Below are 140,390 nucleotides of genomic sequence, written 5' to 3'. Positions count from 1 at the left end.
CAAGCTGGAGCATCTGGGACTCAGCTCATCTATGTGTCAGTGGATCTCCAACTTCCTAACTGGCAGACCACAGGCAGTAAGGATGGGCGGACATGTCTCAGCCTCCACCACTCTCAGCACTGGAGCCCCCCAGGGGTGTGTTCTGAGCCCCCTGCTGTACTCTTTGTACACATATGACTGTGTGGCCACTACCAGCTCCACCACCATCATCAAGTTTGCTGACGACACCGTCGTGGTGGGCCTGATCTCTGATAACAACGAGACGGCCTACCTGAAGGAGATTAGGAATCTGGAGAACTGGTGCCAGAGGAACAACCTCCTTCTAAACGTCAGTAAGACAAAGGAGCTGATAGTGGACTTCAGCACTAAGCAGGAGAGGAACTACCAGACCCCCGTCATCAACGAGTGCCCAGTGGAGAGAGTGGACAGCTTCAAATACCTCGGAGTTCACATCACGCAGGACCTGTCATGGTCCTGTCACATCAACACCGTGGTGAAAAATAGGCCTGTCAGCGTCTCTACCACCTCAGACGCTTGAGAGACTTCCAACTGCCCTCCAAGGTGCTCAGGAACTTTTACTCGTGCACCATAGAGAGCATCCTGGCGGGAAACATCTTAACCTGGTTCGGGAACAGCACCATGCAGGACAGACGAGCTCTACAGAGGGTTGTGCGGTCAGCTGAGCGCACCATCCGCTCCGAGCTCCCTGACCTGCACTCAATCTACAGCAGGCGGTGCTGGACCAAGGCCAGGAAGATCGTGAAGGACCTCAGCCATCCCAACAACAGACTGTTCTCTCTGTTGAGGTCAGGAAAGCGATTCCGCTCCCTGAAGACCAACACAGAGAGACTGAGGAGGAGCTTCTTCCCGCAGGCGATACGGTCTCTCAATCACACCACCACACAGTACTGACCCACACATATAGTTCTTACACACACACTGGACTTTCTGGACTTTGGTTTTGCACAACACTGGTCACTATAGTCTTCATTTCCGGTTAATACTTGTACAGCTGCTGTTATTGTGTATATATTTATTTATATTTAGATTTCTTCATACATTCTTATATAGTTCTATATTGTGTATTGTGTATTTTGTTGTACAGTTATTTTATTTTCAACTTTAATTTATATATTTATCTTTATCTTATTCTTCCCAGTTAAATTTACCCTTCATTCTAATTTGTGTTGTACAGTTATTTCATTTTTAACCTTAATTTATATTCTATTCCTTCCTAGTTAAATTTACCCTTTTTAATTTTTCATATTTATTTCCTATCTTATTCATAGCCTTTTCCTTTTTTTGTTTTCTTTAGGTCACGAGCAGTTGTCCAAGCATTTCACTACATATCGTACTGTGTATGACTGTGTACGTGACAAATAAAATTTGAATTTGAATTTGAATTTGAATTTGATTTAAAAGATCCTTGTGTCATGGTAAACTGTGTGGCAGCAAAGTTAGGACCCAAACGCAGGACTCTCAAATGGAAAACTCAACTCAAAGTGGCAGCTTTATTTGCTGGGAAAAATGCTCTAAAACAAAATACATGAATACTCAAGAAACAAACTAAAAATCTCCTGACTAGCAACTAAGGACTTGAATGGACTGGAGAACATGGAACTAATGCAAGAACACACAGCCAATGTACGACACTACAACAAACAGAGAAAAAACTGAATACACTGAACACTGGACAAGAAGCTATCAAAATAAAACAAGAAACATGAGACCTTCACAAAGATGCAGACTTGACACTGTGACATGGCGACACGGCCGACTGGGGGAACAGAGGGAACAGGAAACACGGAGACAAGAGTGAGTAAACGTGGAAGACAGGGAAGGCATAGTGACGCAAAACTAGGAACTATAAATGTTATGTTGTGGCAAGGATTTGTCCACCAGGGGGCAACAGTGGTTGGGGAGCTTTCAGTCTGTGGGGGCGCATGCCCCGGTTCTCTTAATAAAGAAGCAACTGTGAGCTAAACATGGTCTCCGTGGTTCCTTGGTCTTAGGATATCACATATGGCGACGAGGGTAAAAGCCAGGTTTTGCTGTGAAGTTACACCGTGCTAAGTGACTTATGAACTGAGGTTGGCAAGTGGTACAGCGCTAGCATCTGTGGGAAGTGGAGCGTAACCCTCGGTGTGGAATAATGGCTACCACTTTGGGCTCGGTGGCACCGTTCGACAGCGAGCTGCAATCCTGGGAGGAATATTGTGAGATTTTGGATTACTTCTTTGTGGCGAATGATATTAAGGAGGAGGAGAAGAAGCGAGCGGTACTGTTGAGTTGCGTGGGCGCACAGACCTATGCCCTGATTAGGAACCTACTCAGTCCGGTCAAGCCAGGGGATCGTTCTTATGCTGAGTTGGTGGGATTGTTGAACAATCATTTTCACCCTAAGCCGAGTGAAATTGTGCAGCGGTGGAAGTTTAACACACGGAATAGAAGGCCGGAGGAAAGTGTGGGCGATTATGTAGCGGAGCTGAGGAAGCTCGCACAGGACTGTAACTTTGGTGACTCCCTGACGGTGATGCTGCGGGATCGTTTAGTATGTGAAATAAGCGACGACAGAATACAGCGCAGATTGTTAGCAGAGGATTCGCTAACATTTGAAAAGGCGCTGAAGTTTGCTCAAGCAATGGAGGCTGCTAACAGAGACATTGTGGATTTGAAGAGCATGACAGAACAGTCGCGATTCACTAAAGGATTAGGAGCCGTGAACAAGATGGAGGACGGCGGCTCGACGTCACAACAGGTTGTCAGGAAGTGCTACAGATGTGGAGGACTAAATCATGTGGCCAAGGACTGCAGGTTTGTTTCAGAAAAATGCCACAACTGTGGAAAGGTGGGACACATAAAAAGGGTTTGCCGAATGAAAATGGAACAAAAAGGAGGGCGTGGCAGACAAGGTAAACAAGCCCATTTCTTGGAAGAGGAGAATGTGGAGAGTGAGGAAGAAGGAGCTGAAATGCACCACATAAAGGCAAGTGTGACTATGTATAATGTGCATGAGGAGATTAGCATCCCAAGGGAAGAACCCATCAGACAGAAGCTAAAAGTAAATGGACAGAATGTGACATTTGAAGTAGACACAGGCTGTGGTTACACTATCATGTCGAAGGAGTCATTTAAAAAACTTTTTGAAGGCAGTAAGGCGCCCAAAGTAAGCAAGTGTGGAATCAAACTGAGAACGTATGGAGGCCACAAGGTACCCGTGTGGGGAGCAGCCCAAGTGCAGGTGGAATTCAGAGACAGTAAGAAAACACTGGATGTGGTGGTGGTTGAAGGGGCTGGAACTAGTTTGATGGGTCGGGGATGGATTAAGGCCCTCCAATTAGACTGGCAACCTGTACATAAGATCGAAGGCGGAGAGGATGCCTTACAGCGGATACTGGCCAGACATGAAACAGTGTTTAAGGATGAGTTGGGAACGCTGAAGGGGTTTGCGGCAAAGATACATGTAGCTAAGGATGCTAAACCGTGCTTCTATAAGCCCCGATCAGTTCCGTTTGCTATGAAAAAGAAAGTGGAGCAGGAACTGGAGAGACTGTTGGAGGAGAAAATCATCCAACCAGTGAAATTCTCAGAGTGGGCCGCACCCATTGTACCCATACTAAAGCCAGACTCCAGCGCCAGAATTTGTGGTGACTACAAACTGACTGTTAACAAGGTGTCGCCTGTAGAACAATACCCCATTCCACGAATGGAGGACATGATAGTGGGGCTGGCGGGAGGAGAAAAATACACCAAGTTAGATATGAGTCACGCATATCAACAGGTTGTACTTGATGAGGAATCTAGAAAGTATGTCACAGTGAACACACACAAGGGTTTGTTTACATACACCAGGTTGCCATTTGGTGTGAGTTCAAGTCCTGCCATTTTTCAGCGCACCATGGAGAGTGTGTTGCAAGGTCTGACCAATGTCGCAGTGTATCTGGATGACATCATCCTGACGGGAAAGAATGACAAAGAACATCTTCAAACACTGGAGGGAGTGCTGCAGCGCTTGGAGGAGGCGGGCCTGCGCTTAAAAAGGAGCAAATGTCAATTCATGGAGAAGGAAGTGACATTTTTAGGACATCGGGTGGATAAGACCGGTTTACATCCAGTGCCGGCAAAAGTGAAAGCAGTGCAGGAGGCGCCACCCCCAAAATCAGTGACAGAGCTCAAAGCTTATTTGGGGTTGTTGAACTTCTATAATAAGTTCTTGCCAAACTTGTCCACACTGTTGGCCCCACTGCACAAGCTTCTGAGAAAGGGGGAACCATGGTGTTGGGGACCAGCACAGGAGAAGGTTTTCGGCAAATCAAAGGAACTGTTGCAGTCAAGCAGTGTATTGGTACACTATGATGAGCAAAAGGATTTAATTCTTTCTTGCGATGCGTCCCCCTATGGAGTGGGAGCAGTACTAGCTCACCGCATGCCAGATGGTCAGGAAAAACCCATTGGGTTTGCATCGCGTACCCTGAATGCAGCAGAAAAGAACTACTCACAGCTGGATAAAGAAGGATTGGCTGTGATATTTGGTGTACAGTATTTTCATAAGTACCTGTACGGCAGGAAGTTCATGATTATCACGGATCATAAGCCATTGATAAGTTTGTTCCATGAGTTGAAGGCCGTCCCTCAGATGGCGTCACAGAGGATCATGCGATGGGCAGTGTTATTAAGAGCCTATGAGTATGTCATTAAATACAGAGAAGGCAAAAATAACAGTAATGCTGATGGTCTGAGTCGTCTCCCTCTTCCAGAGAACCTCCCTAAAGAGGTGGCAGCTGAGGACCAAGTGTTGATGGTAGATCAGGACCAGGAGGGCGTGATGACATCTGAGCAGCTGCAAAGATGGACAACCAAAGATCCCATACTCTCCAGAGTGCGTGAGTATGCTATGAGAGGATGGCCCACTACGCAGCATCCTAATTTTCAGCCCTACAGACAGAGACAACAGGAGCTGAGTGTGCAGGATGGGTGTGTGCTGTGGGGGGCGAGGGTGGTGATACCAGAACGAGGTCGACGCCCCCTTTTGGAACAGCTACATCAGTCACACCCAGGAATGAGCCGCATGAAGGGCCTGGCCAGAAGCTACATGTGGTGGCCGCATATGGAGAATGACATTGAAGACAAGGTGAGGTCCTGCAGTACATGTCAAGAACATAGACACAGGCCACAAGAGGCACCGCTACACCCCTGGGAGTGGCCAGAAAAGCCCTGGAGAAGGATACATATCGATTATGCTGGCCCGTTTTTGGGTAAAATGTTCTTAGTAATAGTGGACGCCCACTCCAAATGGTTAGATGTGTATACAGTTCCATCCGCTACAGCAGCTGCAACCATAGACTGCCTGAGAAATTGTTTCAGCACGCACGGCCTTCCTGAGATGGTGGTCTCAGATAATGCCCAGTGTTTTGTAAGTGCACAAACTAAAGAGTTCATGGCAAAGAACGGAATCACTCACGTCACCTCCGCTCCATATCACCCCGCCTCCAATGGGTTAGCAGAAAGAGCAGTGCAAACGTTCAAAGAACTCGTGAAAAAGAGTACTGGAGACACACTGGCAACCAAGTTAAACAGGGCTCTGTTTAGTTACAGAATCACACCACAGTCCACAACAGGGAAGTCTCCCGCTGAGTTGATGATGGGCCGGAAGTTGAGGTGTACTCTTGATCTCATACACCCTGACTTGAAACAAAAAGTGACAGCAAAACAAGATAGCCAAAGACGGTATCATGATAGACATGCCAAGGAACGCATGTTTGTTATTGGAGACACAGTATATACCAGAAACTATGGCAGAGGACCCAAATGGATACCAGGACTTATACAGGAGATGACGGGGCCTGTTTCCTACTTGGTGATGCTGGGCAATGGGACAGTGGTGAGGCGTCACGTCGATCAGCTGTTTGCCCGCCTGGAGCCGTGCCTGGCAGCAGGAATGCCTGAAGGCCACCCAGGCGAGCCCCCAAAGGCAGCCCCAAACATCAGCGCTGAGACAGGAGACGAGGATGAGAGACACATAGAGGTGCAAGTTACACCAGTGGTGAAGCCACATATGGAGAGTAGTGATTCGCTGGAATCACCTGCCACTGGGTTACGGCGATCGCAAAGGACCAAGAGAAAGCCGGAGCACCTGAGAGACTTTGTGCCGTGATTACGGTGAACTGTTATAGGTTAACCTAAGACTGTTGGACTAAAGGTTCACTATTCCGGAGTGAAATTTCAATAAAGGCTGGGGACGGGGTTGTTGCATTTTTTTTATAAAGGTGAAGTTTTTGGTTATGGGTATTTTCTGTAGTGATTAAAACTACAGAGTAGTTCCAGTTTAAGGGGGGAGGAATGTTATGTTGTGGCAAGGATTTGTCCACCAGGGGGCAACAGTGGTTGGGGAGCTTTCAGTCTGTGGGGGCGCATGCCCCGGTTCTCTTAATAAAGAAGCAACTGTGAGCTAAACATGGTCTCCGTGGTTCCTTGGTCTTAGGATATCACAATAAATATAACTTCAACCAAAATTAGACAAACTGGGTCAAAAACCCAGTACCGTGAGATCCGGTACCGTGAGTAAAGGAGGTGATCTGACGCTGAAGCGCACCTGGGTTGTGCAGCAGGACAATGATCCAAAACACACCAGCAAGGCCACCTCTGAATGTCTTAAGCAAAACAGAATGAAGACTTTGGAGTGGCCTATTATAAGTCCTGACCTGAATCATACTGAGATGCTGACCTTAAAGAGGCAGTTCATACTCATAAAAAACCTCCAGTGTGGCTGAATTACAACAATTCTGCAAACATGAGTGGGTCAAAAATTCTCTTTGGTGCTGTTACAGACTCATTATCAGTTGCCGCAAATGCTTGATTGTTGCTGCTAAGTTTGGCCCAACCAGGTTTAGGGGCAATCACTTTTTCCCACAGGGCCATGTAGGTTGATTTTATACAGCTGTGGTAATGGTGCTAGAAACACCTGAATTAAAAGATTAAGCGTCTGTGTGACCCAGTGCTTTTGTCCACTGAAATAGGCTAAGCCAAGCTGAATTCAAGACTCGCCTGTTTCAATATGTTTACTGATATCAGCAACGAAGCAGTAAGGCACAAGGACAAAGGTGGAAAAAAGTTGGTTTTTTTTACTTTAATTTTTACTTTAATTGAATTTAATTGAATCCATAAAATCCCAAATAGCATTAAGAGAATCCACTTTAGTTCATTACACTAACATTCATGTGTCTGCAGACCTTTGCACAGCTCTACCGACTGGGCATTACAGTTTACTGTTGCATCATCATATATTGATTTAATGAAGAGAGAAAATGCTGTGCTTGAATGGCCTCTTCTGCTAAATATAGCATACTTCTTGGAAGCACAAACTGTGTTGACTGCATTCTGGAAGCTGAGAGTTTTACCCTCACGTACAGAATTGATTTCTGCTTTGCAATCATGTGACAAAATTTGAGATTAAGTCAAAAGTTTTTTGGTTTTTTTTACATGATCCCAATCCTTGCTCCGGTCAGATGTAGCAGAAGCCAATTAAACGAGAGATGAAAGAGAAAAAATTACTGCCCTGCTAAATGAAAAATGACACACCACCAGATTCTTCAGGGAAGTCCTGGGAGAAAAATTACGCTGATCTTCATCTTGTTAAGCCATGAACGTGGACATGCGGCAGAGCCATTGCAGCTCATCTGGCTAATGCACTGCTGTGCTGAGCCTCCCTGCTCTTTAACAACAGCTCCACATGTGTTGCCTTTTCCCTCAGCATGCAGTACCTTATAATCTTAATGATGCAACACGAGCTGACTCGAGTCTTGTTTTTTGTGATTGTCAAATAGATGAAATCCCAACACTGTTTTTTTTTTAAATGTTAGTGTGAGAAAAAAATATACAACACGTTTTATTTGGTTGTTGTTTCTTCTAACCCTCGATCACATCTTTTCAGCTGCCAGCCACACACACACAACAACCACACCTCAGGTCCCAGCACATCCTTTTATAGGCGAGACATGAATAGCTGATTGAGCTCCGGTGTGTCTCAGCCTCCCCTGCCACCGCCTGAAACCCAATGCTATGGGCTCAAAATGTGGTCATAAATTCATTTTGTACTTGTAAATCGGTTTTGTACTTGTAAAAAAGATTTGTATGTGTAAAAAAAATTTGTGTGTGCGTAAAAAACATTTGTATGCGTAAAAAAAATTTGTGCGTGGACTTAGCCAAAAAAAAAACCCTGCAAGTTACAAGTACGAATTTTGACCCTATTTTTCTTCCTTTAAGCTGATTGGTCAATGTCATGTCAATCACAAATTAAACAATCCAATCAGAGAACTGATGGGTTTGGCTGTCGGAGGGGCGCTTTTTTTGAACTGCAGGTCCTTGAAGGGAGTAAATGCCCTTTTACATGCCAACCCAGCGTTTTCCTTCATCACCACGAAGGAAAACAGTCTGTGGTCGTCCGAGTTTGGTGATTTTTGTGTCACAGGTCTACGTGTTTAATACAGGGACTTCCACAGCCTTTTCAACAGCGCTGCGGACCGCGGGGGGGGGCAGTGTTTTGGAAATGAGCGTCTTCATTACAAAGCTTTCTTCGTTATGAATTAGCATACGTGTTTTTATTGAACATTTGAAGAACTAGCAAAAAAAACCAGAAACTCTTGTAGAGGACATAAAGTCAGAGATAAAAACAACAAGGAGCAGGTGTATCTAGTACAGGTAGAGCTGCTGCAAAAACCCACAGAGCCCAGCAGCCAGCGTAACAAATTCTGGATCCTTTGCTTTTAGTTAGCAGTTAGCATTAGCAGCACATCCTGCGTCCGTTGTGAAAGGACTTTTATGCTGCGCACTGTGACTCACAGCAGTGGTCCCGGGTCAGCCCTTTGTGTTAAACTAATCCTAAAGTAATAATGGTATTTCTAACCACTGATATACCACAACTTTATCCTTTCAACAGCAGCTGAAAGTAAGGGGACCTAGCTGCTATCGGATATTTATATAGAGATTACCCTTCAAGGACCTGCAGTTCAAAAAAGCGCCCCTCCGACAGCCAAACCCATCTGTTCTCGGATTGGATTGTTTAATTTGTGATTGACATGACATTGACCAATCAGCTTTTCTATGCTGTGGTGTGCTGGGGGAGCAGCACAGCAAAGAGGGACTCATCCAGGCTGGAGAAACTGATCAGGAAGGCTAGCTCTGTGGTCGGCATGAAGCTGGACACTCTGGTGACAGTGGCAGAGAAAAGGACATTAAAGAAACTGATGGACATTATGAACAATGCTGGGCATCCTCTGCACACGGCCATAAACAATCAGAAGAGTCTGTTCAGTGACAGGTTGCTTCTCCCCAAGACAAGAACTAACAGACTTAAAAACTCCTTTGTCCCACACGCCATCAGACTGTTTAACTCCTCTCTGGAGGGGAGAGGGAGGGGAAACAGGAGGACAAAGGAGGGGGGAACAACTAAGCTGTAGTGCCTCTTCACCTCACTGTACAATACCTTGTGCAATACTTTTTGTAAATAGTCAACAGTGCAATAGACTCAATACTTGAAATGTGCAATTCACTTGTATTTTTATTTTTTTATTCCTATTTATTCTATTTATCCCCTTTGTATATTTTATTTATATTTGTCTCTGTATTTATATATATGTGTGTGTGTGTGTGTGTGTGTGTGTGTGTGTGTGTGTGTGTGTGTGTGTGTGTGTGTGCGTGTGTGTGTATATATATATAACAATTCTGTAACTGTAACTTCGGTCGTTGCTGTGCTTTTTGGAAGTCGAATTTCCCAGAGGAACCCACCCGAGGGATTAATAAAGTTCTATCTTATCTTATCTTATCTTAAAGGATGAAAAATAGGGTCAAAATTCGTACTTGTAACTTGCTGGGGGTTTTTTTTTTGGCTAAGTCCACACACAAATCTTTTTTACACATACAAATCTTTTTTACACACGCACAAATCTTTTTTACATATACAAATTTTTTTTACACATACAAATCTTTTTTACAAGTACAAAACCGATTTACAAGTACAAAATATTTATGACCACATTTTGAGCCCATATTATGCTCCTCAACTCCCCTGCAGCCACGCCTCAAGCCACACCCCACCAGAGTTAACTTTAAAGATCCTATTTCTTCTTGGAAGACTTCACTTCTAGTCTTTATTGTGTCTCGTTCTTTATTAAGGGACCATACAATAAGTCAGGCCGGGAGAGCGCAGTGTTGCCAACTTAGCGACTTTGTCGCTATATTTAGCGAGTTTTCAGACCCCTTAGCGACTTTTTGTCTAAAAAAAAGTCGCTAAAAAAAGACGTGAAAGCACGTTTTGCTTTTACTCTCAACAAGCAGCGGGTGCTGTAACGCAGTCAGTTCTTCTTTTACTCTTTTACTGTTATGCTGTTTTGTGGATCGCAAGGTTTAAAACTACTTATAAACACACACACACAAAGTAACTCCACCAGAGTGCCTATTTCGGGTCACTTTTGCCGGTCCAAGCCCGGGTAAAGGAGCAGGGTTGGAATTGTGACATTAAAAAAAACAATAATTGCTAAAAGAAATTTAATTTGTAGTTCTAAATAAACTCTAAATGCATTTAGGACGTTTTTTACTCACTTTATGTCTCTTCCACGATGTTATTTCTCTCTCCAACAACATAGGTTACAATTAGATTAGCATGACCAATTATGCAAATTAGGCGATGACGTCATTTAGCGACTTCTAGCGACTTTTAGGACAACCAATAGCGATTTTCCTTACTGAGGAGTTGGCAACACTGGGAGAGCGGCTCTGGATGTGAAACAAAGCCCTAAATTTACGCTGTTAGTAAAAGCACCAATAAAGAAGACTCCGTGTTCAGATTGACTGAGAAATAACGGTTTTGGCATATATGAATGCTTCGATGATTTGATTTTTAGTTTTTAGATTACATCACCAAGGTAGTATGGCGGCGTGGTGGTTCGCACTGCTGCCTCACAGCAAGAATGTCCAGGGTTTGAGCCACCATCTGGCCTTTCTGGTGGAGCTTGTATGTTCTCCAACTTTCTCCAGACATGCAGTTTTAGGTTAATTCATGGTTATCTTGCCCATAGGTGCGAATGGTTGTCTGTCTCTCTGTGTTAGCCCTGTGACAGACTGGGTGATTTGTCCATGTGGCAGCTGGGATAGGCTCCCATGACCCTAAATTGGATAGATGAAAGAAAATTGAAGGATGGATAGAATAAATCACTCTTTTCTTTCCTCCAACTTAACCTAACCCTTGTGAAGTTAGGTTAAGCTACTTGCTCATTTAACCTCACATGCACATCTTGTTGCACTGTGGGAGGAAGCCAGAGTACCCGGACAGAACCCACCCAGCCGAAGGGCGAGGGCTCAACTTCCACACAGAAAGGCGTTCAGAGAGTTTGCTCTGTCAATCAGAAAAAAGATGAATTAGGACAAAGACTGAGACAAAAGATTTTAGAGGCAGTCGCTGGCTTTTATTCAGCTGGTTTGCTTTTCGTTGAGAGCAGCAAAGGTCACTGGGTCATTTTAGGTGTTGCGTTTTTGTAATGCGTGTTTTCCTTCCTTTATCCTCAGCTGTTGATGAGTGGGTTCCTCTAGTTACAGTAAATTCAATCCTTCACCTGTACGAGCCTGTTCAGCTTCTTCACAAGCAGGCTGCAGCTTTGGACACCCAATACCAAGTGAAAAACGATCTTGCCTGCAATTTGATTGTGACTAAGCGATGGCAGGTGAACAATACTAAGCCCTGGATAATGGCACCATCTGATCAAGCAAAGGGAGCAAGTCAAAACATCTTCATTTGGGACTGAAGGACAGCACTGGGAGGGGATGAGGAAGAGGAGGAAGAGGAGGTGTGAGGTATGCAGAATGTCATAACTCCTGACCAAAAAAACTTTCCCAGGGAACATAATGTAATAGTTATAATAACAAACATGAAAACGGCTCTTTTGTGCTTTCTGGCACGGACGCCTCAGCTTTACCGGTGTATGAAATGAATGGAAGGAAGAAATAACATCCAGCCTTCCTCAGCCTGCTATTTAAATCTGAGGGAAAGCAACTGATGAAAGAAAAAGCCCCGACTGTTTGTTTCCATTAGGATAAATCGGTGTTCCTACAATGATGTTTTTACTCCCATCCTTTGCTTTGCTTGCTGCAAACTCCAAATAAGGAGCAGAACAGTGACATCCCGTCTCACTGCTTATTGTTTTCCAAGAAACCTCCTTGTCTTTCCAGGTCTGGGGGACGCTGAGCGCACGTCCTACCCGAGGCGTGTGGGGTTAGCAACATGACGTAGTGCTTATTCACATTCATGTATCTATAAACACTTATTGACAGAAACATAAGACGGGGGTTGCACAACAGAGGGGAGAGGAGGGGAAAGGTAGATGGACAAAAAGAGAGGTGTGGGAAGCGAAGAGGTGCAGAGAGAGGAAAAAGAGGGAAGGATGGGGAAAAAGTTTGTGAAATTGTGCACAAGAGAAAGGAATGTATGACTTTCTAGTGAGAAAAGACGGAGGAGTGAAGAGAAGAGAAAGCAGAGACTGATAGGCAGTGAGAGGAGGCGGGGAGGAGGAGGAGAAGGAGGTGTGTGAGGCTGGGCGTGGAGATGGAAATTTGAGCCATGTGTTTACCATGTTCCCAAAAACATAAGAGTACCTGGGACAATGTGTTCGAATCACACATACTGAGAATGAGACCTAAATACACTGAATGAGTACGGCTGGTTTTCAGGTCCTGGGGACATTCTGTAAGCGGTAAACACCAAGAGGAATTTTACTCTCCGGTATATGTCCAGCTGCTTTTCTTGGACTGCACTTATATAAAGGCTCAACTTATCATTATATAGGAAGAAGCCTTTTTCCTTGTCAACTTGAAATGGAAGCTCACTGTACACTTTCGTGTTTTAGCTCATTTACTTCAGCTTACCCATCAATTAAATCCCATTTATCATTTTTTAAAATTTATTATTTTACAAACTGAAAGGATTTTTGACTTTTTTCACAGCTTCCATCCATTCGTCTGTTTTCCTCCTTGATTTTCGCTATCTTGATGTGGATTTATAAAGCTTTTCTCTTACTTTTTATCATGTGTGTACTCTTCCAGTTGTGGCTGCTCATATTAAACATTGCCACAGTTTGAAATAATGAGATCAGTGTGTGCAAAGGTAATCCCAGTGAACCAAAAGCTTGGGTTTCAGGCTGCTCTAGACACACTGTTTCATACACATAATCCCCACCCACCTGCTGTTCAAACCTTCTGTTTGTGAGGGTTAGCCAAATAGAAGAAAGGGTTAAAGGGAGATGAGTTAATACATCAAGCAGCATCAACCAGAGTGAGGGTCCAGGCCCATCCAATAATTTTATTGTTTAGTCCCACTGAGTGATTCTTGAGCTAATATTATACCACGCACATTCACAGTTATGCCGATCTGCCTGATCTGTATTAATGAAACGTCTGAATAAAACATCACCTCCCGTGCTCGGGATCTTGCTGCGTGTGTCTCTGGATCAAACTCGAGCCAGGCTGAACTCACTTGCGTCTTGTCTTATTGCTTGTCTTGCACGGTGATGCCCCATTAAACTTAATCACAGTTGACACACTGAATGTTTCTCACGCGGCTCTTTATTTGCTCAGATAGCCGAATTCACACTCACAATTCACACTGGGTCACACTGGGACAAAGGACAGTGATTTGATCTCTGTGTTAAAAGAATAGAAAGATATCTGTTAGGGGAAAAAAGTGAAAATTCAAAGTGAGGTGCAGAAAATGAGATTCTGCGTGTTGGATTCATTGATTAAAATACAAAAATATGAGGAAAAACAAGGAAGCGCAGTCACCCCGATCAGCTGAGTTTGTTTTGTTCCTGTAGATACTCGACTGTGGTGGAGAGAGGATGACGGACAGATAAAAAAAAATCAGAGTGAGTTGTTTTTCACATGAGGCAGCATATAGAGTATCCTCTTTTTTCTGTCTGTGCGTGCTGCGTGTATTCACTTCCCCCCTCGGTGAAGGCCCTCCCTGACTGTCAGCACTACCCAGCTGTTTTTATGGAAGTCTGGCTGAATCCAGTTCCCACTGCCTCAAGACACGACCTCATCTTACACCCCTTCTCCTGCTCCTCCCAGCCTCCCTCCATCTATCGATTGCAACATTTCCCCCTTTTTTTGCTTACTATCATCGTTCCTTTGATTTTTGTCATTGTCCTTGGTGTACTGTTGTTTACCACTTAATTTCACATCGTCTTTTTCTGTCCCCCTTTTTCCGTTTTTTTTTTTTTTGCTTCCTGTCAACCCCCCCTACCCACCCCCACTGTTTACCCTCCTCTCCTGTCTCTTGAGTTCTTCTGCTTCTCCTGTCACCAGCTTTCCTTTTTTCTTTTCTCTTGTTTGTCCAAAGAAACAAGTTGAGAAAACAAAAAACAACATGAACTAAAGAGCATAGAGTGTATTCGTATATTCAGACACGTATGTCTCACTGCTTTCTGTCCAGATATACAGGATGTTAAAGTGTGGAAGCCCCAAGTTGCTGGGTAAGCTGTTGTTTTTGTCCCCGTCCTTCAGGTTCCCTCAGGTGGTCAGCCAGGGCTTCTGTTTCTGCAGCAGGCAGAGGGCACATGAACAGAAAAGCACAACTAATCTAAAACTGAAATAAACAGAAACAAAAGCATTCTTTTTTTAATTTGTTATTTAATTAAGAGCAAAAGGGCCTGAACAGGTTTGAGCATAAAAATACTAATAAAGGGAAATCATGGATCATTTACAGGTTACAAACAGTGTTGAAAATATGACCACATAAGCCGACTTTTATAATTACGATGATGTGTGCTGCTCTCGTTTGTGTTTGTGATCTTCTTGTTCCTCCAGTTTAGCTCCTTGAGCAGAGCCACACTGCTTCCTAGTGAAGTGAAACAGTGTTAAACAATGAAAACTGACCACTGTGTGCGCTTCTCACACTGCTTTTGGGGATCTTTCTACAATCTTCTTCCCCCTTTGTGTAGAACTTTGATGCCCCTCCTCTTTATGTCCGATGAAAGGTTTTAACCAATCAGCCGTCTACTCATGCACAGCATCATCGCTGTTCTTTGAGGGATGACAGATCTGCTTGTTTCATCTGCATATTTTTCACCGTACATAACAAAGTAGCTACACAAATGGAAAATATATTCAGTTACTCGTGATGTGAGCTTGCCCAGAGAACAGGCAGTGTAAGCCTGCTTAACAAAACACACAAAAAAAACACAAAGCTAAGTGTTAATTCCTACAAAAATGCTAACATTGACGCACATGTTCATTCTCAGTCTTGGACGCTTGCTTGACTTGTGTTTGTATTTGATATATTACTTACATTGATGGTACATAAATCGGTTTCACAGACCTCATTTGGACATGTTAATGGACAGTAAACACAGAAGTAATTAATGAGCTTAAAAATGGTTCTTCTTCCATTCAGATGGTCCAGGACCCTGATATTGCACTACTGGCCCACCGGATTGGAGTTAAACACTGACTGGAGCAGGACTACTATGACTGTGTTTATCCTGATGTGATGCATAGTTACGGCTTAAGTAAAAAAAAGACCTGTGGAGACAAAAAGGTCATTCCAGTGAAAATTGGATAGAGATGAAGTGCGTATTTTTAGAGGGTTAGGAGTCGGCACGGTTAAGATCAGAGGAAGTCTTCAGGATTTCAATGATGGAAGCAGGACTGTGTGTATGTACAGTCATGTGTGTGTTCGCTATATGATCTACCACTCTCGTGAAGCTGTAGAATCTAACACCTTTCTTCTTCGTGGACCTTTCCCACGATGACTCTCTCCCGGCTTTTCTCTACTCTGCTGTGTGCATTCATCATCCTTTAGGATGGGAGGATTAGTAAAGTGGGCTCAAAGAGGATCACACAGAACACAAATAATTACAACCCATTACAAGCCCCCGCATCATTTAGCAAAAGAAATATGTCAAAAGACCAGTGAAGATCTTCAGTGGATGAACTCAAACCAGACTTTTGCTTTGGTTGACGGTGCTCTCTCAGCATGGTTCAGTCTTAGTTTTCAGTGGATTAGGATTGAAATGTACTAAATCTATTACATGGGAGCGTTTGTTTTCCTAAACTTGGTCTCATCAGGTGTCATTTTTGGTTTTTACGCATTCTATCAGGCAAAATGCAGTTTTATTACCTTTTAATTTTTTTATTTTACCTCCATTCCTGCTCATTTAGCAAGATGAGATTCTTACGGGAGGAGGGACCACAGCCATTTGGGAAATGTGGAACTGAAAGGGATGCAAACCTCAACAAGAACACAATGCACTCATATTCATAGAGGATGTGTAACCGGCGATTGCGTTAAATGTACTAAACTCTTGTTTCGGTTGTGTTCACATCTGCATGCGGACAGATGCAAAGCAGCTGCAGAGACACAAAATGCCCCAAAAAGATTCGAACTAAAGATGCAGATCTGAGCAGCACATCGTCTGTATCGTTGGAGTCATTTTGATCTCTGTTAGTCTTTGCTCGCTTACCATCGCCCAGCAGTTAACGTCAAAGCTGCAGAAGTTTCATTAGACAAAGTCACGTGCGCTTCAGAGACTGTGCAACATTTAGCACTCAGAGCATGTTTGAATCCCTGCTGCGCCTGATATGAATGTGATTATCAGTCCGTTCACAGGTTTTTAAATTGGGTTTGCTTTTGCTTGCTGGAACAACAACACCTACTGATTGGTCACGCAATTCATTTTCAGTGACAAAACAGGACATGATGGACAAATAACTTAATGACAGCTGACAGCAAGCGTGATCATATTATATTAGTTATTCTGCAGGATTAACTAGAGGTTAATTATAAACTGAAATAAATGTGAGTCCTTGGGGTCGATCCTCTCAAGGATGATGTTTCCTTGCAGGCTGGTTGGACTTTAAATTATTTATGCTGTGTGTGAGTGCAGTCTGAGCTATAAATAGCTTCAGCTAAACATAAAGCCACTCGCTTTACCACAGCCATCTTACACACACACAGTTGTGTTTTACCCACAAATACACACGTTCATTCACATCTACACTGTCGTGCGAGATGCCGTGTTATGTGTGTTATCATGCAGGCATATTTGATCTTCTGGATGTCCGCGCAAGACTCACACAATCTGCAGTCTGCTCCAGTGTCAAGCTTGCTGTGCAGCATCTGTACGAGCAGGGTTACACGGGCGTTACCAGCCTATAGCGGCTCGCTCTGCTTTGTTCATTAATAGATTTTCCAAAGGACGTGAACTTTGCAAAGATGCAGAAAAAAATGGTAAAGGTCAGAGTACATATGCAGCATAAGGTTTTCTTCCATCAATGATTGGCTGAATCATGAGTCACACGAAAGGAGAGAATACACTGAAGGCTGCAAGTCACTCACTAGAAGTGACTGAATAAATTGAAAAAGATACATCATAAATGAGTTTAAATATGAAAAATTTGAATAATGGATGTTTTGCTCTTAATGTGACACAGTTTCTGTTGTGTAGGGCTGAAAGACTTCACCAGTCAGTCAGTTAACATTCACCCCTCGTTGGACATCGTGGAAGAGGGGCGTGCATCTTATAGTTGTTCAACAAGTCTGTGTGCTGTTCCACCTGCTTCTGATGTTATTAGTCCATTTAACACGTGTTATCAGCAGAAATCAGCCAAAGTGGGTGGCTGTTCACCGTCAAGATGATGCCACGCTGTGTCAGTAATGTTGAGGCTGTGTTTTATTCCAGTAAGGAAGTAATGTTTATTTAGTTGGACTGTTTAAGGAAAAAGTTTCACAAAATGCTTAATGTGAGTCAAAATGGTGATAATGAATGAAAACGGTATTTTTCTCCTGCACTGATCGAACGCACATGTAGTGCCAGCAGGGGAACTTTGACCCACTTGTCTACAATATTAAACATTTCCCTGCACAGGCAACGGGAGACTAAATATAATATTGATAATATGACTTGGCTAAATATGCAGTATATCTATATGGCAGTGAAAACTACATACAATTACTGCATACTCTGTCATCTTCATTTACAGTTTTCATTTTATTTACGGTGTATTTTAGTAATGCCATGCACACTGCTAGCTTTGCAGGAAGTGAAGGCCACAGCCTACACACATGCCAACATTTGTGTCTTACGAATTGCGGCGACTGCTACTCAGTTGGTTTTAAAACTGCAAACCAAAGTATTGCATCAGCAGACGTGAACTTCCTTCTTCCCCACACATTCTCTCAGCAATATGCACACAACCACAAACATGCAAAAATACTCACATTTCAGTTATACTAACAGCAGCAACAACTGAAACTTGAAATGGAAGAGATTTCAATTATATTATAGTACTGAACTTATATACTCTTGACACTTAATTAGGTACAGTGTGCAAGTACCTGGTTACACCTTTTCTGTACCGTACCTCAGTTTTCTATTCTTAGCTGACAGGAGTGGTATTCAGTGTGGTCTTTTGCTGCTGTGGCCCAGCTTCAGGGTTTGTTTTGTTCTATCTTCACAGATGCTCTTCTGCAGACCTTGGCTGTAATGAGTGGTTATTTGAATAACAGGGCAACATGATGTATAGAAGGACACATGTGGTCATTCACTGCGCCTGGTCTCACCTCTGACATCAACAAAGCACCAATAGCTACACCACGTTCAAACTCACTTAAATCATCTTCCTTTCTCATTTTGATCCCTAGTTTGAACTTCAGCAGGTCATACTGAGTCATGTAGACTGAGTTCCTGCTATTGGGTGTACTGATTAGATGTTTGCATCAACGAGCAGGTTAGCATAAAGTGCCCAGTGAATATAGAGGTGTTAAATAGTTATTACTTTTTGCTTAATAAAGCCTCCTATTGCTTATCATTAGTAGAACAATTAGCTTTTATTTATTTATTTGTTGCATTTTCTGAATAAAATGTTCTCTATATGTATTAAATGTATCAAAACAAGTCATTTCTGACACGATGCTGATGAAACCTGTCAACAAAAAACATTAATGACAGCAGAGAAAATGCACAGTGGAAAGTAACACTGTGCATTGCTTAAGTAGTTAATGCACCTGTACCCAGTACCAGTCTGGGTACAGGTGCCTGTATCTTGTTCATCGCGTTCTCCCCCTAGCGGTCTCATTGTGTCAGCACATCCTTGATCATGTACTGATGTGCAGCCGCCGGCAGGGGGCGGTGTAGCACAAGTCTGTACCAGCCTGGACAACCCTTTTCTGCATATGAGAGCAGCGAAGCAGCAGGCGGTTAACAGGTTAGTAAAGTTGTATTTTTGTTTGTATACAGATCCATAGTGACTTGGATGAAAGCAAAAAAAAAAAACCCTGTGGTTTCTCATCAAAACATTTTTGTTGCCGCCGCCGCCAGTTGAACCATCTTTGTAGGGTTTACATCACCAACTGTTGCTAATTAGCTAATTAAGACTATAAAGCTCCACAAAGAGTGAAAGCCTTGGTGTTGCTGGTCTGTGGTGGCTCCTTCTGGTTGTTTTAAACGCTCTGTAACTCTTTCAAATGATGACAATAGACTGGGATAGAAAAAGAAAGCGTTTAAGTTTCATGCACAAAGGCAGTTAAAGGTTTTATGTTAGATGGCAGGCTAGCGAAGCTAAAAGCTCATTAGCTGACATAAAACAAAACAACTGTATTTGTTGCATTTTGCTCCACCTAATTGAAGCATTGGGACTTTGAACACACAAATCTGTTTGACAAATAAGTGGCCAAAGTCCAAATCCAGAGAGCTGCAAAGATTCAATACATGCGGAGGACAAATCAATACAAAATCCTTTTTAGAGAAAAAAATTAAAGCTCCAACATATTTAATATCTAGTGAATGTGTCACAATTTCCAGGTGACAGTGTCTGAGTCCAAGGATTAACGATGTATAATTTATACTCGTGTAAAGAAGCAACGAAGCTGTTTTTGTGTGTTATAACTGTCATAAATGATCAGCTTCATTAGGCTTGATCAGAAATTAAGGAAACATAGGTGCATAAACCTTAAATGTCCACATTTACTGTAAATCATCAGATGTGGGAAGGGTTCTTAGATCAGGATGAGCATTGCAGGAATGTTTAGAAGAGGCCTTACTTGTGCTGAGATTAGTGTTTTATCCTTCAGGCGAGAAATGCCAGGAAATATGAGGAATGTGTTGTCAGCTGTAGCTACTGTATCTGAAGCTTATGCTTGCTGACAGGAGGGTCAGACACATGAAGGAAAAGGTGAAAGGGTTTTTTTTTTGTAAGAGTATCTTAAGGAAAAACAGACAACTTCCTCTCTGCAGTCCAGACCTGTGCAACATGATTTATTCTTTAAAGACTCTGAATTTTGATTAAGTACTGTAGCTGCTGTCCAGGTGGAGTATAGTTGTGTGAGACCACAAGACAGGTTCAGTGTAGTCAAGCACCGGTCACAGGGAAACTATTGTCTGTGACGAGCCTCTGGACCTCCACGCACACTTGCTTTCAGTCTGTGTGCACGTATGCCCCATTCACATGCTTGCTGCAGATCCTCAGAAAGTTCTAATTTTTGTTTTTGAGAGTCAGCGTCTAAAAAAAGGCCTCAAATTGATGGCAATTTCAGAAAGGCGAACATTAAATTTGATCTGTGGCAGACTTGATGAGCATTTGTCTGCTTATTTATTCTCCCTTTTTTAGATTTGTTTAATTTTCCATCCCACAACAATGACAAATCCCACTACTTTTTTTTAAAAATAGTTAAGGTATTTGCACAACTTGTGTGGCTGTGCGCTGAATTTAAAACCCAGAAAAGGAAGAAAACCAAGGGGATTAAATATAAGAAAGCGTCAGTGTCACAAAAGTCTGTTGGAGTCCTTCACATATTTTGCCTAAATATTCAGTGTGATCAGCAGACACATTCACAAACTTCCTCTCCATCCACCACCACCCCCCTGTGTCCTATGGGACCAACACAGAATTCTGGTGAGGGGTCTCCAGAGCCAAAAAGCAGGAAGTCACAGCTGTGCTCATCCCCCTTTCGGCATGTGTGAGACTGCGAGTATATGTTTTTATGTCTCTTGTCTGCATCAGTGTGTGTGTATGTGTGTGTGTCTGCGTTGCTCTCTCGGACAGTTTATCTGTCCAGTTGGACTTTCTATTCCCACTGCTTTACTGGAGAAGTTTCCAGCACTGTTAAATGAGGGAGCGAGAGGGAGCGAAACCTTGGCTTATAGAGCCTAATAAACACTGTGTGTCATTGTGGCTAACGCTGCAAAGCTGAGTGCAGTGGACTGGTTTGTGGAAAAACACACACACACACACACACACACACACACACACACACACACACACACACACACACACACACACACACACACACACCCTCTGTAGACTTGTTTTTATTGTTTCTGCCTCCTCCACTTATTTTGTTACTTTTCCTGTCTTATTGCTCTCTTATGTATACATGTAGTTATCTATTATATAATGAACTGAGGTCCAGCCTCAGTTCATTATATAATTAATCAGAAAAATGCTGATATCTTCTGGTTTTAGTCTTTGTGGACTACAAAAGTGGAAACTTCAAATTCTGAGACGTTGCGATGGAGAGTACGGTGTTAATAGGTGTAAAACACAATAGAAGAAATGCATAAATGATCAAAAAGTTTTGAAAAAGCTTGCAAAAGTTAACATTAACTGTTGAAACTGTTAGATAAAACCATAAATATGCTGTGTAAATTGTTAAACGTTGTTGATAAATATATGAAATACAGTAGCTAGCTAAAATTGTGGATAAACTGTTGAAAATCATCAGCTAAATAAGTTTCTAGCTGTTGAAATTGTTAGCTGAAATTACAAAGTCCTTCTGAAAGCAAACATTTTCATTCAGCGACCTGGAAATGCACATGCGGCAGTTCGGGCAGTTATTTTGAAAACCATGTTGCATAGTTTGTCCACCAGAGGGAGCTCTGCAACTTCCCTGGTGGTTGTGTTTGGAACGCTGCAAATAAAACTGATCCGAGCCGAGTCGGGCAGCTACATGTAACAAACGTTGATGTTTGGTGTTTAAAATAATATTGGCCAATTTATCGAAATATCAGATTTTTAAGTTACGAGATATTGGTATCCATATCTGCCTCAAAAATCCTGTGTTGTCTGTGCCCCAATCAACAGTCTAGTCTAATAAAAATGCTTAAGGTTGCTGACTTTTTGCTGCAAAATAAGGTTATAAAAACCTGGAAGTTATATTCATACCACTGTCTGTGCCTTTTTTTGTTTGTTTGGGGATTATCCCTCCCCTTCTTATAGTGTCCGTTTCCCAGACATTGATTAATCCTAGTCTTAGACTAAAAACACGTCTCAATGATGATCTTCTCTCAGTCTAGACTTCGTGCACATACAGAATAAATCTTCTTTCAGCTGCTTCTTTATTTGCATGGGTTCACCACAGTGGATCTGGTCGTCTTGACTATTGTAACGGTCTTTATTCAGGTGTCAGTCTGTCACTGCTCAGCCGATTGCAGCTGGTCCAAAGCGCTGCGGCACAGCTATTAACTGGCACACACATGCAAGCCCACATATCCCCCATAGTAGCTTCCCTATACTGACTTTTATTTGTTTTTTAAAGCATCACATGGGTCGGCGCCTTCTTACCTCTCTGATCTTTTATGTTTGCACACTCCCTCTAGATCAGAAAGGTCTGCTGAGCAAATGCTCCTAGCTCCCGAGTTCCAGATGAAAAGACAGAGGATATCGGGTCTTTGCTGTAGCTGGTCTGATGTTGCCTCCTCACATCAGTGCCTGTCTATTATTAGACACTTTAAAAACCCATTTAAACCCACTTTTATTCTTTGGTTTTTATCTGAGCAGTTTGATTTGTGCTCAGATTTTCTCACTTCGGGTTTCCTTTCTTAAACGCTGTCATTTTGTCCTATGCTTCTATACTGTGGTAGTTCATGTCTCAGACACGGTCTGATAATATGTCTGGTATGGACTAAAAAAAAAAGATCACTGAATGTAATGAATACACGTTAAATCTAGCAGTAACCAAAGGTAGTCAGCAGATGGTGTTCAAACTGGTAAGTCCGCAGTGATGCAGGAACAGCTGAGTTTGCTAACCATAACTGATAAATGCTGTACTGGAAATAGTCCAGCTCCAGTTTAAAATGAGCTTAAATGAACACCGTAGAACATGAGAGGGGGGTCCTGATGAAGGGGTTCCTGAGTAGGTCTGACAGGGCTGAAAAAGGTTGGGAACTGCTGTTCTAATGGGCGATAAATATAATAATGAGTTTCAGCTCTGGCTTTGATCAAAGGAAATCCTAATGCTGCAGCGTATAATGAATTCCTAAACTGCTCCAAGCTTTGTGGAAACTTGCCCCTGAGCACAAAGCCAGATCCATTAAGAAATGGCTTTTTCCTTTTTGGTGTGGAATAAACTTGTCTGGCCTGCAGAGATGCCCTGATCTCAACCCCATTATACACCTTCGGGTTAAACTGCGAGACAGCGCTTATCACCCACTCGGTGATCTCACTAATGCTCTAATGGCTGATTAGGAGAACATCCCTGGAGCCAGGTTTCGAAATCCTTTGTGGAAAGCCTTCCCTGAACAGTGGGTAATGTTTTGGAATGAATGAAAGTTTATGTTTGGGTGTCTGCAAACTTTTTCATCTCTTTATCCATCCCTCCTTTTCTTCCTCTTGTCCGATGTCATTCTCTCCTTCTGCAGTCTCATTCTTCTTCTTCTTCTTCTTGAGCGACCATGGCTCTTTTGGCTGTAACTCTAAGGCTTTTGTTTTTAATAGGCGCAGCGTGCCTCTGTAACACCGGCTGCCTTTTGTTTTGGTTACAGATAAAATCACTAGTGGAAAACACAACAGCAGAGAGACACAAGGAGACAGGAGAGATGGAGAAAAAAACGAGTGTGAATCCCGTGGTGCAGGAAAAAGTGGGCAAATTAAAGGGAGAGGAAGACGGTTCAGTTCCCTCCTGTTTTTTAATGTCTGGAGCAAGATACAAGGCAGATGAGGAGGTCAGTAGGGAGAGGAAAGGATAGCGCCTAAAAGGAAAAAAGAACTAACAATCTTCCACATGTGTCTGAAATAATTTCCTTAATCTTATCTAAGGTTTTATCTGACTTATCTTTTTGTCCTCTCCTCCCTTTCTCCCACCTTTCACTCTGACTTTGTTTGATCTCAGACCGACGCTGTGTTACGTGCACGGTGCAGACATATGGAGTTGATCACTGCGCCTGTTGCTGATGTTTTCTTTGGGAATGCTGACAAGTTGACAGGCGAGGCGCAGCACTGACATAAAGCCTCACTTCACTGTCCGGTTGAGAGAGATAGAGAAATACAAGGAGAGAGGGAGAAGGAGATAAGGGCCAGGGGGAGGGTGAGAGACATAGTGAGAGAGAGAGAGAGAGAGAAAGAGATAGGGAAATAAGGGGGAGTTGAGAGAAAAAGAGGAGGAGATATGAAGGGGAAAAAAATGACTTCACGCCGCGACTGGACGGCCCCCTTTTTTCCCCTCAACCTCTCTCTGTCTCTCAACTTTTTTCCTCCCTCCTCCCCCTCCTCCTCCTCCTCTGTGTGTTTTTTTTAAATGATTTGGGGAGAAGAGGGGAACGAGCATTCGGAGCTTGGCTGACGGTGCAGGCAGGAGCGTCACATAGGCAAACAGGAGCCTGAGGGGGAGCGCACTGGGACTAAAGAGGACTGAAGAGGCTTGAGGTGGTTTTTGGATCAGATGCACTGACTGAAAGGTTGACTAACAGGCATGCAGGCAGGCAGAGAGGAGATGAAGAGCATATAGGTTTATGTTAAAAAAGCCTTAAACACTGCATGCACAGAGAGCGAGGAAGTGGCCATATACACCGATTTATTTCTGCAGGAAAGTCAGGGAGGCAGACACCTTGTGAGGAAGGCTGAGCATTTGCAGAGCAGAGTTTTGCTCCACTGAGGGGAGACAGAAAAAGACAAACAGAAGCACGTTTTGAATGAAAGGACCTTTATCTTCATCTAGCAATGCTTTTGAGGAACTCTGCACCAAGTTGTTGCTGTTTGCTGTGCTCCTGGACGCTGATGCAAGCTTAGGGCACTTTTATCTTCACTGAACTCCTCTTGTGAAGAGGATCCAAGCTGTCTTTCTTTTTTTGCAGAGTCCTCCTTCAGTAGAGGTGCTGTGCTGACTGTAACTATGTTTTATCAAAGATACTCTTTAACACTATCATGGACTACTTGTCTTCTGCTCCTGTGCGTCCTGGATGCGTGGACCACGGCCTGGCCAGCCGTTCAACAATCCCAGAGGCAGCAGCAGCAGCCTCGGCGGTACAGACAGATGTCAACCCTGTCTTCATCCTCCTCCTCCTCGTCAGCTGGTAACCTGTCAGAAAGTGCAGAGAGCAAAGTGGAGCGCCTCGGCATGGCGTTCAAGCGAAATGTGCGTGAGCTGCGTGAGAAAAGCTCCTGCTTGGACCTGGTTTTCCTGGTGGACGAGTCCTCGAGCGTGGGGGCCAACAACTTCCTGAGTGAGCTGAGGTTCATACGCAAGATGCTGTCCGACTTCCCCGTCGCACCGGAGAACACCCGCGTGGCGCTGGTGACCTTCTCATCCAAAACCCACGTGGTGACGAGGGTGGACCACATCACTGCGCCTAAGTCCCACCAGCACAAGTGCTCCCTGTTCAACCAGGAGATCCCAGCCATCAACTACAGAGGAGGAGGCACCTACACGAAAGGAGCCTTCCAGAGGGCAGCGGTGAGTCAGACTAATGGATTAATGATTAATGGATCTTTACATCTTGACATTGACCCCAAACTTGCTTCACATTTCTTCAGTCTGCGACCTGCTGGGTGTGTGTGTGTGTGTGTGTGTGCATGCATGGAGTGATTATGGCCTAGAAAGGCTGATGTTAATGAGGCCTGTTGCTGTTTTCCTCTAAATTACACACCCGCAGACAGTGAAGGGGAAGCCGCTCGCCAGCTAATTGTTCAGGGGTTTCCAGTGATTAAAATACCATAAAGACTGAGCGCACACGTGCACAGAAATACACACCATGGATGTATCTGAACAAACTGTAGAGCAATAAGAAAAATGAGAGAAAAGAAAAGTAGAAGAGATGAATTTTTAAGATTAAACGCGATTAGATGAATCTGATTTTAAGCTTTGCGTTTAGCTATCTTTGATTTTGTAGCTTAAACAAGCTGTTTGGACCGATTTAGTGTAAAAGCTGGAGTTTTGGGGGGTTATGTGGGGTCATAATGTTGGCTTGTTTATGGTTTGTTGATTTGTGCTTCCTGACACACACACACAGACAAACACACACACCCAAGACATATGCCACAGTTCATCCGTCAAGTCCAAACAGCCCAGCTGTAAAAGCTGTGTTGGTGGTATAGGGTCTGGTCCTGTATAAACATGCAGGCACCTCGACTCATGCCTCTGATCTGCAGTCAGTTACAAACTCATGGAAGCGCTGAATACACAGCAGAAGATGGGGGATATTTAGGGTCTGCAAGCTCACTAGGAAGTGCTGCAGCTGAGTGCTCACCTGGGTGAGGAGCTGAACTATGGGGTTGCTGTAGCTCCGGAGGTAAAGCATTCCTGGCTGCTCCAGTCTCCATGCCAGAGCATCCTTGGGCGAGATACTGACCCCAAGTTCCTGTCACATGTGTTCATCAGAGTGTGAATGTTGGCTAGAAAAATCGTAAAAAACAAGTTCTTGTAATGGATGAATGATGCATGTTGTATAAATATCTATAAAGTGCTTTGTGTGCTCAAGTAAAGTAGAAAACCAGGCCATTTACTATATTCTGAAAGGCTGCAGAGACCTGAGTTTGATTCAACCCCAGACTGTTTTCTTTGTGTTATTCCCCCCACCTTCCTTCAGATCCCCGACTATCCTGTTCAGTTTAGGATAAGTCTTTGGTCTGAGGACATGACACACAACCGAAGTGATGTCAGAGTGAGATGTTTCCACCACAAAGACGGCATTTGACGACCGCCCCTGAAGAGTTTGATGCCTCAGTATAGATCAATAATGTGATTTGTCGATCATTAGAATAGTTTCTGGGTTTTTCCAAGGGTAGCTGTAACCACCCTGAAACCACCCTCACTAACTTCTGATCCAAACCCGGTCATTTTGTTCTGACAGCAGGCCTGAAATATGACAGAAACCACTTATTTCACAAAAGAGCTTCAGGGATTACTCGTAGCATGCTTTCAAGGGGTAAAGAGTTACAGTCAGCAATCTGGTGTTAAGTAACAGCCTGGTATTGTGAAGCAGCGTCTGAATGTCATTCCAGTTGTCCTTCAGTAAGTTTGCGTGTTATTGCATGCCATCTGTTTGTGGTTAAAGACACAACAGCTCCAGTTTTTCCTATCTCAGCACGTCCCTGTTTGGTGCCGCTTAAAGGTGCAGATTGATATGCAAAAAATGGACAATGCATAGACACGACACACAGAAGCAGCGTGTTATTTATGTCACTTATTAGATTAAAAAAAAAACAGTTTAGATTTGACGATCCTGAAATTATAATTCATATTTCCACTCATTCTGAATTTTCTGTTAATTTTTGCTTTTGCTCTTTAAACTTAAATCAGTTTTTTGCTGCACTTTGTGAACTTTGTAACAAAAAGCCTCATTTGTAGACAAAGGCAGAGGTACGCCAAGTTCTGGCAGGTTTACCCATCTCTCCATCCCCGTTTAAAGCTAATAGTCTTGGACCGTATCCTCCGGCTTAGCACTGAAAGCTTGGCCCTCAGGACAGGTTTTCTCTCACCCTGCCTCGCTAAGTGCTGATAAGCAGACTGCTGGCTGCATCCCAGCTGCTAAAGACCACAACAATAGCAAGAAAAGGCTTTCAGGGCAAACTTTAGCGCCTTATCATTATTCAGAAGCACTCAAAATGCTTTAGGTGATTTATCAAGTGATGTCGTGGACTAAATCAGTCAAAGATGGCTTTTTTAGGGCGTATTTCTACTTAGGCTCCTAACTTGGTTGTAACAGATTAAAAGTCTGATTAAAATAAAAGCTTGAATTTCACATCTCATAGCCAGCAAACACCCCCGTATTTCTTTCCAACCTCTGCAGAGTGAGAGTGGGCTGACTGCGTGCTGCCTACACAGAGCTGAGTTTTTTGTTTTTTTCTGGAGGCAGATGAGGCTAGCAGATACAGACGTCCAGAAAAATAAATAAATAAAAGAAGCTTCGACCTGATGGAGCAGAACAGTCTGACATTTACTGTGTGTCTTCACAGGATCAAGGAAGTGATGTTAGAGTGAAAAATCTGTCTTTAATTTATTGCGTAATCTCTCTTCTGTTTTTTGGGGGTTTTTTTGAGTCGTCTGTCCGAATCTGACTGGAAAAAGAAAAAAGGAGTTTTGTTGTCTGTTTCCATCTGTCACATAAAAAATGGCTCCGCTAACACTAGTCAACAAGGCGCATATCCGGCTGTCATCGTGTACCAGCTAAACTGCAGTGCAACCATCAGAGTTTTGAAGTGCAGATTCTGTGGTTTCTCTGTAGGAGAGCGCATGTTCTTAGTTATTTCTTCCAAACACGTGCCCCCACGTGGATCAGTCTGACAGAAAGTCCCGAACGCCTGAGTGTGCATGTTTAAATCCGTGTGAACGTGTGCATCGGTGCTTAGAAACTAACAGAGACAGTGAAAGTTAGGCAGGGAGGGAGAGAGAGGATAATTGATAATTGCAGGATAATAATAATAATGCCATATTTTATTCCCTTGGCGGGTCTTGGCTGTTCTAAGTGCTGTAGAAAGCTGGGATCCATTAAGAGAGACATTTTTCCACCAGCCGTGCATGTAGAGACAGGGCTCTCCTCCAGCGCTCTTCATCTCCGTCTCTCTCTGTCTGTCTGTCTGCCATCTCTCTTTTCACCTAATACATCATGCGGTAGGCTTAAAGCATCAAATTATGTAGGTTAAATAATGATTTCTGATTTTGGTTTACGGTAAGATTGAAGGTAACGCTCAGCGGTTTGTTATACATTTGGAGTGTAAACTTAGTAATGCTAAGTCTGGTTAAGTGATGTCATACTCATAAACTTTTTCTAATACTTATCACCTTAGCTAAAAGCAGAAAGCTTTTGAGCTGTTCTTAATGGTGACACTTTGTAACTTTGGTTCTTGGAGCGTAGACCCCCTCCAGGTGGGGTGTAGATGAGGAAAATGAATAAAGAAGACCTGTTACTAGAGCTGGGCGATAGAACGATAACGATATGTATTGCGAAATAACTTTTTCTCGATAGAAAAATGTAACTATTGCGATAGGCCTCACCGCTCTTGTCCTCTTAAAAAAAAAAGAAAAAAGAAAAAAAAGAAGAAGAACAGCCAATCCAAATTAAGTAGTGCAGAGCCGAACCAATCACAGCCGCAGCGTCACGTCACGTGACTTGTTACGTACAGCACAAGTGCCAAGCCGCACGTGTATTTGTTTTGGGAAGCAGCCAGCCGCCGTGCCGCCCGGGTAACGGAGGAAATGAGTGTGCCGACTAGAAAAATCAACCGAGCGTGACCGAAGGTTACCAAAGAGAAAACAGATGATGGTTCCAACGCCGGAGAGATTGTCGAACGGAAGAGCCATAGAAGTTCCGTAGTGTGAAGGTATTTCGGCTATTTCAAGTCTGACAAAAACAGAGTAGCGTTCACTGTAAATTGTGTCGAAAGCAAGTCTGGAAATACAATAAACCAATGCATGCTCAGTCTCTGACTGGAAGCGCTAATTCGTCATTCGGCTTTTGTCAGACTAAAGTAACTGTTAAAACTGTTTGAAAAGCTAAGCTATACAACAAGGAGAGATTGAGAATTTCCTTTTAGTTCTCAGTTTATTTGATATTGACAAAAGTTAGTCAGTTTTGTCTGTTCTTCTGTAAAACAAACTAAGATTTATTTTTAGAATTAATATTTTGTTTCTAAGTGGAATTGACAATTTAGTCTGTTTCGTTTGTTCTATTTTGAAACTTAAACGCTTTAGCGGCTGCCTTTTGTGTACTTTGCAATATTTGCCTTTATTTATCTGAAAAAGTCTCATGTTCCTTAAGTACATCTACCCTGTTGAACTTACTATGGGAAATAAATATTTAAATCAAAACAAGCTGCTGATTATTTCACATTTTACTTGTGAGCAACGGCACATTTACATCTTACAAATATAGTTATTTGGCTTATATCGTGATAGATATCGTTATCGCCTGAAATGAAAAAAACATATCGTGATATGAAAAAATCTTATATCGCCCAGCTCTACCTGTTACTGTCACATCACAAGTAAACCAAAAGATCATAAGCATTATTTTGAACTGTGGATCATGCAAAGCCGCTCTAGGAGAGTCTGAAACTAAAAATATGTTCCTGGAAATAAGCACAAACGTCCTATTCTTCTTCTTTTTTTGGTTGCTCCCTTTAGGTATCTTCCATCCTGTCCTGTCACACCAGCCCTCTGCATATGTAACACACCTTCCCCCTCTCCTCTGCCTCCTCTTTTTTTGCCTAGCAGTAGAATAGTTTCCATCGGCACCCTGCTGGTCAGTGGCTGTCAATTGACTTGAGTGATCCGGTATGGAAAACTCATTCTTGATGATCTGTATATTTATTTTGGCAAAGATTTTTATACTGAATGCCCTTCCTGAGACAACCCTCCCCATTTATCTGGGTGTTGGGGACCAGCACTAGGAGTACTCTGGCTTGTAGTCACCTGTGGCCGTCTGTCGCAGGGCTAACACATGGAGGAAAGCAGCCATTCACGTTTAAATTCACACCTATGGCTAATCTAGAATCACAAACTGACCTAAGACGCTTGTCGTTGAACTGTGATAGAAAGCTGGAGGACTCAGAGAGAACGCAAGCCACGGTCAGGATCTCCTTGCTGTAAGGTGACAGTGGTGTTTGTGTCTACATGCAATACTTGGAAATATCACTAATAAGAATGCACAGTGCCTGCTGGAGCCTAAACATCAGTATGCAGATCTTTTTTTAAAGACTGTTTGCTCAGTACAGTCATAGAAAAACAGGTCCTGTTAGAATCCAGGAACAAAAAAAACAACAAAAGAAGCAATGAGCATTAGTGGATCCACTTTAATGTAGAGAAAATAAAGCAGGGCTTTTTAATGCCATCATACTGACCTTAATTTTTTACTAAAATTCAACAGTGCATGCAGAAACTTTTTAAGACCCAGTGCTCTACAGCGCAGCGAGAAGCTCAGCTGTCATGGAAACTGGTGGGATGAGGAAAAGAGAGCACCATTTCAGACAATCTTTCCTTAAAAGGCATTTATTGTTCTGCACCCACAAAAAAATGTAGTTGTGTATTAAATGAAAAACCAGAAGCTATTTTTTTTGGACATCTGGCCAGGCGCTGCATGAAGTTGGATGGTAGAAGCGTGCCATTGGAAAAGGCTTCAAACGCTGCTGGTGACCTGCTGAGGTCGTCGTTTGGACCTCGAGGCTCTGAGTTTGGATATTGTTTTCAGTTTTTTGATGGTGTTCCCACTAGCTTTTTCCACGATTAATATAATCTGATGTAGACCCCTAGGTTCCTGAAAGCAATACCAGCAGTGTGAAACTTTGAAAACTCCACACTTTAGTTCAGAGACATTTCAAAATATAAAAAGCGTCGCCGGCTTTTTCTTTCTCCTTTCACTTACGCACAGCAGGGAGTGAAAAAATCTATAATGCAGTAACTGTTATGTACTCTTTAGTTCATTAAGTGTGCGGCACTTAATCATGATGATGATTCACAGCACTGCAGGGTCTGCGTCCTCTCAAGCCTCGCTCTAGACATGATAGCCTTGTTAATGATGACATCACTCCTACTTGAGTTTATTTTTTCCAGCACGGCCGCCGTTCGAAGTCGTTGATGACTTTCAGTACATGATTCCATGAATAGCTCTTAAGGAATAACCCACACTGACCTCGAGAAATGAGCGGCGTGCGTCACCTCCGCTTCTCCAAGGTTTTTTTTAAACACTTAGTCATTTTCCACGCATTTGCCTCATACACGAGCAGATATCTCGAAGGTGGTACGGCTCCAAGCCTTTGCTTTTATTTTTGTCTGTTGCTCGTAATCTTAATGATTCAGGAATTACGGCTTTTTCCATTGTTTCTTTTATTACAGTTGGGTTTGGATACGAGTCCCAGCTATAAAAATAAAATCTCTCTATGCGTACAATCTTACTAAAAATACTCCAGAATCATTTTTGTTCTGCCGCCTCGTTTGTCTTTCCCCTGAAGATTCACCTTTTGTGATGCGTTGCCACATGCTGCCAGATCTCTTTCTTTTAAATAAAAGCCTTCTTTCTCTCTAAAGTAAGACCTGGCTTGAAATCCTAGTGAGCAGAGTGTTAAACTGGACTTGGCGGTCTGGCTGTGTCAGCTTGCCTTCACAGCTGCACGAGACACAGACAGATGGGCAGCGTGTGCTGAAAGATAATGGAAGAAATGGGAGTGGGAGAAAGATGGAAGAATAAGAGGAAAAATGAAGTAAAAAACAGGGGGAAACACTTTCACAGTAATGTTTTTACCTGACTACTGGTTAGCTGTGTGCTTACTCTCCCAAAATCTGGGTCATACCAGATATTAGAGTAGTTTACCAGGGTTAGCCACCTGGTAAGGAGCTTTCTGCTCTCCTGGCCAGTGTGATTTTGGAAATCCATATAAGTTGGACTATCAGGTGGGAGATTTTCCCCTTTTTCCTCAGGGAAAAGATCCAGCAGCTCCTTATGTGCCCAGCTCTCCAGAAAAAAAAACACACATAGTCATGCTTATTACTCACACACACAGTTTATGGAGCAGCTGCATGTCTTTACATGGTTGTCATCCTATATAAGTCAGACATGTTATATTATGGTCTGTAAACTAGAGTGTATGCATGAGAATATATGTTTGCAGTGTGTCTATAAATAAAGCTGGCAAACATATTTTTTTTTCTCCTGCTGGATTTTTGAATCCTTCAAACATCCACCATCCATGTTTGAGCCGCATTATGAAGGCCGATTCGGAGGGGAAACACGGTGTTGGCTCCCAAACCTCATAAACAACTACTTCATTTTCAGTAGTCGCTATACAGTAAAAAAAAATCAGAAGGTAAACGTTTAATGTGACTGTAGTATTTTCTTCTTGCTTTGTGTTAGTTTAGGAGAACTTTGGCATTTTTTAGAGCGGCCCAGATATTTTTTCCCACTGTGAAAACTTGATTCCAAGCCAACATCTTATATTCCCAAGCTGATGTTCCATAGGATGAAGGCACTCGTGGATCAGTCTTCATACACATTTCTGTTCTGACTACATCGAGCTTTGCCAGACCACAACAAGCAAAACAAACATGCTAACATCTCAATCCAGTTTTCCTGTTTGTCCCACTGCTTTGCCTTTCTATCATCTTCTCCTTCCCACCCAGCCTGTCCAAGCAGGAGGGGACGTCATAGTCATCAGCTTTGACGCATTACAGCCAAAATATGCAGCGTTGTTTTTCAAAACATTGTCTATTAGATTAAACGGGGGGCTGTGTAAGTTGCTTACATTTGGCCTGCGGAGATGAGCCGTAGGGTTCCTGTTCATTCTTGGCCAGAGGAGGCACACAAACACTAACATACACTTGCGATGTTTGGGAGTCTGATACTTGGCCCGAATTTCTGAGAGCAGCAAATTAAAATGGGAAATGAAGACCATCCATCACCTGAATGCTGGAAAATGTTGTCTTAGACAGGGTGATTCAAGAGGTCCTTTTATTTTGGAAAGAAGAGGGGGGGAAAATGCATTTGCTCACTGGAGCATTTTTAAATTTATTGCGGCTGAGTCACCCAGCAAATTTCAAACAAGTCAGTGAATTCTCACCTCAAGCTATGAAGAAATTTAAGCCAGACTCGAGTTAAGAGTAGAAGAGTTTAAAAAAGGAAGGTTTTTCGTGGACAGCCAGTGCAAACTAGTCCCCTCTGTGTTAAATGAAAGCAAGGTGCATCTCTTTGAAGCAATTCCCCAGCTGTGATAAGATGATAAGAAAAAAAAAGACTGTTTCCTGTCTCTGCAGCTGCCATTTCCCGCCATCTCACTCTTAATCATTTCCTCCCCTTCAGTCTGGCTGCTTCTTTCCTGTATTCCTCCATTCTCCTCCTCAGTATCAGAGGTACTCTTGCAGGGATGGGTGAGACAGAGGCTTGGAGCTCCTACCAGCCAGAAAAGGCCTGATAAGCCACATAGGAATGTCCAGAGACACCAGAAGAGCTTTAAATATGTTGAGTCTGCAGTGGGATGTGGGGCTGTGCTATCACTGTATGTATATATATATAGCACCTCATTAATCTGTAAAATGATTAATTAAGACGGCGGCAGCATGTGCTTTTGCGCCTCCCTTTGACCTGTTAACGCCAGCTATACTCTGTGTGATTGTGAAATAGGGTCTGCCTGAGAGAATAAGGGATATATCAATGGTTGTGACCCCAAAACCGTAATCACACACTGTAGAGTGGCAGAGCTTCAAAGCTGGCTGTTTAAACAGTCTTGTGACTGATGATAGCTCGGGATAAAATTCAAACTGTGTCTGAAATTTTGGACGACAGTCTGACAACATGACTTCAGCCATGACTTATGTCTGCTGACCAACCAATAGGAAGGCAACCTGAACCAATGCACTGATAAACACTGGCACTTGTTAAAAACCAAACCAAACTCAAATCGAATACACTGAGTTAAGCCATGCAAAACAAAAGTTTGGTATTGGACCAGAGAAGAAAGTGGAGTTGAGCTGCGGCAGCAGAAGCTTGATTTTATGATGTGTTCTTCAGCTGTTGTAATGACCCCGCCAAGGAAGATGTAACATGGAAACAAGTAGTGGAGGAACTGAAGTCATGATTCAGCCCATGATTCAGTGGGTATTATCACTGTTTAGTTTTTATGCATTAAACTGTGTACCACCTAGTTTTATGAGATTCAGTTTGGGTGCATTAATAAGAATGCTGGTATCTCACAATGTGTAGGTACCTAAGCTTTTTTTAAAAATGGGGCAAAAGCAGCAAGTAAGCCTATCGCTTACCAGGTTGGACTCTTTTTCTTTTTTTGCCTTCAGAGTTCCTTTTATTCTCTGTGGCACAAATTCAACAAGGTGCTGGAATCATTCCTCAGAGATTTTGGGGCATGTTGATGTGATATCATCACACAGTTGCACACTTGCATTTTCTTCCTGATTGTGGCAGTGACAAAACAGTGCCATGCAGTTTATACTTACAAACAGTTGTTTGCACTGTTGCTCTTGGGACCTGCAGCTGCTTTGAAATGGCCCCAAGCGACTTTCCTGACTTGTTCAAGTCAATAATTCGCTTTTTCAGATCCATGCTGAGCTCCTTTGACTTTCCCATTGTGGCATTTGTGGGTGTTTGTGTCCAATGAGCTCAATTTAACTGGCATCAGAAAAGTCACCAGCTGTAGTCGCTCATAATCACTCACAAGAAGTTAAGAGGCCATGCTATAAAGCTCATTTCACTGACAACTTTCTAAGTCACCAAAATTGTTAATTCATGTTGCTGTATGTATATTTTTGACCCAGCACATGTGATCACTTTTTTCTGTTAACCCATAATAAAGTCATAAAAGATCCAAACTTCATGAATGTTTTTTGTGACAAAGAAGTATCTGTTCCAATCACTCTATCAGAGAAAAATCAGAGTTTTAGAAATAATGGGAAACTTAAGAGAGCCATGATATTATGTTCTTTACAAGTGTATGTAAACTTTTGACCACAACTGTACAAGGCAGGATGGATCCATACCTTTATGTTGTTTACACCAAATTCTGACCATTCAGAGGTTATTTAAGTAATGATTTTCTCTCTTTTAGACCATTCTCTGTAAACCCTATAGATGTCTGTGTGGGAAAATCCCAGCAGATCAGCAGTTTCTGAAATACAGTGGAACCCCGACTTACGAATACCACATTTAACGAAAAATTCAAGTTACGATGGCACTTAACGGCAATATTTCTGCCCCTGCTACGGCAAAATGCCCGTGTAACGAAATCTGCTGGCTCTGTTTGGCTGAGCCTACAATGCCCACAATGCCTTCCGAATCATGTGACAACCCCCTTGGCTTTCGTACTTGCGCTTCGCTGTTCCACTTGAACAACGTATTGTTGTTGCAGTTAGCAATTAGTCTATAGCCTATCGTTCACTCAAAAGGCGCGATGGGTGCTTCGACTTACGAAAATTTTCGACTTACGAAAGACCCTCAGGAACGAATTAATTTCGTAAGTCGGGGTTCCACTGTATTTAGAGCCACTGGCACCAACAGCAATGAAAACTTCAAAGCCACTTACATTACCTTTCTTACTCATACTGATGCTCAGTTTTAACTTCAGCAGGTTGCGTTGACCATGTCTACATGTCTAATTGCACTGAGTTGATGCAATTCGATTAGGTGATGAGATATTTGCATTAATAGTAATAACAATTACTCTGTGCTTATTAATGCCTCATATTACATATTGTTATCTATGATTCTGTGTAATATAAGACATTAAACGATGAGTTGAGATGTTGAGTTCTCAAATCATTTCCAACACGATGAATCTGTCAGTAAACTGAGTACGTACTTGTGATAATGAGCAGCTGAACCGCGCGTGCATAAGATCATTGCGTAAATACTCAGTGTTTATTTTTCAGTGACCATTGAAATCAAAATAAAATTGCATGCTTGAAAATAATGCCAACCAAAAAGATTCCTAGACTTTGTTTATGAAGAAGTCTACCTTAACCCAGATATTTCATCCTCTTATATTTTGTTTCGGGAACAGTTAGGTGGATGGTGTTACAGACGTTAGGAACAAGTTGGCAAAGAATTGTTGCCCATAGCGTACTTCACTTTCATGGCCAGAGTAATATTGTCAAAAGGATCTAATTTTGAATAGTGCATTTATGAGTGTACACCTTAAACACACAGAGACTTGGGCGTAGTTGGAAATATATTCAGACGCTGTCATGGCGATGGACATAATAGACTCAACATGATGTATATGCTTCAGTGTGAGCGTGAGTCTGATTGTATGTTTTGGATTCCAGAGGAAGAAATGCATTAATCTCAGGTTCTGCTCCGCTGGGCCTCTTCATACTGAATCATTGAGACTGAACACTTCTCCGCTCTCTTCTTTGAAACTCTCTCCATCGACCTCAAATATGCTTTACTGAAACACTCTGGGGAATTTATTTCTCACAAAATGCTGACTGACTGAGCTGCTCTTTGTCTCCATTGTCATCATTAATTCTTGGGTTTGGAGGAAAGGAAACTCTGGGCTTCAGAGTGATTTTTCATGGCAGAAGATGCAATTCAGCCTCTTAACATGTATCCAATTACTCCTATGATGGTCTCATTTCCACAGTTGGTGAGTAATTCTTATAAAATGAAGCTGTATTGTATTTTATTTTATAATTTTCACTTTACCTTTCTTGCCTTTTGGTTTCTGCTAACAAAAAAATAATTGGTTTCACTCTACTACTCTACAATTAGCAATTACAGCCTAGAGCCATATTAAAATTAAATTTTAGCGAAAAAAAAAGAGTTGCATTATGCGAATTTACACCATAATTTAAGGATCATGCAAGGACGAGGCATTCATAATCTGCCTGTCCATCTATCCACAATTCACAAGAATCACTGCTCCTCCCAGAGCATTGTTCAAATTTTAGTCAGACAAGATTAATTTGTCCTGAATTTGGCTGTTTACAAACCTCCTTGACTTGTCCTCATTGGTTCAAGCAGCACAGCCAGCCAGTGACAACAAAACATATAACTTTATTTCTGTACTTCATAAAGTTCTATAACCTGAAAACTGTGATGATCATGAGCTTTTACATCACTGAAATGTATTTATTTTTTACTTCAGCAGTTCTTGAGGGAGCCTGACTTTTATTATGTCACACAAGCACAAACAAATAGACAGATACTAATGATAATGATACTGAAAGTCACTGCTGGGTTAAATACTCTTTTGCAACAGTATTTATTTGAACAGTGCAGATTTTGCCTGTCACAAGATATACATTTTATCACCTATCAGGAGAGGAACTGAAGCCACAACCAATGAGAGTGAAGAATGTGGGTGATTGACAGATAACCTGGTAGTAAATACAAATCATCATTTGTTTGACCGACACTAGTACGGTGACAAAATTTGCACATTTGCAAGATAGTAACTATTATTTTCATGTGGAAAAATACTGATTGGCTAATATTAGTGGACACTAATGTTTCAGCTGTATTCATTTAGCTGTACAAGTTTAACTTTATACTTTATGCGTGCAGAAAAGACTGCTCCTTTCCTGAGACAAAAGTAAACATCCGAATGAGGCTAAGTTCAGCTTACTCAGGGGATTTTCTGATGTGGCTTTTTTGAATGTGTGTTTGTTTTGACATTCAATGTTAATTTGAAGACTCAGGTCTGAATTCTAAATGCACTGGTTCAGCTGTGCTGCCTTTTATGTCTAATAACACGGACAGTATTAACCTTTGTTACTCAACAGCAGCCTGCACACTCCTGTTCCTACTCTTGTCACACTCCGTCACACTCCTTCACTCACCCCTGCTCTCCCCTCTGAAATGGATACCAAATACTTTCCAGAAACAGGGGCCTACTTTCCGACCTCTTAACGTCTAGACGAACCCTGAGGCCTCCTCATTTTACCATTATCTCACACACACACAAACATGCGACGTAACAACAAACTTCCCTTATGACCACGAATGAAAAATGAGAAAATGAACTATGGACACGCACAAAAAGTGAAACAGGGTATAGCAGAGGAAAGGAAAGAAGTGAGGGGTGAGAAGTGACATTTGAAGATGTGCTTGACTTTGACAGAGTGAGAATAGAATAAATAAACCAAATGCAGCTTTAAGGCATCAATTAATGAACACTTTTTCTGTGCGAGTGTCAGAACTGTGAGTTTATTAAATATCGTAACTCCAGTCATCAGCCAAATCCGTGAAGTAATTTCAAGTAAGGCGCAAAATATGATTCCTTCAAGATGTGATCTTATTGGATTATTTAAAATTGCTCTACAGACGTCATAGGATAAAGCTGTCAAGGCTCTGTGTGCAGGCGGATGGAGAGGTGGCTCCAAATGCAGGACTCAGACACTAAATTGAAACTCAAAAACCTCAGCTTTATTGCTGGTGACAAAACAAAACATGAAGTGAACATAGACTACTGAGACCAAAAACACACAGGCATAATCTGAGGGTACGACGCGACACTGAGCACAGGAAAACACAGGGCTAATATACACAGGGTGGTAATCAGGGAATGGGCAACAGGAGGGAGACAGGGGGAGCAAAGCTGCACACACTAACATAAGACATAGACTTTCACAATAAAACAGGAAACATGAATCACTAAATAAAGACGCAGACACGACACTGAGAGACAGACTAGACACTGAACTAAACCTGCAATAAACATGAGAACACAACCAAGGAGCAAACCCTAAAACATGAATAAACAGAAACCTATAATTCTCATAATGGTCAACAATGTAAAAGAATCAAAATACAATACAAAATACAAAATTAAACCAAGACACGAGAAACTCAAAATACTGGGTCAAAACTGACCCAGAACCGTGACAAAAGCGCCCTTCAAAAAAACCAAAAAACTGTTCGCCAGATGTGATTCGTCAAAATGCCTCTGCTCTCTCACAGTTGTCACCATGCATCGATAACTTCGAGATTTCTCAGAGTCCCATCACACATCTGTGGGGAGCTGCCGACAGACATCCAGGTAGGGCAAAGACACTCACACTGAGAGGTCAGCTGAGTTCAGCTCTCATAACATCGGGTGCGTCTGCAGCTCGCTGTAGTGCAGTAAATCTCAGAGAGGCCCTGGATGCTTACAAAGATCTCTTTGAAACACTGTCAGCTCTTAGAGATGCCACATCTTTCTCCATCTTTCTCTTTACCCAAGTAATTTAGTTCAATTAATTTAGCTTTAATTTTATTTAACTTCTTGAAAATTTGCACCATCTTCTCTGTAGGTGCTTCATTTTGCAGCCGAGAGCTTACGTCAAGTGAGTACTGTACGAGTCTGTAAAATACAGCCGTGATTTGTTCTGGACTGTTTTGCAACAGATTTTCCAAACTCTGGAATCCACACACAAACAAACCCCATCCAAGATCCAACTCTTCCCAGCATCCTAGTCCCAAGTGTGTTTTTGAAATTCTCCTTCATCTTCTACATGTTTGCTAATGGAGAGGTGATTTACTCCAACAGGGGCAGTGAAGCTATACATGAGTTGATGTGTCACACCTGCCTCACTGCGAGCAGGCGTCCTGGTTTGGTTTATTTAAAAGTTTATACTCAGAAAGCAGCCTGGTCCAGTGAAACTTTAAAGAATAGGTAACATGCAGGTAAAAAGATGTGCCCCTGAAAATACTCACTAGTATAGAAATCAACAGGATAGTGTTTAAAAACAAACTCAGAATGGATTTGATTGGGAGAGATTTGACTTTATTAGGAGATCTACTACTGAGCTTTGTTGGCTCTGTACAAAAATATCACAAATTTATTTACTCTGGACCAGGAAGTCAATCTAATTTTACATTGTGGCCCAGTTTGATCTTATGCGGCCCTGAAGTTTAATTACACTTATAATCCCTCAGACATTTTAATGTAAAAAAAAGAAGTGCAGTTTCAACAGTATGTCTCAGTTTTTCCTCCTTGATACAGAAATGCTTCTGGAGTAAATTAAAGAAATGCGGACCAAGCTCAGTATGACTGTACGACTCATCCATTTGTGGGGGTGAGGTCACTGAGGCAGTTAAACAACTCCTTGGTGGCAGGGCCCCTGGGGTGGATGAGGTTCGCCCTGAATTCCTGAAGGCTCTGGATGTTGTAGGGCTGTTTTCGTTGAAAATGAAGGCTGGTACCTTTGGATTGCAGACCAGGGTGGTGCTTCCCATATTTAAGAAGGGGGTGTTCTCCAGCTATAGAGGGATCACACTCCTCAGCTTCCCCTCGAAAGGAGGTGGAAAAGAGACTCAGTCCCTTAGTCGAACCTCCGACACAGGAGGAACAGAGTGGTTTTTGTCCCAGTCACAGAACACTGGACCAGCTCTTTACCCACTCGAGGATACTTGAGGGTGTGTTCCTCTGAGTATTCAGTGGGAGGTGTGGGAGTATAGGCTGTGTGGTCCATTGCTGAGGGCAATTAGATCCATACAGTTGTTGCAAGAGCTTGATCCGCATAGCCAGCAATAAGTCAGACTCCTTTCCGGTGGGTGATGGACTCTGCCAGCGCTGCACTTTTGTCACTGATTCTGTTCATAAATTCTATGGACAGAAGTTCTAGTTGTAGCTAAGTTGTGGAAGGCTTCCACTTGGACCATCTCAGCATCTCATCTCTGCTTTTCACAGATAATGTTGTTCTGTTGTCTTCATCAGGTGATGGCCTCCAGCTCGCACTGTAGCGGTTCACAGCCAAGTGTGATGCAGCGGGAATGAGAATCAGCACCTCCAAGTCTGAGGCCATGGTCCTCAGCTGGAAAAGGGTGGAGTGCCCAATCCGGGTCAGGGGCGAGTTACTTCCCCAATTGGTGGAGTTTAAGTATCTCAGGGTCTTGTTCACAATTGAGGGGAGTGGGAGATTGATAGACAGATTTGCTGCAGCTGCAATGAGCGGTCCATCATGGTGAAGAGAGAGCTAAGCGTAAAAGTAAAGCTCTTGATTTGCCAGTCGATCTACGTCCCTACCCTCAACTATGGTCACAAGCTTTGAGTAGTGGCAAAAATAGGTTGTTGATACAAGCGATGGAAATCAGCTTTCTTTGATGGGTGTCTGGCCTCTCCCTTAGAGATAGGGTGAGGAGTCTGGCTCTACGAGAGGAGTAGAGTCACTACTCCTCCACATTGAAACGAGCCAGTTGAAGTGGTTCATGCATCTAACAAAGATGGCTCCTGAGTGAGGTGTTCCAGGCAGACCCAGCACACATTGAGAAATAATATCTCTCGGCTTTTCTGGAAGCACCTTGGTGTTCCCCTGGACAAGCTGGAGGAGATGGCTAGGGAGAGGGAGGTCTGGGCTTCTCTGCTTAGGCTGCTGCCAAGCAACCCGCCTCTGGATAACAGGAAGAAAATGGATGGACAAATCAGTTAATTTCTTTAGTGTATTGTGATTGACTGTGGAGGAGGTCTTTATCAGTAGGACAAGCTGTAAAAACTTGCTGAAAGTCTAATACTTTGGCAATCCTTTACATTTTCCAAAACAGTGGGGTCAAATTGGAGTCTTTGTCAGACTGATACTGGCCCCTGGGCCTAATTTGTGACGCCCCTACTCTAGAATAATGAGTGAATTAATATACTGTGACTCATGCTAACAGTATTTATTTAACAGTACAAGTATTCTGTACTGTTTTATATTTACTAAGTAGTAGTTGTTGTCTTTTAGGTTGTGTGTTTTTTGTAATTACTCTGTGTTTTTGCTGTCTCAGACTGCCTCAGCATTAGCTCATCAGTTTTATCTTTCATTTCTATCCGTTTCTCTTTCACGTGTCATCCCTGTTTTTCCTGCCATGAAGTTAGACTCCAGGGTTTTCAGTAGATGTCATTGTATATAGTATATGCTGGTTTGGATCTTGCAGAGTGTGTCCCACTTGGCCTCTGTGCTAAGACTGCTGCGGTCAAATAACTGGCCCCTGCCCTGGCCAAAACCACTGGTTCCAGTTTAAGAATTAGAGGATGAAAATGAGGTGATTGAGGCCAGTGGAAACAACGGGAGAGCATGTGCATGAGTCTGAAATGTGTATGTGTGTGAGCGTTCGATCGAGTGTGCATCAGTCCCAGTTTTCATCTCCAGGTGCTAAATCGATCATGTATATATATGATCATTAACGGCTTTTTCTCAGCAAGATTACGCAAAAACTACAGAGCTGAAAATTGGTGGAGAGGTCGACCACGGGCAAAGGACAGACTCATTAAATCATGTTGCGGTTTCACATCGCTTTCCATAAAATTTGCTAAATAGGGCATTTTGGTGGAGAACACACACTGAGCACCAGTGCAGCTCTCTCCTTTTCTGTACCTTACAACTTATTAGGTAAATCTTTTATTTTTAAGGGAACCTAACCAAATGTTAGGTTGGCATAAATACTTTTTAAAAACAGCAATAAAAAAGTGTCTTTTTTTCCTTTACAGAGAACTTTTACTCCCCCCAAAGAGGTCTTAGTCAACACTGAATAAAACTTTTAATTTCCAGAGCAGTTTTATTGATTGGGACTTAATTTAATTTGTTCATCACAGATGACGATATTACTGGAAAATCTGCACATTGGTGTGAAGCAAAGTAACACAAAGTCTCTCACAGATTTTCTTTACTGTAAATGGTTGCATGCCTGAGCCAGGAAACCATTTTCAGTGTTGCATGGATATGGCTGATTCATTTAATTTAAAAGTTTAGATGTTTCATAAACAAGATAACTTAATAATAACTTTTTAATCATCCCAAACAAAGACTGTTTACTTCAAGTGTCCCTGGCAAGTTCTCAGTGGAAATTAATGAGGCTCTCAGTACTTATCAGAGTCAGTGTGTGACGTCTTTCAGTGTACTTTCCTTCACTGTGGGACTTGCACATCTGAAAATTCCTTCAGAATGGAAGAGGAAATGTAAAAACTCAGTGAGATAATACGCAGCTTCTCTCCTCTCGTCTGCTCCTGTTCCATGCATCAGGAGTTAGTCGCTTAGCCAGACGGGAAATTACCGCACACCACTTTCGTCTTTCAACCTAGTACCAGAGGAAATTATTCACTTGCTACTTGCTTTGAGCCCCAATTATCCTCTGCACCTTCTTTTCTCTCCTTTCAGAGAAACGGGGCATTGAAATTAGATCAGCACGCTGGTCTGCAGAGGGCAATCTTTATGCTTCCCGGTTCTGTAAAACCCAGATGTCAGTAAAACCCCCTTGACAGACACAAATGTAATTCAAGAGCTTTCAGCACTGGCCTTACGAATCCGTCACTGTGTCTTTACTTACACTTTACCCATACAGTGGATTGCTCCGCTGAGACACCGATCTTAGTTCACTGACTTAAGAGAGGACTCTGGTTATAAAAATCTGATCTACAAGTGGGGAGTCTAGAGGAGCTGCTTTTAGTTTATAGGAGTGGATTACACTGCTTCTGTACTGCTGTACAAATATAAACACAGTCACTTGTATTTCTATAATAACAATTACATCCATAAAACCTTAGATGCACATCTAAGTTGTAAGCTTTTTTAATGATTGTTTAACTATACTTTTGTCTAGTTGCATTCAAGAGGTGGAAACAAATTGTTGAATAAAGAAATCAGCAGAAAAAGACTGAATGAACTGTATCATGTCCAATAATGTCATGTAAGTATTTTTGTCTTACAACTGTTAATGTAATGAAGATCTTTTATTAGCCTGCTGTCAGTGGAAATTGTTTTGTACTCTTTTTGTTTTGATATATTTAATTGCATGTTCAATGGCCACTTTGTTAGGTACACATTGCTAATATCAGGTTTGACCCTCTTTGGCTTCATTAGTGTCTTCATTCTTCATGGCACAGATTCAACAGGGTGCTGAAAATATTCCTCACACAACCACATCCCAAAGGTGCTCTATTGGACTGTTATCTCTTGACTGTGGAGGCCATTTGAGTAACATGAACTCATTGTCATGTTCAAGTAACCAGTTTGGAACCTGTCTCTCAGTCCAGCTTTGACCAGCCACTGGTAGGACCTCTGGATTTCAGCCACTTCCTCTATCTGCCAGTGGTACATACCATCTTTCTTGGGTTTCTGCTGCCTGAGGTATTAACTGAGCATGCAGTCAGTTGGGGCCATCGTGGATGCTTGTTGTCTCATCCTGCACTGTGTTACTGACAGCCTCCTTCCTTCCACTAAGCATATAGCCTCAGGGGTGCTGGACTTGCATGGACCCTCCATGCATGAACATATATATATATATATATATATATATATATATATATATATATATATATATATATATATATATATATATATATATATATTAGGGGTGCAACGATACACACAATTCACGGTTCTGTTCGATACTTTGGTGTCACGGTTCGATATTTTTTCGATACAAAAAGATGTTCATGCCTTTTTAATTTGTCATTTATTAAAATTACAAATATATATTTTAACTCAAAAGTACAGTTTTTAAATTTAATGTTGCTGAAACAACAAAATAATAAAAAATAAATAAATCTATCTGATTGAGAAATCACTCGTCTTTGGAAAAGAGAGTTTGTATTCTTCGATACATATGCGTACCGAACCGAAAGCACTGTATCGAACGGTTCAATATCGATATGAGTATCGTTGCACCCCTAATAAATATATATATATATATATATATATATATATATATATACACACACACTTGTATGTATACATCACAAGTCTGAACCTTTGATACAAGGCAGGATACCAGCTCTGAAATCTAGCCCTATCATGTACAAATCTGTTCACAGTGTAAATGGACAGAGCAGACAGTGGTTTCTCAATCTTAGAAAGATTAGAAAGAATTGTAGCCTCAGTTTCTTGTTCTTAGCTGATGGGAGGTTTGACATTTGTACATTCAGAGATGTTCTTCTGCATACTTTTGTTGCTACGAGGGTTTAAAGGAGTTACTGGTGAGTTACTGTGTGTCTCCTATCAGCTCAAAGCAGTCTGACTGTTCTCCTCCTCACTGGATGTTTTCTCTTTTTTGGACCAGCAAGTCTTCTTGACCATGTCTACATGCTCAAATTCTTTGAGTTGCTTCTGTGAGTTTGACTGATGAGATGATTAGATTAAAGTTGAACAGGTGTACATAATGTAGTGGCCAATGAGTGCATATTCCAATTTGGATTATACATTGACAGCCCTTATTAGCAGTGTGCAACATTTCATGAAGCTACACATGTTAGGATCAGAGACATATAAAGTTAAGACACTTAATGAAAGCAGAATAGATTTTATTCCCACATAGAGTTGACCTCATGACCTGTGCTCATGTTTCTCTCAGACAAAGCAAGAAAAGTTCATGCCAAAGGGCCAGCATGAACAATACCAGGCACTGCAACTCTGGAATGCACACATGAGAATATTAATCACACCTGTACTCTTTTAAGTATGACAAGCAAACGCTGGTTTTGAGAAAGGTCAGTGATGCCTTTATCCCAACAGGTGCTGTGGGGCTTACAGCCTCGATCGCCTCCTGCAGCAAGGAGCTGATGATGGTCACGCAGTGCTTGTGATTCCACCCAGCATGCTGCAGCTTCTTTCAAAAGCATCAGAAATCTTTTTGATAGAAATAGTGTGAAACTTCACAGAGCTAATGAGGAGGGCAGTCCTCTGAAGTCAAAGGTGATAGTGTAACAGGCCTCTGCCCAAGTTCCTCGTCTTATGATAACTTGTCTAGCATTTAGCAGACTGATGAACAACTGACCACCACTTTTTATCGTTTTCTGATAAATATTGTGTGTTATTGTAAATAACGTGAAAGGAAAAAGGCATAAAACCTGCTTCAGTGTAAAGTATCTCCAGTGTTAATATCTCTGGCCTGTTAGATCCACACACATGCACACATCATGCTCACTCTCTTAGCCTCTCTTTCCGTTTTTCCACTGTGTGCATGTCCTTGCATGAATATGCTCTCAACTACACGCAGATTCCCTCTCACTTAAAATAGCTGCTGCTCAGCAATTGATACGTGCTGCTAACAGCAGCCTTGTGAAGCTGTGTGTGTGTGAAAGTGATAAATGAGTGGCTGGTGGGTGGGGTCAGTGAGAGTGGTGAGGCTAAGAGGCTCAGAGGAAAATCAAAAATGTGTGATATTCAGGATGGAGAGGTGAGAAGACTTTGAAGACTAAGACTGTGTTGGTAGGGTCAAAGGCCAGAGAGGCAAGCAGGCGCAAGAACTGGCTGTCAGCACCTTCACTGGTCTGTGTTCAGCTGTGTTATTCTGCTATTAGAAACCTTGATCTAACTGGAAAAAGTGTGTTTCCACTGGGTCACTCTGCTCCTGAAGCTGTGGTTCTATTAAAAGTAGGTTGTCTAGCACATATTTTTCATATGAAAGGTTTTCATTTAGAGTTGAATAGACCCTGACCAATCCTGGAATTTTGAAACAGATACCAAGCTCTTGACTTCAAACTTTGGATCTGTATCGTAGCTTTCAGTTATATAATTTTGTCCATAACAAGAAGCAGAAGGTTACAAACAATTAGGAGGACCTATTGGTTTTCTTTGTCGCCTGTTGTGGAATTTTCAGTGGTTTAACCAACCAATTTAAAGTTGCCAGCTCTATAAATAGTGTATTTTAATACTAGCTGACATTTTCAAGACAATAAAATCGTTAATGTGGCCCTTAAAAACACTCCAGAACAGCTGCTGTGGACCTTATTGCCAGGACTGTTAAGCATCTTTCAATATAGTGGAATATAAACTATGTGTTATTTAAAGGTATAGTGTAGTAATGACATCCTCTGCATAGAATGAAGCAGAATGAAGTCACCCACCCTCTGTATATCTAATCTGAGGTTTTCTGGTCAATGTCAGGACATTTTTATATTTTGAAGCTCTTGGTCCTCCCCTCTTGCTTCTCACGCTACAGCTAAAGCAAGATTTAGGTACCTTGGCAGATAAAGCTTCTTACTGAGTTTACAAGTATACTCTCATATTCTTGCTCATGTCAGTGTCTGTCTATGTGCCTGTGTAACAGAAGCACTAGGATTAGGTTATTAGAGGAATTCGTCTTATCAGCGAGTTGTCTGCTTCTGTTTGGTTTATTTGTCGTTTTACTTCACCTCCTTGAGAAGATAAATTGCTTTATAGTTACACTGTAAAGTGTTATTAAAAGCATTTACGAATAGGCAATTGCAGAGGGATCTCTCAGTTTGGAATTTCTTCTTTCTTTCATATTTGAAATTTAAATATTCTCAGAAGAGTGGAGTTTATCTTTGTTTCTGCAATGCATATGTGCATCCCTAATTGTTAATAATTTGACAGTCAGCATTTGCCAGAGTTATGGTAGTCGTCCAGCCTTAGCAAGGCATCAGACCCCACTGGCAACCACAGGTCACTTGGAAAAGATGTGTATTCCCCAGCGAGTGGTTGCTGGAGGTTCCTTGTTATTGCTTTGGTCAGATTGCTGCAGTTGTCTGTAGTTTACATGGAAGACACCTGCCAACTTCTCACCAAGTAGAATTGAAACTGTGAAGAGGGCAATGCAAAACAGAAACGGAGATTTCAAAGTAAAAGTTTTGAAATGTATTGGCTTCAGCGGTGAGCCAGAACTTTCTCCGTATACCTGTGGGTTTTTTTTGCTCTTTTTCAAGTTTTGCTACTACTTGGTAAGGAGTTGGTGTACATTGTAGGCACACAGATTGGCTTCATGCAAACTGCAGCAGACCTTTGCAGTCTTTCATCAACCAAAAACAGGAGGTTTTCAGTCCATCATGCTCCTTACTATTTCACCAAGCTACTGTCAGTAACCTCCAGGAGCCGGTCGGACAAATAGACATTTTTCATTAGCAAGGTGACCTGGGGGGTTTCTAGGCTGTGTGACTGAGACTTTTCTGTGCTACGCTTTTTCACAAATTGCATACCAATGTATCAGTCAGGCTCCAGTAACAAATGAGTAATGCGCATTGTCTTTGAAGCAATACACTGCTTTTGATTAGTGTAGTGTTGATTTGGCCTTGTGTAACTTTCATCTTGCTGCTACAAATCAACTTTATACCTCTGAGATGGGGCTGTGTCTTCTCTCTGCAGTGATTAAAGGCACAAATCACACAAATTCTTTAAGCACATGGATTTTCTTTGGCATCTTGAGATTAAAATTTACCAAAAGCGTCATTCGTTGGCACTTGAAAAAACCAAAAATATTTCAAAGAGCCAGTAGTGGCAGCCTAAATAACATGTTTTTATGGGCTAAGGTTTGTAGGTCTATTAGTAAACCACTTGCTATGTTGAGGTTAGAGTTTGAGCATGTCAGATTCCATTGGGTTGTTTTCTTTGGTAAGTGAGTGTATTCATAAGTTTGTCTGTCTGTCTCTGTTTGTGTAAATGACTGTAGGTAGGTAATTGGTACATGTATGTGAACCCACAAGTATGCTTGCATCCCTTTGTCGTCATGTGTGAGTCTTTTTGTTAACTTTTTAACCTTCTCCTCTTCGAATTGTGTAAGATTTCCATTTTAGAGACTATTAGTTGTCTTTTCAACCTCGGCAAGAAACGTTGTTCCAAGTAGTTGTCCAAATATAGAGACAAAGTTTGTATTGGCCAGAGTTTTAATCAGTTCATTTTGAAAGGCCATGTGCTGGCAGGAAAACCGTCCCCCAGCGCACGATACAAATCACCCCCAAACCCCCACCTAACTTTTTCAAAGAAGAACACAAAAGCAAATATAATCAGTTTCACTTCACTAAACACTAAATGCAAGTGTTTCCCAGCAACAGCACATTTGTATTACTGTTTTCGTTCATTTTCTCGGAGAACAAATATGCACAACATCGTGTTATTTATAGCAAGCTTTTCCATTGTGAAAATCCATGGTAACTCAGGCTGAATCCATACAATCCCAGAGCAATAATGACCTAGATGTGTCCTCCTCCTCCTCCTCCTCTTCAATGGACCTCCCAGCATGAGCTTCCTCTTGATGTTATAAGGTCTAATATAACCCTACTAACGACTGGCCCAGTCCAGAACAAACACAACAATCAATGAATTGCAACTTTACGGTAATATCGACCACAGTCGCTGACATCTCAATTTTCTGCTTAATAAGAGGAAATCTCCACCAAAAATTGATACCAAGATAAATAAACCCCTCAGGAGAAGAGGAGGACATGGAGAAAGGAACATGAGGAAGAAATGCAGCTACAGCAACAAGAGTCAGCATAACAAAGGAAAATGCTGCGTCTGTCTGTGCAGTGTGGTCTGACCCAAGTCTGGAAGAGATGGGATACATTTTCATGGATGCTTTAAGCCGGCGACAGTCCCCAAATCATTCCCTGCGCATAAGCAGTTTCAACATGCCAGTCTGGAGTCAGGAAAGCAACAAGCTTCACCACACTGTTGCCTCTGTTTATTTCAAAAATCAAAGCTAGGCCTTGGAGATGATGCCGTGGCTGCTCGGAGAGTGAGGTAATGCTCTCTGTATTGCAAATATTGCATAACATGTCAAATTCCATGTTAAAAAATGTTTTTCATATCATGGATTTATAGGAGTGTAGCCAGAATACAATTTAGGTGCAAGCACATTATTGGATGATTTAAAAAAAAAACATTAGCTGTCACTTTTTGGTGATTGATTCCATTAGTCATATAGTAAAGGGATCTGTTTACAGCGAAAAAGGCAGAGATAGCTTTCCTACCAACAATAGCCTCAACAAAACGCATTCCACAAAAAAAGCCATGTCATTTCTGGCTCTAAATCTAAGATTCTTCTGGCTTTCTGGTAGGTACCAAGAAATGATGACAAACTGATTATTGACCAATAGTGAGTGAGACTGTGTGCCATTCGTTTATATTGAAGTTTCACAAAAAGGGGTAAAAACATATCTCTAAAAGGAGGAAGGCTGCTCAATAGCTCTTTATTTTGTATATATTTAGCTAACTAACTCTCCTGGCTGGTAAACTATAATGTCGGGGTTAACCCTGGACTATGAATGTGGTTCATTCCTTACTAGGGCTAAATTGCCATGCGAACATATACTGTAGACCTAACAGGTATGAAATTACCGCCTGTTGCCCAGCAAAGTCTCTGGAAAATAGCATTACCGTTCCTGAAACATCACTCAAACCTCTGTGCATGAATAGCAGAAGGGTCTAAAGGTTTTCAGTATATTCTAGTCTTTGTGTTTCCCGGATGAGCATCAGTAATAAATATAGTCTTAGCACAACTTTATTCCTTTCATTTTTTCTGCTGAATGCACTAATTTAGGCGCCAACTTGTACATGAAATCACTCACACTGTCATGGTGAATTGGATTAAAGGACTCAGGTGCGAGACTCCTTGCAGAATGACAGTGGATTTATTTATAGTGAAAAGGTGAGTTAACAGTTCGAGTCTATAATCCAAAAAGGGCAGTGCAGTGATACGGCGACCTCTCCTCACGGTGACAGTGCAGTAATAATCCACAACAACTCCTGGTGCCGGCTCCTCCTCCAATCCCTGAACCCCGGTTTAGTTCAACGTTCCAGCGTTGGTTGTGACTCAACCGCCCCGTTAAATAGGTCTGTGCTGGTAAGGTAATTCCGCACAGGTGCGATGATTCTAGCTCAGGACACTCCCCTCCGGTCAACTGCCGTTCTGTGCCACGGCTTCCGGAAGTACATGTTCCAGCAGAAAAACACATGCACAGGATGGAGAGGAGAACACGACACAGTACACACAAACACCACAACAAATTGGCAAGACGATCGGTGAGGACCGTCTAGCCATGACAGTACCCCCCCATTAACGGGAGCCTCCCGGCGACCGACCAAACTTGTCAGGGTGCCGGCGGCGGAATTCCTTCACCATAGCATCATCCAGAATCGCACCCAAGCACGCTCTTCCGGACCATACCCCTCCCAATCCACCAAAAACTGGAAGCCCCCACCGTGACGCCTGGCAGCCGTAATCCGCGTGATGGCATAAGCAGGAGCGCCGGCAACAACCCGGGCGGGCGGCGGGGGCCTGGAAGACGGGCACAAAGGGCTGGTCTGGACCGGTTTCACCTGGGAAACATGAAACACATTATGAATCCTCATGTTGCGAGGAAGGGCCAAACGAACAGACACCGGATTCAACACAGCTTGGATCGAAAAGGGCCCAATAAAATGCGGGGCCAACTTCTTGGATTCAGTTCGTAAGGGAATATACCTGGAAGAGAGCCACACCTGCTGTCCAACACGATAGGCAGGGGCCGGAGTGCGGTGACGATCGGCCAACCTCTTATTCTGCGCCGTCGTCCTCAACAGAGCTGCCCTGGTGGCGCGCCACGCCCGCCTGCAGCGTCTCATATGATGCTGAACAGAGGGAACGGCCAGCTCACCTTCAGTGATGGCAAGTAATGGTGGCTGGTACCCCAGCGACACTTCAAACGGAGACACACCAGTGGCCGCTGACGTGCTGGAATTGTGGGCGTACTCAATCCAAGCCAACTGGTCACTCCAGGTGGATTGGTTCGAGGAAACCACACAGCGTAACATGGTTTCCAACTCCTGGTTCGCCCTCTCCGCCTGACCGTTCGTCTGAGGATGAAAACCTGAAGACAAACTCACACGGGCCCCTAGTCCTGAACAAAACGCCCTCCAGACCCGGGAAGTAAACTGGGGGCCCCGATCAGAAACAATGTCTTGTGGAATCCCATGTAACCGAAAAACATGCTCGGTAAGGAGCCGAGCCGTCTCTAAGGCAGTCGGGAGCTTGGGCAACGCCACAAAGTGCGCCGCCTTGGAAAAACGATCTACAACAGTTAGTATGGTCGTGTTACCTGATGACGACGGTAGACCAGTGACAAAATCCAAAGCAACATGCGTCCAGGGGCGCTTGGGGACCGGCAGAGGGTGCAAGAGACCGGCCTGGGGGGCACTGGGGGTCTTATTGCGAGCGCAGGTAGGGCAGGCCACAACGTAGTCCCGAACATCCCTGAGAAGAGAGGGCCACCAAAACAAACGTCGCAAGAAACTCACGGTGCGGTTCTTACCAGGGTGGCAGTAGAACTTTGCTGTATGGGCCCATTGTATAACCTTGCCCCGGACCGTTGTGGGGACGAACAGTCGTCCGTCAGGGCCCGTCCCTGGGTCTGGCTCCTGCTGCTGGGCCTCTTTAACCATCCTCTCGATCTCCCATGTGATAGCTCCCACGATGCATGTGGCGGGCAGAATGGGTCTCTGCTTCTCTCCGTCATCCGTGTGTGGTGCAAATTGGCGTGAGAGAGCATCGGGTTTCGTGTTGCGTGATCCTGGTCTGTAGGTTATAGTGATATTGAAACGTGTAAAGAACAGGGCCCACCTGGCTTGACGTGCGTTAAGACGCTTAGCTGCCTGGATATACGCCAAGTTCTTATGGTCCGTCCAAACCACAACGGGGTGTTCACTTCCCTCCAACCAGTGCCTCCATTCCTCCAGGGCCAGCTTGATGGCGAGGAGCTCCCGATCGCCCACGTCGTAATTCTGTTCCGCTTGGGTCAGCCGTCGAGAGAAGTAGGCACATGGATGCAGCTTGCCACCCACCCGCTGGGAGAGAACGGCCCCCACCCCCGAATCCGATGCGTCCACTTCCACCACAAATGGTCGGGTGAGGTCAGCCTGGATCAAAATGGGAGCAGAGGAAAACAGTTGTTTCAAACGGGCAAACGCCTGCTGCGCGGAACTAGACCATAGAAAGGGCAGTTTGGGAGAAGTGAGTTGTGTGAGGGGAGAAACCACCTGGCTAAAGTTCCTGATGAACCTCCTGTAAAAGTTGGCGAACCCGATAAACCTTTGCAGTTCTCGACGCGTCTTGGGTTCGGGCCACTCCACCACTGCCTTCACCTTAGCAGGATCGGCTCGTAGCCGCCCCTCCTCCACAATAAACCCCAAAAACGGCACAGACTGAACATGAAACTGGCATTTCTCACCCTTGACGAAAAGTCGATTTTCCAGCAGACGCTGCAGCACCAGTCGCACCTGTTTCACATGTTCGGCTCGAGTCTTAGAGAAGATGAGAATGTCGTCTAAATAGACAAACACAACACGGTTGAGTCACAGCGTTGGTTGTGACTCAACCGCCCCATTAAATAGGTCTGTGCTGGCAAGGTAATTCCGCACAGGTGCGATGATTCTAGCTCAGGACACTCCCCTCCGGTCAACTGCCGTTCCATGCCACGGCTTCCGGAAGTACATGTTCCAGCAGAAAAACACATGCACAGGATGGAGAGGAGAACACGACACAGTACACACAAACACCACAACAAATTGGCAAGACGATCGGTGAGGACCGTCTAGCCATGACACACACATTCATGCAGCGCTTTTAATACTAAACTACTGTAATGAGTTTTCCCTCTCACATACACTCACATCGCTGCTTTGTGTGCAGCAGCTGTTTTAATTTTCAGTCCAGATTATGTGTTTAACCTCTGCATATTTTTCTAACATAAAAACATAATCTTTCTTTGTAAAACCAGACCCCTCAGTTACCAGTAGACTTATCTACAATCAGATACTTCCAGCAACATCTCTTTAATGTGAATATGCTTATTGCTAAATTGCGAACCCCTGGAGTAATTTAGCAACTTTGTCTGACTGCAAAGCCTGATGGCTGATATCTCGGTAAGTGAAGCCAGAAAGTAGTACTTTGGCTATACTGAACTCGCTTCATAGTACAGGGCCCAAAAGCGTACATATCAATTAAATCCTAAAAATGTCCACACAAAAAAACCCCAAACAACAAACTCTGAACAAAAAAGAGAAATTGTGAATGACCTAAAATATAATGTCCAAGTCTCACTCAGATCATTACTGCCCCTGTTTATTTTTCCCAGTGAAGTAAAACAGCTCTTTCCCTTTATTTACCGGTGTCAGAGGAACAGAAATTTCAAAATAAACTGTTTTTTGTACCAGTGTATGAAATAATGACATTTTAATTTGAATATCACAATTAGTAAGGTCAACTTCTCAATCTTTCAAATATTTTTTCGTCTCATTTCAGCTTTAATGTAATATTTTAAGATCTTATCTTAGGTTTCAAAAGAAAACTTGTTTGGCTAATAAATGAGCCTGTACAATATCTGAAATCTGTATCAGGGATCAAGTGCAAGTATCGAGGCGCGAGAGTCCTCCACAGGTTTTTCCATTTGTTTATGTTTCTGACCTAGTTAATTCACTCATATAGATCGAATATAGCTAATATTTTATGTAAATCTTAGACATCCCCTACAATCTCATCTGCATATCAAGCAACCTCACCTGACCTTCATATCCCACACAATACTTCATGATTAAGTCAAAAAATGTGATCACATTTTGCCTCCTAGTCATCGCCATCAATGCCTCCCTGAGCTGCTGAAGGTTCCTTCCTGTTAAAAGGGTGTTTTTCTTTCCCAATGTCACCAAGTGCATGCTCAAAAGTAGTCGTTTGAATTTAGTGTCTTCATCTTAAAATATAAAGCACCTTGAGACGACTATTGCTTTGTTGCTGCTTTTTTTCCAGTGTAACATAGTGTCGTAATGTATTTAAAAAAGACTTTGTGGAAATACATCAGCACTTCTTTTTCTCCCAGTTGCTCAGAGCAGCCTGTCACTGTGTGCGTGTGTGTTTGTTCTCAAATGAGAACATGGGATGAGTAATTTAGAGAGAAGATGCAATTTCTATGCTGCATTGGACAAAAACAATTTAATTTCAGTTTAACTTTCAGAAAAGATCACTCATCAATCATTATGCCTTAAGTGGAGGTTCTCAAAACCACAAAGAGTGTTTTTGACGTTACATGAGGATTGCATAGATGATTGTTAACCTGTCTGGGGTGTAGTTGGCAAAAAAATTTAGGACTAGAAAACTATTCATAGAAGAGGAGAGCCATTACAGGAAATTGCTCCCAATTTGGCAACCAGTGACATACTTACCAGTACCTAATAATTTAAAAGTCTTCACCAAAGTCTGCCTATGTGAGAGGATTTTTAAACAAACTCAGTTTGACTAAGAAGTACAGCGCCATCCGAAGTGTTGGCCAAGAGAGAGTGTGGACAGTTAGTTAATTGCCAGACACAGTAGGCTGGACAGCTGTGTGTGTTAGCTTGATGGCTTCTGTCACAACACCATTCATCAAACTCAACAACTCAACCAGGAACAACAAGAGAGAGAGAGAGGGAGAGACACAGAGAGAAGGAGAGAAGCTATTTCAACAATGTGATGTCACGGCGAAAGGCTATCTTGGCTGGCAAATGAGAAGCTTTTTCAATTATCTGACAACTAGCCTCAGTGTTGCTCTTTCAGAAAAGGCTCAGCGAGGCAGTGATTGTGATCCAATCACACACCCCAGAGAAACAGTTTGCTCCTCATAATAGTCTTTGTGTTGTCAAAAGAAATCATTAATCTTGTTATTTGGACTTTTGGAGATTTCTTATAACCTCTCTTGGGAGAAATGGGTAGCAAAAGAATAAATCAGTGAAGACAAATTATCCTGTCTAGTTTAACAATAACAGGAAAACTACCAGAAATGCAGAAGATAAAATATGTGTTAGAAATAGTTTGGATCTGGAAAAGGATGGGACATCCTGCACATGCTTCACTATTACAACTAATTTTCTGATCATCATAACAAAAGAAAGAAAATAGAATATTACTGCTTCAAGCTGGTGTTAGGAAGCATTTGTATTCAGTTCCTGTGCTGTTTTACAGGTGACATACGAACACAGACTGTGCAGTGTTGTTTATTTCTGCTGTCATTTCTACAGTGTGATAGGATTCCTTCATTGTATGGCTTTCAATTTGTTTACTTTTGTATACTTTACATACCTCTAAATTTGTCTTGAACAACCCCTCATTTTCTTGTATTTTGCTTCCAAGGAGCCACACTTTCTTCTAAATTTGAAAAGTTGTTTTGAACAATAGGTTTTTTTAAGGTTTTTTGAAAGCCTTTCAAAGTTTTTCTTTGGACATTGGCTGCTTTTTCACAAGCAGAGCCCCATTAAGTTATAGTAAAAAGGGAACTGTAGAAGAAAGCGGAGCATATAGCAGCATAAGGGATGACTCAGTGTTATCTGTTACCAGGTCTTCCTATGAGCTCTTTCTAAAACTGAAAATTTTAAGCCTTACAAACTTGAATTTTAAAAGTAGAGTCAAAGCTCCCAAAGATCCAGCTCCCAAACTAGGAGCTGGATCCTTTGGAGAGAGGCGTGGCAGCTCAAGGCTCTGCCTCCCATTCTACTTTTAAATAGACAAAACATTAAAAAATAATACAAAAATAAATAGCTATGTTAACATTAAACTGTGAATATATCAGTGCAGACTATCTCACAAAGCAGAACATACATTTTTGATCTGCATATCACAGGAAACATTTTTCACATTTTATCTAGAAAGTTCTGATAGCCTGTCGTCACAATTCAGTGAAGAGCATGAACCCTTTAAAAACCTTCTACTTGAACTACTTTAACCCAAAGTACAGCTTTTTTTTAAACAGCACTTCAGAGGAAAGATATCTTTGGAAGCCTTTAGCTTTCCTTCACTCCACAGCCACAAGTTTCTAATGCTCCACAGAGCATTAGAAACTTGATTTAGCACGTGATAATAACCTCACACTGGCAACAAAATGAAATTAGATTTATGAGGCAGATTGCTCTGAGGCAACTTTCAGGTCTCTGCAAGTCATTTAACAGACAAGTTGAAAGGTAGAAAATCCATCTAAAAACTTTATTTAAGAACTTTTAGAAATGTTGAGTGTAAATATACTTGATTTGCAATTCATGCTGTGGGCCAAATATCCTTTTCGATGGGCATGAGCAGCTGGTTGGCGCGTGTGGAAACCAATCTGATGAAAATGAGTTCTGTGGAATAAAGTCACTGAAACAGAGATGATGGGGCATGAAACAATGTGTGAGAGGCTTGGAAAAATGACTTCAAATCTGTTGGAGCTACAAGAGATCCAAAAAAGTGTGCTCTCAAGTGAAAACATTTCAGGAGTCATTTGCCTCAAAAATGAGACCCAACCACAGGTAGGAGTTAAGACATTTACTTTAAGTAAATCTGCTATGGTTTTGTATTTCTGTGAAGCTTTTTTGCTAACAGAAACAACACTGCTAAAGAATCAGTGATTCAACCAAGAAAAAAAAATCAAATAAGTAAGTGAGTAAGTGACCTAGTTTTTCTGAAATATCCAAAGTATGTGTCCCTGAAATGTTGCTCAATAACACCAACATTGAGTCTGGTGTCTGTGATTGTCCCTAAATGTGTGCATGTTGTCCTGTTGGGCTCCTACAGAAATGTTGTTGTTATTCTTACCACCAAAGCCAAGAGCAGATAGCCTGTCAAAACAAGCCCTCCAACTTCCGACCGACGGGGAGACAGCTTTCCGAACGGATGCAGTTGGGTTGCTTGTTTTTGTCCTCTGTGGAATGCCTGCAAATAAAGTTTTTGTTTCTGGAACGTGGATCTCAGAGAAGTAAAAAACTGTGGCAGATTATAACAACAGCTTTCACTATTCAACTTTATCAGCCGGTATATTTGAGTGAGCACATACTCAAGTGCACATTTCCAAGTGGTGCCCGCTGCTGCCAATGCAGAAAGAATCATTAACCAGCTTTACTCAGAACCAGGTGGGTTCAGGCTCTGATCAAAGTTATGGGATGGGGCTGATGGGATGACAGCAGCATGGTGGTGGTACAGAGGTCCTCATTTGAATTCAGGATAGCTGCCATGCATTTATAAAGCTTTGATTAACAGCTGTGGTACCTTGGCACTGTCGTTAGCCCCTCAAGGTGTGGAAATGTTTTGTAGTCACTTCTGCCAAATGCAATGAGGTGCCTGCTTTTGAAGTTCTAATCATACAAGCATCTGCTCAGGTTTTATTTCCTCTGCAGGTTTCCATCTTTGAAAATGAGTGTGTTTAAACTGCACTGCACTAGCATCCCATTCATATCATTGTGACACCCTAAATCATACTCTGCTTTATCAATCATACCATATATCCATCCAATCATTTATCTATCCATTGTCTGCCGCTTATCCCACCTCCTCCAGCTCTTCTCGGGACGGCATTGAGATGGTACCAAGGCATAATCTCTCCAGCACACCTTGGGTTTGCTGCAGGTCCTACACCTGGTAGGAAATGCATGAAACGCCTCATCTAGCACACACCCAGGAGGCTTCCTGGTCAGATGCCTGAAGCACCTTGGTTGCCTTCAGTATGGAGGAGTAGCAGCTCTGTGAGTCCCTCCTGACTAATGTCTGGCCATCTTATCCAATCTCAAAGGGAGAAGCACCCTACAAGATAAACATCATTCTGCTTTCAGTAGAACTTTTAGGTAGCCAGTAAGACCACAGATCGAGCAAGAAAGTTTAAAGAAGATTGGACCTTCACAAACTGATTCTGATGAAATCAGACATTCAATCCCCAAATGCAAGTCTGTAACTGAAGACTGCCTACTGATGTACCTTTACTATGTCTTACTCATCATTTTTTCTTTTAATTGGTTGATTCTAATTAAATATGACTATCCAAATGCAGGAAAAAATGCAGAGAAAATGGAGGGGAAGGTGTAAAAGATATTACAAGAAACTGGACACAGATACATGACCCCTGATAAATTCTGCAGTATCCTCGACGCGTGCAGCAGAGCAACGAATACAGTTTCTAGAAAACAAGTCCTGCTGGATGGTATTTCTGCATGTACAGTGTGTCTAAGAGACAATACATTTTTCCTGTACATTAAAAAAAAAAAAAATCATCAACTCCACATATGGGCTGCTCGTCTCACTCTTCTTTCTTGCCAGAGTTTGAGGCGTTGCTGGAGAGGAGATGGATTCATTGCTCTTACAACTAATCCCTCGAGGCCTGCTGGTCCCTTCACTATCACAGATGCTTTGACAGATAACACTGGCCCCAAACCAGATACTGAAGTGTATCTGGTTTGGGTGTATCAGCTGTCCCACTGCTGCCTGCTTATTACCTCCTCTCTGGAGCTACGCCGGCCACCATTGAAGGCTCTGCCAGAGTGTAATTGAATAAATGCACAGGGTGTACAACACAGAGAAACCTCTAGCTGACATATAGCTGTCCAGAGTTCCTCCGAACAGCCCATGAAGCATGAGACGATTGCTCCAGTAAATTATGTGATACTATAAATCCCCATCCAGTGCGTTTGACTGTGCTTATTTACGATGTGCCGTCATGGTGTAGGGTCAGAGTTGCAGCCCCGGGTGGTTTGCCCCTTTTTTTCACGGCTAATCAATGTTAAGTTCAAGAGTTTACTGAAATAAAATCACATTTTTAATAGAGCTGGTGGAATTTTTTTTTATATTTAGATTCAGCACAGTTAAGAGTGTAAGCACAATGATGTCATCTCGTTGTTTTATGTAGGTTATTACATGGATTAAGAAAGAACAACATTTTAAAAACTTTAAGCACGACTTGGATTTGGCCGGACTTTTACAGCTTGCTGGCTAAGTCTCAAACACATGTTACTCTTTGAAGCTTAAATTCTACTTTTTTCATCTTTCTTTCTCTCTCCCCTCGGTTATTAGAGAATGACTGCTTTATTATTATATTTTTTTCCCGTGCTCTATCAAGGGAAATTAATTTTTCTGAGCAAAAACAGCTGCAGTCTATATCTATTACGACTATATTATCAAGTAGAACTGCATTTTATACCTGTGCACACAAAAACCTGCTTTATTTAGCAGCTGTTGATTAGTAGCACATGCATTTGTTCCTATTCATGAAATACCATTGTGCATCATTACCTGCTGCCCTCTCTGCTTTATGCCTTGAATGATAAGATGCATGCTGAGAGTAACTATAAAGGGCAGTGCCTTCCCACACTCGGGCTCCTGCGGTCGCCTTTATGTTAATATCCTGACCTAAACTATGTGGAGGGTATTATTAGTGGGTATGCATGCATATGCTCCATTTGGTGGCATCTCCACAGTCACTAACACCAGCCACTGACTCAAAGCGAAAGCAGAAACCCCACTGTAGTTTTAGCAGACAGCTAATAAAAGACATTAAAAAAGAAATACAGCTAACAGTGCTCACTAATCCACACCAGCTTCTTCATTTGTTTTGACATGAAGAGTCTTGAAATGTTAACATTTGGATTCACACAACACCCTGCTAACACCACACCTGGTAGGAGCCCGGGGGGGGGGTGACGGGCTTGCCAGTGTGCACTGACAGCTGGGAGTGGGCGTAGCCGGCCTCTCCGGACTGAGAACCAGAGCGAGCAGCTGGATTTTTGAGAATCAGAGAACGTAACCTCTCTCTCTCTCATCTATTCTCTCTCCATCTTCCTTTTCTTCCCCTTTAGCTCCACGGGCTCTGTAATTACTCTGCTCCTGCCAGAGCTGCTTGAAGTTGAGCCAATTAGACAATAAAGAGCAGAACTTACTCTCCTGCTCCTCGGCGGTCACACCCTTGCATGTCTCGTCTCTCTTCACCTCTCGTATTTTACAATCTGTCATGTTTAGATATCATGTGCTGTTTGGATTCGGGATACAGAAGAATATCCTCTTAACACGCTTTTCTTTGTTTCCTTTCCATCTTCGTCTTCGTTAAAAAATTCTTTATGATATGCCCTTTTTGCCTTTGCATAAGTGCGTAAGTGTGTAAGTGGATATCTGTCCTTCTGACTTCATCTTGGCTCGTTGTGCTTCTTTTATTCGTTGGTTCTTCTCTACCTTGTTGTTCCGACTGCTTTTTCTTTTTATCCAACCTCCACTTACAACATAACAAGACACTTTGAGCTTGGCCTCCACAGCAAAGTGTTGGATTTTTGTTCTGTGCTCTCGAGAAAATAAAGATATGTTTCTCTAACTTTAATGTCCTGTCTAATTGCATGTGCTGGATTGTAAACGGTGGCTAAAGTTAGTTTGTAAACTGGAGCTGGTGTCTGGGGCGGACACAGCAACTCGGTCTGTGTTGCCCACTGTTCCCTGGTGGTTTTAGACCACTGGCAAGCAGCTGCATAGTCTGTAGGAGAAATAATTACAATTGTAGACTTTCTCCTTCTTTTTTTTTTGGTCCCTTCTCCCCATCCTGCTCTCATTGCCTGTCCTGCTGATGTAGGGTTTTTAGGAACCTTGGTATTGAGGGCTGTTGTTAGTGGTCTTGTGTGACGTTCTTCGTTATTCAATTTAGTCACGTGACAAGAGCTGCAGCTATATTGGTCGCATGCTGACATGCACAGCAATGAGTGGGACGTGTGTATTTGAATGGTGAACATGTACAGTAACAGCATGACTCTATTAAGTCCGGCTCAAGTTTGTCTCACTTGTCAATTTAAACTTCTCGGACTATAAGTGTGACATCTTGGGAAATTTACTTTCTTGGAGAGAGTTAGATGAGAACTCTGATACTGCTCTCACGTCTTCTGGTAGGTTAGTTTACCATTAAGACAAGATCTCAATGGTGACTACTCTGTTGGCTCTATCTAGAGGCAAAAAAGTATCTTATTACCACCTCTAGCGTTCATTTACATTGATAAAAGCAGTGTCATATGGGAGCTATGTTTCAGACTATTGCTACAGCTATTGCTACTACAGCTCTCTAATTCCAAAAAGTTGATTCTGTTCATCTGGACGTAGCGCTTTTAGTGGAAGAAACGTTCCGTCACTCATCCAAGTGACTTCTCCAGTCTCAGCTGACAGCTCTCACATTTTTGAGGGTCTACAGCATAATGCCAAAACACCTCTGACGGCCTAAGTTCAAACCGAGCATCATAATGTGTCTGGAGAATGGAAAATATCCAGTGAGAACCAGTTCCCTGGGAGAAAATGCCTTGTTGATGTCAGATATTAGAGGAGAATGGCTAGACTTGTCAAGAAGCACTGTGTGGCAGGCAGGAGTTGGACCCAAAATGCAGGCTCTCAGATAAAAGGTTTAAACTCAAAAAACTCAGCTTTATTTGCTAGCAGGGGAAAAGCATACAAAACAAAACTACACTGGGAAATCTAAGCTCATAAGCAAACACAGGGAGAGAGTAACACACAGCAATGAGAGACAATGAGAAACACAGGGCTTAAATACACTGGGGAATAACGAGGGAATGAGACACAGAAGGAGAGCACAGCTGGGGGAAATCAGAACTGACGAGACAAGGAAGCAAAGCAGGATACACTCACATGAGACACAGACCTTCAAAGTAAAACAGGAAGTATAACACTGAGATGCGGACTAGACACGGTGGAGACAGAGACACTAAGAAACACAGAGACATAAACCATAAGGCATAGAACTGAAAGAACCAAGAGGCTAGAGATGATAAATAATACACAGAGGGAAATACTAGTCACAGAATACAAGAGACTAGACTTAAGGGAGTAACTAAAGACCAACAATGAGAATATAATTTACAATACAAAGTGACAAAAAGCACAGGAAACTCAAAACACTTCAGTCAAAAACCCAGGACCCTGACAAGACTGCTTCGAGCTGATAGAAAGGCAAAGGTAACTTAAATAACTATTTGTTAGAGCCAAGTTATGCATAATCTCTGAACACACAACATGTCAAACCTTAAAGCCCACCCCAGTACCACTCCTGTCAGGTCGGAACAGAAAACAGAAAACGATTTGCAAAGGTTCATTAAAACTGGACAGAAAAACACCGAACGGGCTTCTTGAACATGGCAGTGAGTTCACTGTCGTCCAGTTACCAGATCTCAGTTCAACAGAGCATCTTTGGGCTTTGGTGGAAGGGGAGATTTGCATCATGGATGTTCAGCAGACAAATCTGCAGCAACTGTGTGATTAGCATAACATTAGCACAGTGAAGCTGAAGGATGAACGCTAACTTTTTTCCACTCGATAAAAGTTAACGTGAGGGTTTCTGGTGGATAGGGACAAATGCAATTGCATAGCAGGATGCTATACACGGACCAAACTTCAGTCAGGAGAACAACTGAGATAATCCATCCATAATACGAGGTTAGTCATTCATATACTGCAACAACATGGGAATAGAGCAGCTGCGAGAGAATTCGGCATTAATGAATCAATGGTAGGGAAGTAGAGGAAGCGCAGTTTTTGGCTTTCCTCATATTCCAAAAGTGCTTCGTCTCTTTACTATTACTGTTGCCCGGCATAATTTGCAGATGATGTTGTTTGCAGCCGCTGCAGTGGTTTTGACCAAAACAGGCACAGCTTGATGATGACACCATCAACATGCGCTATCGCAGTAGAGCGGTATAGTAAAAATCTCTACCGTTGGCCATATACCGTTTATACCGCCCACCCCTATGTGTGATGCTGTTAAAATGGACCAAAATCTCTGAATGGACCAAAATCTTGCAGCAGTCTCGAGGCAAATAAAAAAGGGGGTCCAACCCCATACTAGTAAGGTGTACCTAATAAAGTATCTGTGCATGTCTGCTTGGACATCGGAGCTCTGTAGGTGATCTATGTTGATTTGCAACGCCATCGTTGTGGTCTTGTGGCTTCCGGCTTGTTGATGCGTGATCAGTTTGGGATTGTGGTAATTAGCAGGGCGGATCAACACAATAAACTTTTTATTATGTTCCTTGAATCATTTCTAAACAATTTGCAGGATGCGTTGTCCATCTGGGAGGGCCCGCTGTCAGTGAATGACACTGACGTGGCAGTTTGTGTCAAATTAACATCCACATGAATGCCAGGACCAAATGCGTCTCAGTGGAGCACTAGATTTTACTGGCTTGTCAGTTAATGTTTTAGCTGATCAGTGTAACGCCCTTATGTGTGCACTTTTGTTCTTTTGGACTTTTACTGAGCAGCTTTACTGATTCTTTAAAAAGAATATTGAGCCAAGTTCAACTTTATTTATTCATGTGATCTATGTCTTTTTCTCCAACAGCAAATCCTTCGTCACTCCCGCAGTAATGCCACCAAGGTGATTTTCCTCATCACTGACGGCTACTCTAACGGTGGAGACCCTCGGCCTGTGGCGGCGGCTCTGAGAGAACGCGGCGTTGAGATCTTCACTTTGGGCATCTGGCAGGGTAACATCAGGGAGCTACACGACATGGCCTCTCAGCCCAAAGACCAGCACTGCTACCTGGTGCACAACTTCGCCGAGTTTGAGGCCCTGGCTCGTCGAGCTCTGCACGAAGGTAAGGAGTGACAGAGAAAGGTTCCAGATTTCCAGTGATTATTAAAAGAAACATCTGCGATCTCATGTCAAAGCTTTAGTTAAACATGTAACAAATCTCCCCTCTTTCCCACTTAACCCGTTTGGTTTTCCAGGGGTGAGTTACATCATGCTTGATGTTATTCTTAATAATAAAAGTTCAGGCTACGCCAGCTTCTTTGAAGCCTGAGCGCATCCAATGTCACCATTTGACCCGTAGCAATATTTCTGTACTAGTGCTTTCACCCCGTTAAGTTTCTGTGCTTCTTTCAAAGTAAGTGGATAATATTTTACATTAAATCTGACAACATGCATTTCACACGATAACTTCTGTTTTGTGCTGCCAGCAGCCATTAGCCCTCACTTCTAAGCAGATTAGACGCAGCAACGCTCTTTTTCCCACACTTGAAGGGAAATTCCCCACTGTTCAGTGAAAATAGGGATCCAGTCACGGTTTTAAAACTTAAAATCTCACCATAAAATATCACAGACGAGTGCAGAGCGAGCTGTAAATCACGCACATGCTTACGCGGGCTCTGAGCGACCACGTCCGCATACACAGTGGCTGAAATTCCAGATGAGGCTGCAGTAGTAAAAGCGCTGGTGAGACGGGATAAGGCTATGAGAATGAAAGCCAACCCACACCGTACTATCAGCTCACCCTCTGTCTTGAAGTCTGGCCCCTCTGCCAACAGCAGTCTCAAAGCACAAAGACAGGTTTCACATGGCCCTGTGGCTCTGTCAGCCATCCAGCAGTTGCAATAAAAACAAAACAAATAAGGCGGCAGGTTAATTTCTAGAAGTAAAATTAAATTTGACATTTAGCCTTGGTCACACCATCAAAGACAGTTTTCCCCCCTTGGCTCAGGCAGTAATGCCACAGCTCCCATTTCATTTTGGGCTTTCCTTTGCGAGCTCTAGTGGAGTTTATGCAAGAAAGATGATTTGGCAGGCTTTAAAAGTCGGTTGTACCTTTGTGGTTCACAAGTGGTGCCTGTTTTGATTCATTCTGTCTGCATTTCTGTGGTTAAGATGTCTGTTTGTCTCTGTCTGACAGATGTGTTGTAGCGCACACAAGAACAAAAAAATAAAGCAAAGCTTTGTTTCATCTTGCAGTTGTTGAAGACCGTGTTTTTCTTTACGACTTCATACAAAAATAAAGTTGCTGAAGGTTAAATGGTGCCAGAAGACTCCCCATTTTTCACATATTTTGGTCGTCTGCACCAATCGCTCCGTCAGACTTCCTTAATGATGGTGTTTTACCCAGCATTTAACTCGACACTTGAAAATGTCTTATTCTCAGGCGGTGTAATTGAAACCTGTGCTTCTCTGCGCTTGCTTGCTTCCCTCAGACCTCCCTACGGGCAGCTACATCCAGGAGGATCTGTCACGCTGCGCTTCTTTGTGTGAAGCGGGCAAGGATTGTTGCGACCTGATGGCCAGCTGCAAGTGCGGCACACACACCGGGCAGTACGACTGCATATGTGAGAAGGGATACTACGGCAAGGGTCTGCAGCACGAGTGCACAGGTAGGGCAGATTATATCTGTTTAATATTGGCTGTGATGATCTATGAATTTTCTGTAAGGCCCGAGTCACTAATGCTGACTGATCCTTCTTAAAAATGTCACATGTAGCAGATGTGAGATAAACTGCTTGTGACCTACGCAGCTGGGTTTTTACGCAGAGCAATTTGTGCACAGATTATGTTGTTCACATTGTGAAAGAACACCTCATGTGTTATGTTAACACCTAAGATCAAAGTTCAAAGCTTTTCGCTAGTAAAACAAATCCTCCCTGCTTTCGAAATTGACACGTGGAGCTCCTTTTTGGTTTCTTACCCCCACCACATTACGATCGCAGCCTCAGGTTGCTCCTGAGCTCACCGGGGGTGGATGTTAAATAAGCAGCCTGTCTACTTAACGCAGTGTAAGCTTTCCGCAAGACAGATCGCTATCACCAAACCTAGTTTATGTGATATAGCGGTGGAGAACTGTTAGTGATGTTTCTGTGTTCTCAGGACCCCAATTATCCTTCACTCACCTTTGACTCCTACACTCCCAGAAGGGGAGTCCTGCTCCCACCTTCACTTTCCACCTTTAATCACACCTCGTCCAAGGTTTTCTTTACTCTCTACATGCACCAGATACGCTGCTGTCTTTTTAAAATGAACTGCCTTTTTTCTGTGACTCTTAGTGCTCCAACTTCCACGTATGTTTTGTGATTGTCCATTTGAGGACAAAAAAGAATCTGTTTCATCCGTTGCCAGAGTGCTCTGCCTTTTACCCTCAAGTTTCTTACTACTAGTTAGTAGAAAGTCGGGCCTCTGGGATCTATTATTTGTCTTTTTAGATGACAGCATCGGTGAAAGTTGCTCTAATGTATTTGTGTGATGTAGACATAAACATGTCCAGGCATATATTAATGAGGTGCACATACATTGATTTATCTCTTGGGCTGTGATCCATAAAATCCATAAGCTACATGTTTCATTAAAAGCTGTAATAATGTAAGAACTGTTTGTGTCGAAGACCAGCTGCAGACGGGTTAAAGTGCACAGCTGAAGTGGTGATGTTGGAGAGCTTTCTCTTTTTGTCTTTTGTTCTTCTGAACACAAACATTTACCTTTCCTATCACCTTTCCTGGAATTTCTTAGAGTCGAATTTCCAATCTCTGAGTATGTTTTTTTTGACGTAATATGATTTAATCCACCCCATGTTGTGTTAATCTCCAAAGAACAGAAAACAAAGGAAGCATGTTTAATATTCCTCTTTTGGGTTTTCACACTATAGTCAAAGAATCCTAAACATGGGAGTAAAGATGGTTGTAGTGTGAAAAGAAAGCATTATTTTGGACAAATGGAACTAATTTTTTTCTGCAGATTCTGGAGATTGTTAATATTAAAGTTAACTTAAAATGTCTAAATAAAGATGGACAAAGAGTGGAAAGACTCGTGTTTGGAAGGACTGTTTGAGGACAATCTGGGACTCAATCAACTTTTCTGCTGACTTAACTTCTGGGGAAAGGGCAGATTTTTTAGGCTTCCAGTAAACGCAACAGATATCCAGTTAGCTGATATCATTAGTCCAGTTCAAAACTTCACGTTTGTTGCTCTGGTCATTGTTTACATTCTCTTTTTTCTCTTTTTTTTTCCACATGGACTTTTTGCTCAACCGTGATTGGTAAACAGAAGTTGGATTATAGGTCAAAACCACAAAGTCTTGCTTACAGATTCTGCGTATTGTGTGTAGATCTTTGTTATGATAAGAGACTCTTACGATCAGAAACATTTGAAATCATCTCTCGGATTAGATTATGAAATTCAAGATATCAGAGAGATTCATGTCTAACAGTTCCCAGACATAAATAATAAATACATCCTTGCTGAACAGAAATGTTGAGGCAGCAGTTCTGCATGTGTTAAATCAGCTTGGAACAAGCCCGACTGCAGAATTGATAAAAACTTTGTGGCAGTTCATTAATTTTCGGCCTAACGCGCTGCAGACAATCATGTTAAAACACTGGCCAGCGGCTTGTGTAATGACACATTAATTTGTCTTCCATATGTCCGTCTCTGCTCTGTTAAATCTCCAGTTACACTGTGTAGTGTTACATGCTGTCATTGCATGAGGTTAGGGGTTGATACATAATTATTATTTTTTGTTACCAAACGTGCAATCATCAGATTCACAGGGGGCCTGTCGGACTGTAATTGTTGGAGAGCGGCTAGAAGACGCAGTGGTTTTGTTAAAGCTCTGTCACTGAGGCAGCTCACCCCGCTTGCGAGGAAGACAGGTGGGAGGGATTGAGAAGAAAATCGACCCTGAGTGCACTGCCTAGAGGTAACAATAACAGAAATCTGGATAACAATCACGTCCAATAATGGGAAACGACAGGCGGTAATCCCCCGTCGCGCTCGCCCTCTGGGTCTCTTCACCCACATGTTTTCAATCCAGCGTTTGATAACACGCAGGGAAGGAGGAATGAGAGAAATTTCAGTAACAGAGAAGTTTAAATAATTCAGAACGTCAGAAAGAGAACGTGAGAGCAGGGAGTAAGTAGGAATTCCAAAGTAAAGGGCATCGGGGTCATCGTGCCAAAACACACGCCTCCCTAATTCTCATCAGATGTTGTCGAGACTAGAGCCCCCCCACTCTGCTTATTAATGCTTTTTAATGCTTTAATTAATAGCAGGGAGCCGACTTTAGAGTTGGCTCAGCCGGCGCGAGGAAGGAAGGACACAGCGAGGCGCTGAAACCGCAACTCGGGACCGCTTCCTCCGTCTGTCTCCGACCCGCTTGTGTAATGCACTCTCATGGAGGAGGAGGCGTGAGTTAATGTGTCGTGGACGCTTGATTGTCTGTGAGCTGACGTGTACCCGCAGAAGCATGTGTCACTGCACGCCGAGGCACATTAGTGGTGTGAGCTTCGGTTTTTGTTAACTGGTGCGAAAGAGGCTCGTATGTTTTTGAACCCTGCATTTATTGGAGGTTTTATATTTTCTAATTTCTTACAAGGCTTCTTTGGTGTAGCGGCGGCTCCAGCACCAATTAAGTTTGCCGTATGTAACATGTGAGGAAACTTGACAAGCTCCTGCTGTTCTTAGAAAAATCCAGCATTTTTTTCTTTAATACTCTGTTGCTTTAACCTTAATGGTTTTGGCTGAACTGTTGGTGTTGTGTGAATTGTGGGTACATTGTGTGCGTCAGCCGTGCCAGGTCTCTTGAGTGGCAGTGTATACACTGCAGCACCGCTGCTGGAGCTGGATGCCAGGCTTGGGTTTGTTGTCTGCATCACGAGTTTGCAAACATTTTTATGCTTTTTCAGACTCTGTTTTCTCACATTAACATTAACAGTCTTTGACACATCTGAAAAGAATATGGCCGTGCTCGGTCCTGTCAGTGGGTTGTTATTATCATTGGCTGACGGGCTCTATTGGAAACGCTATCCAAATCCCTCCAGCGCACAGCAGTGTTGTTTATGAAGCTGTCGACAGCCAAGTGAAACAGCCTCTTCCACAAAACATGACTGGAATCTCATCAGATAGAAACAGATGATGGAGCCAGTTCCTGCATAGTTTGGTTTATTCCGACAGGCCAAATAGGACATTGTTGTCTCTCTGCTCAAATACCAATCCAAACGCTTCAGGGACAGTATCACCGAGGATCACCAGAGGAATGGGGAAGCGGATAAATGTAGTAAGGGGCTGAGACGAGTCCAGAGGGGGTAACATGTTTTCCTCCTGTCACACATTCTGGCTTATCAGACTCTTCTGTAGCCTGAGAGAATGACAGGAGCTCTGGACTGTGTTAATGTGGTGTCAGCACAGGCCTTTGTTCTGCTCTGGACAGCTCTGCCAGAGACGAATCGAGAAGAGGGAGAATGAGTGAGAGCAGAAGACACTATGGAAGCCAAAAGTAAACAAAAAAACCTTGTAAAACAAAAATAAAAAAGTTAAAACAGCAAGAAATTAACAGATAATGGCATGCTGCTCTGCCATTGATTTATACTGGAAAATCCTCATTTCTGTGTTGTCCAAATCAAATATAATTACACTTTTGCCTGATAGCTATTCATACTCTTTAATACGCTTTAATCCTGTGTGATATATTTTATCGGTTTTCTTTCAGTCCATGTCTGCACTGGCAATCCATTCTCATCTATCAGATGCCACTGACGTCAACGATATGCGTAAATGTGTCCTTTGGCGTCAACGTCTTAACACACGAGCCGCAGCAGTAGTACACGCAGAAAGAAAACAGTACAGACCAACAAAGTATGTGTCATGTCCTGTCTGAGAGTCTGGCATTTTGCAGTCTCTTTAGCTCTGTTATTACTCCCTGATTTCTTTCCTGTTCGCTACCTTATTTCTTTCCCCTTTAATTCCGTGGTTAGAGTTTGGCATTAAAGCAGCTTAGTTGGGAAAAGGAGATGGATTTACTTATAATATAAACCCTCACGACATGAGCTTTACATGCTAAAAAATTACCGTTACCTAATTGCATATAAATGTAACACCGGGGGGTCCTTCCCAAGTCTGTATGTGACAAATTGGTAGTGAAAAAACATTCAAACTGCTGCCATAACCTAATGTTGCACAGCACAGATACATTTTACCTGTAACAGCAGAACTAGGCAGTGGTCTGGAAATCCTGGAAGCATCTGCAAACCTACGTGGAAGTACAGTTTTTTACAGTTTTTACAGTATTTGGTTTGACCACCTGTATTCTTCAGGACAGTCTGAACTTTCTTGGCAGCTTTCTTGTCGTTTCTTTAAGTAGTCTTCAGGAATAGTTCTCCAGGACATTCAAAGCTCTTCTTTGGATGTTTCTGCCTTTAGTTGATCCCACATTGCTTCAATAATGTTGTGGTCCGGGCTCTGGGGAGGCCACTCCATGACTAATAGTGCTTCACCGTGTGTTTTTCTATCAAGGTATGCTTTTACTGCATGTGTTTTGGATCATTATCATACTTACAAATTAAACTGCAGCTATTCAGATTCTTCTTACATGGTATTACATTGTGGATCAAAATCTAATGTTCATAATTCCACGAGTTTTGAGAAGATCTCCAACACCACTGACTGAATTCCAAACCATGACAGAGCCTCCACTGTGTCTTACAGATGGCTTCAGATGCTCGCTGTTATACCTCTTGATGATTTGAACCACAAATATCAAATTTGGATTTATCACTCTATCAGACCGGCAGCCACTGATTTCAGTTGCAGTGGCCACAGGTCCAGTTCTTCCTCAGTCTTTTCTCCCTGTTTCGCTTCCTTAAAAATGGCCACTGAGACCATTTCAGATCAGGCTTCAGTGAGCAGTAGATGTATGTAGGACCAGATGTATGTCAGGTAAAGTCAACGAATTGCCGCCGCAGTGCTATTTATTCAAACTTCACAGCAGGAAACACATAAAAACTGATTTCACATATGAATTATTTTGGCTGGTGGACTGCTCAGAATATTTCAGAATATATTTTATTTCATTTTTTATATACCTAAGCTTTGCTTTGTAACCTTTTTGTACTTGCAGCCAAAGCTACCTGACAGAAAAAATCTTGAAGCCTAATAAAAAGCAGAAATACGATTTATGTCAGTCAAGCGATTCTAAAGGTCAACAGTGAACTTCCAGGGGATAAACTTTTGTTTATTTTTCTTTTTTTTATTGGCAACAACAACAGTGCAACAATCAAGACCAGAAGTCTCTTACATTTTTCTCTGAGTGGATTTGAGTTGCGCTGAAATATGCACAATATTTACTTATTGATGGATGTTTGCGATTTTGGAAATGAGGAAATATTTTTAGATGGCTTACCCTTTTTAAGGCCGTTATCTGACTGTAAGCTGTTGACTGGAATGCATTGAGTGCAGCAAAACAACTCTTCTGAGCTGATACCACAAGAGTTGCACAATGTTTACAGAATAAAGTTCACAAAAGCCTCTTGATCCCAAAGGGAGACGCGTGGCAGCAGTGAGCTTCTGCTTGACCCTAAACATCCATTTCTTTGTGGATGTCCTGTCTGTTGTCCGAGACGAGCAGCGTTTGCCGCGTCTGCTCGGTAAATATTTGTGTAGACATAAATCTTGAGGTAGACATAAATCCAACAGAGGAATTAAAATGACAATAGAGGTGGGATTTGCTGAATGCTAAGGAGGAATAAGAAAAGTGTTGAAATGGCGGAAATCTCTTGGCGTTACTGGGATGTTGCAATCATTTTTTTTCTCTTTTTGCCTCCACCTCTGAGCTGAGGTCTCCAGTTTTTATGATGAATAGTCAAAATAGTAAAAACTGAACTCTGAGGAATGTGGCTGAGCTTGACACAACGCTGTCTTGGTTCCCGACGCTGTGCAGCTCATCTCACTTTGCACTGTCACACTAACACAAGTATATACTACGCTGGGATCCACTCACGAGCACGGCGACGTGCTTTTGGTGCGCTTACGTACATCAAAATATGTGAAGGATCTAAAACAACCCAGGCAAGCTTGGTGCAGAGTTTATATCTGTCGAGGCAGCACACACACACACACACACACACACACACACACACACACACTGTGTTGTCATATTACAAAAAGAGGAATTTCATATTTTCACTCTCAAGAAAAATTTGTGAATAATAACCAGAACCTCTAGCAGGATTCCCAGGATTTCTCTTCTGATTAATCATAAAATGTGGTCTGATCTTCTTCCAAGTCACACTTAATTTCAGACAAACACAATCTGGTTAAACTAATGAAACAAAAACAGCTTATAAGTATAAGCTGCCACTCAAGAAACCTGGCACGGCTGACGCACATGATGTACCCACAATTCACACAACACCAACAGTTGAGCCAAAACCATAAAGGTTAAAGCAACAGAGTATTAAAGAAAAAATGTAGAAAAAGTAAATGAACCTCTGTGCTGAGGACCCCTCCTTATAAATAACGTTGCTTGCAAAGCTTTCTATTCTCAAGAAAAACTATTTCCTGTGAACCACTGTTGATCAAAACAACTTTCACAGGACCTTAGAAGATCGAATCTAAGAAAAACAGTGAAAAAGTGACTTGGATGATTGATGAAATGTTTCACCCACTAAAAACGCAACATCCAGATGAACTGATGACCTTAGAAGATGCACAAAACTGCACTGGCTGCAAAAGCATTTGGCTCCTGGGCATCTTTCAGAATCACACCAAGAGAACTTAGTGCAGTACTGAGAGAGATAAATGACCTTGAGGTTCACAGAGAAGCACCTGCTGAAATCCCTACAGTTTGCTAAAATCGATGTTTTTGTGTTATTAAAGTGGAAAAACACTAAACGTGAATGGAAACCTCAGAAGAAACCACTACTTTCCAAATATTGCACCACATTTCCACTTTCTAAAATACCTCCTAGATGTTTGAGACAAAAGTTTAGCTTTTTTTTTTGCCAAAAATAGAAAATGCTATGTTTGGAGAAAACACAATTGCACAGCTACACTGAAACCTCACTGCCATATCTTAATCTAAGTTAACCTAAGCGTCATGGTTTGAGGTTGCTGTGTTTGCTTCGGGGGCCTGTACGCCCTCCAGTCGTTGAGGGAGCAATGAATTCAAAATGGCATCAAGAACATTTACAGGGCAGCAGTCTGTGACCCAAAGCTGAGGAGAGTTTGAATGATGCCACAGCAGAATTGTTGTTTTTGTTGTTTGCCAAGTCAGACTCCTGACCTTGACTCAGTTGAGCTGCTGTGGTTTGACCTGAAGAGATCTGTTCACTCGAGACATCCCAGAAGAATGAAAATGAAACCGTTTTATTGGAGAAATGGAGAAAAACGCCTTCTAATTGTTGTGCAAGTCTTATAAGCAACTTTAGGAATCGTCTTAGGGAGACGGTACAAGCGCCTAACTTATAACATTTTTCCAGCCTGCTCTGAGTGATTGCTCTGTGAATTCAATAACTGTGTGTTATCAGTTTAGTCAAACTGTGTTTTTGTCAAACTGGATTTTGTAGCTGATCAATACAGAAGTCTTGGTAATTTCAAAGCTTTCACACACCAGTTTTGTTCCAGTAACTGACACTGGTCCTCTGTTTGCTGAATTGTTTGCACTTTAAATGTTTTTAAAAGTAAATTTCTACCAGAGGAGCAAATTTCGGTGAACTCCTCCAACATGTTGCATAAGCTTTCTTATAAAGACTCTCTGTTTCCTCTTGCTGTATAACTCCTAATCCCCACAGCATCAATAACCACAGCAGACTGTCTGCTTCTGTTCAGTTTGTCTGCATCTGTCCAAGTCCTTCTTTCTTAATGTTTTGTGGTGAAAGTGGAGTTGCTCAACATGAATCCTGGCTCCGTTTGGTGTAGTTATGGTGGTGGTGTGGAGTGGGGTGAGGGGGTTGGTGGCAGATGCCTCAGATTTCCTGAGAACGAGAAAGGAAGGAAGGTTTTGGGGGGATTCGAGTCCCCCGCTCCCCTTTAATTGCTTAAACTGAATGAAAGTTTGTGTTTTTCTTTGGTGAGCAGAGAGTGGAAAGTGAGGGAGGGCACTTCGTTACCCCAGAGCTGTGCGTCTGCTGCGGTGGGTGGACGGAGAGCTTTCAGGAACTGAGGAAGGACCCGACTGGCTCTGTGCCATTACTCTGTGGGTGAGGTTGGGGGTCTGCGGTGCAGTAATGCAAAGAAACAAGTTTTATCCCAGACTCATTCATGACAGCAGCAAATGTGATGTTGACTAATGGCTATTTTGGGTTTTCTTTTTTTATTTACAACTTGTATTGTTTTTATTAGCCTTGTTAGCAGCTCTGTGGCAGAGATGGGCTACTCTCTAGAGATCTACTTCAAATCGCTCACTTTTCTTCAAGTTACCACCCAGTTAGTTTTCATTTATGCTGTGAATGTCTACTGAATGAATAGGCTCCAAATTTGCACTTTATGAACTCTAAAGAGGCACTGTGCAATACTTACTTACTTGGTATCGAGCCAATACCAAGAAAATACAGGGCCAGCGCTGGCATCGATACTGCCGTTACTTGGATCGATCTGCCGAGCACTACTGTAACGACTTTGGTGCACGTCTTCCTCTCTACCTTATTAGGAAGTACAATCACTCCGTTGACACGCTGGGTTTTTAAAACCAAACAAAAAGGCCTTTTACAAATGTTTTCACTCATTAAAGATTGTTTACTTAAGTCCTAAATCACCGTGTAGTGCTGACATCTATATTACAGCAGTCGCTCCACCCTCTCCCCCCCTCCTGTCTGCATTAAATGACACATAGGTTTGTAAAAAGCCTAAATTGATGACTGCTGCTACTGTGTTTTTTAGGTCAGGGATGTTGTAAAGTAGACACGGCCGGTGTTGTAAACCGAGGCCATTCTGAGCGTGTGTGAAGAGGGAAAAAAGAGACAAAGATGAAGGAGCAAGGACGCAGAGAGGCTATAAAGTAGTGCTAATGGGATCCTCCTCTGCAGGAAAGCATGGAAAACAAGGAGCCGTGAAACAGCCAGTGGTTCGAAGCAGAATCTCACTGTGTTATTAACACTTGTCCCCAACCATCCATCCTTCCTTCCTTCCTTCTAACCGTCTCTCCATCAGGTTCTGTTTTGTTTTTTCCCATACTCACCTAGATTCCCTTCTTATGTTGCCCTCTCTGTGTCAGGGTTCCTGGGTCGTTGACCCAGTGATTTCAGTTTGTTCATGTTCAGTTTGGTTCGCCACATTAATGTTCTCACTTCCTGTTTTTTCCCGTGTCAGCTTGTCTCCCGTGTCATTAGTCAGATTATGTTCAGCCCTGTACTCACCTGTTTCCAATCATTGTCATCATTCAACCTGTGTATTTAAGTTCCTCGGTTTCACCAGTTCTCTGTCGTGTCATTGATGTTGATGTTCATGTCGTCCCTCCGTCTGTATGTTCAGTTAGTCAGCCAGCCATTCTTCCAGTCTTTCAGCCAGCCAGTCACTCCATCGGTCCTGCTTTGTTCACTCACCCTCCAATAAATCCTCTTCATTTCTGCACCGTGAGTCCAGCGTTTGGGTCATCTCTTCCACGCCTCCACACACAACCTCTGACACTCTGTGCCTCTCTGCAGTTACTTTCATGTGCCACCACTTGAAATAGTGAGCTACTGAGTGGTATTAAGCAGACCATGAAAAACTTCTGTTAAATTGTAAGTAAGTAAGTAATTTGGTACAGCAGCAAAGTCAGAAATCATATATATCAAAAACTGTATTCATAACAATAATAGCCAGTAATGAATCATATATTAACTCTTACTATAGTTGTCTTGAAGGTTTTATTTTTTATTATCTTGACTTTTTGCTCTTTAACTAGTTTCTTTTTACTTCCACCTCTTCCTCACTCATAGCTTAAACTGAAATTTGCCCCCCTGAGGATCATGCACCTCTCAGACTGGACTGAATGTCTCTTTTAGCATCTTAAAGCTTTTCTCCAGTGGCTTTTAAAGTTTTTTGCCCTTCTTCAAATCCAGCGTGTTTGTCCCTTTCTGTGACCCTCATCTGTCTCTGGATTTTCTCCAGTGCTCTTTCAGCTCCCACCTATTTCCTCACACTTAACAACGCCTTCACTAGGTGTATGCATGTATGTTTGTGTGCAATCTGTTGACTGAAGTCTCTCCAGTTGGAGGGAGGTGATGAAGAGGGATGCACGATGTTGCCAAGCGTTGCAGGCTGAGGATGGAGGCAGTCAGCTGCTGCGAGATTTGTACAAGAGTTTAGATTTTCTTCATGTACATAAACTACCTTATCTCAGTAAAACCCCTCGATTCAGGTCCACAATTACACTGTTTTGTTAAAGATATATTTTTGACAACAGAGTAGATGGGGAAAGCAGAGGGAAGGGTGGTAGAAACAAAACACAACTACATCAGTCCATCGTAGTGAAGAGAGAGCTGAGTGTAAAAGCAAAGCTGTCGATTTACTAGTCGATCTACATCCCTACATTCAACTGTGGTCACGAGCTCTGGGTAGTGACTGAAAGAAAGAGATTGCAGATGCAGCGCTGGAAATGAGCTTTCTTTGCAGGGTGGCTGGGCTTAGAGATTGGATGAAATTTCAGTCATCAGAGAGGGGCTCAGAGCTACTCCTCCACATCGAAAGGAGAAAGTTGAAGTGGTTCAGGCATCTGACAAGGATGCCTCCTAGGTGAGGTTTTTTGAACAAGTCCTACAGGGAGGAGGCCCTGGGCCAGTCTCAGGTGGATGGATGGATGGATGGATGGATGGATGGATGGATGGATGGATGGATGGATGGAGCAGGTTAAAGACATGGCCACAGTGCATGCGTGAAAATAGCTACATACCTTTAGAAAAAAACAACTCAGAAACAATCAGTCCCCTGCTGCATATGCTGTATGAGCATGTATCCTCTAGGTGAGTTGCTCCTTTAACTCCAAAACCCAACAGGGGAACGCCAACGCCAACTTTGAGGCAAGTTTATGTGTGTGTTTGCATTGGTGTGTTTTTTGCATGTGTATGTGCTGTATGTCCTCATGCAGGTCCAATAACACCGCCTTTTGGTGAAACAGTGACGTGACAGTTGAAAAGGATATGAAAACATGTTGGTGTTAACATCCTGAGTGCGGTGCTACGTCGTCCCAAGTGTACTGAGATCATACTGCGGCATGCTATCACAACATTTCTCAGCATACTGACATCTGTAATCAGGAACAGCAGACCAGAGACCAACCTGTGTTTGCACAGTTGTTAAGCGGTTTGGGTCTCTCTCCCAGTGATTCCCAGTGATGCTGCAGTCTGTAATAAGCAAGCAGGACAGTCTCTGTGTCCTTGGGAATCCATAAGAGATACATAGCAATTGTGGCGAAGTCATTCTCCTTTAAGAATAGGATTGAATAATAAGCAGTCTAACAGCCATGCGGCTGCCACTGAACTTCCTCGGTTTCCTCTCCTTAGTTTCCTCTCGTGTAGAAGTTTCACATTCTTGGGATTGGGGGTCTGTGGAGGTCTCTTCTCCCCCCAGATGGAGGCTGTGTAGGTGGACAGCTGTGCAACAGCCAGATCTCGCCCCCAGCCTCCTTTCTCACTCTGCAATCCAGCTGGAGAACAGACTTAAGCGAGACTCTGGGGATGGGATTTAGAGCCTCCTGGCAATCCATGAAGATGGGATTCCCAAACTTTTCCTGCTTCAGGTGACCCATGTATTAAGGTTGGAAAATTCCTGTGACCTTTAACATCTGAAACACAGACACGCCACACATCTTGCTTTGGATTTCTGTTCATATGAGGGCAAAAAGCAAAGGAGAGGCGTCACGTGTGAGGTCTCGGACCTGCTGCAGGAATCACCGTGCTTCATAATAAACTGCCGACAGTGTGGTTTTATTAGAGCCAGAAGGGTTCTGTTATCTTTCTGAGGGCCACTTCTCCAGGAAATGATTTTTGTTGACCTTGTATTTGTAATTTCCTCTTGTTTTTCTTGGCATCACTTCTCTGTTGTTGATGCACTTGAAAATGACAGCTTCGTTGTACAACAGGAATTCCCAAATTCTTCTGTTATTCAACCATGTATCCTGATGCTCGATGATCTTCCATATAGAGAAAACCTGAGTAACAACTGTGTGATTCTTGTAAGTGCTCTCATCTCTGAAGAGCTCTTAAACTTCCACAAGCACATGTGCAGTAAGGCCAGCTGCAAAAATAACTTCATGCCTTTCAATCACAGAATTTATATACCGCACCTCTGTAGTAAATCCTGACGGTTTTACCTGTCAGGTTTACCTTGGATTAAACCCCAAGTAAATGAGGCCATTTTAATGCTTTGATGGGGGAGTTTGCAACTGAATGTGTCACTAATCTGCCAATAATTTTGAATGTGTTTAGCTTTCTTACCTTCATGGGTAAACACTTTGTGTTTTGGTCGTTTATGTTCTTCACATCGTTAAGTTCCACCAGTTTCAGCCTCCTTGGTGGTCCAGATCATTTCTGTGCAAGATGCAGGTATTCTGCCTTCTCCAATGTATACATGGACCACTTACCTGAGGTGAAATATTCGAACCTTTTCAAGCATTCCTTCATGTGCCTGTCAGGGTTTTATGTGAGTGTCTGTTTGTGTAGCCCAGACTATATATTTTAATTGTCTGTTTCCATTGTCTATTTATGCTTCTTAAGTGTGTATGGGAAACCTTGGCTAAGAAGGAGAAGTTTCCTTGCATGTGAACATTGTTTTTGCAGTGGAAACCCTGGAATTTCAGCTCCAATTTAACAGCATTTCTCGTGTGAGAGGGCCTTTGACCACAAATGGCCAGGCCTCTGTCCAGATTTGGCAGCCTGTTTGCAGTATTGCAGGAGTTCCTTGGTCCCTATTGTTTTGCTCTGAGGACAAAAGGCAGACACAGAATTGGGTCACAGCATCACAAATATTACAGGGTGGCTGGACTATTTTGCACTTTTATTATTGGATTTGTTAGCTACCCATTGTGTCATCAACATTTATTTTTCCTAAATCCAAAATTTATATGACACACATAGTTTTCTGTCTGCGAGCCTTGTCATTGCAGTGTGTGGATTTTTGTGCCAGTCGCATAATGACATTTTCACTGTCTTACTCTGAAAAGTACAATGTTCTTTTTTTGTATCATTTAAGAAATGAGTATTTTAATGTAAGCTTCTTGTCAGGGGATATTGTGGGCCCAAATATAGGACACAAAGGCAGACAAAGTAAACAGATGATTTATTGACCAAATGCAAACCCCCAAGGGTGTGTTGCAAAGCAAGATTAATGGCTTGCCGAGCTATGTTGAGTTTAAAGTCAGAGTTTTCTGTGTTGTGAAAGTGGTTGTATTTTTAGTTGGCTAAATCACTGTGGTAACTTATGGTTAACACGTAACCTGAGGAGTGTACTACAAACAAAGCTCAACACAGCCAGGCTTTCTTTAGTCAGCATTAGCTGGCTCAATAAAACCTAAAACAGTGATAACAAGTATCTTTTCTTTGGCAGAAAATGATCCCTATGAGTGTCCCCTACTCTAAACACAGATGTTATTAGATGATGGTGACAAAAACGTGATAAACGAATTTAAAAATATAACAGTAAAATGCAACAATGTTACAAATAAGACAAATTAATACTACAGGAAATTTGTTAATATTGGGATTTAGCGATGATAAAATTAACACTTTAATTCCAGTTAATTATTTTATTGTTGAGTGTGCTCTCGTTGCTACTCTCTATTTCTAATGTGACAGCTATTTCTTTCTGTGTGTTCTTTGTTGAAGTAGCTGCAATTCCAGCAGATTAGAACCAAGTATAAACACATTCATACATTTCCCCATCACCAAATGAATACATGCACATTTCAGTGACAATGCAACAAACAGTCTGCACTGCTGTAATTTCAAAGCTGGGCTTCATTTTAGTGAGCTACTGCTTTACAAGATGCGGACAGAAAACATCCAGCGGTAAATCTATATCAAAGAAAACATGCAGTAAATAAAATTAATAGTAAAATTGTGGAACTTTCAAACTGGGAATCTGAACATAACCAGCTCCTGATGCTGGGCATCAGTTACCATGGTGATTTTAGCCAGGTAAAAACAAGAGATGCAGAAAACTCTGATCTTAAACCCTACATCGCTTGCTAACCTATTAATTGTGCTTTGTAGTACAGGCCTCTGGACAGCCAGTCTCAAAGGAGGGAAACATAGAAAAGCAGAAAATCACAACGAGATTCATGAAAACAAACATAAAGCAAGAAAAAAACAAAAGATGGCTTGCTTTCACTGAAACATGAAGATAAGTGAAAAATAAAGGCCAACACCAGGAATGACTAAGAGCTAAAGGAAACCACGAGGACCACGAAACATCTACCCAAGAACCTAAATCAACAGCTGTCTGTTTGATACCAGCTTGGAGTATTTCAGTGCTAATTTCAGTCAGTAATTAAAAAGTGTGTTGCCAAGTGACTTAGCAACCACAGTGACTGACATGACTCAACTTTTTTGAGGTTTCAGATTGTTTCAAAGTTGACTACAGTCTTATTTCAGTTTGTTGTAAAACATAAAAGATTTATGTTCAGAATAGCATGTGGGAAGCAGTGGCTGCACAAGTACTGTATGGATTAACTTGTGTGTTTTGAAGCATGTGTTTGTGGATTTTTTTGGACTAAGCAGAATATGTATCTCTCAGATGAAAACCGCTCTCCCTCTCTGCCTGTTTGTCCTTGTGGCTGAGGAGGCAGATGTTCTCGCTTTCCCTCTGGATCTCCTTTCATCGTTTCCGTCCCGGTCTGTTTTTAGGCCCGGCTAATCGAACCCAGTCTCTCCCCCTGAGACCAAAAAAAAAAAAAGATTCTCATGTGATAGTAACTTTGGCTCCCGGACATGACATGTCTGCCAGTTTAAATGACTTACTTCATATTAAGAGAGAAGACTTTAACAGATGAACGTGCCTGTGCTTGGTTTTGTCATTTTCTTTTCAGCTTAATATTTAATGCTGAGAGAGTGTATTCTTATTCTTTCCTGTAATATGTGTTAGCGACGCTTTAGACAGTTAATTCTCACAAGCTAGAAGTTTTTGTTTTCAGAAGTAAAGTTTGACCCTGATCTATATCAGTGATGAGGGCTGTTTCTACTAAAGTGGAGAACATGTTGTTGTTTTTATGATCATTACAGGAAGCAGATGTAGAGAGTTTGCTTGTGAGGAATTCCTTCAGATTTAATTTGCAAATCTTCCATTTAATACAGACACATCTGCTAATTAGTGCTAACATATACATGCAAAACACAACAAAAGAAGAACAGAGTTTTTAGAATAAACAGCATAGACAAGCCACATTTATCGTCATCAAATAATCACTTTATCAAATAAGCACTGCAAACATGATACCCAGTGAACTATGTCAGCATCCACCAGCCTCCAGTAATGCACAACTTTAAGTATTACAACAGTGTAAACAGGTGAGCTGTGAGGACTATGTGAGCTGTAGAAACCAAAACCTGTTTCTTACTGTTCTCTAACTCCTCCTAGACGCTGTTATCAACCTGGATGAAATGCTGAGATGAGAAAAAACTAAACTAATCACACAGAAGTTTTTGCCAACCTGTTGGGTAATACACTGGTCACTCGTTTATCGCGGGTGTTAAGTTCTAAAAATAACCCGCGATAGGTGAAATCCGTGAAGTAGCTTTATTTTTTACAATTATTATAGATGTTATAAAGCTGTATAACCCCTCACTACACACTTTATACTCTTTTCTCAGACAGGCATGAACATTTTCAAACTTTCCTCTCTTGTTTAAACACTCTCTAAGTTTAAACCTTGTGTAACTACAGCCTTATTTACTTGATCTTACATTTTTACCCTGATTGTCACACATTCAAAGTTAACAACAAGTGGTTAGTTGTCATATGTCTATGAAACCTCAATAGGACTGGAAGTCCTTTTCCACAGATACCATAAGATCTTAAAACCTTTAGGTAGAAGGAAGGTTGAAGGCACTTCTGCACTGGCTTAATTTTCTGATCTGGAAGCTTTGCCCATGTTTTATACCGTCTGCTAATTGCAGAAAGACTTCCAGTTGTAGAGAGGTCCAGGGGTTAACGGTTTTCTGACTTCTGTAAACACTGTCGGCTGAGTTTCCTGCTGGATTGTGGGGTTTTTTTAATAAATCCTGGTCATGCCATGTTTCAAAAAGGAGAGCTATCCTGTACCCATGATAGTCACTCTCTGACCACTTGAATTGAAAAGTGTCTGGCCGTTGAACAAGTGGCTTTACAGTCAGATTTGCCCCGCCTCACCACAATCTTTCAAAATGAATCAACAGTGAATACGCTGATCGTGATGCATCAAAACAGGCCTTCAGAAACCAATCGATGATGTCACAGCATCTCTGTTCATTCTGTTTGTGGTTTAACCTGAAGGTCTTGTTTTTTGGCCTTTGGAGGAACTGCTCTTTTGCGCTGGATTCGTGTCTCTGCCCCAGAGGTTGCAGATTATTTAACACACTTTTGTTGCTCTAGTGAATTTTTACTACAACAGGATTGTGGAAGTAGAATTGACCTAAAACAGATGTGTTTAAATCCTTTTATAAACATTGAGGTCTATGACTTTAGTTTTCGGTACAGTTGTAGAATCAGTTCATCGCCCGTCTACTCATAGTTTTTGTTTAGTTTTGGGTGGAGCAGACAGGTCACGTCAGCGGCTGAGAGAATCAAAGTCGGCCTCCACTTTACAGAAAGATAAAGGAGACGTGTTTCGTTGGGAAAACACGCATCCATTTCGATAAAGGCTCTTTATCTTATCTGCCTGTTTTCTTGTAATGTGTTTGGCTGTCTCACAACGTCCTTTATTAAAGTAATATTTCTCCCTTGTGCACCATGACACCATTAGACTTAGACAGCTGCTCGTTTTAAATGCATATATTATTACTGGGTATTTCTCTTCATTATTAGTCAAACATTGCTCTAACTTCAAATAAGCAGCCTCAGATCAGAGACCGTCTCTTCTCCTTCCTTAGATCATTACTGGGTACACTAGTTTTCTTTGACCAGCTGCCGTCCCTCCACATGGTTACAGCCCAGTCCCAACACAGCGGGATCTTTCTGTTTCATGGTCATCTGGCTGCTGACGGTTCACTTCCTCTCTAAATGAAGGGTACAGTGCACCAGAGTTTACTTCACAGCCATAGGCAATAAGCAGACGGACCCAAAATGAGATTTTTGACTGCTGTACAATTCAGCAGGATCCAAATACAATTAGTATCCATATGGGGTCTGCCTTTTGGAGCTCTGATGCATTTTAAAGGAAGTTCGCAAAGTTTTCTGTGTGTTAACTTTCCATTTTTTAAAGCATTTTATTTAGGAGTCACAGCTGCTTGTTCTTTCATCATATATCCTTTCCTCTTATACACTGTGTGTGTGTGTGTGTGTGTGTGTGTGTGTGTGTGTGTGTGTGTGTGTGTGTGTGTGTGTGTGTGTGTGTGTGTGTGTACAGTCATCGTGTATGTGTCTGCACTTCTACCTGCCAGCACATGCATCCTGCCAGGAACTGAAATTTTATATTTTTCAGATACAGTATTTCCACTGTTGCACACTGGGTGAATTATTATTCACATTAAAACTAACTAGGCTTCCTGTAAACCTTAAATGAAGCCGTAAAACAGATTCCCGAGGACTCGCACAGAGAGGACACTTTCAGCTGTCGTTACGTCTTATGTAAGATGCCTCCTCGGAGTTTCAAAAACACACTGAGGAGAAGACGCATCAGCTGCTTTTGTTATCAAGCGAGAGCAGCAGACCCATGCTGTCTGCACCAGGGCAGGTATGCCACATGGTTTTTCTTTGAGTGTGTGTGTTTTGATGTGGGTTACTGGGTGCGTTTCAGTGCCAGCAGCCGGTGCCTGCTTTACAGTCGGTTAACATCTCCTGGCTGACCTGCAGCAGCCGAGGAGGAGGGAGCGAGTGTCGGGACAGGCCAGGCTGGCACTGGCTCAGCAGTGGAAAGTCACACCTGGCCTCTGGCTTAGCAGCGAGTAAATGAGTTGTGAAGAATATTAGTACTGTCGATTCTCTGTTGCACTTTATAATTAAACCTGCTCGCTAAATGTCTCTCTTTAACAAAGCCGGAGACCTCGTTACTGCTCCCACTGCTGTCATTTCTATTTAAAATAGTACTAAAGCTCATAATTAGTCTTGGTGCTAACATTAAAGGGTTTTCAATCCCATCAGATATCCCACGTGGATGTACTTTTAAAAAATGTATTAAACGTGTTTAAACGATGTGTGTGGGTGTGGATCTAGAGACTTTATGATTTTTCTCGTTTTAAACACACGGCACCAAATTAAACCGTCTGAAACTCCCTCCTCTCTGGAGCCTGTTGTGATTTGGCTGTCGTCAGTGTTGTGGATTTGTTTTTCCAATTAATGCAAACAACTCTTGGAAGTGCTTGAATAGACCGTGACATTTGTAACGGTGCAGCAGCCAGGAATGAAATGACAACTGTTATATTAACAAATTAACTCCAATATTTTGGTCCTTTCTCAATATGAATCTTTGCGACTCTTTCAGCTTGTAACCGCAATCTCACTTAAACACTAAGAGTTATTCATAAGTCATAAGTAATTCCTGGAAATGTGGGTTTGATTATGTGGGGTTGTCGATGATGATCATAGTTTAGTCAGGACCGCTGTAGTCCTCATTTACACAGGCCCAGAGGTGAGTCAGTGCTAGGGGACGGGGTCTTCTCCAACTAGATGGCGAGTGGTTGCTGGGTGAAGTCAGTCGCAAAGAGAGTGGTGCATCAAAAGCCTCCTAGTCATTGCTTTAGTTGCTACCAGATTGCCGTAATCACCCATAATTTGTGTAGATGCGAAAATTGTCTGAAAACACTGGCTAGGTAACACTGAGCGGTAGTGACACTTGAAACGGAGCCATGCATACCGGAAAAGGAGAGCGTTCACCTCCAAAGTGAAACCCGTGTCTTATTATTGCCAATACTTGTCAAAAGTACAGCTTTTACTCTGAAAGTGAATGGTCTTTGTTTCCAGATCGCACTCTTCACATCTTTACTGCCGCTTAGCGAGTAATTGGCAAAGGTTGGAAAGTCCAAGTTGGTGTTACAAACTACAGGTGAACTGCTGGTGACCAAAGCTAACACAAGGAGCTTTTCAGTGCAGCAACCTTCCACAACCACTTGCCAACCAGTCTGGGACACATTTTTTCCCTAGCAACTGATGGTTGCCGCATGGTTGCCAACCAATCACTGAACCTCTGTCTCAACACATATTTGATATGAAACCAGCACATGACATGACGGTATTGTTTTAAATATATTTATTAAGAATCTGATACAATAAAATTATTCAGGTTAAAATTAGTGCTTCAGACATTAAGCAGACAATTTGGGAGCAGTGATGTAACCATGAGGGAAATAATCATCTGTGTTTTCCCCCTAACCCTGTGTTTTGGAGACTGACAACTCAAAAATATTTCGATATTTTGTTAAAAATATAAAGAGTTTTTGAAACATTTCAGTTACTTTTTTGTCAGCTTGTTGTTTAGACATCAGAGATCTTTTTTTTAAGAGCAAATATTTATATTGTTGTAGTGTAGGGTTGGGATTAATGGTAATAAACCAATTAGATCTGTGCGTTGTAAGAGATTTGCTGTTCTGATGTAGAGAAGGGTGAGCCATCAGCTAATGTGGTCTGGCACTGAGATCAGCTGATCTGTGGGACTGTGGCTGAGCCCGACTTCAAGGTCTACCTGGTTCGATTTTACAAGAGTTAGTTAGTGTTACTTCTGCAGGTAATCCTGGGAGCGTTTTCCTGACTCTACCAGAGGACGTGATGGTAAATTGTGTACAATCTTAAATAACTGAAAAGATCTTCAAGGATCACATGACTACAGCTTCCATCACAGTGGATACAGAGGAACAAAAACAAAACATTTCATTTGGTCTACTGCAAAATACACCAGTAATCACAGTGAATTATGGGAATTGCTGGCTCAAATAATCGTTTGTGAGAAAGTACCAAGATAACAGCTGGTAAGAGCCCTTGTCCCCAGTAACAGCATAATTCAAATAATCATAATCTGATTTTTAGAGGTAATTCCAAGCAGTTAAACATCAGAGACTTATGAGGTCATTGCAGATTACATCAGTGAATTATGTCATTAATCAGGTAATCTGCTCTTTATTACAACCCAAATGAGAAAGTAGCTTTATTTTGATTCATTTTCACTGCACCCGTTTTCAGAAGTTGATCTATGAATAAAAGAAGGTTTAACGAGATTCATTCGACCCCACCCCCTCCTCCTCATTCAGCCTCACAGCGTGCTGTGACCTGATCCGACTCAGGTGATGCTAATAGGAAACACACTGCATCCTGTGAATGAGTGCAGGTGATCAAAAAGGATTTTCTAATGTTTCCCATGTGCATAACTGGGTTTAGATGCTCATAAAGCTTTCTTTGATTGTTGCATTTCTTTGTAATAAAGATGGTGTTCAGTGCCACAAACGTTTTCCCTGCCTGGAATAATTAACTTTGAGCTGGACTCTTCTTTTTTACCTTGCCAGAAGAATCATTTTGTCATATTTGCCAGATTTTCCACTGCTACATGTCCAGACATGAAAATGATTAAAGTCTGCTCATAAATCTGCGAAGCTATTTTTCACTTCTGTCCGTGAAGCTTTTCGATGTCTTGCAGTCGTCAGACAGTTTTTCATTTCAGTAAAACTTTCATTTTGTACACGCCCGTCCAGCTGTGTGATGAGCCCTTTCCTCTACTCCCTCTTCACCCACGACTGCAGACCTGCTGATGGTTCCAACACCATCATTAAGTTTGCAGATGACACCACGGTGATTGGCCTCATCAGTGACAACGATGAGGCCGCCTACAGGGAGGAGGTGGATCGTCTGGCTGAGTGGTGCGACAGAAACAACCTGCTGCTTAACACCGAGAAGACCAAGGAGCTCATCGTGGACTACAGGAGGAATGCTGACCCACATCCACCCATCCACATTAAGGGGACGGCTGTGGAGCGTGTGAGCAGCTTCAAGTTCCTGGGAGTCCACATCTCCGAGGATCTCACCTGGACGACCAACTGCTCCAAGCTGGTCAAGAAGGCTCACCAGCGCCTCTTCTTCTTGAGGACTCTGAGGAAGAACCACCTGTCCTCAGACATCCTGGTGAACTTCTATCGCTGCACCATCGAGAGCATCCTGACCAACTGTATAACAGTCTGGTACGGGAACTGCTCTGCCTCGGACCGGAAGGCGTTGCAGAGGGTCGTGAAAACTGCCCAGCGCATCGCCGGAGCACCACTTCCTGCCATAAAAGACATCTACAGGAAGCGGTGTCTGAAAAGGGCTGGGAAAATCATCAAAGACCCCAGTCACCCATCACATGGACTCTTCACCCTCCTGCCCTCTGGGAGGCGCCACAGGAGCCTCCGGACTAAGACCACCAGGTACCGGAACAGCTTCTTCCCCACAGCTGTCAGACTCCTGAACTCTGCCTCCTGACATCTGACCCACGTTAACTCATGGACTGAACATACACACACCCACAATGGACAACTGTACCCTCAAACACAATAATAACATGGACTGAACCACCACTCACAACCACTAGCACTTTATATAGCCTCTGTAGAAACTATCTACACCCTCACTTATCTTAACTGCACTACTGTATAGCTCTGTGTAAATAATCATTCTGTACATACGATAATTTTTAACCCTACAACTGTTTACAACTTGCATAGTTCCCATTTCTGTATAGCTGTATATCTCAGATTTCTGTAAAGTTATTTATTTCATATTCTGTATAGTTTTTCATATTTATATCCTGTTCATATCCTGTACATAGCTTGTACTCACTACAGCCTGTACATACTTATAGTTATAGAATATTCACAACATACTTCATACCGTGTACATTATAACATACCATAATAGACCCATTTCTGTAATATACTCACATATCTATATTATTGCTAATATATATTGTAATATATCTATATCACTAAAGCACTTCTGGATGGATGCAAACTGCATTTCGTTGCCCTGTACCTGTGCATGTGCAATGACAATAAAGTTGAATTCTAATTCTAATTCTAATTCTTTTCCTACCAGATGTCTCTTTGTGTCTTACTTGTGTTTAAATTAAGAAGGGATTTGTTTTTTAACTGCAGTATCTCTCATCTTAACAGCATGCCCACCTGGAACTTATAAACCAGAGGGAACACCGGGAGGTGTGAGCACCTGCCTGCCCTGCCCTGACGCCCAGCACACCTCCCAGCCTGGCAGCACCTCCCCCGACGACTGTGTCTGCAAGCCGGGCTATAAGCCAATGGGCATGGCCTGCCAAGGTAAAAGCATCCGATGCGTTAAATAAGCAAGTGGATACGTGTGAAACAGGATGATGGTCTCTTCTGTGTTGCCTTTCTAAAAGCTTTAATACTTTAGTCCTGCTGTTCTGAATATTGAGAGTTACACAGTGTTTTTAGTGTTTTCTAGCTTTAAGAACAGTGTTTTTAATTAAGCTGTTTGCATGAGCAAAAATATTCACATGCAAAAATCCCCACTTGCACTCTTCCTGTTCAGCCCACCTGAACCAGAGCTTCTATTACAAGACCATCTATTATTTGAATATTCTTGTATTACAATTGTTTTGAATGTTTTGCTTAATCTGCATAGGCGAACCGCAGATTATGATAGATTCACTGAGCTTTAATGATACAATATAAAACTGCAGTAAGTTGTGTGTGTGAGTGAAGCTTCAAAAACAAGAAGGCAAAACATTTATCTGTTTGTTTCAAAGCATCACAAGGGGATATTGGAGGGTACGAACCCCAATGTGATCGCACCAGGTTTCATCTAAAAGATTTGATCTGATCCCTTGGTGCAGAGGATGAATATGCTCTCAGGGACAAAGTCTATCCTATCTTATTTGTCTACAAACTAGATATCATGAAACCTGTGTTGTGTATGAGTTTTCAGTGTGTTTTAAATAAAATGTCATCCTGAGCCTTCTGTGTTCTCCTCTCTCTGCATCATGCTTTAATTACTTTTCATGTTCCAGTGGGACTTTTTATTGTTGGTTTACTTCCTGTTTTTATTCTTCTGCCTGTGTCTCATTCCTGCATTTTTTCAGATCATCTGTTTGTCCTCCCGATGTTCTTATCAGTTTTTTCCCATATTAGCCAACCCATTTTCCTATGGAAGCCTTTTTCTGCCTTTTTAAAAATAAAAAATAAAACAATTCTGACAGGAGGAAGTTAAAATAATAACAAAAAAAACGAACTTGAAATTTGTGGCCGAAACAAGCTTCCATAGTTTTCCAACAAGTGTCCTGCTTTTTCCCACTTTGCCTCCTTGTATCTTTTCCTCTCCTCTGTTTAATTCTCCTATACTTGTCTCCTGCATATAGGACAACAAACAGCCACTTCACAGGTACTCAGCTTCGTTAGAGGTTAAATACCTGGAGCTTTCCAACAGCTATTAGAACTGAGGAAACCGTTCAGATGAGACATGAAACATCTTTCTAACTGTATTCAGGGCAAAAACTCTTTAGGTTGAAAGTCTCTTGAGCGTCCTAGCCTGCTCTCATTCTGTCCCCAACATGTGATTTGTAATGGTGAACACACATTTTAAAATGTGTATAAACATGCTTCCTAACAGAGAAATATGTTTCGTGAAGTAGGAATTTGTGGCCTGTAATCGCTTTCAGGAATAGTGGTGAAAAACATGAAGGGCAGTAAATGAAGTGATAATCTGGTGAATTAACTGGAACAAAAAAACAAGATATTCCTCAGAGGTATGGGATGACAGCATCATGTATCCAGTAATTTTGCCAGTCCTCCCATTCCTCGAAGAATGAGCCAGTGATTTCCAAACAGCAGTTCATCTGAACACATTGAGCTCCATTAATCACCACAGTCATGCACTGCTTTCTACTTTCTCAGGCAGGAAGAGAAAATAGAGTGTTGAAGGTTGATATGCTGTAATTTTCTGCTTACTTGTTTTTTTATTCAGTTTTTATCAACAAAATCAATTTTCTGTCATAGTGTGTCAGTTTGTGTGTTAGCTGTAATGTAAAATTCACCCGCTCCTCTCCTCTCCTCTCCTCAGTGATACATTGTCCAGCACTGTTGCCCCCAGATTATGGCTTCTTTGTCCAGAATGTATGTAACAACCACTTTGACGCGGCCTGTGGTGTGCGATGCGAGCCCGGTTTTGACCTCCAGGGAACCGGCATCAGACTCTGCCAGGCTGATGGCACCTGGTCAGGGACACCGGCCAGCTGCAGAGGTGAGGAGAAAGCCTGATGCATGTAATATTACAATGATGATCATCACAGGATCATCACACAATGAAACTTTTGTTGATGAAAAATCCCTCAAGACTTTCAGCTGAGAAATATACACAGCTGTGAAAATCAGCATACTTAAGAAGCTTTTTAATTTTCTTTTAAAACAACTATTGGCTGATTGATTGATTAAATGGTTTTTCTTTTTTTCTGTCATATGTGCCCAAGTACATGTCTGTGAACCAAAAGTTCAGGGATCAGATATTCAGTTTCACAGTTTTGGTCGTCCAGCCATCATTCATTTTCTTCCTCTTATCCAGTTCAGGGTTGAGGTGGGGATGAAGCCTATCCTAGCTGCCACAGGGCGAGAGGCAGGGTACACCCTGGACTACTCGTCTATGGGCAATTTAGAATCACCAGAACTGATCTACATACACAGAAATCCTAACAGATCACATCAACTCTAAAACTGAAGCTTACAGATCGAAACCAGAAATTCCTCCATAAATAGAGTCGTAGTTACTGCAGACTGGGAGGCAATTTTACCTGCAAATTGATGCAGGCGGTCAGCAACTTTCCTTTTCTGCAGGAATATGACCAGAATACAACCAGCTGACTTGAGTACTCCAATACCAAGAGATGCATCACAGGCGAGTTGTGCGCATTGGTGCAGACTGACGACAATCCCCTTGAGTCAGAGTGAAGTTGTTTGGAGGCAGGTTGCCTCCCATCAGACAACCTGAGCAATCGCCCTGCCATCAAAAGTATCCGTCCTGAGTTTGAGGGTTTCCACAAACCGCTTCTGGGTAACCAGTTGGTTGCTGCAACTATATGCAAAGATTCTCAGAGAGCCAAAAATGTAACAACGTCACTGGTGAGCCACCGATTTACTCCTAGTCACGCAGAGGTGGCCGTCATATTTTTGCTCTAGTGTGACTGCGCCATAAGAACTGTGATTCATGCAGACCTTTTTTATTAGAGTCCAAGAATAAAAATATGCAGCTGGAAGCAAGCGTAATAGGTTCCCGTTATATTATTAAGCTTTAAGTGAGAGGCCTTTAATAAATTACCGACATATAACACCATGCCATTACAAACACAAGCCCGTTTAAAGCAGGCACGATGATATACGTATGGTACTTTTTTGCAGCGTTCATTTGTGTGTGCGTTTGTGGATTTATTTTAAATATCACCCAGCCAGTATTTAGTCTAGCTTTTTCTCTGCACCCTAATGTCCCATCATATCTCAAAAACTGAGAAGAAAAGTAAACAGTGAGGCAGTAGTCGAATGTCGAAGTCAGATGGGCTATTAAAAAGATTTTTGTAGTGATCTTCTCATCGTTTAAGGCTTTTTGATTAGTCTGCTTCTTGATTGATTGTAGTGTTAATGCATGGTGGTATAATGCTGCTCTGTTCTGATATAGTCGCAGCTAAATGTGTCTGACGTGCTTTACATATTTCATCATACAGTACTCAGGGTGCATAGTTATGACACTGAAACACAGAAGCTTTTGTGATTGATCGCAGCAGGTTCTTCCACACCATATCTCATATAATTCCTCATTAAACCCTAATCAAAGCATCGCCTCGCCTCTGACGCCCACCAGCATTTATAAACATTTCTGTAGCCCTAAATCACTTCATCCAGATGTAAGACGTGTCTCGATCTCTTGTACTGATTTGCTTTGAGTTTCCTAAAAGTCACAGTCGGTGTGTGTTAGCACGTAAAGCTCTCTCGGCATAGATTGAGATCATATGTGTTTAGACTGAAAGAGGAATCAACGTTTACTGGGAGACTACTGCTTTTCTGCCAGGCCAGATGTTGAGAGGAAGAAAGGTAGGGGAGGATTCAATTAAAGAGAGGTTGCTCATGGATGAAGAAAGAGGATGAAGATTGCGCGGAAGGAAGCAGAACGGAAAGAAAGCTGAGAAGAGAGAGCTAAGGTCAAAGGATTAATGAGGAAAGTGCCAGTTTTAACAGAAAGGCAGCAGCGGCAGCAGCGTGACTCATACAAATACCAAGACACTGAATACTAAAGGGTGTGTGTTGAAGATTTATAGTATGTGGCTTTGGGTATATGTTTCCTATGTGTGTGTGCATATGTCTGCTTGTATGTGTTACTCTGAGTCTAGTCTTTACCACATACTGTTGGACCTCCCAGCTAGTTAAGCCCTGGGGGAGACGGGGGGGTCTACTCTGAACTGCCTGTCTGTCTATGGATGGTGATGAGAAATAACACACTACACACCCTTTTCTAGACCTCAGCATAACTCAGAACAGACACACACACACCAGGATTTTCTTTGTTTATTTCATTCGGGACTTTCACACTTTGGGTTAAATCATAGGTCACAGTTTATAGCAGACACATACTGCTGTACATCCCTGCAGTTTACTCCTCCTCTGCACGTTGTGGGTGTTTAACAGTTACAGCAAACAAAATAATCAAATATTTTGTGTTTAAGTTATCTTGAAATGTACAGTTTGTCACTGTTTGTCATTATTCGAGGCCACACTTCCTATTTTTCTGAACCTTTTGTTCCCTCTGTGTCTCAACAGGAAATTAAATAGATAGAAGTGGCAAAATAAACCCAAGCAACAGAAGATACAGATCCAGCTGAATATGATAATAAATAAAGCAGACTTTGTTTTTCTGTTTTGTTGGTTTGGGTTCTTCTGTTTATTTTCTCCTATCTTTGCAGTACGCTCCTGCCCGCACCTGTCCCTGCCCCAGCACGGCTTCCTGAGTTGCAGCAACAGCTTTGGCTCCTACAGGGTGGTGTGTCAGGTGGGCTGTGATCGGGGCTACAGATTAGAGGGAGACTCCGAACTCACCTGCCAGGCAAACTACCAATGGAGTGGGCCCCAACCTCGGTGTGTGGGTAAGCTTTCACTCCACTGTCAGCCACTATCTCACACCGTATCCTAGTAAGATGGAGAAACTCGGCTTTGTGCTGTCATGGGTTTAATTTGCTATATCAGTGGCTTTTCTAAACCTCATCTCTGAAAGCAACATATGATTACAAAACATGACTCCAACATTCACTGCAAGAATAAAAAAAGAAAAATGCCCCACAGCTGGTTGTGATGATGCATTGAGAGTTTTTGAACCTTTGGCTTTACTGATTCATCTGCCAGCATCTTGTTTTTTCGGTGCTGTAGCGCTACATTTCCAGCTGAAACTTGCAGTATACTGTTAATGTTATCAAGTGTGGTCGAGAGGTCTGGTTCAGTGAAATCAAGTGACTTTTAACCCATTTAAAAAGTCTTGCAAATAATTAGGTTAACTGTTAACAGGTCAGTAATGTGACTGGATATTACAAACAACATCTTAGAGAAGGAAATATTCAAAAGAACTGTGTTTACAAATGGTGGAATAATTTCAGAATAATATTCATTAGCGTAAATCTTTGAAGACTTTTAATCACTGGCAGTACAAACAATACAAATACACTAAAGATCAAAAGTTGTCACATCTTAAAATGGAAATAAAACTCTTTGCATTCAGTTTTTATTTTACGCATCGTCCCAACTTTATCAGAGCTGGGCTTGTAAATAAATAGTGTCAAAATCCAATAACAGCTAAAGCATTGATTTGGGCACCGAGAGAAGTAACGGAGGCAAAAAGTGAAGCCAAAAGATCATGTAGCTGAACAATAGAGAGCTTTGAACACAAAAACAATTTTTAAATCAGCTCTACGTGTTACAGGTAGCTAAAAATGTACGATTTATGTTCTTTGAGTTATTATTTGGATTTTTTAGCTTTAATTGAACAGTAGCGTGAGAGTGCTGGAAATGATATGCAGGGATTGGTCTGGGATGGACTCAAACCCGAGTTCCTACATTAGCCTTCAGCATGTAGGAGCGGCCTTGTGTTGGCTTTTCTATCCACCACTTACAAGTCAAACAGCCTGAAAGCGCTCAGATTAGCTGAGGTGACAGCTAGTTGTAAACTTTAGGTCTAATTACATTTTAAGCTGGTGAGTTATAGAAATTAAACTCCTCCCCAGCTGCCACGAAGAGTCAATTTGTATTATTATCAGGGTGTAAACCTGCGTATTTGTGATGGACACACGAGGAACTGTTTTTTTGTGCACTTTTTTTGTTGGCTTAATTTTTCAGCCATGGATGTTGCTGCTTAGACATAACCTGCTGCCTGTTCAGTTATTTTTGTGTGCTCAAGTGTGGTTTTGTTTTTGGCACCAAACTGTTTTATTCCAGGACTTTAACAAAGTGGCACATTCTGTATTTTCCCCATTTTGGGCTAAAAATAATTCATTCCCAGTTTAATAACCCTCGTCACATCGTATCCAAGAGAATTCATCTATTACAGCGACATCTTGACTTGTCTTCAGTCAAAGTCTTAGTATTCCTTCATCTGTGGAGTTAAATCCGATTTATTCATGCAGTTATTGAATTAGCATTGTTTTCCATAATAAATCTTCCCAGCCTTGCTTTCACTCAGATACACAGCAGTCCTCTCTGACAGTAAATATGTCTTGCAGCATGACTATCATTCAACTGAGCGCTCGCATGATTTGTTTTGCTTCTGCTTACTGAAACGTGTCTGGCTGAAAAAACACAAAGACAATCTATCAAACAAATGGCCCCGATCTGGGTTCCTATGAAAAAACGGTGTAGTTTACAAGCGTATGTAAACACGCATATACAGCGGTTAAACATATGGGGCGTGTTTGCGCAGAGACCCGCCATGGCACAAGACACATCTGCTTTCTCACAGCAAAGCTACAGTTACCACATATACACAACACAAAATTACCCACACACTCCAAAACTGATAGTTAAGTCAAAATAGTCGCACACACTAGTGCCCACCACAGAGAGCACCCAGGTCATGCACACGAACACACAAAAAAGGGACAGTGTGAGAGCGTTTAGCCACAAATCTCCGGCCGGTGCTGACTCACTTCCAACCAACCAGCTAGATGCACTATTTAAAAACGCCTGAGCCATCTGCTACCAAAAAACTCTCTCCATTCCTTTATCAATAACTCCAATCTCTGCACTGAGTGAGCCGCTGCTTGTTTGTTTGGCCACCTCTGCATTTTCCTGCAGACTTTAGCACAACTAAGAGGACTCTGCGGGCTGCCGTTGGTTTGTTTCTGTGTTTGCTTGCTCTGTGGTGAAAGAGGATCAGCTCGGCTGCCCTGAGAGGATGCTGAGATAGATTTTTTTTTTTTCATCCGATTGTAATCCCCGATGTCGAATATCCCTCGGAGTGAGCTTTCCCTGCAAAGCAGCTACAGCTAGAGCCAATGAAACTGAGATTTGGCGAGGGAGAGAATGAAAACGATCTATCCGTCATCAAGAAAAAAGCCACACTGGCCTCCAGAAATGCTTGAAAGGCCTCCTGTGTACGAGCCCTGCGGTCAGCGCTTTCTTAAGTTGATTTCCGACCAAATGTTTGTCGTTTCCGTGCCAGTTTTTGATACACAGCGGCCGAGAATAGCTTTATTGTTGCCGTTTATGGTGGAGCCAGCTCAGAGGAAGATTTTATCACATTCGGTTAACACACAGGAAACACGGTCGAGATCTTCCAACTCTATTTTTTTTTCCACTCTTTTGTTCAGTGTTTTCCCAGTTTTATCTTTATAAGGAAATCTTTTCAGCTACTTTTAATAACAAACAAGAGACAGATTGATAATCTGTCTCTTGATCTTTCCCACCCAGAGGTGCGTTGCCCTCCCATCGTGACTCTGAAGAACATCTTTCTGTCCCCTCCTGCTTGTGGGAGAAGAGCAGTGTCTCCAGGCTTTTTTTGCCTCCTCAACTGTCGTCCAGGTTACAGTCTCCAGGGGAACAGGAAGGCAGTGTGCCTGAGCTCTGGGAACTGGACAGCCAATGTCTATAAAGCTGTCTGCACAGGTAACTGTGTGTGTGTGTGTGTGTGTGTGTGTGTGTGTGTGTGTGTGTGTGTGTGTGTGTGTGTGTGTGTGTGTGTGTGTGTGTGTGTGTGTGTGTCTTTTCCTAAAGAGGGAATCTATCTTTCCTTTCTGCAGGACTACGGTCAGGGCAGCGGTCAAAGCTGCAGTGGCTGTAAATTGTCTCTACAGTTGTAACAAGGAAGTAAAAAATACAGAGGCCAAGACCCCTCTGCTTGAAGCTCTGGAGGCTGAATGATGGAGTTTACAGTTAGGTTTGATCATTTTGTTTCTCCACATGACTTTGGAGTAGAAGAAGGGCCTGTATGCTCAGGTCCAGAAGTATTTTTGGAATTTTGCCACCACAGTGCAGTCAAGATATCAAACAATCAAGATGCGATTGACGTGCAGACTTTAGGGCTTAAAAAAAAGTGTTTGTTTTGGATTTGTTCTTTTTAAGGATTTTTTTATACACAGTCCCCCATTTTCACAGGCTAAAAAGTAATTGGACAATTGGCCAGGTTAGGTCTGCTCCCTCATTAATCCAGGACAATCTAAGCACATAATAAACTTAGATTCCTACTTCACTAGAACTCTCAATGAGGTGTGAAAAATGGAGGCGACATCCAGATACTTATAGACCTGACTATGTAAAGGAGTCGTTTTGAAAATACAGACATTTCCTGTCTTTCTAAGATGCAGAAGGATCACGTCGGTACACCAAAGTGTGGTCAAAAAGTTCTGCATCTCTGCCAATTAAAATGTAAAAAAACACATCTGATTTAAATTTAGCCTATGTATGCTTCAGAGTTATCACTTTTGTACCACTTTAACTGTTTGTGATTCCTGCTTGGATCACTTGTGCATTCCTGATTCTTGCAGGATCTCCTGCTGTCAAATGATATGATGAGAAGGGCAGGTGAGAACTGAAGAGTGTATTTCTGTGGTTGAAGAATTCCTGCATTATAGATAGACAGCTTCAGTTGTTTTTTCCCTGAAGAAATTGTATTGTAGGTCTAGACCCAGCTATCATAACCAGTGAAACTTCAGGCAGTTTGACAGAGAAGTTACTTGTTGCTAACTCTGCAAAGATAAAATCCCAGATGCCAAAGTGCAATTTGTCAGAACAGAAATCCCTTGAAGCTAAGCTGGAAGCAGTCCAGAGGCACACAAAGAGAAGACCTTGAAGGTGAGATTGCCCAGATTTAAATAAGCTAAGGTTCCTAGTTATGTCAGGATGGGAATCTGGCATAAACATTTGCCGAATCAAATATGCAAAGCCATCTGCTGTGATGACCCTTTGTGAATATGGGAGCTGAAATAAGCTTCATTGCTAGGGTAGCAGAACTATGGGGATCCATTTTGTCATTTTGTGTGTGGTTAAAATTAGCAGGTGATTATTTAGCCATAAAGTTGGGAAGAAGAGGAAAGCACTTTGCATTTCTCCCTCCAATACTGAGTAATACACAAACACCCCCGAGGCCTCATGATTAAGATTTCTGTTTAAGACCATTTCATTCCTGTGAAAAACAAGATACAGCATTATTAGAAACTTGACTTGAAATCACTGCCGCATCTGACTGCCAACCTTTTTTTAGTAGTTTTGCGTGTCGTATGTGATAAATGCGGTCAAAAGTTGATTTTATATGGCATGAATGGGTGGGAGCTTTTAACAGGGAGCTGTATTTGCAGTTCAGAAATAGAAGTGCTGTTAAGAGTGAAACATGAAGATAGAGAATAAATGGAGAAAGAGGATGATATGAAAAGAAAAACAAGAGGAAACTTGGAGTGAGAATTTTTCCATTCTGTTATTTTTTCTCTGCTCTTCCAAAGGCGAGTATGAAGCTAATCTCCCCCCCCTTAAAGCAGACCTCGGGTCACTAACTCAAACCATACTGTGTCCGAGCTTTCGAGTCTATCCCCTCAGCTCAGACTGGGCTCTGGAGATCATTATAACAGACTGCAGTACTCCAGATGCCTTGCAGGTGAAACAGGTGGTGCAGAACTGCTCTCTGTCCCCCCACCCCACCCCAAATGTCCTCAGTACCCTCATTTCCTCATGGAGAAAGTTTGCTAATGAAGGAACTTGTGTCATTAAGGAGAGGAAGAGGTGCCATAAAGATGAAAACGAGGGGAGAGGTAAGGCGGACGGGGAGGTGAGAGGGGAAGATGAGTCATCTGTAGGTGTTTTAAAATTACATGGCAGAGAGAAGATGAGTTTTTCTGATACTGTCAGACACAAATGGGCTGGAGGGAGGAGAAAAAAGATATAAAAAAAAAAGAAAATGTAAATTAGCTGGAAAGAATCAAGAAGGAGAGCTGCAATATGGGCGGCACATAACGAGCGCGAGAAAAGTTGTTACAAAGATGAGAGTGTTCGACTAAAGCTTCTGGCCTTCCCCTCCCCTCACTTCATGTTGATGACACCCAGAGTGAAATATGTTTCCCTTGTTATAAAGATGAAAGGATTCGATCTGAGCTCAAGTGTGTTAGTGTTTAACGGAGACGGATGCCTAAGTGGATGGGTCATCGGGTCCAGATGGGAGCAGCTCTGTTGCATAACGCAACAGGCATGACCACCGCCGATCGATGGGAGAAATCAGCTCTTGGAGGCTGAGCTTGTTTCCTGCAGGCTTGAACTGCGTTCAGCTGAACTGTGCTGGCTTCTCATTATTACACCATGCTGTATGGAGAATGAGACAAAGGAAGAAAATGTTTCATGCAAGGGTCACGGTGGCTCCGACAGCCAAGCAGGTGGACTGCTGAAGGTTTTTTCCAAATAAAGCTAAACTTCGTCCTGACAGTGCCTAGCTGTTTCCTGCTGGAACAATGAGAGGTTTTGTGCATTATCTAAGGGAAAAGACTATTATAATCGAAGTAAAAGCGTTGAACTTTGTGCAGATAGCTTTTAAAAGCTAGGTTTGTCAAATGTTTGACAGACACTTGATATGAGGTTTATTTATTTTTGATAAATTATTGAACCTTAGCAAACACCAGCTCTATGTGGCACAGACATTTGAGTCGTAGTTGTGTGGCACTGTCTTCACAAGTAGTCGTCCAGGCTGCTGGAGCTGCTTTTTACCAGTGGATTTACAAACCAACATAACTCTAGCTAATTTGCTCAGAGAGGGCTATAATTATCTTGGAATTGTCTTTTTTTCCCTTCAAACAATCAAAGTACAAACAGATTGAGTAGAGAAAACAAAAAGAATTGGCCAGCAGCTGGAAATTTTCTTTATTGATTTAGTTAACTTTTATAACCAAAAGCTGGTTTTGTTCAAAGCCTTTCTGACTTTTATCTACCTCTGCACTATGAGGTGTTTGGAGAGTGCTACAATACTCACATAAACAACAAATCATACGAGCTTAGAGTGCTAAACAAAAACATACTTTTTTTTCCTTGGCTCTCTTCATAGAGTTGTAAAAACATATAAGCAATTCACTCTGTCACAATATCAGATTACTGCTACAGGATTCATGATCAGAATCAGCTTCATTGGCCACGTATGTGTAGCATACAAACAAAGAATTGGGCTTTCTTTGTTCTCAATTTACATAACCGAATAGACAATATGTGTGGCATATTTGTATTTATAGGTGCAGCGGTGCAAATATGTTGGAATAAATACCAACAGGTGAAGTGAATAACACTGATTATCTCTCCATCATGGCACCTGTTAGTGATATATATTAGGGGGCAAGTGTACATTTTGTTGTCGAAGTTGATGTGTTAGAAGCAGGAAAAAAGGGCAACCGTAAGGGTTTGATTGAGTTTTGCAAAGACCAAATTGTGATGGCTAGATAACTGGTTCAGAGCATCTACAAAACGGCATCTCTCTGGGGTGTTCCTGGTCGGCACTGATCAGCAACAGAAGTGTTCCAAGGGAGGAACAGTGGTAAACCTGTGCCAGGATCATGTGCAGCCAAGGCTCATTGGTTTACATTGAGTAAAGGCTGGCCCGTGTGGTCTGATCCAGCAGACGAGCTACTGTAGCTCACATAGCTGGAATTGTTCAATGTGGTTCAAATTGACAGGTGTCAGAATACACAGAGCATCAGAACCAGACCATAGAAGAATGGGAGAAGATCTAGTCTAATGATGAAGCATTGTTGCAGACCATGCACACCCTTCCATAGAAACAGTACTCCTTGATGGCTCTTTCAGTAGGATAATCTGTCCTGCCACAAAGCAAAAATGGTTCAGAAACGTTTTGAGGAGCACAACAAGTTTGAGGTGTTGGCTTGGCCTCCAAATTCCTTAGATCTCAGCCCAACCAAGCATCTGTGGGATGGGCTGGACAAACACGTTCGATCCACCTCACAACTTACAGGACTTAAAGGATATGTTGGTAACATCTTGGTGCCAGATACTACAGCACACCTTCAGCAGTCTAGTGGAGTCCATACCTCGACAGGTCAGGGCTGTTGTGGTAGCAAATGGAGGACCTGGTGGTCATACTATTGTACCTAATCACAAACATCTGGTAAGAATTTCATGTCAACAGCACCTTTAGCCAATTTACTTAAAAATTGTACGTATTTGGGGTCAGTAGCAGGTATGTTGGTGGACGTTGACGTGTAAGTAACAGGATAACAGTGTTTTGCAGGTGCAGGTAGTTGTCAGTAGGCTGGAGTCTTAATCAGGCAGTTCGAGGAGGTGAATCGTTCATATTTAGATACCACTGTTATTATCAATCAATACCTCTAGACTGCAATACCTCTAACAAAGAACTAACAGCGATTTCATTTGAGCTTGATGCATGTTGATGTGCTGGGAGTGATGAGGGGAGTGTTGAGCTGGAGTAAAAGCAAGAAAGAGTGCTTTTTATTCCGTGTCTTTACTTGGACTGCACAGAATCTAAGAGCGAGGTCTAGTGGTGCTGGAGCACGAGCAGTGGTGCTGTCTCACTCTCTCTTTGATTGCTTATCAACAATGACAAACTGCCTTGTTATGTTTTAAGCTGTTGGGGGCAATATGACATCACACGCCTGCTCTATCAGCGATAATGAGGAGCAGGTTGAGGTCAATGTCTGCGGGTTATGATGAAGGAACATCTGCAATAGTTGAATCCAATTTCATTCTCTTCTTCTTCTCCACCTTTTTTGTCCCTCTGTCTTGTTAGATACTGAGCCACCGTGGCTACAGTGCCCCGACAACATTGTTGCAGGGACAGTTGAGCGCCGCGGCACGGCCATCGTCAGCTGGAACGTCCCAAATGCCACGGACAACTCTAAAGAAGAGGTTAGATATTTGAGTAAAAAACAGTCAAATTAGATGCTACTTAATTCTAGAATAGCTTGATAATTATGGGGTAATGGTTTCCCGCCCTTGGTATCAAAAGTTTGTTGTATCCACAATAAACCTGTAACATATGATAAGAGGGCACAAGCATGAGCTAAAGTACAGTATTTATTGCATACATGGCATGTGACATTCTGTGGTTTACTTTATGTGGTAGGATAGATTACATGGCTGTTTTGTAAAATTCTCAATTAATTTGCACAAAAGTAAATCTCTTCTAATTTATTCAGCTTTCAGCTTCCTGCTTTGAAAGCAGTTTGACTCTCTTCTTCTTCACATTTTGTTGTCTCTCACTTCTCCAGGTGGTGGTCCAAGCGAAGCCAGTCTATAGTCTTCCACAGCTTTTCCCCATTGGCAAGGAAACCATCACATACTTTGCTACGGACCGCTCTGGAAATCAGGCCAACTGCTCCTTTACAGTCACCGTCATCGGTGAGCTCATCCTTCTGGGGACCACATAAAACCAAACAATGGATGCTGCATGTGGCCTGTGGCAGATTACAGAGAGCGAGGGGGGGGCAGAGAATTCGGTCACACAGCGTTTATGTTGTGTTTGGACAACTGCTCCTGTCCTATACAGAATCAAATAAATGATAAAAAGTGCCTTTTTTTAGTAAGCAGAGTTTGCATGCTCCGTGCTCGTGTGGTTGTCTCCGGGTACTCAGACTTCCTCCCGCAGTCCAAATACATGTGTGTTAGTTTAACTGGTGATTGTAAACTGGTCGTGCTGTAGGTGTGAATGGTTGTCTATAAAAAGTGAATATGATTGGCAACTTCAAGCAACTATGGACGAAATAACTACTGGCAACATGAAGTGGGCGGGCTGACATATGACCTGATAGTAAACGCATTAGAGGGTCCCTAAGTTGTGACTCCATAAAGTTGGAAAAGGCTCAAGTTCCCAGATGACTCTGAGTGAGATAAGTGGAAGAAGAAAGATGGATAATTAGTGGATAAATATGCTGATACAGTGGGACGTAGTTTGTAAAAAGGGTAAAGACAGTGAGTGTCTTTTAAGGTCCAAACTCGTCACCTCTCAGTGGGGACACTTTACCGCCAGTTTGTTACTGGATTGCTGCAGTTTGTTTCAGTGATTTCACCGAAGCACTTTCAGAGATTTTAATTGACTAACTTAGCAGTAAGTTCTGCTCCAGCAGGTGCCAAACACTGTTTGCTGTTGAGAGTGAATAACAGGGGTGTCCCATGTCAGCCACCCAGTAATCACTGCAGTCGGGGGAAAAACCCCAAGCATGGTAGCTGTGAACATTTCCATATGTTATTATGTTGGTGGAAAGTTGTGGGTTTTTTATTAGAGACATGTGTTCAACTCGTGCCCTCTGACACTCTCTGCTGCTGCTGCATCGAGAAAGTCAGATGACAGAGTCGCACTCGGCTCCCCAACGTTTTTTTTTCCTCACTTTATCGTCTGTTCAGCTCTTTGTTTGCTATAAATGCCTTTGTACCTAAATATTATTGAGTTTGCGGCCTGATTTAGTCTATTTATAGTGACTGGCGTTCAGAAATGTGACTTTAACAAGTTTTCTCTGTCTGTGCGCTTACTTTCTGTCTGCCTCCAGATACGGAGCCCCCGGTCATCGACAGGTGCAGGTCACCGCCCGCGATCCAGGCCACGAACGCAGAGACGGCGGTGGACTGGGAAGTCCCGCAGTTTTCCGACAACTCAGGTATGTCTGGTCGCTCCTTCTTTAGACCGTTTATTCTTTTGCAGCTCTGTTCCACTCTGCTCCACCCACTGTCTCAGTCGATGATGGCTAAACAGGATCTTTTCCTCTGGGAGATTGGAAAAAGAAGGTTCTGCGAATAACGGTGAAGGACACTGGACATAGAGGACCAACTGTAAGTGGGTGCATGGACGCCTCATTAGCGCGTCTGTGTTTAGAGAGAGAACGGGCCTAGCGGACAAATGAAGCTGTTACAGCGTCTGCGAATATCATTAATGCGAAAACAGATGGAGGCAGTGGAGAGAAGCAGGTGTTATTGCTATGAAAAAAGTTCTTCTGTGGGAATGCGTGCTCATTCCACCCATTTTTCACACAGTCTGGATAATTGTGCGAGCAAATGCAGTACTCGAGTCAAATGCTTTGGACTGTCAGTTCATTATGTTTGTGGGTTTTTTTGTTTTTTTTAATCAGAGTGATTGCAGTTGTTATGTTAAGACATTAATCACTGTCTAGGTGAAGCTGACGCTCTAGCAGTACACCCACTAGAAAAATATCTGTTTAATTTACAGCATAAGGACTTCACCTAAGTGACAGTTCTTAGAAGTGTTGTTCATTGGCATAAAAAAAGTAAAGTTGTGCGGTGATTGTGGTTCTGTGGTGACTCGAGACTAATCACTCACATTTCATGGAGCTGCTCTTAACCGATTCCTCTCTAAGACAGTGTAAATGTAAACCTAGAAAACATTATGGAATACGATTGCAAGAAAAATGTTCTGTATTTTTGCATAAATATGACCTTGAACATTTACACAAGTGCAAAAAGTAGAGACAGAGAGCCCAATTACGTAAATGTAAATATTATACTGGGATGTGTGGGGTTTTCCTTGGCTCAGAATGACTCTTTAGGGGGAAAGTATGCACGTAAGCATGATTGGTTTGCACATAGCTAGGCAAAGATTCTTAATTACATTAGTTAACAGAAGAGTTTTGTTATTTTTGGCTATTTTATAAAGAAAAACATCTGAGCTTTTCGGGGGGTTTTCTCGAAACTGAAAAGTGTCAGGCCTAAAATAAATTATCCACAGCAGGTGAACTATAGGAAATAGGAAGAATTTCAGTAAAAACCTGACCCAGGATCTGACAGGCACATCTGGACCTTCAGTTGATCCATCTACTGTTCACTGAAGCCTCATCAGAAATGGTCTCAGTCGAATTGTGGGTGTCATGAAGCCGTTTTTAAGGAAGGGCAACCTTGAGAAAAGGCTATGAGGTTTCAGGAGCCAGTTTTCTATCCCCTTTTGTGGAAAACCAAAAACCAGGAGCCACAGAAATAAACAGACATCTTAACCTAAGAGAGAGGGAAGGCAGAATAGTTCGTACAGTAGCAGTGACGGTGCTTAGTGGGCTTACTGGGAAGATGAAGTGAGTCGAAAGTACAGGCAGGTACTTCTTTTTACTGGTTAATGTGCGAATTTCCTGACTTAGACTTAATTTGCAAATATGTCTTCAGGCTTCACTTTGGATTAACTTTTTTTTCTTTTTAATTCAGAATAATATAGTGAAGGATGAGATAAATTAAACATGTACTGCGATGATTACAGAGGACAGAATTATTTGAATGCAGGGCTTCATCTTCAACATGTTATGTATTTTGTGAATTTGTGATTTAATAACTTGCTGAAATGAAAAAGGCACGTTGAGTCTGCTCTTTATCAAACTTTTTTTTGCAGCCGTGTTTCTAAAAAGCTAAAACGGGGCCACAGAGCAATAAATTCAACATTGAAACGTTCTTCAAGGGTGTTTTGACAGGCAATAAAGCTGTAACTGGCAACTCCAGGACTCAATACACAACCAAATCTGAATGCTATAAAAGTTTGTATGAAGGTCGCTTTGCCAGATAGACTAAATACCGTAGAGCCGGGTGAATTTGTCCTGGCGCTCCGACTGTACCCAAACAGCTGGGGTGGTGACAGACAACAAACCAGACTTCTTCGGGCTCCAGCCGGGCTCATGTAATGCACCGACTCTGTACATAAATAACACTAACAGTGATTACGTGTGTGTGTGAGTGTGTGTGTTCACAAATTCAGACCCAAACACAGGCGCCAAAATTAGCATCTCGCTCACCAAAGCCCCAAAGTGATCATTCCCCACCTGCCTGCAGAGGTGCACCCCCATCAAACACACACACACACACACTGTAATAACAGGCTACTGCGGCTGCTTCAGGTCCACACGACGTCAGCCTGGGGCTGCTTCGACGTCAGTGTTTTGTTTTTCCAGGCCCACACCCTGATGCCAGCTCTATATATAGTCATGACTCTGGAGACACGCACATACAAACACACACACTTGGGCTAAATATAAGGGGAGACTCCAGCAGGCCAGACATGTGTCAGCCCTGTTGGAACGGCGGTGCTACTGTTAATACAGGAGATGGATCAGAGTTAAACGAAAGGTTGATCCCTCACTTTTCCCTCCTCCTTAATCCCGTCTGTGTCTCTCACACTTGGTGCAGATGTTTCATTGTTCTTTGTCCACAACCTGTGTGTCAGCCTAAACACCAACACACTCATACACTCCGCTCATCACAGCAGCCTCTCCCAGTGCTCTATCCGTCACTTTCTTATTTTTTTTTTTTTTAGCCAGCTAGACTTAAGTTTCCTTTTCAATTCCCAGACCTGGATTCTTTTTTTTTCTGCTGCCACGCGATGCCCAGACACATTATTCCTATGTTTAACATAACAGCTATGGTTCATAGGAGTGACTCATTTAGTCCTGGAATATAAACTAAGGCTTAGAGTGCCCTCTGCAGGAAAACCAGAGTAACTTCGGATTAGAGATGAAGACTTTTAAACTTGGAAAAATAAGTTCCCAACAGCAGGTGTAAAGGGGAAAATAGAAAACACTGTTAGACCAAAAATATTAAATCATGGATACATTTGCGTGCAGCGCTATGTTCTGATTTTAATCAGTTTAAAAGCCCCAAAAGATGCTCCATGTAAACCCTCACATCAAACTGTTATTTTACATTGACTTCTTCATAATGTGCAGTAATGTGCACAAGTCTGTAACGTTAAATGTTTCTCGGACCATTCTTGATCTTTGAACATTGGCTGCTTTCCACTAATTTTCAGCTCGGACCTTGTAGCAAAAAATTCAGATTTTTGATATTGAAGCCACTTGACCCTGACCTGAGAATCATTCAAGCATAAAAATGCAGATACAGAAATGTTATTTTTGTATTTGGTTATAGTTTACTGATGAATAGTTGGGTAGCTGGCACATTTTCTGAAAACAGCAGTTTCTGTCTCACACTCACAGGATGCTTTAACCCACCTAATACTACTTCTTTGTACAGTCCATATGATTATGCTTTTTCACAACAAGATCACCAGGAAGGGTCAGCAGAAATGAAATAATCATCTCTCTGTCTGTCTTTCAGGCGGTCGCCTCACAGTAACCAGTCGCCACAGTCCAGGCTCTCTGTTTCCAGTAGGAGAGACTGTGGTGCAGTACACCGCTACTGATGCAGCAGGAAACAGCCGCACATGCAACCTCACAGTAACTGTCCAAGGTATAAGAGCACCCCTGCATCTCAGTGACGTACCTGCACCCCAAGGAACCCTTTCTCTCTTTTTTTTATATTGTGTGTTAAAAATGAAATACACAGTAAATAAAACAAAACACCAGTGTCAGTGTCCTTTTGCAGTGCCTGAATTTTTCAGTTTCATTGTGCAGTCATGCATGATTGTAATCAGACACTGAGCTCCGACTTGAGAAAACCATGGAAGTGCATTATGTGTATCTGCTCAGGGACAACGTGTGACCAGCCGTACGTCCCAGTGAATGGAGAGTTCATCTGTTCTGAAGAGGAGGAAGGAGTCAACTGTACTCTCCACTGTAAAGACGGCTATAGCCTCACTCAGGATGCTGTCCACAGCTACTTCTGTGCCTACAACGGCATCTGGGAGCCAGCCTACTCTCCAGACAGACCAGACTGTTCATGTTAGTGTGGCAGAATATATATATATATATGTTTATACATACATGCTGTATGCCTCACTGTTTATTTTCAGTTTCAGAAGAAGAATTTTTCTTCTTTAGGAGGTAGAGAACATCAGTGTGCCACCGCCAAAACAAAACATTCTATAAATAAAACACAACTTGACCATGAAAATCAGCAAGAAAATACAGGCCTCTTACCTACATACATATATGTCATACATAGATACATACAGGGTGCTCTGTTTAAGCTGTTTTAACCTGGCTACAGCAGCTGCAAGCCTCTTTGCAACCCCCCTCCACCTCTGACCCTCCTTTTTATTGTGTATTTGACTTAATCAGTGTCACATCTGATACCACTGGTGCACGCTCTGTTCTCTACAGGTTTTCTCCAGTGCAAATAACCTTTTTTTTTTTTACCATAGTAGTGCTGACTGAAGTGTCCTTTATGTCCTCTCCAGTGAACCGTATAGCCAACAACGGGTTTAAGCCCTTCGAGATGCTCTTTAAAGCATCTCGCTGTGACGACGTGGACCTCGTCAAGTCATTTACTGGAGAGTTCAACAGCAAACTGGGAGGCATGGTGAGGACTTCTATCTCTGCAAACACATGGATAAGCTGTGAACCAACTCTTGAATACATGTTGCATTTTGTGGTTTGTCTTACAGCTGCCTAAAATTTGTGGCAATGACGATGTCACCTGCAAGCTGGAGGTGATGTCACAGGGACACTGTCTGGAGTACAATTACGACTATGAGAATGGATTTTCTATTGGTAGGATTACCTGGCAAAAATCCCCGAATATAACACTTATGTCTTAAATTAAACATTTTCACGATCATCTTCTCTCTTCTTGTTTTACACCCTTTAGTACCAGGAGGTTGGGGGGACAACTGGGGCACTCAGGGCTCCCAGGACTATGCCTACTTTGAATCTGGCTTTGCCACAAGCACCCGGCAGCTCCCCACCCAGAACCAAGACGGCAGCATGCAACTTCACCACCGCACCAAGAGGCACAGAAAGATCAAAGGCCCGACTAAAGACCACAAGATCCAGATCTACTTCAACATCACAGGTAGAATGTCTAAGAGATCTCAAATGTCTGAGTTGCTACGCTGCTACTGCTGACTGTCAAAAGCTTTTTAAAGGCTGCACATTAATGTTGCCACAAGCAAAAACAGAGCGAGAATCATGTGTTTATTTATTTTCGAAGAACAACGTACAATAGCTCAAAAAGCTTGAAGCTTAGCATGTCTATAATCTTTCTAGTGCAGCATTTTCTTGCTCTCAGACACGCCTATGTTTCAGTCGTTTAAACTTTGGCCATTCTCCCAGCAAGCATCCCTTTGCCCCTGTCGAGGAACGACTCAATTGAAGTGGCCAATCAGAAGAGGCTCCTGCGGATGCTGGAGCAACTTACCAATAGACTGAAGAGAACACTGTCCAAGCAGCCGCTGTCCAATTTCCACTTGTCTTCAGAGATGATTATAGCAGATCCCAAATCACTGGAAAGCAAGAGGGCGTCTCTCTTCTGCAGGCCGGGCTCAGTCCTCAAAGGCAGGATGTGTGGTGAGTATAGGAAGGTGCACCCACCTAACCTCAGGGTTCCCTTCATAACAGTATGAAAGCACATTGCGGTATTGCTTTTCCTAGCCTCTAACTGTGAATGCTCTTTCAGTCCAATGTCCAGTGGGAACCTACTTTTCTCTTGAATATAATGAGTGTGAGAGTTGCTGGCTGGGTTCCTACCAGGACCAGGAGGGTCAGCTGGAGTGTAAGTCCTGTCCTGAAGGAACCTCCACAGCCTACCTGCACTCCCGCAGCATCGCTGAGTGCAAAGGTACAAAACATGCACATGAACAGAAAGACGTCTGTCTTTTTGTGCTCAGATTTAAATGTTATTTTTCATATATGGGATTTTTTTTCTGTTTCATTTGGCTGGTGACGTGGTGATATTCATTTATTTTCAGGGCAGTGTAAGCCTGGTAGTCACTCTCGAAATGGGTTGGAGATCTGTGAGTCATGCCCCCTGGGTCACTTCCAGCCTTCTTTTGGAGCCAGAAAGTGTGAGGTCTGTCCCGATGAGACTTCCACAGTCACCAGAGGAGCCGTGGACGAGACAGAGTGTGGAGGTGATATAGTTTGACAGGCATAAAGTACACTACCCTAATGTCTTGCTAACTTAATTTATTTCCACTCTGGTGAGACCTAATCATTCCTGAGAAGAAAACCAATATTTTCCCAGCTTCTAATCAAAAACATATTTGTTGGAATTTGGCACTGATGTCCCATTATATCAAAAAAGTTAATTCCTACTTGGAAAAATTAGATAGTTGCCCTTTAAAGTTGGATGGAATAATCTAGAAACTCAAAAGTTTTGTTCCCAGGTTTCCAAGTTAAAATACATAAATAATCTACAACCTTTCAGACTTGGAGCTGTTAGGTGTTTTCCAACCAGCAAATGCTGCTTGTTTCAAATGTTTTTGGGTGATCCTGCCACTTCACCTAATCCTCGAATGTTTCTTTTTCTATTTTTTCCTGCGCCCCTCTTTCGATTTATGGGCTCTCTTGGACAGTCCCCTGTTCAGCAGGTCATTTCTCCCGCACCGGTCTGGTTCCCTGTTACCCCTGTCCCAGAGATTACTACCAGCCTGAACATGGCCGCTCTTACTGCCTCTCCTGTCCCTTCTATGGGACCACCACAATCACAGGGGCCACCACCATACAGCACTGTTCCAGTAAGTGTGCACGACTGCTAGTCTTGTCTGGGTGCAATATTCACGCAACACTCTGATACAAACACTCCAGTCCTGATTTGATAATATTTTATTTTGGGACCTGATAAAAACATTGAGGTTGGATTGAAGTTGTTTTTTTTATATATATTGAAATCTTCTGCTCAGCAGGGGATTGGAACTTCTTGCACCACTGTTAAGTAGGTTTGGAGTGTGATACAGTAACTGCAGGAGGCAACATGCACAAAGTAATACAGTTCTCCTATAGTCCCATACAATACAAAGCAAGGTTTAATAGGTAGCTACAGTTCATTTGGACCAGATTTTGCATTGATTAATAATTATAGAAGCCCCCCACCCCCACCCCTCCTGTGAATTTCATTAGCATTAATGTGACTTTTAAAACACCCGTTCACGACTCGTTAATGTGACTTTTGGATAAATCAGGTCCCGACACAAGCTTGTCAAAGGGATGAAGTTTATTGTTAATGTGTTAATTAAATTTGCTGCCCAGTTTGTCTCACTCTTAGCTCCAGTTTTGATGTAAGTCTGATGTTGGCAGCCGTATGCTGACTCTGTTCACACGTCAGATTTATATGTCAGTGTCATTTCTGCTTTTCTGAGTTGGCATGTGAATTAATTTATGTTAGACATCTGGAGAACATGCCAAGTGAAGTCAGCAGAGAGTAAAAATACAAGAAACTGCTGCGCGTCTGTGTAAGACCGTGCTGCCACCGCTGCAGTTGTGTGCTGTCTGATTTGTGGTGTGACAGCTCGGTCCAACTTGAAACACGATTACTGCACAAGATCAGGGGAAATGGAAATAATTTGGCTTTTATTGCTCGGCGGCAGAATGGAAATGAAAAACACTGTGTCTGAAGGGTGGGAATGAACAGAGGTTTGGACACGCTGCCAGAGTTGAATAAGAATAGTTTTTGTTCAGCTGGAGGTCAAACGTCTGCCAGTCTGGTAGCAAAGGGAAAGATCCTCGCTGTGTTTTTCCAACTTGTCTTTGCTTACACTGTCTGTGTTTTCTCTGGGTGTCATGGTCAGGCTTTGGCTCCAGCTTTCTTCCAAAGGAGGAGAGCGTCACTGCAGCTCCCGAGGTGGAGGTCATTGATGAATACCAATCCAGCAGTCAGGTTTGCCTTTGTCTTTTCTCAAAGTCCCACTCTTTACCATTAAAAAAGCCCTGAATACCAGGCGGTCCCACAGTGACTGGAGAATGTGGTGTGAACAAAATGATTGCTACCGTGTGTAAATTTAAGGCAACTTGCAATCTGGCTTTAAAGACGAGGACCAGGTCTACGATCATTGCAGTCAGGGGTTGTCTTCAAAGCAACTTTGACTCTGTTATATATTAGTGTTTGAAAGGTCAAGTTACGCAATTTATTTGTTATAATTCAGTGATTCACTGTAATAAATAATCAAAAATTGCAATTCTGTTGCAGTTCTGTTGCTATCTGCGTTCACAAAGACTCACTTTAAACTGAAAGTCACATGATCTTACTTCCATTCAGAGTCCAGGCAGAGCCTCATAGATTTAAAACAGCAACTCAGGAAAAGTGATGTAGTTGGAGCAGGATGGTGATTTAACTGTAAAAGGAGACAGTGCTTTATAAAGAAATATAACCAGCATACAAACACTCAGCAGAGATTGGAGTGGAGTCCAGTGCAAAGAGATGCAGATGTGTAATTATCATCAGCGCAAATTGCCTCAGAGTAATTACACTGTGTTGGCAATCTGTGTGTTTATAAATTAGGCAGCGGTTATTTGCAAACCTTTGCCAAACTGCCTGTGAGCATTTGCAGTGTGTCTGATTGTCGATAGACAGGAGACAGGCTGCCTAACACCAGCTGAGCTGTGCAGTCGCTCAGTAATTGCTTTGCACGCTCACCCTCTGCTTAACCAATCATCAGGCAAACACTGATTTTTCTCATTTGCAAAGATATTCCTTGTTCTAGTTTTGTGTAACTGAACAATTAGGATTCATTTGGAGCTCTGCAGATTCTGCATGTACTCATAGAAAAAACAAAAGCCTGTTTGTATAAACATGGATTTGCACTTGTTTCCTGTTGAATGAACCGTTTGTCTGCCTCCCATTCAATTTTTAAGTACTCTAGAAACCACACGTAAGCCCACAGTCTGAGAGTGAAGAGCTCTAATGGGGTGATACAGTAATATGAGGTCATTAAGATTAGATAGGGCCTGATTATTCAACACCTTGTAGGATTTTTAATTCGACAAAGCTTGTCTAGTCTTAAATCTTACATCCACATGTGTGAACAACATGAAATTGCAGGGACCTCAGGAGGGTTTGAACCCACAACTTTCCTGTTTTAAGCCAGCAGTGAAACATCTGGACCGTAGTGTCTGATACCGAATGAAGTTAGCTTTTCATTAAACTTCAATAAATGAAAGAATTGGCAACACTTTAATGTCTAAAAGTAAATATTTCACCTAGCTTCTTTTTGTATTTGGCTGAACAGAGACTGTCTCCTATTACTGCACCTTAAAATCTAATATCTACCTTTCACTGCTTGAGAATTGCACACATGCTTTTTCTTAGAGTATTTAGTGCAGAGTTTAGGATAACCATCTAATGTTAACATATTTGAGAGGACTTGATATCATTGTTTCATCTGCTCTACCCACAGGTTTTCCATGAGTGCTTCTTGCATCCGTGTCAGAACAAGGGAACATGTGAGGAGGTTGGAGCAGGATATGTGTGCACCTGCATGCCCGGGTTCACAGGTAGATCACCCATCAGTAGATCAGTGATAATGATTGATTCTCATGTGACATATTACAAGAACTGGATACACCCTCTGATTTCACGGTCAGGTGCCAAGTGTGAGATTGACATAGACGAGTGTAACTCTGCTCCCTGCCAAAATGGAGGCCTGTGTAAGGACGGCATAGGAGACTTCCACTGTCAGTGCAAGCCTGGATTTTTAGGTAAAGGGACCTTTGAGTTTGTAGCTCAGTATGCACAATACTCAAAACAAAGGTTGGCAGGTTAGGGTCAGTGATTATTTCAAGACCTTGCAAGTTTAGGTTTGACTTGCAAGTTTCTGACTGCACATTTTACAGAGCCATGACATCGATACACTGTAATATTTATATAATATACTCTATGTGCAACATTAGTGTATCTCATGTTTGTGCTTATTCTCCTGCTGTGTCTCAGGCTCCTTGTGTGAGGCGGAGGTAAACGAGTGCCACTCCAACCCGTGTCTCAATGAAGGCGTGTGTGTGGACGAGGTCAACAAGTTCGCCTGCAGCTGTTCCACGGGCTTCACAGGTTGCACACAAACTGACGTAACAATAATAGTTACATGTAGTGTGTAATATCAGATAAGTCTTCATGATCAAATGTCAACAGGATCTCGTTGCGAACTGGAAATCGACGAGTGCCTGTCCAACCCCTGTTTGAACGGCGGCATGTGCGAAGACATGGCCGGTGGTTACACATGTAACTGTGCCGTTGGATTCTCAGGGGACAGCTGTGAGATCGACACTGATGAGTGTTACAGCTCTCCCTGCCTGAATGGAGGCTCGTGCCTGGATGCTGTGAACAGTTTCAGGTAATAAACGTCCAGATGGAAAGCAGGAGTGATGGGATCTGCTGCTTGAAATAAACAGTGCAGGAAAGAGTACTCATTTCTGATGAGATGTTTTGTATCTGCGTGATGAAGTTGACACGGACAGAATGTGGTCGGTTTTCAAAGTTAAAGTCCCCTCATGTGCAGTAAGTTATTGTGCTGCATTGTTAAAGACTGCAAATAAGAAGTTATTGTACACGCTTGTCTTCTTCCTCTGTGTCAGATGTCAGTGTGTGGAGGGTTACCGAGGCCGGCTGTGTGAGGTGGATGTGGATGAGTGTGATCCGAACCCCTGTGTAAATGGGGCCAGCTGCTTAGATGGACTGGGGTCCTACACCTGCCGCTGCCTCCCTGGGTTCAACGGAACCAGGTGTGAGACAGGTACTATAGGCCAGATGGCACATCACCATGGCAACTCTAGATGGAGGAGGACAGGGAAAGATGTAATTAACGTGAAATGTTTTCAGCTGTCAGTTACACCTGACTGTGTCTGTCAGAGTAAAGGGTCGTCATTGGTTAACCCCGGATAGCCTTTTGTCTTTGGCATCTTCGTCTGGACAAGTAGTGAAGATGATGGATGGAGAATTTCATGCAACTATAATAAAAAAATATTTAAAAAGTGTTTTAAAAAATAGACTAATAACAAATTTCCTTTCTTTGGATTTTTGTAAAATTTCAAATAAAACACCATATTTTGAAAATATTTATGGATAATGTTTGAGCTTTTTATAAGAGAGTTAGAAAGAAATGTAGTTGGGAAACATCAGCAGTAACTAAAATAATGGGTTTTTTGCATTTTTAAGTTAAATGAAATCACCGTTTCTTCTCTGTCCTGGCAGAGATGTCCTCTGCCTTCAACCTGGACTTTGAGGTGTCTGGCATCCACGGTTATGTGATGATGGACGGAGTGATGCCAGCGCTGACCGAAATCACCTGCACCTTCTGGATGAGGTCATCTGACACCACTAATTACGGCACGCCGGTGTCCTACGCTGTGGAAGGCAGTGATAACGCTTTCCTTCTAATAGACTACAACGGGTCAGTGATGCAGCGAGATTTAAGGGGCAGACGTTTTTTAAGTATCACTTTCCCTTCACGATTTTTTTCTTTCTTTCCGGCGTTGCCGCAGGTGGGTGCTGTATGTGAACGGTAAGGAGCGGATCACGGACTGCCCTGCGGTGAACACCGGTCAGTGGTACCATATCGGTGTGTCCTGGAGGAGCTGGGATGGAGACTGGAGAATCTACATCAACGGGAAGCCCTCAGACGGAGGCAAAGGCCTGTCAGTCGGCACCACTATCCCAGGTGTAGTGCTATCCTCGGCCAAGACAGATGTTCTTTGAAGTCATTAAATATGCAACATCAGTGATAATTAGCTTTTTCGTTAGCTAATTTAATTTAGTAAATAACCAAAAACCCTGGTGGTTAACCTCGGTCCTCGCTGTTGTCTGTAGCTGGAGGTGCGCTGGTGTTGGGTCAGGACCAGGATCAGAGGGGGGAGGGCTTCAACCCTGTCGAATCCTTCGTCGGCTCCCTCAGCCAGCTCAACATCTGGGATCGTGTTCTCACACCACAGCAGGTAAACCACGTTAGCTGATGTAAATAGCACATATATTCACTAATAGAGGCTGACCAAGGATTTATCGTATCCATCCACCTCCACCTTCTCTGGCTGTACTGTAGATTAAGGTCCTGGCCAGCAGCTGCCCAGCTTCTCATGTGACTCACAGAGGAAACGTCCTCGCCTGGCCTGACTTTCTCAGTGGAGTTGTGGGGCGAGTCAAAGTAAACCTCAACAGCATTTTCTGTGCCGGTGAGAGAGCTTCACGTGTTTCAAAATCGTATTACCTCAAAATTGGAGCTCAGTTACAAACCGTGTGCTGCAGGAGAACAAGCAGGTATTAGCCTTCAAGCTTTTTACATTTTCTCCAGACTGCCCCAAGCTGGAGAACACTGTGCCCCACCTCCACATCTCCACTGTGGATGTGCGTCCCGGCGCACAGGTGCAGCTGTCTTGTGATCCCAGTTTCTACCTGGTGGGGGAGCCTGTGCTGCAGTGCCAAAATAAAGGAGAGTGGAGTCACAACCTGCCCAGCTGTGAACGTAAGACAAAGACAGGCAGTGCTCAGTCATGTGTTTCCATGGTTTTGCACCTGTTTTAATTGATTTCCTTTGTTATGTCAAGTTTTGATTTGAAATATAATTCAGATTCAGTCTTTTGTCTTTATAAATGTAAATGTAACAGTCACATCCTCTGACACTGCTCGTTGTCTCTGGTAACACTTTATAATATGGCCCATGATTAAGGGCGTAATTCCCCAATAACTAGATGCAGTTTCATTGTATTCTATTTAAAATTACAATGTAATTATATTATAAGTCAGGCTTTTACAGAAAATACACAAATAATTATAGTAGTGTGTGAGGTATTTTAAATATTGAATAATTCCAGGTATTTTACATGTAAGGAGACACAAATTATACTGTATACTGTAATTTTATGGTAATTTAGTAAAAAAAAAAAAAAAAACATTTCCCCATCTTACATCATAAATACACTGTACTTTACTGAGTGGATTCATCTTTTCTTTTTACATCTTATGGGAGTTTACACCCTTGGCTGTTGGCTGTGTTATAAAGTGTTACCACATATCTTACAGGTGTGTCCTGTGGACCTCCTCATCCACTGGAAAATGGCTTCTTCCAGGGAACAGACTTCCACGCCGGCAGCTCCGTGGTCTATGAGTGCAATGCTGGCTTTTACCTGCTGGGGGACACCAAAGTGCATTGCACCAACAGCGGCAAGTGGGGAGGAACTCCGCCGGCATGTTTGGGTACACAAACAGCTCAAACTTTTTACAAACACTTTAAATAAAAAATCCTGTTTCTGTTGACAACTTAACAGATAACCCATTTGTCCTTTTTTGTGTGTGTTTTTAATCATATGTGTGTGCAGATGTGGATGAGTGTGCTCTGGGCTCTGACTGTGATGATCACGCCAGCTGTCAGAACACAGAAGGCTCCTACACCTGCACCTGTATCCACCCATACACTGGAGATGGCAAAAACTGCACAGGTGATATGACAACGTAGTCAGGTGACACAAGCAGCTGTTTTCCTCCATTCTTTTATAAACCCAGCTGTTCGTGTGTGCGTTCAGAGCCAGTAAAGTGCGAGAACCCTGGGACTCCTGACTTCGGTCGCCGATACGGGAGCAACTTTCTGATGGGCAGCGAGGTTGTGTTCAGCTGTGACAACGGCTATGAGCTGATTGGCTCATCTCAGCTCCAGTGCCTGGAAACAGGAGATTGGGATGATGCTGTCCCATACTGCAGAGGTGAGAGCTGGAGTCACATAATGCTATTGCGATCAAATGGATGGTGTGATTTATTTCAGTTGCGTCTGATGTAGTGGACTCGGCATTTGTTTTTCACAGTTCCGATTAAGCTGATGGAAAACTATGAATATTTTATGGAGCTTTTTGGATGCTTACTCTGCAGCTGCGATCCTTAGAGGTTGCTCAGTTTGACCTTCACAGTTTTGCAGCTTCTTTCTAAAGTTTTGGATGATTTCCTTGTTATAAAAGATTGGCACTTGAATTTTTTTGCTGCATGGATTTAATCTGCAGCTTGTTTGGTTGGAAGAGGCATGTAACCACAAGCTTCACGCTTTACAATGAGATAACTACATACTATAGAATATGATATCACATAGCAAAACACATAAATCAGCATTTACTCGCATTTTTTCAGTTATATATTACACAGTGAAAATACTGCATCCATTGAACAGCTTTAATGGCTTCAAAGAAGAGGCTTCTAATGAAAGCATGCTCCTCTCGGATAATAAAACACATTCAAGGTCCACTGCTGTTGGCTATTATCATGCAAATGACTATTACACTTCAGGAAAACATGCAGACATGTATGTTGTGTATGCATACACACATACACAAGCAAATATACAGCACAAAAAATGCTTTGTCTAATGGCCGGTGTTGTAAAGGAGCAGTTACATACGCAGCTGTCCTTTTTGTTCTCCGATGTGCAGCAGGCTCAGACGTCTGACTATGTAACCACGTGCATCTTGGCACTAAGCCACATTCTTCATCACAGAGGAAGAGGAACTGAATTATTCGGCGTCTGCAGATTCATGTTACTGTAGCTGCTGAGTGTCGGACTGAAAGTGAAACGATTAGATGTGCAAAAGCCACATTTGTGTGCAACAAGTGGGAGAAAAAAAAAAGTTGAATAAATATTTATTGAAAATTAAAAACACACTCATGGCTTAATATAATATTATTGTATTGTTTTGTTGTATTATTATTGTATTGTATTGTATTGTTTCAGAGTGCGGTTATTAAACTAGACATTATCTTGCCATCAGTGAGGTTCTTTACTTTACTTACCATCTCCAAGTTTTTCACATAACAGCAACTCTAGGACTGTAAAAGTGAATCTTCAGTTTCACGCAGAAATAAGAGAAATGTATCTGTCTGCCTTTCAGTTCCACATCCGTCCTGTTCGTCTCTTTTTTGAGCCGATCCCAATTTCATCAATAGCAGTTAAAAGTATGAGCATCATGGGGGCACGATAAGCCCCAGATGCCCAACTGACATTAATTTAAGTGGGTGGATTCACAGGCGTCTGTTAACTTGATTCTCAGCGCAGAAATATATTTGCTCCTCACATCAGTGGGCTACACTTGCATTTAGTTATTTAAGTTGTAATTGAGTGTGATGGGTTTAAAAAGTTAGCGGTTACTAATCATCTCGTTAATGTTACGCTGCAGCCCTCTCCTGCCCAGCACCAACTGTTCCAGAGAACTCCATCATGACGGGAAACAACTTCACCTATGGAAGCAAGGTGACTTTCAGGTATCATCTTCACCCTCTCCAATACCTCGGGTGTCATGTGACATGTGAAAGATTTTTGTTAACATGTGAGTCCGACTCTGTTTTGTCTCTACCTAAGCTGTAAGACGGGCTTCCAGCCTCAGGTCCCCTATGAGTTCCAATGTCTCTCTAGTCTGAGGTGGACCGGGACGCCACCTACCTGCCATCCAGTGACCTGCGGGGGTCCGCCGACTGTGGAAAATGCAGACTACACACTAAACACCAACACGTACCTGTCCACTGTCACATACACCTGCAATGAGGGATACAGGTATGGATAAATTACCATTAGTACTATTAGAATTTCACTGAATAAATGTAACTTTTATTATACTTTATATAGCTTTCATTTGTTGTACAACCCCAATTCCTAAACAGGGATGCTGTTTAAGATGTAAATAAAAACTAAAAAAGAATACTTTCAGCATTGATGCTTCCTTCCTAGATGTGCAACATAAGGTATTAATGGACTCCAGTAGCATCTGAGATGCAGGCTTTTAAACTGAGTGCTGGTAATAAGCTGGAATGTTCCTCCACTCTTTAGTCCGGATAACACAGCGTCCATGTTTTCCAAAATCATTTTAAATTTTCATTCTTCTGATGACCGAACAGTTTTCACTTTCAGTTTACGTGTGGCTGCTTCTTTGCTTTAACTTGCATTTGTTGATGGCACAGTAAGCTGCACAGTCAGTGATTTCTTTCTGAGAAACTCTGCCTCTCTAAGATGCTCGTAATTCCCAGTCATGTTACTGGCCTGTGGTTGATTAATCTAAATAATTGCAAAATGAGATTTATGAGATTATCTATTGTGCATTCTGCCTTTAGTTACATTTTTTCGGAATTGGGTGTGTATACCAGGTGACTGTAAATGATGTAGAGAGGAGTCTAAACTGAGTTGTATGTCGATACAAAGACCACAGGGCTCCATGGAAGTAATTTGTGAGGCGACAGGGGAGTGGAGCAGGCCTTTCCCCCGCTGTGTGAGAGTCCTGTGCAGCGAGCCCCCGCTACTGGAAAACGCTGTGACTGTGGGAGAGAACTTTGAGCTGGGAAACAAGGTGCACTATGTCTGCAAAGAAGGGTAAATGTGGTTGAAATCTACTCAGTCAATTTGTTTTTAAAATGTGTTAAATACTTCACACCTGTTTATTCCTCTGCATGATCTTTACTGTCTGTGGCATGGTGGCTTTTAAGCACAGCTAAAACAAAGAATTCATGCATTTAATGAAAATGTAACATCAGCTGTGCATAAGGATGAGAACTGAGCAGTCCATCGAGGCTGACAAGCGCCGCCACAGCATGCATAAACAGGATCCAGAGAAACTGAAATTTCCTTGAGAACAATAAGATGACGTCTCTTTTTTTATTTATTTCTATTCGATATATATTTCTGATGATATGATTCAAAATACTACAAAAAAGATTCCCTGATCCAGATTTGATCCATTGGAGCAATCCGGTTCAGGATAGACAAACCAAACCAAGCATTTTGCAGTTTCTTTGACATACCTTTGCATGCTTTTTCTAAATTATGATGATTTGGGGTTTTTTTGCTCATTGCTTTTGCTCTCCTTCCTGTGCAGATACACTCTGATTGGCCCAGAGACCAGAGAATGTCTATCAACTGGCCAATGGAGTGAAAGCACGGCTCAGTGCGTCCCCCGCTCCTGCGGCCCCCCGCCTGCCATCGACCACGCTGAACCCTATGAGACTCACAAGCTTTTCGGAGACACCGCTAACTACTACTGCACTGACGGATACACAGCCGGCAACAACTCCAAGATGGTTTGTAATGCTCAGGGCGTGTGGGTGCCACCCGATGGCATGGAGGCGCCTCGCTGCATTGCAAACTTCTGCCTCCGCCCACCTGAACTACCACATGCGATTTTAGATTCGGTCAACAAACCAAAATACGCCAGCAACACCGAAGTGAGTTATAAATGTGAAGAGGGCTTCATGCTCAACACTACAGCCACACTCAGATGCCTGATGGGAGGAGAGTGGGAGCCCTCGCCCTATGATATTGGCTGTGTGCCAGTGAGGTGCTCCAAGCCTGAGAGCATTGATCAGGGCTATGTGATTGGGACAAATTACAGTTTTGGAGCCGTGGTGGCATACAGCTGCTTCAAAGGCTTCTTGATTCGAGGGGAGAAGAGAAGGACCTGCAAGGGAAATGGAGAGTGGGGAGGAGCTCTGCCTACCTGTGTACCTGTGTCCTGCTCGCAACCCCCATCCCTCAAGAACGGATACCCCCAGGTTAGCCATGAAAACTGAATGCACTTAAAGAGTCCTCTTATAAACATAAAAACAAAGCACATGATATGTCCCATTTTTGTTCCACTGTAGGTCAAAGGTCGGCTCACTTACAACAGCAAGGTGACGTACGCCTGTAACGCAGGCTACAGACTGATTGGACGACCGGAGCGAGTTTGCCAAGCCAACCGTCAGTGGTCCAACCAAGACCCCCCAACCTGTGTCCTTCTAACCTGTGACCCTCCTCCTAACATCGTCCATGGGCACTACAAAGGCTCTGACTTCCAGGTGGGCCGTAAAGTGGTGTATGTCTGCGATGAGGGTTACGAGCTGGTCGGGGATGCTACCTGGACCTGTTTGAAGTTTGGAAGGTGGGATAAGACGAGGCCTCCGCGTTGCTCGCCCGTCCAGTGTCCAGAGCCACCACTGGAGGAGAACCACCTGGTTCTAAGAGGCCTGGACTCTGAATCAGGAACAGTGGAGTTATCCTGTGAGGATGGCTACATCCTCGAGGGGGCTCGGTTCCTCCGCTGCACTCCGTCACAGGAGTGGAATGACACCTTTCCGGTGTGTAAGCAGGTGTTTTGTGGTCCGCCGCCTGCGGTGCCGTTTGGTGGCCCTTCCAGGTCTTCTCACCTGTTCCCATTCAGCTCTGTGGTGACGTACGAGTGCATAGATGGCTTTACTTTAAGAAAAGAAGGCTCTGCGTCCTGTCTAGCCAACGGGCAGTGGAGCAGTCCTTACCCAGAATGCATCCCGGTTGAATGTCCTCAGCCTGTAGAGATTTCAGATGGTATTGTTGATGTCCAGGGACTGATGTACCTCAGCAAAGCACTGTATAGTTGTAAGACTGGATATAACTTAGTAGGTAACTCCACCATCCTCTGTGGAGAGAAGGGACTCTGGATTGGTGGGGTGCCTTCTTGCCGCCCAATTGAATGCTCAGTTCCTAAACAGATAACCAATGGAAAAGTTGTCTACACAAAACTTCAGTTTGATCACAGTGCGACCTACTCCTGCAACCGTGGTTACCGCCTCCAAGGCACAAAGACTGTTAGGTGCCTGGCCAGTGGGGAGTGGGACATCGAGACACCAGCTTGTGTGCAGATATCCTGCACACCACCTCAGCCAGTTGAAAACGGCTTTGTGGAAGGCCAGGACCACAGTTATGGTGTGACTATTTTCTACAGCTGTTTTCCTGGCTTCCAACTCGTGGGTCAGGACCATCTAACCTGTGAGGAGTTCGGCTGGTCGAGCTCTGTTCCTGTCTGCGTGCCCTCGGACTGCGGGCTGCCTCCTCACATTGACTTTGGGGAGTATGTTAGAGTGACAGAGCTGGGAGGGAGATTTACTTCTAAAGACACTGGAAGACTGGACTTGAACTTTCTTCATGGGACACTGATTGAGTACCGTTGCCACCATGGCTATGACCTCACAAGCCAGGTCAGGCTGGTGTGCCAGGAGGACGGGGGCTGGAGTGGGACAGCCCCATCGTGTGTGCCAGCGGAGTGCCAAATACCGCCTAGTCCAGATCACGGCTGGATGAATGTGACTCATGGCTCCCTCGGGACTACGCTCACATATACGTGTGATGAAGGATATGAGCTGAAGGGGGAGTCTGTGAGGCAGTGTGTGTCAGGTCGAGTGTGGACCACTGATGCCCCAGTTTGTCAACCTGTTTCCTGTGGTGATCCAGGGGCTGTGGATAATGGCACAACACAGGGAGGTGATTTTGTTCATCCTGAGGTATTACACTTTCAGTGTAATCCTGGGTTTGTCCTGAAGGGCAGCAGTACTATTGCCTGCCAGGCAGATGGAAAGTGGACCGGGCTGAAGCCACAGTGTGAGCCCGTGTCCTGTGGTCCTCCTAAAATCCCCGGTGATATTACATTTAAAGGCACAGAGTTCACCTATAATAACAAAATAGAACTGAGCTGTCAGCCTGGGTTCATCTTAAATGGAAGGTCTCCAAGCATCTGCCAGGCTGACGGTACCTGGAGCCACAAGGCTGCTGCCTGTGTACCAGCCCGCTGCGAGAAGCCCTCCCCAATACTGAATGGTCGCATGTTGGGGTCAGAGTTTGGCTACAGCAGCAAGATAAAGTATGAATGTGATGAAGGATACACGCTTAACGGAGATTCTACACGTGTCTGTCAGTCAGATGGACTTTGGGACAAACCGGCACCCCGTTGTGACATCATTAGTTGCGATCCTCCTGAGGACATCAGTCACGGCTACGTGAACGGCTCCAGCTTCAACTACGACGACATTGTGGAGTACGTGTGCTTCGATGGCTACGAGGTCGTTGGCGATCCCATCCTGCGGTGCTCCGCTCAGGGCCTCTGGGTGGGCCCTGTGCCTCAGTGCCAGCCCTGCATTTGCACCCTTCCTGTGGTTAAGTTCGGAGTGGTTCTCGGCCACGATCGAGCCTGCGGAGACCGAGTGCACTTCCAGTGTGACGACGGCTACAAGCTGCTGGGTCCCTCTCAAGCTGTGTGCGAAAAAGGAGGAGTGTGGAGCCCTGGGGTGCCTGTGTGTAGCCGGGGAAGGTGCACCGCCGCCCCGCCTACAGTTCCTAATGCTGTCTTGCAGGGTGGCAGTGCCAGCTTCCCAGATACGGCTATATACAGGTGTCGGCCTGGCTACCAGCTAAAGGGGTATGCTTACCTCAACTGTGGAAGAGACGGCAGATGGGGGGAACCCAGGATACGATGTGAGCCTGTGAGCTGTGGAAAACCGCCAGAGGTCGCCAACGCTCGGGTCGTGGGAGATATCTTCAGCTTCCCCAACCAGATCACATATAGGTGAATACTGTCATTATTGGAGTGGCTTGTCTTAAATGAGTTGGCTGGCTCACATAGTGTTTAATGTAAATACTGTGTATGGAACAGTGCTTATCCTGGATCAGGTGAAACTAAACTAACCATTTATCTCCTCGATCTGAAAAACACATTTTCATACACAAATAGTGAGTAACAGAGCATCCAGCACTGCACTCTGCATCTGATTCATCAAAGGACACATTTATAACTGAAGTGCACTTAAAAGATGCATTTCTAATCATTAAAATCATCATTAAATTCATGTTTTATTATCATGCACTAAGATGATGTTGTAGTTGCATTGAACCAGTATGTTTTTCTGATAAGTTGCTCTTAAAATTTAGTGACAAACATGCATGTTCACTCAGGAGAGCATCAAAACTTTTCTCAGTTTTCTTCATTGTTTTGTTTTGATGTGAGTCACGAAAAAGTTGCCATCACAGAAATATGTGGATTTTTAGCTGTAATGCTCTTACGTATCAATTCTCTCAACATTTTATGCCTCAGCCCTGAAAGGCTGATGGGGTACTACCATCACTGTGGTGTGAACACGTTAACTGGAGAACAAGTCGACGTAGGATTTTGAAATCACTATCTACTAGGAGGCTAAGGTTTAGCACTGGCTGCCACCAATATTTGTATTTTTACATTGAATCTTAGAGAAACTGGCTTCATGCTCACAGTAAACAGGATGTGTGTTACTTTCCATTTCTGTGAATGGATTAAAATCCAAGACAGAAAGAGTGTACTCTGTGTATCATCATGTGCGTCTGCAGGTGTGATGATGGATACGAATTAGCCACGCAGACAGCTTCCCTGTCCTGCCAGAGCGACGCCACCTGGTCAAAACACAACGTTCGCTGCCGCCCCACCCCCTGCCTGCTACCCACCAACTTCTCCATCCCCCATCTGGTAATCACCGGGAAGGAGCTCACGCCTGTCGGGGGCACCGTCACCCTCTCATGCCCTACTGGCTTCTACCTGCAGGGGTCAGCGCTAGCAGAGTGTCAGGTAAGAAAGATGTTGGTTAAAGATTTGCCTTTCAGCTTCTTAATGTGAATTTGACTTCCCTGTTAAGTTATAATTAACCACAGAAATCCATTATATGAATGCCAGGAACATAAAGTGAAATGACCAAAGGTTTACAGAAGTGAGAATGAATGCGTGTAACGTTGATAACGCAGCGGTTTCCTGTTCTGCTTTTAAACTGTGTGATAAGGTCGGTGGAAGCTGGTCTCCAAGTATCTCATCGGTTTCCTGTGAGATGGTGATGTGTGAGAAGCCTGCTCCTCTTCTTCACGGTATCGTAGAGGGGGACAGCTACAACTATGGAGACTTTGTCATGTACTCCTGTCTGCCTGGCTTTGACATGAAGGTAAAACTCATCCAGTCAAGTTTTGCTTTTTTTCGTCTGGCATCTCTTTATGTGGAAAAACAAATGTAGTTGGTCCTAAACTACATAACAAATGACCACTCAGCTCCTGTGTTCCTCTTGCTTTCCCACACTCTGCCTTTAAACAGCATGCACCCACTGCACTAATGGCTAACAATGAGATTACAGAAAGTCATGTGACTTCTCTTCAGCAATCAATAGGTGTGCACAGTAACTGAGCCAATAGAAAGAGCTGAGTCACTGTCTTCTTTATAAACTGATACTCTGCACTGCCCAGTTTGGACACTCGATACAATGACGGCCTTTTTTAATGCACACGAAGAGTAGAAGCCGCTGACTGGCTTGATAACGCTCACACAATAACATTACTTCATTCTACAGTGGAAAAAGTCAATATTATGGATGTACGCATTTCTGTGTGTACACCATCAAATATCCTTCTCCCCTTTTTGTCACAGGGAGACTCCATCCACATCTGCCAGGGAGACCGAACGTGGAGCGGCACGCAGCCAGTGTGTGTTGGTGGGTTTGTGCACAGAGGCAGACAAGGAGGCACCATGCTTGTGATAATATCGGATATTTAATTTTAATGTTCAATCAGTGATCTTTTTTCCCTCTACTAAACTTTGGAACATCCATAAAGTTTATTGACACAAAGATATCCCACACAAACAGATATCCAAGCGTAGCCCTCACTAGCTTCTGATGGACATGCAGTGATGTTGTTTTGACAGCAGGCCAGAAACCACTCAGTTCATATAAGAGTTTCAAGGTTTACACTTAGCAGGTTTTCAAGGGGTAAAGAGTTCATGTTTTGCAATGTGCTACAGCAGATACATATACTGTACTTTAACACTACCGCACCTTTGACCCTTTTCTTCACAGCGTCCTCATTGCAATCATGTGGGGCTCCTCCCACAGTACAAAATGCACAACCGGCGGGTGAGCCCAGCCCGGACAATGTCACCTATGTGTGTGATCCTGGGCTGCAGCTGGTCGGCCCAGAGACGCTCACCTGTCTGGACAATGGCACGTGGAGCCTGCCGGTGCCTACGTGTGAAGGTATGGAGGGCAGACAGTGAGCAAAAGAAGTGAAAGGACGTCTGTGCATCAAACACGTCTGACATCACATCCCTGTGGTCTTTCTGTCTTGTCAGTGGTCAGAGGCTGCATCAGCCCCAAACAGATGCTGCACGGTAAAGTGCAGGAACTCAGCCTGAACACTGGGCATGCTCTGAAGTTCCAGTGTGACAACGGCTACAACCTGGTGGGAGATCCTCTGGTGGTGTGCATAGGGGGCAACGCCTGGAGCTCCGCTTTCCCCGCCTGCCAACGTGAGGACACGTTTTTCGAAAGAACCTTTACTGGCTTGCTTTCTGACTTCCTGCCACGTGGCAGCCTGTGGTATCATTCGCTTTCTAACACAGAGGCCTTTCAGAATTCTTTGCAACATCACTGAGTTTCTTCATCTGTTTCACAATACAGCCTGTGACAAGAAGTCACCCATTCAGCTCCTCGTAATCTGGCTGCAGTTTGTTGGAATGTGCTGATTTTGAAGTCTTATGTCATGACTGACACTTCCACATACATGTCTCTCAGACTTATTCATTATCTCTGTTGGCACAAAAAAAGAAAACAAACAAAACATGGTGTATGAAAATAGTAATAGTGAAAAATAGAAGAAATTAGATGACAGTGACTTGAGCTTTTGATTTCGTTTACAAATGTGGAAAAGAGAAGTGCAGCAGCCACTGACCACTCATAGATGGCTGGTGTACGTACAGATTATTGTGCAATACACATGACATAATGCCAGTGCTGCATTTTGTCAGTTTGTTAAGCTGCAACAGATGATGTGACAGGATTGCTCCATGGTCTCAAAATAACCAGACTTTTGTGCAGTGACGTTATATAGATATGTAGATGTGGTGGATTTTATTGATGTATTGGGGGGGGTGTAAAGAAGTGTAGCATTCACAACACAGTTTTGTAGCATTTGTGGGCCCTAGTGTTACATTGCTATGCTAGTATTGTGTAGTAGAACGATTTAAATGCCTCAGTTTAATCTGCATCTATCATTCTGTCACAGTGTCGCAGTCTTTACTAGTACATGTTATTTCTGTGCTACACCGTGACTGTAAACGACTAAGGACTTATACTGTTGTATTGCTGATACACGAACTACATCAGCTGGCATCACAAATTTTAAAAGCATATCCATCATTTCTGTCTCTCGCAGCCAAGTCTTGCCCGGCTCCTCCGGGCTGGAACAGCAGCGGGGACAGAGTCCAGCAGGAGTTTCGTGTTGGACAGTCGGTCCGCGTTACCTGCCCCAAAGGTCAGCAGGTGAAAGGCAGCGGCACCATCACCTGCAGGTCAGACCAGACCTGGAGCCCCATCAGCTCTGTGTGTGAACGTAGGTATTGTTATTTTTAAAGAGAAGATGAATCTCTTCTGTTTACTCAAGTCTCCTCAGTTGTTGTAGCAGCTTTTTAATCTGTAAGGAATCACGTGCTTGTGAGGTGGCATTGAATAAATGTGACAAAGCAGAAAAACGTGATTTCATTTGAACGACTCTTTTCAAAGTGAATAAATATGCGAAGTATGTCACGTTTGTTAGCAGGAAACTAAATGATTAAGTTCGTAAATTATTTCATTAAAGAGGAAGTTTACTGCTTGTAATTTTCATGTTACTGTCACTGTGTGTTACCTCTGAACTACACAGGTTTAGTTCCTTTGTACCATTAATGTAAACCTTTCTGTTATATCATAGTAAAGCTACTAAGTTTAGTTTTTTCCAGTGAGATCATGTGATTTACTCACATTTCTACAAGTACTGCAGCGATTAAATGATGTCACTATACTCGCTTGTCGAAACACTGTGATTTTAACACTGCACATCTTCGCATGCTCCCCTTGTCTTGTTGTGCTTCTCTACACTTGCATGTCTCAGGTGAAGCGCTGTCTCTCTGTTGTCTCACTGAGCTTTTATCAAAACAAATGAGGCTGCTTCAAACACTGCGTCGGCTCCTGTGTGCTGAACTAATTACGGGCACCTCTGCGGCTTCTATGGCAACCTTTGTCAGATTGTCCTTTGATCATTCTCATGTGCAGTTGTCCTGAATATGCAGCACAGCAGTGCTCATGTTGCTGTGGCTCGTTGTATGTGTTTGCATGCTGTTTTGGGGGGTTTGTCTCCTACGTGCATGTTTATCCGAGTCCATTTTTGTCCTCAGGGGGATTATCAGTAAGGGGCTTTTACCAAATCAAACCAACACTGAACTGTTTGACACATTTGGATGTGTTGCATGAAAATCACTGTCTCCGGGGCTACTGGGGGGGTGCAGGAAACACACTGGGTTTAATTTAATAAGCACAGATTTCTCTCTGCGGTGCACACTTTGTACTCACATATGGGGATGGACAGAAATGTTACAGCGCAATAAATTTTACAGTCTGGGTTCACTTTACAGTCAGATTGGTGCAAACGTGTCGTTAAAGAGGCAAAGCAGCAGTGTTTGTAGACGGGGGTAGCAGTGAATAACTCGTGGGTCGTTCCATAGGGGTGTCCTGTGGCCCCCCACTCCATGTGGCCAACGGGGTGGTGCGGGGGGCGGTGTTCCAGTTCGGGGACGTGGCGGTGTACTCGTGTTATGGCGGTTACACCATGGAAGGCATTGGAAGGAGCAGGTGTCTGGAGAACGGCACCTGGACGCCGCCTCCCACATGCAGAGGTAGAGCGAACGTGAAACGGAGACTCCCTGCTTCAGCTGACTTATCCTGTAACTCTTACTGCCATGCAGCTTCTCAGCTTTTGAATTCTTCCCTTACCTACTGCTGCTTACGAAACAGAGATTTTAATCTGTGAAGGTCATTAACACGTATGTGCTTGCACTCTGGTTGCATGGGTACAGTCTATGGAAGCGGCAGAAGCAGGTTTGTGGGGGTGTTTTTTGTCTTCACCAAAGGCTCTGCTCTGACAGCTCGCCCTGAAGTTTATGTGCAAATACTTTCAGAAGCCTGGATCCAGGAAGAAAAACCTCACCCTTAAACAAGAAAAACACCTTTGTATGACGGGGTTTCCTTTAAATAATTAAATTATTTCAAGGGAAATCGGGCACGTAGAACATCTGTAGATTAAGCTTTGGCGTAACATCTTCAGGAGTTTAAGAAACAGTTCAGTTTACAGTTTTATTCTGAGTAAACATGAATCACACACGCACAGTTGTGGTATGATGGGAGTGTCAGCTGAACAGGATCCAGGAATTTAGACATTGGGAAATTCCTTTTCTCAGTCGGCACAAGCAGAACAAAGATATGACCTGCAGGCAGTTTTATGACTGCGCTGCATTTGAATGAGAAACAAATACTTCACCACACTATCACATTCACACGATAGTTACCAATCTGTCATCACTGTCTGCAACTGAATTACGATGTTACGCTCTTTAATAAACGTCACTCTGAAAAAAATTTGTTTAGTGCTGTACATAAAATAAAGAAAAGGGTTATTAAAATCAATAAAAAAAAGGTCACATTTGAAAGAAAAAACATGAAAACAATCATATCAGCCTGAAATCAGGTTCCTGTTGATCAAGTACAGATACTAAAGCAGACAGTCAAACTGATTGAGCTCCACCCTGAATCCCTGTGTGAAACTCAAATGACCGTTCAGATGTTTTGCATATAAAATATGAAAACAAAGGCTGGATCCAGGCTTAGCTTCCCTGAACAGCTGCTGAGTTTGTGCTCTTTCCTGCCTCCCTGCACACACTGTTGCTGTCCTGATGTGTTTGCACTTCATTTGTTTGTGTGCGTGAGGTTAAATGGCCATTTTTGTTGAGTGTCTTCTTCACTGTATAGCTGCACGTCTGGCTTTGTGAGATATGCTCACAGAATAGTAACTCTGTGTTACAGGAACCATTTCTCTGACCTTAATTTGATATCTTTGTCCGTGTGTCTGTGTGTCCTCTCCCTAAGCGGTGTGCTGGCTACAGTGTCAGAACGGAGGTGTGTGTCAGCGGCCCAACACTTGCTCCTGCCCCGAGGGTTGGATGGGTCGCCTCTGTGAGGAGCGTAAGTATTTAATAATCGTAAACATGTTTAATTCTCCCTTTTCACGCCCTGATCGTGATCCTCAGTGTTTTATGGTCAAACAAAGGCTAACTTTTTGCAGACACTGGAGCACAGAGAAGTGTCTGTTTGTAGCTGAAAAATGAATTCTCTCTGGTTTAACAAGACAGTCCAGATGTTTCTCTCATTTTATGTGATACCAGTACTTAATCAGAAGACATAAGACAGAAATTGTGGTGCAAGAAAAAACATATGTATGACAGTCTTACACAAGAAATTCTTGCATGCAGCTCACAGCTGTCGGCCAACTTCCTGTAAAAATCACCCAAACCTAACCCTGCTACATAACATAATCTGGCTGTGGACTGATTTTCAAAATGTCCCACGGTGGAAAAGATTGAAAAACAGAGAGAATGGTATTTGTCGCATGTTCACCTAAACTACAAGTTATATATATATATATTTATAAGAGCAATGAGTCACCAAAAACCAAAACAATCGTTGTGAAACAGTCACACTGGAATTAATCAGAAGGCTTTTAAACATACTGATTAATAAAGATGAAATGGCTTTAATGGCTAAGCTGTTATTTGATGGATTGCCATGAAGGTTTTTTCTGACATTAATTTTCTCCTGATGATCAGTTTCAAGTCATTTGGAAATCCTATCTGCATACCATCAGTGTTTAGCCCAACCCAGCTGTTGGGCAAGAGGAGCTTTGGAGCACCCTTAACCTTTCATCTAGCAACATCATCAAGACATTTTGATTTTATTATTTAAGAACAGATACCTGGAAAACTACCTGACCGACCATCAGCCTCAGCTCCACTGTGTTAGTGCTAGTTAGCAAATGCTACCATGCTAACATGCTAAACTCTTACAGGGCTAGATAAAGTATGCAAGCCAGAACATTAAGTTCATTTCTTGTAGTATAAGTGATGCTGCAGTTTTTGACCTCTTCATCTAGTTTTTTGTCCACTTTATATATATGATGTCAACACGCTGAAGCTCCACGCTGACCGCATGTTTGAGATGGTTTCAAAGAGATAGGTTCATGGTGATCTTAAATACCTGCCTCCTAACGCTCTCCTCTCCTTTTCATAATAGCTATCTGCATCCTGCCGTGCCTGAATGGAGGGCGCTGCGTGGCCCCTTACCAGTGCGAGTGTCCCACCGGGTGGTCGGGCACGCGCTGCCACACCGGTGAGTTCATGTGTCAGTGTAGCGTTCAGTGCTTACGATGTACGCAAGTAAATCTCAGCAGGGTTCCCATTACAGCAGGATCATCATCATCCTAGCAACACTTAGCCCAGAGGATTTCTGCCTCCTGTAGTTGTCTATTTATTGTTAATAAGTAACCTGCTTATATATAAGCTATTATTAATTTGGTGATCTGTCTGCTGTAAGTATTTGTGGTGGAAAATTTTATACCTGGTAACAAACTAGCATAATTATGGGCTGTGTGTTTGTTTTGTTACTGCTTTGCACACTTATAGGCCATTCTCCTATAATCTCACTGGAAAACCTCCAGGGTGACATTTATTGTCACGTGCTAGCTCAGTTTAGTGTCATATATACGGTCGTCCTTAACGTGCATATCTGCAGTCGTAGCAACTCAGAATGAAGGGAACACCATCAGACACCAAAATTTAGCAAGAGCCGTACAAGGAAACTAAAGAAGCATTGCCATGATTACGAAGGCTTTATAACAAACGTCCTACAGTTGGATATACGTCAGTTTATGACCTCCACCAAGGAAGTTGTGGTTTTCGTAGTGCTTGCGTGAGTGAGTCTGTGTGTAAACGCGGTAGCTCAAAAAGTTTGAGTGAATTCTGATAAAACGTAGTGGTGTAGAGTGGGGTCATGTTAGTAATCCATTAAAATCGGGCTGACATCCATCGAGCTCTTCAACATCAACTTATTGATTTATTGGCCAAAAAATCACAAAAAGCCTCAAAACTTAGGAACTTGTTGTATTGCCAACATATATAAAGTGGCTTGTAAAGATTTAAACATATTATACCCCATTTGACCTCTGACCTTTCCTTCAACGTCAACTGATTGATCTGAAGGTCAAAGTGACAATAATGCTATATAATAAATATCACATTACTTTATTGTGACTGTGTTACGTACATCATACATACATGTACAATGTTCCTGAGTAACACAAGCTTGAACACTGAAACGAGTCCTGCACATGCACTGTTAGACAAACATCTTTATCTTTCAATTTTATTTCTTTATTGCTCAGAGTGAGCTGTCACAGCAGTGTTAATGTTTATAGTGCGAGCTGACTTCATGGTTATAAAAGATACATTTCCTCCAACAATTATCTGTTGGGTTTCCTCATCAGACACCGTACTGACGATTTCTGTCTCTTGTCTTTCTGCGTGACCACAGCTGTGTGTACGTCAGCTTGCCAGAACGGAGGCAGATGCATCAGGCCGAACAGGTGTAGCTGCCCTTCAGGTTGGATCGGACACAACTGCTCCAGGTGGTTAGACACACACACCCACACACTCGTGACATATTAGACATTATCAAACTTCCAGACAGGATAAAAGACCAAAAAAAGAGAAAATATCCGGTGAGCAGCAGTTCTCTGAGTGAAAATGCCTTGTTGATGTCTGGGTACAAAGTCCAGACTGCTTTGAGGTGATAGGAAGCAACAGTCGTTCAAATAACCACTCATTACAACCAAAGTACACAGAGGAGCATCTCTGATAGCACAGCACGTCGAAGGTTGAAGCAGACGGGCTACAGCAGCACTTCAGGCTATTTTCGTGGCACACTTTGAGCCGCTGAGTACCAGCTGCTTTAAACACAGCCTGGCTGAGTATTGTTGCTGACCATGTCCACCTGTGTATGACCACAGTGTACCCATCCTCTGATGGATGTTTGCAGCAGGATAACGCACCACATCACAAAGCTCAGATCATCTCAAACTGCTTTCTTGAAAACAACGAGTTCACTGTAGTCAAATCACCTTTACCGTCTCCAGTCCAGTGAATGGATGAGCAGCTGACAAATCTTCAGCAACTGTGTGATGCTCTCATGTCAATATGGACCAAAATTTCTGAGGAATATTTCCAGCACCATGCTCATTTTGCACTCTAATAAGTGTGTTTCCTGTGCTAAAGGTTTACAGTCGTGCTAGAAGCTCTGCACAGATGATAGGAATGGCTTTGTCGCCATCAAGCAGTAGAACTGACCTGATTTCAGCCTGACGGTGGTGCTAGAGCAAAAGTCTGAGGACCACTAAGATATTGTTATTCATCCTCTGAGGGGCGAGAATAAAACATCCTTTTTTACAGCAGGCCGGTTGGACCCAGGAACTTCAGACAACCTCAGTTATTTAGTTCATAACTTTGCATGTCTGATCATAAGACAAGTGAAAAAGCTACTTGCATGTAAAATGACATCTTTGGCAACTTAAACCCACTTGGTTACATTTCAACATGTACTTGGTATTTGAAATCTTTCAAGTTGGAGGATGTGTGTTCAAACCTTTCAAACTGTGGTTGATCAGAAAGTGAAACCAACAGGTGACCAAATAGGAGAAGTCTTGAGGCTTCTCACAAATCATCCACTAACAGGAGCCAGTCAGCTCTTAACAGCTGAGTGACTGCTACTGCTGGCAGAATATTACAAGCCGATCTCCTTTTTAGAAACAAAAAAGTGTCCTTAAACTTGCAAAAGTTACATTTGATTTGTGCGCAACGGGATAGCTTAGTTTTTCCTATGATTATAATTCATTTGACCAGCATTTCTATGATTCACTGACTTCTGAATTAGATTCCCCAGAATATCAGCCATGGATAGTCTGCTGTAACCTCCTGGAAGTCCACCAGAGCTCCAGTGACTCATTTACAGTCAGAGTTAAGCAGTCGTTTAGTCACATGCTAAACAGAAAGCACAAAGAAAGAGCTAGAAGTGTGGAAATGTGGATGTTGTTCTAATCCATGAGGGTAAACCTGCAATGCTTCATAGTATGGATTTCTGGCCGTAAGTTTCAGTTTTTCCTGCTGATAGATCATCGATGGCCACTGATACTGTACAAAAGCAGTGAGGTAACAGATAAATGACAGAAAAGTTCCTGTTTTCCCACAAACTTTGTGTCCAATCAACGAGCTCCATACTTTTTACATTAATTTCTTCCGATTTAAGCCCAGCCATGCTGCCATGCTCTCAGTTAATACAGCAGCATTATTGTATCCTGTGGAAACTGCACTTTAATATATGTTGGGATATCTCAGGGATAAAATGTGTAGTTAAACTTATTTTCACTGATGGGAAAATTTCACTGGTAAGGCCCACTTAAGATCAAAGTGGGCTGTATGTGGCCAGTTGTATCTGTTGGTTGGTGCCAATAAACTGTTATATGAATGGATGGGTGTAGTGCAACACAAAGATTTACTGCGAGCCCAAAGCATAATGCTCCCATTAAAAATTCATATAATTAATTTATCCCCACTGAGTGCATCCAGACCTTTGTTCACAGAGTTACGATGCGTTTCCACAGCTAATGACAGTTTCTTCCTTTTGCAGGAAGAGGAAGCCAGGACCTTATCATTTCTAAAGTTTCGGCTCTGTGTGAATCACGTTATGAAGGGAATCCTTGTATAGTCAACCAACACTCGTAAACGATTCACTCATCTCTCCGCAAAGCAAGAACGATTTTGTAAGATAAAGCTGTATTTTTTCATATAGAGACTCAACAGTATTAAACATATGCTGCTATATACTTGTACGATGTGTACAAACTATTGCTGTGATGGTCCATTGTATATGTGTAAACTATTCTCACATTTTTATTAAAGCATAAAATACCATCAAAGCCTGTTGAGTTAATTGCAGTTCATTTATTAAAACCACCTTGTCGAGCACATTGACATACAAAGGAGTTTAAGTAGAATTAAATTAAGTGATCGGCTTCATATTTCATCCTGTTGTTAACACAGACACACTAAACTATTATGGGATATGTGGATATTTTATTGCCTGTTTGGGATAGACTTCATAGATATGAGGAATGTACAGAGGGTAACAGCTTCTACTGTGAGGCATTTTTCCTCCTCCTTTTACAACATGGGTGTGTCAACTGGACTTCTTATCTCAGCTCTACTACTTTTTCCTTTAGCGTGTTTACGTTGGCACCAGAGAACTCGTGTACCTGAAAGAAGAGGGTTAAAAAAAAACCCCCAAAAAAAAAAACCATTAAACATTCACATTTTTCCATTTACTGAGCAATCTTAGAATTCATTGGCAAAAAGAGGAAGACCATCAAGTAATATTAAACAATCTCCAGCCAGCTGATTTAGCAACTAGCTTTTAGCAGATTTAAATGTAAGCGTTTGTACTAACAGTTCCAAAAACAAAGAGGAGAGAGTGATTTCAGCACAAATTAAAGCGGTTTTTCTGAGCTGGTCTGTGAATTAGCCAAAAAGAAACACTTAAAAACACTCCGACTTACCTTCTGGTTATTCTTGTAAAAGTGGAAGGTGGGCATGCAGCTGATTCCACAAGATGAGCTCACATCCTGAAAGACAAAGCAAAAACATCAGATGAACCGACTGTCATAAATATTAATGTCTCCCCACATGTGGGCAGTTCAGGCCAAAACATGAAACCAAATTCATTACAGAGTGCCCGAGACTCAGCCTGCCTGCATCGGACCTCTGCTTTGCCCGTTTCACCTCTGGAAAAAAAATTACTCTTAATTTGACTTTTACAGACTTAAACTACAACAAACGGCAAGGTTTGTTTATGACTGCGGTCTGTACAAAAACAAGCAGCCATTGATGGACGGTCACCCGAGTACGCTTGGATTTGTTCCAGCAGGCAGTGACTCGTTTTACGGACCTAGAAACCTATGCTGGTTAATGATCTGGCAACATGAAAACAAAGTCACACGCAGGTGACAACATTTCTCAAGAGCCAAAGTATTTACAGCTTCACTGAAATTTAAATTGAATCCATTTCAATTACTTCCGTTTTAAAAAGGTCATCAGTACTTCTAAGCCCCGTTTCCATTCGACTCTGATCAATTGGCGTTCGTGGCACTACCTAAAGTGCGTTGTCATCATCATAGCAACGCATCAGAGCATCCCACGACATAATTAATATGCTACAAAAAAGGCAGCCATCGAAGCAAGAATATACCTGCTGCTCGGTCTGTTGCTTTTCGTCAGACTCGGGGATCACAGCGTTATTTTTGTAGCCATTTCCCTTGTTGCCGGGTTTCAAAAATAGTGGTTTTAATTTTCGTGAATGAGACGCTCTCATGACTCACCAGCCAATACTACTGACCAGCCAATCGGTGACATGCAGTGTGACGACGTCATGCTAGGATCGCTTGGAACCCTGAGCGAGAAGGTACTAAAAAAGCGACCTTGTGAAAACCGTGGTGAACCGTGCAGAGTAGGTACTAATGGAAAAGGGGCTCCAGTGTATCTGCTGACTTTCCAAACATTTTAGAGGTCAGATTAATTAACAATGAGAAGTTTATTGAAGATTGACAGTTATTTCCATCTCCATATTTTTATTGTTGGAGAACCAGACTAGCTTAGCATGATTTTTTTTCTTTAAGCTTTGTTGTAGCGCCTCAGATCGCCCAACTGTCTCAAACTAATTTAGCTCTGTTCAAGTCAGCTTTCTTCTGATTTGCAAACAGAAGGTTTCATTGGAAAGTAAATGGTGCTTGCTTTGGATACCCGCTTTAACATTACAGAGCCAGGAGTAGAAAAATAAAACTGGGACCTCATTTAAAACTAGCCAAAAAAAATAAAATAATGTTTTCCAGCTTAACAAGTCCGACGTGGCATCAAAGGCTCATGTTTACAGCTTCACAGATCAGACACTACATGGAGTCTGGCCAGAGGCTGGAACACCCTGCATGTGTAAACGCAGGCCTCGAGTCAGCATGCGTGTCAGAGGGTTACCGCATGTGGCTGCAATACACCACCCTACCAGAAGCTGCAATCCCTCCATAACAGCGCAGTTACTGTTTATAACAATTATCAAGCAAAGGTTGCTGTGGTTACAAAAACCTGTGCACCGTGGTTTGTTGTTACATGAGCCAGCTGTGGTTCCTGGTGAAGGGATTGTGTATATGGCTCACAATGACTCACACCAGGTCAAAACTACAAACCTGTACAAACAAGGTGCTTCATAACTCTCCCACTAAGATTATGTCACCACAGATTCCTGGCATAGGCTCAAATATGTCTTGGGTTTGATGTGAAAGTGGAAAAGTTCATTAAATTATTATTTAAAAAAAAAAAAACCAAAAAAACAAAGAGTCCAACTCAGGCTTACCTCTGCCTCATCGACGTCCACCTTCAGGAAAATCACGTTCTTGTTATCGTCATCAGCCGCCATTTGCTGCAATACAGGAAATCAGTGAGTTGACCAAAATGCATGTACAGAATGTAACTGGTGCAGGTTAAATAGAGAAATTTCTAACAATCCAAGTCTTCTGTTTCCACTTAATTGCCATGGAGTCTTCCAAGTGAAATACATTTTCCTGCTTCGCACAAATACAAGTGTTTAAGAAGCAACCAAGGGTTTGCATTTGTGTTCACACCACTTACAGCAAACAGTGGGGCAATCTGTTTGCAGGGGCCGCACCATGTGGCTGTGAAGTCCACCACCACCAGCTTGTCTCCAGCTTCCTTCAGGATGCTCTGGAACTCTTCCTAGAGAAGAAAGAAGAAACAAAAACCAGACATGCTTTTAAACATGTCACAAGTATAATTTACCAGACTACGACAGCTAAAAAGCTACATTTCAGATGTTAAAAAATAAATAAAAATGCAGTTTTGTGTAAGCGTTGCTGTCCGCTTCCCTCGTGAACACTGCCTGATGCCGTTTTAACACACGGGATCCAGATTTCAGCACAACACTTTCAGTTTGGTAAATTTAGACTTCAGTATGCTGAAACATGACCACATTACTTGAGGGTAAGCAAATGATACACATCAGGTTTTTTTTGGCCTTTTGTTTAGTGCCTTTGCGTGCAAGACTGATCATTACAGAAATGAATTTCCTGTTATTCCATACACTTGAATATATTTTATGCCGCGGCAAATGAAACCCTGACGACTGTATAAAATACAAAGGTAGAGTGTTAAATAAAAAGTGGGGATTCTCGTCTCTCATGCTTCACTTTCCAACTCTTTATCAACCAGTATAGCAGTGCTGTTTTCCGAGGCTTCCTCACATTTCTCTGTAAGCTTCAGAGTTTATTTATGGCGTTTTCACCATAAAAAAAAACAAACAAAACAAAAAAAATAAAAACCCATGATGCATTCGTGATTTGAAGCCATAAAAACACTTGTCCTGATACTTTACAACTCGCTCTCCGTTCACTTCCGAAGCAATCATGGCACCAACAGCGGCTATAAACACTAAAGTGCAATGTCCTGGCTGAGAGAAAAGCAAACAGCCGTCCACACCTACCCATCCTGCAGCACCCAGGGAACACGCGTGGCCTGCTGTCCAGCACTTTGATAGCTCCGAGCTGTTACGTGTGCTAGCAGCCCTTAGCATCTTATCCCCGGACTATCTACCCATCAATGCGGCGTAGTTCACGCTAGAGCAGCGTGGTTTAAGTCAGAATCGACTCAGGTGGCCGACAGTTTAGTTTACTTTCCCCTAGTTTTGCTAGCGCTGAGTGCGCGTCTCGCTACAAGATGGAAGGGTGCGGCAGACTCATAGTGAAGGTTAGCTGCATCCATTTACAGTTATTCTAGCGATCAGAGAAGCAACTATACACGCTTACTCTAGATGTGTCACACACACAGAGTGGTTTAATCCAAAACGATGCTTAACTTTGTAAGATAACGCCACAAAATTCCACAAGATGGGCTCAGCTAACATGGAGAATGAATCACGAGAGGGAAACATGCGCGCGGCTCCGGCAAAAACAGCACGGAGCGTGAAAAGACAGTAAAAACAGCATTTCAAAAAGGGAAAGAAAGTGCAGAAAGCAGCGTAAACAAACTTACCAGGTTTTTCACTTCGCGAACCATACTAACGTCCGATGAACAAGCCTCAGAGAACACAACTAGCTACCAAGTTTCCGAATGCCCTATTTTAAGCAGACACGCCGCGCTTTTAATGACAGGCGCGTACAGTTAGCGGTCAAAAGGCCGGTCAAACGGAAGTCACTGTACAGTGATTTACAAAATAAGAGCCAATCAAGGTTTCGGTCAAGGTTTGAGCGACTAAAGCGTTGGCTTTGCCGTGTCTGTAAAACGCCTTAAAATATCATTTAATTCGTCACAGAATTTATCTTAATATATAGTTTGTTTTTGTGTCGTATCGAGTATTCAAACCGCTTTCCCCCCAATGAATACGTTTATTTTGAAAGGAACGGTTTTACCTAAAAGGGTGTGAGAGAGCCGCCATTCGACATTTATCTTCTTTACATGTGTCACAAATGTTGTTTCTTCATTTTTTCTAAAAGATGAATCAGACCGTATACACAACAAAAACGTCGTGTTTACAGTTTTGTATGTTTGTATTTAGACAATTATTGATAGGCTACTTCTAAAAAAAAGTTTTAAATTTAATATAGGATTTTTTTTATTATATGTGATTTATACAAGCATTATTAGATTTATTTATAGAGCTTGGTAACTGTTATATGTTTAAATATTTGTAGTACTTGAATTTTGCGGTTTCACTGTAATAACGAAGGTTGACCAAAGAAAGTCAGGAT

At 42.6% G+C, this 140,390-nt stretch overlaps 2 protein-coding genes across 5 annotated transcripts; one reads left to right on the top strand and one right to left on the bottom strand.

Moving 5' to 3' along the window:
- The first annotated feature begins 23,831 nt into the window (after positions 1-23,831).
- svep1 (sushi, von Willebrand factor type A, EGF and pentraxin domain containing 1) lies at positions 23,832-135,503 on the top strand. Of its 4 annotated transcripts, XM_085398601.1 has the most exons (50): positions 23,832-23,981; positions 24,149-25,708; positions 64,489-64,744; positions 66,114-66,290; positions 88,917-89,075; positions 90,838-91,017; positions 93,719-93,898; positions 96,708-96,902; positions 102,022-102,140; positions 102,503-102,632; positions 103,778-103,885; positions 107,328-107,459; positions 107,699-107,890; positions 108,349-108,470; positions 108,556-108,661; positions 108,759-108,962; positions 109,223-109,456; positions 109,566-109,727; positions 109,858-110,019; positions 110,464-110,625; positions 111,676-111,764; positions 113,281-113,377; positions 113,468-113,581; positions 113,814-113,927; positions 114,009-114,210; positions 114,452-114,609; positions 115,068-115,266; positions 115,358-115,533; positions 115,683-115,807; positions 115,912-116,041; positions 116,161-116,331; positions 116,889-117,062; positions 117,185-117,304; positions 117,389-117,565; positions 119,020-119,104; positions 119,202-119,393; positions 120,036-120,203; positions 120,706-121,378; positions 121,469-124,179; positions 124,974-125,208; positions 125,417-125,572; positions 126,049-126,112; positions 126,476-126,652; positions 126,748-126,924; positions 127,830-128,006; positions 129,154-129,324; positions 130,571-130,666; positions 131,771-131,866; positions 133,067-133,160; positions 135,215-135,503. In XM_085398601.1, exons 2-50 carry the CDS (start codon positions 25,148-25,150, stop codon positions 135,243-135,245), a joined length of 10,890 nt encoding a protein of 3,629 aa, XP_085254727.1. In that variant the 5' UTR covers positions 23,832-23,981; positions 24,149-25,147; the 3' UTR covers positions 135,246-135,503. The 4 variants fall into 4 exon arrangements, with proteins under 4 accessions (XP_085254727.1, XP_085254719.1, XP_085254742.1 ...); XM_085398593.1 differs by lacking the exon at positions 135,215-135,503 and having other exon boundaries at positions 133,067-133,397; XM_085398616.1 differs by lacking the exons at positions 96,708-96,902; positions 135,215-135,503 and having other exon boundaries at positions 133,067-133,397.
- Positions 135,504-135,508: 5 nt separating this feature from the next.
- On the bottom strand, positions 135,509-139,832 carry LOC146674838 (thioredoxin-like). The gene is made up of 5 exons (XM_085398670.1): positions 139,675-139,832; positions 138,259-138,363; positions 137,984-138,049; positions 136,140-136,205; positions 135,509-135,839 (listed from the first exon to the last, which is right to left on the bottom strand). The coding sequence occupies exons 1-5, from the start codon at positions 139,696-139,698 to the stop codon at positions 135,777-135,779; spliced, it is 324 nt and encodes a 107-aa protein (XP_085254796.1). The 5' UTR covers positions 139,699-139,832; the 3' UTR covers positions 135,509-135,776.
- Between the last annotated feature and the right edge of the window lie 558 nt (positions 139,833-140,390).

This window comes from Rhamphochromis longiceps, linkage group LG3 (genome assembly GCF_057381845.1).
Source record: "Rhamphochromis longiceps isolate RC_006_pf linkage group LG3, R_longiceps_female_GT1.1, whole genome shotgun sequence".
Lineage (NCBI taxonomy): Eukaryota > Metazoa > Chordata > Actinopteri > Cichliformes > Cichlidae > Rhamphochromis > Rhamphochromis longiceps.
Note: the sequence above shows the minus strand (reverse complement) of the source record. Positions and strands in the feature narration are given on the sequence as shown.

Bases quoted from the DNA above. Each gene is read 5' to 3' on its own strand.
- svep1 (XM_085398593.1), top strand. From the start codon at position 25,148: ATGTTTTATCAAAGATACTCTTTAACACTATCATGGACTACTTGTCTT. The intron at 108,471-108,555 runs GTGAGGACTTCT...TTTGTCTTACAG, and splicing joins ACAGCAAACTGGGAGGCATG to CTGCCTAAAATTTGTGGCAA. The intron at 117,063-117,184 runs GTACACAAACAG...ATGTGTGTGCAG, and splicing joins AACTCCGCCGGCATGTTTGG to ATGTGGATGAGTGTGCTCTG.
- LOC146674838 (XM_085398670.1), bottom strand. From the start codon at position 139,698: ATGGTTCGCGAAGTGAAAAACCTG. The intron at 138,050-138,258 runs GTAAGTGGTGTG...CCTGTATTGCAG, and splicing joins AGATTGCCCCACTGTTTGCT to CAAATGGCGGCTGATGACGA. The intron at 136,206-137,983 runs GTAAGCCTGAGT...TTTGTCTTTCAG, and splicing joins TGGACGTCGATGAGGCAGAG to GATGTGAGCTCATCTTGTGG.